This window comes from Corticium candelabrum, chromosome 21 (genome assembly GCF_963422355.1).
Source record: "Corticium candelabrum chromosome 21, ooCorCand1.1, whole genome shotgun sequence".
In the NCBI taxonomy this organism is placed as follows: domain Eukaryota; kingdom Metazoa; phylum Porifera; class Homoscleromorpha; order Homosclerophorida; family Plakinidae; genus Corticium; species Corticium candelabrum.
The window spans coordinates 1,042,559-1,178,761 of record NC_085105.1 but is presented as its reverse complement, the minus strand read 5'-3'; the positions used below and the strand labels follow the sequence as shown (position 1 = coordinate 1,178,761).

The window sequence follows — 136,203 nt, the reverse complement described above, 5'->3', positions numbered from 1 at the left end:
AAAGCTCCTCTCTATGCACGGTGTCCACCATCCTGATGCAGACGTCGACTGACTGTACGCTCCTTGCAGTGATGGGGGTAGGGGGTTACAACAGATTGAGTCGACATATCAATCTTGTATTGTGAGGCTGAACTGTTACCTTGCTGACAGTTCTGATCCTTTCATGCAGATAATACGGGAGTGTGACTCTGGAAAATCTTCACACTCGATCAAGCACATGGCTTGTCGCTTTACTGCACAGCTGCGGAGGAGTCTTGCTTCGGACGACAAGTCACAGAACTTACACAGGAATGCATCCATCTCGGTTGAAGGTGGCTTCGAGCAAGCGCCTGAAACAGATGCGAGACATTACCGTACGTGTTGCAGTTCTCTTCGTGTGCGGTCCTGGAGTGGGAAGCCTATGCACGGGCAGTATCGTCGTCTCACTGAGCAACCGCCTGTGGACATGAAAGAGACCTACGGATGGCTAAAGGCAGCGAATCTTCCTGCCGCAACTCAGGGACTGGTTGTTGCTGCTCAAGACCAAGCTCTTCGGACTCGGTACTATGAGCGCAAGATTCTACATCGTGATGTCAGTCCTACTTGCCGCATGTGCAGTGTAGGCCTGGAAACAGTCGACCACATTGTGGTAGGCTGTAGTGCTTTGGCACCGACGGACTACACTGATCGACACAATCAGGTGGCCTCCATCATTCACTGGGATGTTTGTCGCCATTTTGGGGTTCCAGTGGAGAGCAGATGGTACCGGCATCATCCTGATAGGCTTGTGGAGACGGATGACATTACTATGATGTGGGATACCACCATCCCCACTGTCAGGAAGAGCAAAGCCAATCGTCCAGACATCTGTCTCAGAAATAGGAAGACAAACACTTGTCTTCTTATTGATATCAGCTGTCCTGCTGATGGCAACATTGGCAAGAAACATGCTGAGAAGTTGGCGAAGTACAGCGACTTGCGAGTGGAGATAAGCCGCATGTGGCATTGTCGAACACTGGTGGTTCCGGTGGTCTTGGGAGCTTTGGGCACAGTGCACGCAGGTATTGCATGGTGGCTGGACATTATTCCAGGTCATCACAACCTGCAGCACTTACAGAAAACAGTGCTTCTGGGATCTACTCGGATCCTTCGTAAAGTCATGTCTTCTTTCTAGACAGCCGTGATGGTCTAAGTACTTCTGAAGCAGGGTTTGCTTCCGGTACTTGTAATAGACTTTACAAACCAGACTGATCTGGTTGAGCACGACACATAATAATATCATAATATCAATAACAATAATAATTATTTAAAATAATAATAGCAAATAATTATTACAAGAGACCTTACGACCAGACTGATCTGGTTGAACATGACACATTGTTAGTAAGAATATACAAAATTAAAATTAAAATAAATATAATTACAACTATAATCTTAAAACACAATAACTTTATTGATATCAATAACTTTAACTACAACAATACAGGCAACACACTGCTACAACAACCGTGATTAAAAGAAACTGTGTCAAGTAGCAAGAACAACCATGTCTGTCAAAAGAAAAAGACTTAGTGCGTGAGCTCGAGACCAGCCTCACTCTGCACAATGTCCATCATGTCTAACTTGAGCAGACAACGTAGTATTGATCTTGTCCCTCGAACACAAATTCAGCAAACAAAATAATTGTCTTAATCTATACTGTACACTATCCGCGTCCACCATGCATCCATCTGCTCATTATTAACTACATCCGTTCATCTGTTATTTTATGCATAAAATCACAAGAAAAAACAGAAAGTATCTTGCAATTGCAGGTCACTAACATAGTCATCACACATATTCACATCCGCTCGTCGTTTTAAAAGCTCCTTCACTGCTGACTCGAACCCTTCCCTACATGCTATCATTAGCACTGTCTCTCCCTGTGTATTAATTTGTTGTCAAACAAACGCACTCAATTACTCAATCATATGACGGTCATACAGAGACGTGACGAGCATTCTGAGATGCTCCTGCCTCCAACAGACGACATATCTCTTTTAAATTGTTCTGCTCGGTAGCTTCCACAAGTTGCTTGTTCAGTAGTTCCTGCTCACTGACTTCATCGCCACCTGAACAACACAACAGCTTTACTTCTCACCTAAAACATCTGACTCTATCACAACGCCAACCCTGTTCTCTTTCAGCCATAAATAATCTAGTGCTAAGTCAGTCTCTTAGAGATCAGCTCTGAAGGTCGTCTAGCTCCAACAATTACGTCATTGCAAGTGGGAATATCGAGGAAGTAGACATCACGTGATTGAATGTTACACTAAAGCGCGTTAGAACACATATGTGTAAACACTAATAATTATTGCTGTTAACCGTTTTGCATAAATTTGACCTTTAGCAGGTGTGTCCACACAATTTCAAACTAGCAAGCGCGGAAACACAATCTTGTACTGAGACACTTCTCTAATCACATCATAGAGTCTGCCAAATGCAGCACACAACTGGTGCTAAAGCACCTGCTAACCATTTCCTAAGGTAATCATAACTAACTGTACACTTACAAAAAGTTCATTTCTAGCTCATCGCGCATTAGTCATTAATACCAACAAACCATTGTACGTGCTGTCTATCTCTTGCTACCAAATAGTTTGTTCTTTTTCCCACGCTGCCTTTTGCTCTTTGACTTGCCATCACCATCTTGAAGATCTTCTGAAGATACAGGATCAGGAAGTCTGATGGATGACGATGATGTTAACTTAGTTTCTCCACCGTTGTCAAGTGAACTTCGCATTGATCGACCTTAAAATAAAGAAATAACATTTTATTAGTTCAGACATGTAGATGCATGCAAATGCACATCAATAAACCAAGCAGTGGTAAACACACCATGCATACGCCTAGATTCCAGCACACATCTGCTGACACATCTGCACACGCACACACCTGCACACGCACACACCTGCACACGCACACACACACACACACACACACACACACACACACACACACACACACACACACACACACACACACACACACACCTACAACACATCAAGATGATGATGCTAAACACAAGCAATTGCCCTGCAGCTGTGTTTGTCAATAAGAGTTGTGCCTTAGGGTAAGTAGTATGGCACTGTAATATGCAAGTAGTATGGTACTGTAATATGCACAAGAACATTACAACAAAAATATAACCAATGCAATTAAAATATCATTAGGGCAAACAATATATACAGAAACATGAGCATGACAAAATAAATGAATGAATGTAACCATAAAAAAGACTTGTTGAATCATCGCACCTTTATGTTTCACAACAGAGGCCTTCTTTGTCCTTGCAGCATTCATAATTTCTTTCCGTTTCTCTTCTGGTATATCTACATCTAACACCACAAACTCTCATGTTGTACCGTTCTCTCTCTTATATACTACTCAACTTACATAACGACTTCTGCTTACTGACTCGTTCTCGTTCATCTTCAAATGAACGAAGCCACTTCTCCTTATCTTCAGAATTCTTAGTATAAAGCACATACCACTTGTTCTTTTTCACATTATCCATTTTCCAAGCATTTAGCACAGGTGACCCACTGTGAGTTACTAACACATGTATATAATAAACAATCTATACTTATTTCCTGATGATTTAGAAACTGCATGTTGCTAATTAACTATCAAGAAAACAAGAGAAAGAGTTAGCTCACCTTCACCATCTTGTAGATCTACAACTTTACAGTTGTTCATATTTAATCTACCACGATATTGTAGACCATCACCAAGCAATTCCTAAAAGACAGTTAAAGAATAGTCAGACTCCATTAAAATCAAATAAAACTTAACACATTTACGATTGCTCACAATAACAATCTGCCCATCCAATCTAATTGCTAATGTCAGTGAGCTTGTCTGCCTGCCTCAACTAAAAATCTTTATGACATCATACAGCTTGATAAGTTCTACACACCTTTTTGCAATACACAAGTTGAAAGTCAAACAAGAAAAACACACGTTCTTGCGAATGGCCTTTAGAGATTTTATATATATCTCCACTGTGAATGAGCTCACTACTCCCCAGAAGCATATCTTCTCCTTGCCAGTCTTCAATCTTCACCTGCCACTGAGCAATCTTGTGAAGAGTTTCATTGCAGCGCTTGCGCTCGTTGATAACTTCAGCGACATTAGCCATGACTGTCTGTGCTTGAGTCACCATTTCGTAATCAGGGTGGTCTGATGGTGTGTTCTTACCCAACTCCTAGAAAAATACACTAATCAGTCATAATAATGACAAATAATCAGTAACATCATTAATTAAGACAGGGCTGATGTCTGAGTATCATTAATTAACTAGCAAAATTTCAACAGGACACATGAAGATAGAAGCAAACAAACACGAATATCCAACAGTATTATACACATCACACCACCCAAGCTACCCTATTAGGCTATAGGTTATATCATATCACATCACTGTAAACTTACAGCCAATTGCAAAGGGTATTTACAAATCTTCTGTACTGGTGTGAGCAGATAGCCATCCAAAGATATCTCATCCATTTTCTGCAGTAATCGACAGCCCTGTATACAAACTCATTGTCAAACACAACACTGAAAAAAGGAAAATACATATCATATCACGTACCTCGAAAAAGAATCTATACTGCATATCCCCCTGCAGAACAGCCATTTGAGCAGCAGCGTCCGGATGATTATTACAATACTCTGAGTAACTTCGAAACCGATCGGCCTGCATACGACAGCAATTATTTGTCACTAACAATGCTGCCTAGGTGCATGCATACATCAAACAATCCACAACGCTGCATGCACCCTCTTCCATCATGACAAACAACTCATGTTGTCAATTGACTCACTACATATGTATAGTCTGTGACTTGCTACATGTCCTATGTCAACAAAGGGTAGCAGTCTACACCACTGCCTCTATTTAACTTAATTGAAGAAATGTTGCCATTGTATTGAAACAGACAACACCTAAAAACCATTAAATTTAGCTACGTAAACAATATCATAAGGGTATAAAACAATCCCCTAACTTGTATAAAGAAATACAGTGGATGACATTCTTGTACCTTCCTTGTTGTCAGATCTATAGATTCTCTAAACACCATTAACTCTAGTTACCTTAACATTATTATAAGGGTATAAAACAATCTGAGATAGTTAGATCATCACCCTTAGACTAAACATGTCACAGTTGATATGCTACTAACCATAACCTAAACATCACACAAGTCTACAGTAACTACATAAAAAGGGAACCACTGGTACAATTCTTGGATATTAAAAAAGTTGCTGCTGAAAAACTGGGTAGTGTAAATCTTGTGTTAGTGTACGTCTGCAATGATATTTTTTGCCCCTTGGAGGGAACTGCACTGTGATCTTAGGTGCAACAGAAATATATACACTCAAAACTCCTCTTATCCTGTCTCCCCTTATCCAAGCACGTCCCTCCACCACCAAACACCTCAGGACACATCCCTCTATGGGGACACCTCATCGCATCACGTGTTTCTAGAGTGGGCCACGTGGCCTATAGAGGGAGTCCTTCCAGCTAACGTTGATCACTTCTTTTTGTCTCAAAATTTAGTTACCGTGACTGTTTCTGTAGAGTAAACATGTAATGTATGTAAGACGGTCCGCAGTGCATGTTTTGAAATATGGATCGACATAAAGTGGTAAAGGTACAATAAATACATAACAATTGCTTTGTGACCTGTGGAGTGTTCCAAGAACCGGACAATTCTGAGTGACGAACACTGCCCAATCCCAAGCTGCACGAATAAGGGGAGTTTGAGTGGAATAATCCACAATTAAAGGCTACAAGTACCTGTTCAAAATCACAATTTAGCCTACTTCAATTTAGAAAATCTTTCTCTCCAAGAGCAATCAAACCTCATGCTATTAATCAACTATATACACCCACTTAGTGTTTACTGCCATTAGAGTGTCCAGCAACTTTTAGATCACGTATGATTAATATGAACACTCACATTCTTTACAAAGCATTCACCGATGCGGCTGTCCTGTAATTTCTCCTGCACTGTCGATTCCTTTAGACATGTTAGAAAATCACAGTGGAACTGATATATCTCGTCAATATTGGAGAAGATAGACTGAAGTATATCTGGAGTAAAGAGACTAGAGTTCTCTTGACAGCGCTTCAAATAGCCCTAGGGATGAAATCAGGAAATCATATAAGCAGTAACATCATAGCGACGGGTCAAAACTGAAGCAATACATGCAACAAAACTGAATCTGCAAATAACAGGAATCTCCATGGCTCTTCTGTTACTAATTTAAAACTAATGCAATGCACAAACTAATTGAGAAGGATGCAGTAATTATAGGTGTTTAGTAGTACATATAATAAAGACCTGACAGACACTACACATAAGTAATAAACATCAAGTACCTAGCAAGCTGCCTATCTAGCACTCGCTGGACATCTGTGAATGTTGAACAATAACAAGTGTGTAAAACAGCTTGACATATTGTGCGTAAAACACATTGGCTGTCATTCTCCAAGCTTCATGCATTGACAATCCAAACACTAAAGACTGACTCAATCACGTTTGTCTGTTTGCACATTCACAAGCAGCCTTATGTTTACAGTAAAGTGTATACCTCTGTGATGTCACCCAGATGCCGTACATACACCTCTTCTGTACTCAGAATTTCTTCTACGACTTTAGCTCGAACTTGTTCTTGACTCAACTTTGGCTTTCGACGTAAGGAAAACCGAGATCTATGTCCACTCTTCATTGACTCATCTGCCTCATCTATTCTCCGCTAATATAACATAATACAACCAGATGTCACCACCAAGACAGATGAAACACTACAACGAAAAGCCATAGTAATACATACATTATCCAAATGATTACGTCCATTGTCACCCCAAAGTCACTAATCCCTTACCGCAACCTTCCTATTATTACTGTTGCTTTAGGCAAAGTGCAGCCAACGAAACTGAAGTCAACACATGCAACAGCCTATGGGCCCGAGTCTTCCACACTACTTACTCATTCACCATCAATCACAAAGTAACAGGGCTATTAAAAGATCTATCTCCAGTGCCACATTCATGAGCTAAATGCAACGTAGGTGCAATTAGAAACACGCCTAATATGCAGTAAAAATTAATTGCTACTGCTGCATACTGTACAGACATCACTACTAAATATCTCCTATCTCATATGACGTTGTGTATTTCGTGTATTTCCTATAAGCCCAATCAAAGTTAACTCAATACTGAAGTCTTACATTTGCTCAAAATAGAACGTTGCTAGTATAACTCGCCCGCAGGTATAAGCTTAAAAGGTAGAAGACTTACTCTAACAAAGGTAGCTGGAAAGTAGCCTCTGGGACTGTCATCGGTAAAGCCAATCCACCATTCTGCATGAGTGGTGTCAGTAATAGCGATGACATCTCCTTGCCGAAATGTCAGCTCATCTGACTCCATGGAGACATGATCCCAAATAGCATCTGCCAAACCGATAACTTCTGTATCCTGAAATACATACACATAAAATGTATCTGCAAGTTTGGTGAGAACGATAATAACATGTTACCGACAATCAACGACTAACTACACATTAACGTCTAATGACTATTAAATAACTTCATATGTCTGTGTTAATTACTATATTTACTGCTTGTGCAGTTATCCGGTACAGTGAATGAAAGTATTCTAAACTGCGATTAATAAACTCAACAGTTTCCTTACCCAAGCAGTCATCGACCCCACATGACCATTCCTTGCACCAGAATCTAAAGACGAGGAATCCAATGGCACCACATTTGTTTCAGGAACTGTTTGTGACCTTTCACGAGCAAACTGGCTCTTCCGACCAATAGCATTAGGATCATCCGATGGTTCACTGCTATACCTTACTAACCTCCCTGGGTGAATGCTATGTTTGGTCGCAGGATCAGGAGTCATGCTCTTGCCTTTGCTGTCTAAACTGCTAGCATCATCACATATCACGTCTTCATACACATCACTGCTGCTCTGATCTGATGTTCCACCTGGTGACATCTGGCGCTCAATCGGAGATGATGATTTCACAATAACAGCAGGAACTTGAGCATTGACTTCCACATCATCATATAGCTCTCCTTCCTGTTGAACATGAACTTGATTTGGGATGACACCAACAGGTGTCATATACTGATCATAATCACAGGTTGTCTCAACAGGTTTGCTAGTGACAACTGGGTCTACATCGGCATAAAGTTGATCATCAAGCTCGTCTGAGTCCATCTGTGTATGTGCTTTGTCCACTTCATCTTCCTCTTTCAGCTCTAATTCATCCCGCTCCAATTCGTCCTCCTCTTTTAGCTCTAAAGCATCGTCTTCCTCATCACTAAATGAAGGCTGAATAACTTCATTCTTCTTCGACTTGCGCTTTACATGTGGACTGCCGTCTTTCTTGCTTGCTTTCTGGCCTTTTCTCCTTCTAAAGCGACTAAACAAGCCACCTTTCTCATTCTGTTTGCTGTCTCTGTCTGGGACACAGGGCAATGGTCTGTACCGCATGATATTCTGTTTCTGTTCAGGTTCATTGTTCTTCTTGTCGTCAACGATATCATCATATAATTCTCCATCTGGACTGTCTGTCGGTGGTGGAGATGACACATCTATGACCACCTTAGGCTCAGAGATGTCAGCTTTTGTTTGTTGCACAGTTTCCGACACATCTTCATAAAACTCTTCATCCTCTTCCTCTACATCTTCCTTCTTGTCATTAGTTGGCTTCGATACCTGTGAGCCTGCTGATAGGGGCCCGGGTTTTGGTGGCATTCGAAGATCTGGTAGAGCACCCGGTTTGGGTACCACTCGAGAAATTGGTGGCAGAGCTCCTGGCTTGGGTGGTAGTTTCGGTTTGGCAACCTGTTCACCATCATCGACGTTTGCCACATCTTCATCAGCTGCACAGGTGTCTTTCACCGGAACTTGTGTGCTGCTGTCTTCACACTCTTCAACTGTTTCAAACGCTGTCTCCTTCTCACTCGATCTTCGTCTGTCCAAAAGACTTTTTCCAACTGTGAACGACTTTGCCACCGGACTGCTCACCGACGGAGACACAATAGGAGTAGCGTTATAGTCATCAATAGACGCTCGACGCAAGTGAACCTTCTCAAGTAGTTCATCTTGTCTCACCTTCTTCTCTTGCTGCTCAAAACGACTGATAAGACTGTTGATAGATGATTTCAATTTCTTCCTGCCAGCGGGAACACCGACGCTGCCGCCGGTCGTGGCCACATCATTTGCCAGAGCCCTTCTTTCCTCCACAGACATGGTGCTCGCGATGGATGAAGGCGGACGCTCCTAAAGAACACAAGCAACGACCTAACACAACAGATCGACTTCTCAACACACAAACCGACCTTCTTCGGAGAGACGAGTCCTAGTGTCGAACTTGAGCGTTTATTCGTCGTCTGGAGTGTCGCCTTTACCGTCGAGATGTACGCAACTCCCGCGCCCTTTCTCTGAACAGAAAAGAAGCGAACAACTGAGCCTTCCATTCAAGCCAGAGAGGCACGACTACTTAAAACACTAACAAGTGGTTTCTCAAGCCACTTCCTAATCAAACAGCGCACGCACGGTAAGGCAATAGACAAATATTATAAACGTTTTCATGCTAAACCTCGTAACCACCGCCCTTTCTTCACGGGCTTCTCAACGCGTAAACACAAACGAAAGATGCCTAGAGTAAGCGCGTCACAAGCGACATGCACTACAACAAGATTTCCTTGCTAGTACCACTGCATCAGGTGATTGAGCCTTCTCACCTCGTTTGTTCCCTCGGATTCCGCAATTGTCGTCGTTCGACGAACGGGACGTTTCGGACGAGAGTCCTTGTTTTTCTCCTCGATCATTTTGATCTGATCTCGAACACGACTCGACCCAGACCTCCCGACCCCTAGCGGAGCTGGAGAACTAACAAGAGGATCCCTAGCCTCTTGATCGGAAACCAATTTGGCTTCCTCGTTTGACCCTCCTGTTGCTACTGATACGACGACCGGACTTGGAGATCTACGAGAAGACGCATGATCATCGTTGCCTTCACTCTTTGAGCCTTTGCTGCCCATTCCTTCGTCACTTATCGCTTCCCTGGAGGCAGAGGCATCGCTCTTTGCTGGCCACTTCGTTGGGTGTAGACTGTTCGCCTTTTGGGCGGTCTTGCTCTCGCTGCCTGATGCGGGGCCACGTGTCGCCTTCTTGAGAGCCTCGATTGTTACTTTCGAAGCCATCAAGTTGTTGTTCGACAGCTAGAGGAATGAAATATTAGCCCTGGTCTGCAAGACTAACTATATTACCCGTATGTTCCGGGTTCCGGAAGATCTAGATATCAAAATCTCACCTTCAAGATGATGGAACAGAGTTGGCGAGAAGGATTTAGTTTTGGTAGTGTGGATGACGTCTGAGGCGAGCAAATCGATCGAGTCGAGCAGCTGGCAGTTGACTGGATTCGTTCGTGCATTCCAATTAGCTTACGGACACAACAAGCCCAACATTTCAACAGAAGATAAACTACTACATGTAGGGAAGGAAGTAATCACCTCTGGTAGCTGGACCGTTGGCTCTCTAGTCATTACTCCAGGACCAACGCGAGTTCTCGCTGCTCAAAAACGGTGTCTTCGTATATCAACTGTCTCTTCGTTGCCTTACTATAGCAACTGCTCGCTGAGAAGCAGAGCTAGACGAATGGAATGAGTTTCGCAGCAAATGACAGAGCTCCTAACAGCATGCAGCTCCAGAAGCCGGCAAAATTCTGAAATGCAGAGTGCTCTGCCTGTTGCTACGACAAAGAGGGCAGTACACCGTCGACAGACGGTAAATTACGCGTCAGACTGTAACTTGTGTAAGAAAGATGTCACGGTGATGGTGATGTAGGCCTATCAATTTTTGTGAGGCAAGATGTCGCTGCTCACCTCGCTTCAATACTGTCGACACACCCAATGAAGGTGATTGAAATGTTGAGACACTAGAAATGGTTGTGACAATGTGTGATACTGTCCTGAAGAAACTGGCGGGTGGCTCCAAGGAATGTCGACAATGCAATTGTCATGACATTTTGGTATGAAACAGATAGGGATGCGACAGTGTATCTTATAGGCTAGCTACGTATACATTATACTAGACTCTCTTAGCAATTGCCTCAGGCCAGCATCAGACACTTACGTGTACCGGTGTAGCAGCGGATTTGTTCTGGGGGCTCTTATTGCTATATGGGGCTACAGCCTTCAGAAAAACACCTAACGCGCGCATGAATGTTACTACTCTAGTCGGGACCCCCTTTCAGAGATCTTTCCATTGTTAACAATGGCAGCGATGAATAGGATTGACACTAAAACAGTGAACAATGCGATGTAAAAATGACGAGCTAAAGGTAGAGTGTTGTCCGGGACCTGTTTACAAAATACGTGCTACATACTGCGTTATTTGGTAAGCCAAGCTGATACACAAGTCAAGCCGAAAGTGTGGAGCCAGGTATTCATCATTGCATATATGTAAATTGATTTATGGATCGATTGCTGTTGATAGAGTTAATATCTATCTATCTCTATGGTTCTCCGCGTTTTTGTATTATTCACGCAACAGCTCACTGCAGACTAATCAACAGCACACTACTCTCTCAACGCAACGCAATACACACACGCACTATCAGACTCCCACTCGTCACTGTACATGTATTCTAATTTATTAGACAAGACCAGATGCCATTACATATCTGATAGCTAGTATAGAGTTTGTGGATGCCTTCCAGTCTTGCCACTTTGAAGGTTATCTCGTCCAAGCCCACAGCAAAGAGCAGACTAACTTTTAGTAGGGCAGTCAGTAACTTACTGCAACAGATTTCAGTTCGCTTATTTCAGTCTACTGCAAGTATAATTTGCACTAATTAGTTTACGATTTGACACTGAGTTTGACTTTTGGGATTTGCCAATTTTGGCAGGGGACTGGTAATTGTTCTCTGAAATAAGAATATATATATATATATATATATATATATATATATATATATATATATATATATATATATTTCAGAGATGTGGAATTGTTTATTGGCTAAATAGCTGTAAGCAAGCTTGGTTAGAAGCAAGCTCTGCCAGACAAAAGAGCAATGGATGTACTATATCTGTATCTTTTGCAGTGCATCAGCTGTATTTCTCACTGGGTTGTGTAACTTTGTAAAACCAATCATAGCTTTTTGAATTTTATTAGTGGCAATTAAACTTCTATGCAGCAATTGACTGCTTTGTCTACTGTATAGTGATTGCAAAGTTGAATATATGACTGAATGTTTTTCGGTGATGTATAACATGAAATACTATGAGACACTAATATTAAGAATGCTGTTGTTGCTGGTGTTCAGTGGTATGGATGTTAAATATTTTGTATATTAGCATTGTTAAGTTGTTAACTAAAATAATAGCAATCTACATCACAAATTTTTGATGTTTTGCAGTATGAGACTGAGTAGAGGCATAATTATTACACAGGTTATTTCCTGGACAGTTTGGTAGGATTTAAGTTGTCTTCATGTTAAAATGTCCATGTCTTTGTTTGCTTTTGTGGGACATAATTGATAAATATTTCTTAGTAGACAAATGTTCTACGAAAAATCTTTCTGGTGAAACAATTTCATAGGAAATTATGTTCAAGAGAAGTGATGACCATTTCTACTTGTATTTTGTACACCTCTCTTTTGACTTATTATGGATTCTAGAATGCCAGATGATAGTTACTCTATCTACAGTACAAAATATATCCTATTAAATATTTTGCATGCAGTTATCCCGATCTGTCAATCAATTATGCAAATGAAGCCAGTTATTAGATTGGGGCAACATAGATAGAGCACTGGTTATAAACTTTGTTTTTCCCTTGGGTTTATCTTACACAATATGATGCAGATCAAACTGTCTATCATGGGAAGAGATCTAGACTACTCTTGACCTGATTAGGATTTTTAATTAACATATACTATACTATACGCAGCTGTGATTGTAGATTTATGTGTATGTGTAAGTTGTTGTTGTTCAGAGGTTACTCACATACAGTGGGATTTGATAAATGAATTGCAGGAGACACTAGAATTTTGTAATAAGTGAACGCATCCGGATTGTTGTTGCACATTCAGGACATCAAAACTAAATTCATCATATCAAGGATTAATTACATTGAGGTTTGCTATAGCAAACTCCACTGTATCCCTGTGCTGTTTATAGAAATATTATCTACCTATATGTTGGCAGTGGCTGTTGGTGCTTCCCATTTGGGTGTACAATATACACAATAGATGTATGTATATGCATATACATTTAACACATTATACAAGTGCGAAAGATACCTTTCTTTGAAGTAGACCTATGTGGCTCAAGAATAGAGTTTATGAAGTATTCTGAAGACACTGTTGACTGTAAATGCTACAGGTTGTGATAACATAAAATTAAGTCCAGATATTGATCAATTTCTAAGCATGCCGTTCCCAAAGCACTGAAGGTTAACAGAATGACCTATACTGGCAACAGCATGTCAACTTGGTTATTGATAGGGACTTTAGAACTTCACGATGTCAAGTTTGCTGTAAACAATATGCAACAGGAGTTGTATTCAACCTGAAACGGTGCTTATGAGTCGTGGGCTGACTTCATGATTACATTCAATGAACAGACAACATTACATTAATATAGCTAGTGTAACCCATAAAAGATCTGTCTACCATGCTTATAGAATTGTTCCTTCATGTCACGTATCCACACAGATCATCTAGTTGAGAGCTGCTAAGGTAAATGTATTGTTTCCCATATTTATAAATAGGAGTTTGGTATTGTTGCCCGCACCTGCACCAATACCCGAGCAAAGCTGCTGCAGGTACAAGGTACATGTCAGGCATTATATGTTTTGCGGCAAAGTTGTTGAAGTCAATGTGCAGGTTGTTTGTAACAAGCACAAAATCACCCACAGTTTTTAAATGAGGCTTGTTGACGAAGCATCTGTAATCCATCCACAGAGCAACACGTAAGTCAATACTAAGCCAGCACTCTTCTTCTTCTATTGGATGTTCTCTGAGCTGCAATGAAATAACAGTAGACATTTAATCATTGATTTGACTATATATATAATAGTGCTCAGCAGCAAAGTGACAAAAAAGTCAGTTGTCATTCTTATCTTGTTGCTCACACTCACTTGAGCAAAAGTGTACATAAAAATGACAAGTTCTTTTTGAAAGTGTGAAGACCACTTTCAGAAATTGTAGCAACAAGGTACAAATGACGAAATTGTTTGGTCTACCATATTTGTAATGTGTGAATATGTGTGTTGTTAGTGTGTTGTTGGACTGACACACATTTCAAATGATGTCTACAAAATTATAATATAACTTACTATGGTATCATCATCATCTTCTGCCTTCCATTCTTCAAAGGTTGCCCCTGTTTGATATAACCGCAATAGAGAAGTGTTAAACAGGTCACATTCCAAAGTTTCTTCATCGATTTCCTTGATTCTTGTGTCCCCACCTTTGAAGTCCGTAGCTTTTACTTGTTGATGTAACTGTATGCTGTCACTATCAAGAGCATGAGTACTGATGTGTTTATCCGACAGCGGAACAACCTGTTTGAATCACAGTAAGTGAAAACATGATCATATGACATCAATTAACAGCACTGATAATACTTGTAAATTTCTTCTTGTTGGTGTTACACTATAAGTACCATACATAATTGCAACACATCCATTGCAGCAACTTCATATAACTATATACTGTCTAACCAGGTATGATTGTCACTGACATCGTCATGTACAAGTAAAATATCTGCACACAGATTGATGTTGTATGTTGCAAAAGACAATACATATTGCTAAATTAACCAACCATTCTTCTGCAACAGACTTCGTTGCGAATCTCTTTCTGTTGATCTGTCATCTATAATTTCTACATCACCTATCAAGACATCCAGGGAATCTATTTTATTATCTAAAAATTGTAGTGACACACTTTACTTACTGTTGTTGTCTGCTTGTGTTTTACTTGCAGTTGAAGTCAGTTTCCAAGAGCTGTACATTCAAGATTCAAAGCTCAAGGTTTAGTGTTCATGCAGGTGTGTGTGTGTGTGTGTGTGTGTGTGTGTGTGTGTGTGTGTGTGTGTGTGTGTGTGTGTGTGTGTGTGTGTGTGTGTGTGTGTGTGTGTGTGTGTGTGTGTGTGTGTGTGTGGTTATATAATTATGTAGGTTCTTAATTACTCCATTTGCACTAGCAACTTTCAAACTGGGCCAGTGTACTGATGGGCAGGGTTTCCTGTGTGAGTTTGTCAGTTAGTGTAAAAAGAAGAAGACCAGTTTGCCGCTGACATACGGAACCATCTAAGAATAACTGATAAAGCGTCCTGGCTTGGTTTGAAAGTTGCTAGTGTCAGTGGGGTATGTGTCCACAACAATTATTTTGTACCAGTGTGAATCTTTCTTGAGACAAATTATGTTGCAAATCCATGATCTTGCTAATGACATGTGGCACTAATACGGAAAATGTAGTGAAGAAATTAGGCTGTTTGTAGTGTGCGAAACACATGAACAACATACTTCTTTGAAGTTGTATGAGAGCCTCATCATTTGATAGAGTGCATGCTGTTGTAGAAAGTTAAGCATACAGACAACAGGTGTATCTTCATGGCATTGGAGCTACTTACCATACGTATGAAAACACCACAATCTGTTTTATTGGTTTGAATTGGGAAATCCTATGCATAACAGAAAATGTAAGTCTTCCTAAAGCAACAAATTTATATATGCTGACTCTTAGAGAGAATCCGGCTATGCAAGGCCACTTGCCCAATACACTGAACTTCCATTTTGCTGCTTCACATCGTAAGAACTCTGTCAAACAAGGGTTTTGTGTCAATAATTAGCACAGGTTATCTAAGTTCATTGCAACGCTATACCAAATGCGTGCTACAACTGTATAATTGGTTTGGTTTGGTTGAAATGAATCAAGGTACTTGATTTCAGCTCTCTTGATGTCCAGAACCTACAAGGTAGCAAGTGTATGAATTTCCTGTCATGTGTACAAATAATGAAGTTTACCACAATTGTCCAGTGACCAGGAAGATGAACTGGTATAGTAACAACGTCATACTGAAAAATGTTGACGTCCTGTCACAAAAGTGTTATGTAAAAGTCAATGTATACAAAAATTAAAGGGAATGGCAACAGAGATAAGAAAGCCTACTTTAGGCCATTGCCACCAAAGTGGTCTGTTGCCATCACGACACAAACTCAGGGACATGTAGAGAAAAGTATTATATGAGAATACTCGAAATCCCTGCGATACCAGCTATTTCAATATTTTTCAATTACTGCAGTGACTAATCATTTTACCTGATGGCATAATGATATTGTAATTTTTGAAGAAAAGCATTGATAACCTGGCAACACCACCCATTTCTGTTGTGTTGCTCACCATAGACACAAAGTCATGCATAAATTACTTAATTAATTTCTTACTTTATCATTCACCCAGTTGTTTGGGCACAGACTACACAATTCTGCAGCTCTCAACTCTCTCTCTCTCTCTCAACATTTTTTATCTACTACCACTCTAGATCTAATGTATTAGAATTTATAATGAGTCACTCTGCTAGTCATAATGTCACTGTTCTATTCTAGTAGACTTTCGATAGATCGTTTGAGAATTGCAACGTTTCGTGACACACACAATAGAAAAAATTAGTGTACAAGACGCGTCTCCACTAGGGCTTAACTAGCGATAGTGGTTTAGGTTAACGGTCACGTGATAGTAACGTGCGTTTCACGATTAGTTCTTTCGCGCTGTTCTTCTATTTCTTTGAAGACTATTGGAAGAAGACAGAATTAGGCAATGTCAGAGACGGCATAGACTGATGCAGAGTGTTCGAAGAGACCGGTTTCGGCGAAGACAGAGACTTGTGTCTCTGATTGTTCTCGAGACGATCTTCGACTGTGGTGCACAAGGAACGAATTTGCGCGGTACAACGATGTCCTGGATAATTCTTTCAATAGCCCGGAATAAATGGACAAGTGGAGACGCTGCCTAGCTAGACATGTCTAACTTAACGTTAGCAACATGTCTAATTAATTAAAGAGCAACAAGTGGAGACACAGCCTAAGCTGTTGCAACTTTTGTTCCGTTTTGGTTTGATTTCAATCAAGATTTAGTATATTTGATGTGAAACTATTGGAAAATAACGTGATCGCGCTGAAATCTGAACTGATGCTGTTACACAGTGTTCTTTGTGTTTTGCATGGTGACAATCTAAAATTGTATTTAGAATTAGTTAATTTTAAAAAAATTGCTTCACGTGACGGGAACTATTTGGTTTTGTTATCTGCATTTGAGTGCGCTTACTACTCAACCACGAGTACTTTTTCTCATATATGATCAAACTAAAATTTTAGCTTATCCGCAGTGCACAAACGATGTAGAAAACGTAAGTTGCTATTATCAATGTGTCTCATTTTGTTGAAATTGAACCAGTACTAGTGATGCTATTGTTTGTTGAGTTTTTTTTAATCCAAAGCGTCAATTAACACTCTAAATCACTCTTTGAGAATTAATTAATTAATTAATCTACCGCAAGTGCCCAGTTTTTATTTCAAACAAAATCGATCAAGGAAACTGTAAGTAACGAGTTTCCAATGTGTCCCTTGCTTTCTTTTGCTTTCATCTCTTTAGTCAGAGTCTGATCCCGAAGAGCCACCGCCATGACGACTTCGGTATTTGTACTTGTGTCCACCGCTGTCACTGCCGCTGGATCCCCCACTGCCGTAGCGACGTCCGCCATCTGACGAACTGCCGCCATCGCTGTCACTCGATCCTCCATACCTGCTGCGAGATCGGCTACGAGACTTGCTACGAGACTTGCTGCGAGATCGGCTACGAGACTTGCTGCGAGATCGGCTGCGAGATCGGCTGCGAGAGCGTGAGCGATCGGATCCGGAGTCGGAGTCGGAGTCGGAGTCGCTGTCGCTGCCACTGTCGCTGGAGCCTGAACCACGACGACTAGAATCGGAGTCATCACTGCCAGAATCATCGTCACTGCTATCATCAGAATCGTCGTCGGAATCAGAGTCGTTGCCTCGATCGTTCTGCGATCTGCGACCTGGCGATGACAAACAACACTCTAAATTCGATCTGTTACATGTGTGTGAGGGTGTACGTGCGTATACATACAAGAGGGTGCAGGTGATGGTATCCACCGTCCGTTGACACATCGTCTCTCTCTGTTTCCCTCCAACCAGAATCCGAGATCGCATACGTACCTCGCCCAGCCGTTGCTGACCGTCACCCTACCGTTTCGCGGATCTTGCAGCAACGAGCAGCTCAGCGCCGCTAGCAAAACGACAGACACCGAGTCGATCATCGACTAGTAGCTATGGCTTCGATCTAGACAGTTCTTACCTTTGCGGCACACCGGCCGCGTTTCACCCCATCGACCAGACAAACAATAGATAGTACCGGGACCGTCCAATCGGTATCCATTGTGACACTGGAAGGTCGCCCGATTGCCAGAAACGTGGACGTGTCCGTTGTGCGGTGCATATACTCGTGGACACCGAATAGGAGCTATGGCACAAAGTAAACAATATGGTAAGATATATACAAGTGTATACGAATAATATCGCGAGCTATAGCCATACCTCTTACGCAGGTAGGAGCCGATCCGCTCCATCTTCCAAGACGGCAATACAGAACACTGGCACCTTGCAGCCTGTAACCAGAGTGACAAGTGAAGACTGCTTTGTAGCCATAGTTGTAGCAATGACCGTGAGCAGGATGGGCGCGATTATAGCATTTGTATTTGTAGAAAGTTCCAGCAGCTACGGACAGAAGGCATCCGAGAAAGGCGAATAACAAGAGTCTCGACATCTCGGTCGAGGACTTGCACCGTGAATAAGAACTTCTGGTCTCGACAGCGAATTTATGTAGTAGGTAGCTGCTACAATGTAACAATGACGACAGTTGGTATTATCTGGTATTGGAACTAGATGAGCTAGAAAACAGTTGCTTCTCCTAAGCTGCAGCCTTCCTCAACCAAACTTCGTGAATGTTTGCAGACAGTAATCACTCTCAGTCGACATCTGTCTAACTAATTAATTAAAAATTAATATAATAAAGTAACCGAGCAAAGCATTCAACTTTAGTAACGTGCGCAGACGTTATGAAACCTAGAATGATACATTGCAGTTGGTTGTACAAAATTTGTAACACAAAGTGTTCCAACATATTCCAGTTGTCTATTGTCAGCTTTTTCATGTTGGTTGTAATTTACACACACTCGCAGAAATGGCGACTTCTGGCAAGACTACAACAACCTGCTGAGTCGGTCTTGTTCAATGCAATGTCTAGATACTGGAAGACTGCTGATAATTACTGTTGTATGTTGATAAAGCTGCGCAGCTACAGCTTGTTGCTCGGAATCGCTATCGATCGATTATATTGGTAGGTATATGGTTTCATGGCTGCTAATGCGTGGCAATGGAGACCGTAGAGCGTGTTCACAATTATATGACTGGTTGTCATGATCGTGCATGCAAACTATGAGTACACGCGAAGACGGATCGTGCCTAGAGTTTCCAACTGCATCTGAGACAGACGAGACCTCAAAGAAAGGATTTGTATAACTGTACTAACTAATTAGACTTTGACGTAATTATTATATGTTTAGTGATAATCGATATGTCTGCAGCTTGATCAGTCGTTTTCGTAGGTAAATTTTCTTACTATTTCGCTACCGTCAACAATGTATACACCTTCCGTTTGCATGTGGATGTTTACTCAAGTGCTGAGTTATTCGAGACAAACGATTCATGTAAAGTCTCGGTACAAATAACTGCAATTAACTTTCATTAGCAGTAAGTACGTATGACAATTGCTTAGTCACTTACCTAACTAGGGCGATTAAGTAGCTACTACTGTTGTGAACTGTAGACAGTAAATCTTGTTGCCTGACAGCTTATCCAGAGGTGCAGATATTGGCAAGTGTGTTCCACGAACTGTTTAGACTTGCAAGCGGTTGCAGCAGGGCAAATTACGAAAGAGGTCCAACCTTGCTGGGACATATTCCAGTATGTACAACAACATCATTAACTGATAAGAACAGTTTGGATTAGTGATAATCTGTAGTGTCATAGCTAGATACTGTGCGTGTGTGTGTGTGTGTGTGTGTGTGTGTGTGTGTGTGCGTGCGTGCGTGCGTGCGTGTGTGTGTGTGTGTGTGTGTGTGTGTGTGTGTGTGTGTGTGTGTGTGTGTGTGTGTGTGTGTGTGTGTGTTGTATATGTCTAGACATGTTGCGCTTTACACCATTATTGTAGTGTGATAAAACATATATTACAATTTATATTTTCAATCACTAGAACAAGGGACAATTACATAAAGACTAGAGTCTACCGTAAATGTAACACGTCACCTACCAATACTCGGTGTAAAAGATTTTTCTTCTAAACAGTATTTGTTATTTACCGGTAGAAGTAGTATAAAATCAGCATTTGGCTATTGTATACTATTGATGTAGGACATGATGTGACTGTAAATATACCAACTATTGTAACCATATTATTGCATTTCATAAATGAACGATTGCATTTATTTGAAGACTTCAGTGATACAATCTAACAGCAAGGCAATCACGTGTATTGAAGATCATCACCTTGTGTGGTGGAAGTACCATCATCATCACTGCAGAGCATGCGTATAGAATGCGTAGTCAACGTGGTTAGTTTGCACATTCATGCCTTTTTATTTCGTTGCGTATCTCGCTGCTGGATATTATGTTTTTTTCGGAAAGGTTTTGCTCCGCACCGCGAGCGTAATACTGCATGTTTAAGTTAACTAACGATCTCTACATGCACATGCACACCGTTACATAAGACGTTTGCAAGTTTCTTTCCAATAATCATTACTATAGAGACGATGATTCAGCCACACGTATGATTAACATCAGCATGACACCTAATCAATCCTCCACACACACACACACACACACACACACACACACACACACACACACACACACACACACACACACACACACACACACACACACACACCTCTTCTAGATCGCGCTTGAAGTTTTTAAAGAAAAACTCTAGCAACATAGATGAGTGCAAAAGACGTGTCCGTAAGATTAGCCATAATGCTTTTCCTGACGACCGTCATCAGAATCAGATCCGTTGTCAGAATCCGTGTCACTCTGGTCATGCTTTCCATGCTTTCCATGCTTGTTGTCTGAGTTATCAGAGTCGCTGCCGTCCGAATCGCTGTTGTCTCCATAGCGCCGCTTGTGACCATCAGAGTCGCTATCGCTGTCATCTCCATGCTGACGCCCTTTTCCATCAGAATTATCAGAATCATCGTCAGAATCATCGTCAGAATAGCTATCATCTCCGTAGTGGCGACGGTCATCATCAGAGTCTTCGCTGCCGTCAGAATCACCATCACTGTCTTGTCCGTAGCGGCTACGATGATGGTCGTCATCAGAACCGTCACTGTCGGAATTGTCGCTATCATCACCGTATGGTCGACGATGCTGTCGATCGGAATCACTGCCGTTAGAGTCGGAGTCATGATCACTAGTGTTGTCGGAGCGGTGGTCGGTATCTGTATCCGTATCTCTATCTGTATCTGTATGTCTATCTGTATCTGTATCGCTATCGTAGTGCTTTTCAGAATCGCTGTCGTCGTCTGACTCGTCTTCGCTGTCGTCATCGGACTCGTCGTCGCTTTCATCTCGGTCGGTCTTTCTGCGACCTATATATTGCATTGCCAAGGTTGACGGTCACTCGATTGTTTAGATATGTATGCACGTTGGTCACTTACAACGAGGAGCATAGCTTGGTACCCAGTGGCCGTTAACGCATTTCCTTTTCGAGTTACCGTCGAGCCAATATCCAGTATTACAGACGTAGACGGCCCAGCTGTCACGAACGGTCACATACCCATATGCAGGGTTCTGTAACCGAGGACATCGTTCATCTACATCCGATACGACAGCAATTCCTAAAAAATGCTCGTTCTCGTCTTGCTAACCGGCTCACCTTTGCGACACTCGGGTGTAGTACCGTGCCACTGACCGTTGACACAATAGATCTGAGACTGACCGTGAAGCTTATATCCTGTGTTGCAACTAAACCGAGCTTTCACTCCATCGATATTGACGTGACCATAATGAGGAGCTCTTAATGCCGGACACACTAGACAACGCAAGCGTTCGATACCTTGAACGTCCGTCCACAAACTCTCATTTCAATACCTGGAACGCACACGGGTGCTCTCCCGTCCCACTTTCCGTATCTGCAGTAGCGAACGCTCGCGCCGTGAAGTTTGTATCCAGAATGGCATCTGTACGTTGCCCTGTCGCCGTACACCACGCAAGATCCACCCCTAGGCGAAGGAAGTCGCTGGCAGTGCAGACTCGATCCAAAACTCAACGCAACAAGCGCGCAGAAAACCACAAAAAATCCTACAAACACGCGAGCCATAACCGCACACGGAAGAATCTAGGAATAAGCCAAGACTGACTCGAAACACAGGCTTATATAGAAACGATCCGGTCAAAGTAGACAAGACAAGCGTTGACTACCGCATACACGTCTGGCCGTCTCTATCATACACAAGTGTTTTTCATCACTAGGCAGCCTACTCGCCAATCAATATGGTCTCTATCTCAACAGAGCTACATTTAGCAAAGAATTGTTGCCGTTCGACTGACGACTTGACACACTACCTAGAAGTACATTGTTCCGCTAGCTAGCAATCTCTTATCACTTCGGAGAGTTAGCGAGGGCGGCACAGACAAATGTTAGCAAGAAAGACTAAGAATAACAATACAAAGACTGCGCACTTGCTACACACAGAGATCAAAGCGTTTGTGCTTACAATGACTCATTCTCATCTCTATACACTACGTACTATTTTTACTATCGAGTGATTGGCACGCTAGTACCAATCAGTTGCATATATATACAAAATCGAGTTAAACAATCTCTTAAACAAGCGTCTGGAGCTAGCCAAAGTATCACTGGGTAGCGAGCCATCGCTACTTTGCGATAATTGCGTGACACGTGGTTTGTGCATTGTGTGTACATGCGACGTTTTTAGTGTCGTGGTACCGTAACATCGGTGCAATACTAGAAGAATGTCAACTGTGCTTGATCTTCGATGCCAATCGTGGTGCCGTGTCGTCGCGTCCGGCTGTGCTCCATGTCATCGACTATATACGTACGTCCTATTGTACGGTTGTAACGCTTCGTATCTGTTTCATGGTTTGCCAATTGCTATAGGCATAAAACCACGGGCACACAATCGGGGAACCCGAAGGGCACAGGCTCATCTAAAATTAAAGATTTGGGGCGTGGCCAGTCATACAGGTACCTATGTATACATATTGCTTTCTTTACAAGTTGTATCGGTGCGGTTCTTAGCCAGCAGATTCAGCTTATTTGTCGGTCAAATGCAACCTATACCAAGCGTCATACAGGCGCTGAAGAGCAAGGGTTTGAATCTTTGATGTGAAGTATCAACTGGATTGATATTAATTTTCTGGCAAAGTAGGTTGCTCCCAAAAAATTGCGTCACGGTACGCTCCTGTTAGATACACGAGCATGTATATCTATCTATATGTAGCGAAATACGTACAAGTGGAGATCGAGAGAATAAACCATTGTGCCGTTCACTTTGTACTGTATCATCAATCCGTGAAACGCTTTCGCGGTGTTTCCATTTATGACGAACGTCTATAGTTGCCATGCCAGATACACAAAGAAGCAAAAGCCAGAAACGACGTGGCCGCCATTATATAAACATTTACGACTTTGTCCAAGACAAAGAATCGCGACAGCGATGAGAGCTACCCTTCCTTAATGTGTTCACCTACTCGTGAGCAGGTCTATAAGTGACACATATTTCTATTGCTCTTGTCATACTGCTATAGCTAATGACTTCCTGAGCTTCCTAATTTTCTTATAAAAAACCTTGATTTTAAAATCTAAAATTATGTTTTTGGGTATGTACACTATTAGAACTATCATATAAAAATTTTAAATAATTTTTGAGTTTTGAGTGTTAGTGGCCCTTTAAATAATTTATCAAAAATTATCTGTCTACGCGTCTGTTTCTGCATGAGTATGATGGCATAAAGTTAGCCAAATGGGAATGCGTATACTTATTACCTTTTCTGAAGGTTTTTAGACATGGCGTACTCACTATCATCAAAGAGTCTAATTAAAGTTGAACGAGTCGAGCATAAGCGTACATACGGGATTGCGAGGATTGACGTGCCGTGCGGTACCGCATGCGCAGCCATTGCTATATCACGTTTTCACAAATTTATTTATTAACAGTGACGACCAGCAAACGTTATTAATCAACACTAAAAATATGGAACTAGGTCCACATCTCACAGACACGCAAAATCGCGGAAGAGCACAGCACAAAAGATTCCAACAACAAAATCAGTTCATCAAGTAATAGATAGCAACCACGCCAACGCGATCCACACCGCCACACTTCGAGTCGTCTATTAGTAGACGTCAGTGTCTGCAACAACAATTAGCGAAACCAAGATTCCGTTAGTGACCGCATCACTACAGTAGCCGACGTATTGTGCTTACGTTTGTGAGGAGAACATGTGGGACGCTTGCAGTTCCAGCGACCGTAGCTGCAATAGCAATAACTACTGCCGCTCAAGTAGTAACCATCATTACAGTAGTAGGTCGCCTTGTTGCCTACGATCTTGACTTTACCATAAGGAGGATGTGGCAAGTAAGGGCAAACCAGATCTAAACCAGGAAAACTACCAATCAAGAAAAACCGTTTTGTCCTTTTGTCTCACGTTTGATGCAGCGTGGTGCTGCTGGTTTCCAAATCCCGGAGTAGCAGTATCGAGTTGCACTGCCCACGAGGTTGTATCCGCGGTTGCAACCATAGCTGGCTTTGTTTCCAACCACGCGAACCCATCCATAAGCGGGTTTGATCGGAGCAGGACAATCTGCAATCAAACGAAACGGTCAAACAGTGCGGGCATGCATGCAATGATCTCGAAACATAAATCACATTTGATGCACTTGGGAGCGGCACCGCCCCACACACCGTTCTTGCAGTAACGGTATTTGAGTCCGATCAGTTTGTATCCATAGCGGCAGCTGTAGGATGCTTTGGAACCGAACACGGAGACCGATCCGTAGGGCGGGTTGTACAAACGGGGACACCCTGTAACACACCATGCTACAAGGTCTCACAGATAAAGCAAAAACGACCGACTTCGAACGCATTTGGGGGCTACACCGGCCCACTTTCCATAATGACAGTATCGATATGTGGATCCCACCAAGTTGTAACCATATCTGCATCCATACTGCGCTTTGTTACCGACTATCTTCACCCATCCGTAGGTCGGGTTGGAAAGCTTGGGACAGTCTGCATCAAAACAGTTAGATTTCTAAGCACTAGAAGATCGACAGATCGGGTTCTTGACCTGGAACACATTTAGGAGCCAATCCGTACCATCTTCCGTATCTGCAGTATCTGATCTTGCTACCGATCAGTTTGTATCCTTTGTTGCATCCATAGGTAGCCTTGTCGTCGTCGATGTTCACCCATCCGTAGGCCGGCTTAGGGAGGTTGGGGCATTCTTTTCACAAACCATGGTTTGCCAACAAGTACCTTACTTAAGTAATAATCGTGTAGCTCTCTCACCGCGAACGCATTTTGGAGCTTGTCCACCCCACCTTCCGCGATAGCAATTACGACTGCTCGATCCGACCAGTTTGTATTGCTTATTGCACCCGTATTTTGCTGTTGTACCGATAACTTTCACCCATCCGTATTGAGGATGTGGAAGCCATGGGCACACTAAAAGTACGTAATCATTAAACACAAATGCACAAATGTGCAAGTGACCAAGCCACCGACCTCGTACGCACTTGGGCTCAGCTGGTTTCCAAGTTCTATATGAACACGTGCGGACATAGCTGCCGGTCAACTTGTAATACTGATTGCATTTGTAAGTAGCCTTGCACCCGTAATTGCTGATCGATACCGAACCGTATGGCGGTGATCGGAGCTTCGGACAGTTACAAGCTACCCGACATACGTATTGCTAAACGCTTGCGTTGTGTGTGTGTGTGTGTGTGTGTGTGTGTGTGTGTGTGTGTGTGTGTGTGTGTGTGTGTGTGTGTGTGTGTGTGTTTGTGTGTGTGTGTGTGTGTGTGTGTGTGTGTGTGTGTGTGTGTGTGTGTGTGTGTGTGTGTGTGTGTGTGTGTGTGTGTGTGTGTGTGTGTGTGTGTGTGTGTGTGTGTGTGTGTGTGTGTGTGTGTGTGTGTGTGTGTGTGTGTGTGTGTGTGTGTGTGTGTGTGTGTGTGTGTGTGTGTGGACGTCACAGTTGCGTCGATACCTGGCACGCATTTTGGGGCTACGATGGGATACCACGATCCAGAACGACAGGTACGGTAGGAAGCACCTTGCAGCTTGTATCCACTGTTGCAATAATAATTGCACCTGTCTTTGATAATCTTGACGTACCCGTATGAAGGAGAAGGAACGGTAGGACACTTAGGTGGATAAACAGGCGGAGGTTTGTAGCCACCGTCGCTCAAAGACGACCCAACAAAGCAAAGAACGACAACAGCTACAATACTACTTGTCATCCTGATGTCAGTACCAACACTAGACCAACTGAATCAAAGACTATTCGCCACCCTATTTATCCACACGCACCAAAGATCAGACCAGGAAGTGATCGATGTCTAGTCTCGGCCGTCAATCATACATCAATACCGATTTAGACAACATATTATATAAAACCACATTTTATCACTTCTTACAGCCTACTCTATTAAGTTGAAAGTTCGACAGTCACTTTCAAGGAAAGAGCTACCAGGCAACGTAGCGCAAACTATGGCAGACCGCCGATACTAAACGGTCACATTATTATTAGCTACAGTATCTAGAACTAGTAATATACAGTACCCACTATCGCATACTACCTAATATACATCATACCTGATCAAAGTTTTTGTAGTCTATGTATCCGTTATGTGTCTACCTCACACCTGTAACACACAATGTTAAACAATCGTTCTCTAACTAGTGAGTGTGTTGTGATCGACTGACGCGAGCAAACGGGGGGCGCACTGCTCCACGTTCCGTTGCTTCTGCAGTAACCTTTTCGTTGTCCACGTAAGTGAAAACCGTAGTAACACTCGTAAATAGCCACAGATCCGACGTGCTGTCCGGATAGGGTGACGTGACCGTTCACGACGGGGAGAGGACGAGGGCACACCGGCGCGGATTGATCTATCAAAATAGAATTAGGATGTTGCAGAAATAGATGCGTCAATTATCCGTAGAATTCTCTCATACTTTTAATGCAGGTCGGTAAACTGGGTGACCAGTGGCACGTGCCCTTGCTACACTTGCACACTCTGTCCGACGAGTCACTCAGAGCGAATCCGGAATGGCAAGAGAATCTAACGAGCTGACGTGCTGCATACATCATTCGACTAGTTCCCATTACGCGACCGTGATCCAATTTCGGTGCTTCACAAGCTGTAAATAAGATAGACAGGAAAGATATGATATCACCAAGCTGTTCACCGCGTCAAGTGGCGTCGCTGACTCACCTACGAGAACACAGCGTGGCGGCTGTGGAACCCAACTGCAAGTCTGCGGATGACCGTGACACGAGCATACGCTCGTTTCCGCTCCCTCCAGTCGATATCCACTGTTACACACGTATTGTACGGTTCTTCCCACTTCTCGTTGACTTCCTATCACTCGTCCATAAGGCAATAGCTCCGATGCTGCACACATTGCTTGAACTATGTCAAGCAGCTCATTAGTTAGACGGTAAACCTTTAATTTTATTACTCGATATCTTACCGGCTACACACGTCTGATCGAGTCGAGGCTGCCAATTGCAATTCTTGCCAACACAGCGACACACACTCTCGTGCGAACCCTGAAGATCATAACCAAACCGACAGCCGAACGAGACGCGATCTCCAAGGCCAAAGTTTCTGCCTCTTCTATACCCGTTTTTCGGCTTGCGTGGACGTGGACACTCTGAAAGACAGATCATTGGGTGTCTAACATCTTTACAGTCAGACATGGGTACACTGTGCCTCACGTAGTTCAATACAATGTGGAGGGATTGGATCCCAATGACACTGACCGCCAGTGCAGACACACGATGCTGACCGGCTCCCTTCTAGCCAATAGCCGTTAAGGCATTGAAACTGGACAGTACCGCCTGGACCGCAGTCGGTTCCACTCGTAATACAGTGAGGAATCGGATGAGGCTTCCCACAGCCTACAATCACACCACCAGGTAATCATGCATGACCATCAACAGTACAGTGTAAGTACAGTTTCATTGTCTGATTACCTTTCGTACACACCGGTCTGGACGGTAACCACTGGCATGTATTGGGAAGACAGTAGCACGTACTCTCAGACTGTCCGAGTAGATAATAGTCGGAGTCACAGCTATAACTCACAAGTGCTCCGGCTGTAAAGTTCGTCGGCCCCACACGATTTCCATGCTCTGGCACGCCGGGATCACCACAAGCTAAAACCATGCAAACCACAGCGGTCACGCAAATAGACGATATACGCATCGATATATTTTTCTTTACCCAACTCGATACATTTAGGAGGTGGAGATGACCAAGAGCACGTATCATTCGAGCAGCTGCATATACTGTGAGAAGACCCGTTCAGTTGGTATCCAGGAAGACACTGAAAAGCTATCCAGTGATGATCGAGAAATTTCGTCCCGAGAACCAGCCCGTTTGTTATATTATCAGGAGCAGGACACTCTGACATTATTACAAAAGTGCAGTCAAACTATATTGTCGATACAAAAATTTATAGTCAGCTTTACCGAGTGGTACGCAACTAGCTGGAGGCGGGACCCATCGACAGGAAGAACCAAAACAGCGACACACACTGTAGTCTGATCCAGAGACTCGGTATCCTTCCGCGCAGCGGTATCGTAATGAGCGACCCGCTTGGAATTCCGTTCCAAGCACGTGGCCATTACCAATTTTTCCAGGGTTTCTACAAGCTGCAGATGACGCAAACAGACAACGTGTCACCCAAAGGCAAACATTGGAGAAGCAGAAGCCTTCAAACTCGCACGCCGTTATTCGATTACGGCGCGCCGCGCCATTAATTGCCCTCACCTCGAATACACTTGGGCTGCGGGGGATTCCAATTACAAGCTCCTCTTGTGCAGTTGCATCTGCTCGTGCTCGATCCGACCAGCGTGTAGCCGGACCTGCACACGTACCGCACCTCAGCGTTCTCTGTGAAACTGTTGCCTATGCGGTACCCAAACTGCTGCCTTCCGGGATTGGAGCACTCTGTAATAAACGGTCACAATCGATTGACAATAACAACAACGACAACAAAGACTAAATAACAAGGGAAAAGAGACTAAAAGTAAAACATTTCATAACAAAAAGCAGACATGTACATCTAGAGATACTACAGTAAGTATAGTTAAAAGTCTAGAAAGAGGCATGCCTCATGACGTACGCTGCTTCTTACCTGCTGCTGATGAAAAATCAACGAGGCAGATCAGTGCAAACAGAATGGCTAACGTGTACATCTCTCTAGTGCTGTAGAAAGCCAATTGCTGCTTGTGCCAGTGACGAGCGTCTAATAGTACCTGTAGCACAGCACACGGGCGCCAGTTACTCAATTTTGACTTCCTAAGTGTATAAAAGCCATCTTTATCAGGAAGCGGCACCGCAAGTAGGTATGCCTGGTCGCCGTGACATATGGGACCACACGCTAACATTGCAACTACCAACCCAACACCAACACAAATGACGCGTCTATCAGTCAGACGGGGTAAGGCAACAGGTGACAGAGGTCTGTCTGTTCCAAAAGGTCACACTCAATTTGATTTCTTAAATCTTGTTTTCTGTGTCAGTTGAAGTCCCTGACAACTTGGTTGTCACTTCTTCATCTTCTCTACTAAATTTGCTGTTACAACACAAAGCCAGTAGGTCTGACTTTTGGAATACAAGAGCAGCAACTAAGCAAGCAACAACAACAGTAAATGAAACTACCAAAACAGCAATTTCCCACAACACTAAATTGTTCGAAAATGTAAATCGAACGAATCGAGGCACGTAAGTCTTCACCTCACCAGCTTGGAAGAGACCAGAAAGGTTCATCGTGTTTGTCATGTATGTAATTATAATCTCCTTCTCTCCAACTGCCATTTCTGGATGAGACTTTGCAGCGTAGTTTAAGTACATCTTTGTATTCCTCCACGGTTCTGGTATCTCATACACAAGTGTAGATGACCAAGGGCCCGTCACATTAGCAGAAGTCCACACATCAATCTTGTAGTCAAACATCCTGACAACAGGTATGTACCAACTACGTAGCTCAACATTGTAAACTAGTGAAGCTTCAGAAACACCAGGAACAAAAAGAGGAACCAGTTGCCAGCTGCTCTGATTCACTCCTAGAACTTCTTCCCATGACAACCAGCGCTTAATTGCATTATTTGTCACTGACTCAACATAGACTTGAAACGAGTCAAAATTGAATGACATCAGTTCACTCAACTTTGCTCTACCCAGGACAACCGAAGAATCAAACCCATGACCGTTGGACCCAAGTATATAAACAACATCATTCATTCCTAACAAAGGGTCCTCGTACAAATGTGGATAGTCGTGTTGATAATCAACAGCATAACTGATTGATGTGTACCAATTAACAGAACCATTAGTAGCCAAAAATTGAGAAACAGTATGATTCCAATAGAGAGGATTACCACTAACATTGTACACAACAATTGCCACTGTGCCCTTAATTTCGAAATTCAATATTCCGGGCTTGTTTGTTGGCTTCATGATGGAGCCTAACAGAAACAGCTGATCGCCGTGTCTCATACCACTGAGAATCCAGTAAAATGTATTGTTATTATCTCGAGGGTAGAAGACAGCCGCCGGCTTTCCGTCTTCCTCTCTCCAATAGAAACTAATATCTGATGGGCGTGGCTTCTCACGACCACGCCCCTTAAGTACACCGACTATATTGTGCGGCATTCCCTGCGGGTTGGTGCGACGTTCGCCGCTGGTTTCTCCAATTATGGAGTCAACGAATATCCACAGTGTGTTTCCATTGCCAATTAGAACGGAAGTAGCGACGTCACCGCCCGTCCAACCGCTTGCACGCGCTTCAAATAGCGGCTGGAGATCATCTGCTGTCTCAGCGTTCCATCTTAGACCCACTGAGAACAATAATTGAAAAGACAGAAGAGAGGTAAACCGTAAAAACAAATAACACATTCTGTCCTATGCACTAGGACATGTCCCGGATTATACCCACGTGACAACTCTGACTGCTGCGTTTCTTATTTCCGGACATGCAAAAAGTGCTGGATCAACTTAAATCAAAGACGTCTCTTCGCATTTGTAAGTATCCTATTTCGCTATATTGCATAGTGCCCGACTCATCTGTATGAGAGAGTTTTTATTAGTTAATTAACTATGTCTGTGAGTAAACACAAATGAAATTAATGATCACAATAAACAATATAATGAAATAAATTTTAGCTTTAGAAAAAATATTTTGATGTATCCAATGCAGCTAATTTTTAGTTGGACATACCACGGAAGATAACGAAACCACCATGGAGAAACATGGTTCCTAATCACTCCCTGTGTATCTGCCTTCATTTCCAGACAGTGTGTACGTTTCAATCAGATGTGCTTGCCAGGGGAGCTAGCTTATTTGAGACCTGTAGTCTACACACTGTCTGGAGTAATTGAGCTATGACAGCTAACCAGTAGGTATCTTTGTATCACAACACACTGACACCCATCTGTACCTCCATGTTCTTTCTCTTGGACTGCCTTGTCTTTGTGTTGAATTTAGTGATAGCTATGAAAGTGATGGAAAAAGGTAATTATTAAGACAGCAAAGTTTTTGCATGCATTTTATTTATGACTACAAACAGCAGGATGCATCATGGACACAGCACTGCATAGACTCTTACCCTGCCTTGTCATTTTAAGGTGTGTCTTCTTGACTGAGCTAATAGTATTAGTGTGATTCCAGAAAGACTGACTTAAGTCCAACACTGCAGATTGCTCACACTTGTGAGGGGCGATGGATGAGATCGGGGTTAACTTGAAGTGAGGGTGCCAACTTGGGGACAGATTTTTAAGACTGAATTTTATTAGGACCATGAAGTCATGCAGGTGCATGTAACCACTGTGGTCATACGTAGCCAAAATACATGTTTATGTTCAAACAGAAGCTTATTTTGATTAGGACCACACCTATTTGTGGCCAGCATTTGTTGGATACCAATTAACTAAACAATTTAATTAATGTCTTTTGTAAACACATAAACACACTACTGTAAACCAACTCTAGTACAGTTCCATACACTTACAGATATTAGATTAGCCTGTTGTGTACAAAAGAATTGGTATACAAAAGAGTTGGTATACAAAAGAGTTGGTGTGTGATTGATTGTCTAGCATTCACCTGGTTACTTCTGTCAGAAAAAGTTGAGGATCTATGAAATGTAGTTCTGTTTCAAACTTTCAAAGTTTTATTATGTGTCGTTAAGCCCCTCCATGATGGACAAGTGGGGTCTTTACCCCATCTGGGTGCCCACCAACCCGGCAGGTGATCTCAGCAGGGTGTACATGTTTCTGTGTACTCCACACAGAGAATCAATGATTAGCCAATTTGATATAGATTGCAGGCATTACCGTGACCACGAACTCGTGGACAGCACACCTAGCAGATATCAACGACTACCAGGAAAGCGCTGAACATCATTGTCAACGGACCTGAACATCATTGTCAACGGACTGTTCGCCAGACCACAGAAACTCCCCAACGACTGAAACGAGTTATAGTCTCATGGATAAAGCCAGAGAAACATGAGAAAGAAAGACAGACAAGATTCATAATTTGCTATCGTCACTGGGGTTTGAACCCCCAAACCATGGAAATAATGTTTACATTGTGGGACAAACATTTATTTCAATATCTCGATAATCATTGTCATTCACTGGCAGTCCAACTATGATAGTAATTAGAACACACTATGGCACTGACTTTAATTGTTTTGCTCTCAGAATATTTTGTGTCCATGTCTCATAGTACATGTAACTGATGTCCACTTTGCACTTGAAAATGTGAGACGTCTTAAAGAAAGACTTCAGACAGAGAAGTAAGCAAACAGACATCTTGTGATTCTGTCTGTGTGTTTACTGAGTTTCTCATTTTCATAGAATTGATCTGATTTTGCTGTCTGGTGATAATGCAGACATGACTATGGATCCCAAAGCACCACCAGACATTGTGGAGAAACATGAAAATGACATGAGACAAGTTGTAGAGGGTTTAGAGTCTATCCACCCAACCGTCATCTACATTCCAGGAAATGTATTCACAGAACCCAATACTGCCAATTCAGAACAAATCCTATTTTGATAATAATTAATAAGCCTAAATGTCATTTCTTGGTTTCAGTTTTAACTCGATTTGTTCATTTACAGCACGATGCAGTGACTACATTTCGTGATGATCCTCCCCAAATGACACCACAGTCTATTAGTCTGCACAAACGATCTGTACAGCTAACGCCTAGCCTTCGTCTCATTGGCTTTGGAGGCAGTGTTCCTGGCGTTCAAAATGGAGAAAAGGTTTTTGAAGGTTATAGATCTTGGTTATTCATGATACTGGCTGTTAGAATGCTAGCTGCATTAGGTTTCCCTTACCAAACTGAGGAAGAATTTGCTGAGGAGTTTTTGCCTGCCATTGAGCAGTTCCAGCTAAGTGATTTTTTGGGATCAACTATCTTGATGACCCACATTGGACCTGCTAGTTTGGGTAAGATATATAGTTTACAGATAAAACACAAAATGAAGTCCATCTGAGGATTTATCCTTCGAATCTGCAGTCTCTTCTTATCAACTTCATAAAGAGGATGTCCATGGAATGAGCACATGTGTATTAACTATTCTAAGTGACTGACCAAGTTAACAGACACAGTTTGCACACCAACAAGCTTTGTATATCCACTATTTCAAGATTCGAGTCTAGAACATGTTTCACTCAAACTGATTTTCGTTTCTCTATGTGTTAGGCACTGCTGTTGATCGCTCTGATATTCTAAATCCTGTAGAAATGGGAAGCACAACACTTCGAAAAACAATGGAGTCGGCTGCACTAGTATTGTGCATTATATTATTCTGAAGTCATTATTGTCTACTGCTTTGTGTCTGAATTTGCAGCAAAAAACTGTCTTTCTTCATATTCATGGTCATAGCCATGGTGCACCCGGTAGCATCAAAGTTGGAAGAACCACCATTGTGAATCCAGGTCCACTTAGGTACTACAATGTATTGTCGTGTGTTTGTTTGTTTGTTTGTGTGTGTGTGTGTGTGTGTGTGTGTGTGTGTGTGTGTGTGTGTGTGTGTGTGTGTGTGTGTGTGTGTGTGTGTGTGTGTGTGTGTGTGTGTGTGTGTGTGTGTAAGTGTTTCTAATGTCTTCCATTTGTAGGTATGGCTGTTTTGCTCTCTATACAGTCGCACAACAATTGCCTGACAGTGTATGGAAGCTGAGCGAATTGACAATAGGTCGCGTTGAATAACTGGCTATCTTGACAAAATTTCATATTATTGAATGTTTGAATCAATAAATTAGCATTTTTCACTAGTACATGCATGTCTTCTGCATAATATACAATCCTTGTATGAACTAATAATTAGATTACTAATCTGTGTAATACCAGCTGGAGACTGGTTTGTTGAGTTATTGTCAGACTTCCTCATTCTGTTTGACCTTCGTAACTAGATCCTTTAATTTTGCCTCACATAGGAGAAAGCTGCTAGACAACAGCAAACACATGTGAAAGAGTTTAATGCTATTAGGTATCTACCCCACACTTGTTGTCTACTTTGGTTATCATCTTAATTAAAGACCTTAATGAATCTGTTCTAGAGCAAATGTTTTGTCTTAGTGCAACAAGCAAGCACTGCTGTTTTGGTTTCTAATAGGCATGCATGTGTACAATTGGTAAGTCTGGTTGTATTGAGGACTCATGGTGCTTGTGCATGTACAGAAGGCAAGGACTGAGATTTTCATGTGACTTCAATCCTGTACATAGTAGTGTATCTTGATAAAAGAATACTGTAATCAAACACACACACACACACACACACACACACACACACACACACACACACACACACACACACACACACACACACACACACACACACACACACACACACACACACACACACACACACACACACACACACACACACACCACTTTCATGGTTGACTTGACTCTAAACATTTACTGTGCAGTAGCTTTACACAACATAGTTACTGTATATGTGGTACGTACCAGCCAAACAGAGCTCCTCCAATGTGAGCAGCATAGTCTATAGCCTGCCACCTCAATAGTAATCCTGCAATGTTGTAGCCAAGAAGTAACAGCAGACACTATGAAACAAATCACTACCAATAATTAAGCTAGAGCATTATGGTGCCATGCAGCTTACTGTTCTTGCTGAAAGAGACAATTGAGGAACAGAGTCAAAGCCTATTCTGTAATTAGGCTTGTTAATCCCAACAATGGCCAGAAGAGCAAACACTGACGCAGACTATCAGTACAAGGTTGTCAAGCCAGAAAAATTAGAACTATGTGCTGATTTGTCACATACAGCTCCAAGTGAATTAGCAGTTACTCCCTTACAGACTTTGAACAGATTGCTACACATGATTCCAAATACGCCTAAAATCACAGATAAAGACATGTACATGCAGACAAACAGACAGACAAACAGACAGACAGACAGACAGACAGACAGATAGACAGACAGACAGACAGACAGACAGACAAATGGATGGACAGACAGCAAATAAACCTGAAGTACAATAAGTTGCCAAAAACTGCTCAACAGTCAGACTTTCTTCAACACCCCGCACAATCTTCCACAGTAAAAGCATATTCATGAAGATATGCAAGAACTCCGCGTGACTGAAGCAGCAAAATAACATCGGGAACACAAGGCCTAAACAGACATGCTACAAGAAACAACCACCTTTGTGCATGCACCAGTAAACGCTTTGTGCAATGATCTATGCATAAATCTGCTATTAGTTTGTGTGTCTGTCTGTCTGTCTTTGTCTGGAGTTAATTAACTGCCTGCCTGCATGCCTAATTTCAAACAGGTGACTGTGTGAAGTTCATAAATACACGTTACCTGATGAAGGGCAAGACAAAAACCATTTAACCAAAAACTTTCGATGCAATGGATTTGTCCACATGAGATGAATAAACAAATTCACACCAATGATACCTGCAAGTCATGCATAACATCATCACACATAGTACGTAATACAATTATCTTTGGCAATTACATCCAACCTACAGTAACTTTCTGTACGTCAGAGAAATTGCTCCAAACTAGTTTTACCTAAAGCAACACACAAATTCTTCTACAATGCAGAGCTATGTAGTCCATTGATCGTTATAGTCGACCAATGCTTACCAACTGTATAAGTGGATCCTTCTGGAAACGGCTGGAACGTAAATCATGTTCTCCTTCAGTAATGTTACTAGTTAGAGTAGACTTGTGATGTCTGTTGTTGACAATGTGAGCCAAAGAGAAACTCGTACAGCCAACCTACAACAGTTGTACAACAAATAAATGTACACAGCATCGACAATTATTTATGACAATGATACTACAATATTACAAACACTGACAAGTGGACTACTGCTGTTGAGACTTTAATTAATATATTACTTAGTTAATTAATCTATTGCAACGCACCTATCTGAGCAGTCATGTCATTGGCAGCTGCTCATCGAGCAGTACAGTGTAGACCATGCACCTCATGCACCAACCAGTCTATCACTGACCCGCATGTTTGTTTTTGTAAGCAAATAGATTTATTATTACATATAATTAATTAATTTGCCAGATTCGTTTGTTCTATTTACAGCCACTGTGAATCCAACTGCTTTCCATGCATATCTCCTGCTGCTCTTAGCCCCAGAGAGTAGCCACCGCGACCGGCTGCGTGTGAGACGACTGCCTGCGTTAGCATTCACCCTACCGAGCCAATCACTAGTCAAATTACGATATGAAATACCAGCAAAACTCATAATCTAACCTACACGGCAACAGAAACGTCTTCAAAGCAGCAAACATTCACGACTTGGGCGCGACGCCGAACGACGTTTGGGACTGCAAGGACAAATTATATATTTAGCTTAATTAATTTACTAGCTAATTAATAATTATTGTAGAAGCAAGCCTGCACGTATGACAAACGATAAAGGTCTTAATTAAAGACGAATGCAGAATAACTGTAGTGCAATATTAACTACTAGATACACACGAACTATCTTATCTCATCCAATAGCAGATATACAATAAGTACGTAGTGTGTACTGTACAAACAAAATTTACTAATATAATCCAACTATATGTATTTCTTAACTTCAGTTGTAAAATTGCAAAAAATTGCTCATTCTTTGCAAATTTTCTGTTTCGTGTACAAGTTCAACACTTAGTGCGCTGAAACACAGAAATAAAATCTAGTGGTATGTTGTCCTTCCATTTAGTTACTTCTGCTGTGTAACAGCTTTCCAAGCTTCTACGATTCTTGTCCGATATGATTTCCATAACGCTTTCTCGCCATAAAGCAGATACCAGCTAGAACAAATCCATCCTTTCCTGCACACAACTGAACACTTGGTTGTACAGCTTACCAGCCAAACAGTACTCCTCCTAGATGGCCAGCATGGTCGAAGAACTGCCATCGTAAAAGAAGTCCAGCCAAATCAATACCCATAAGAGCAAGTAGACCCTAAGCCAAACAAATCATGTACTAATGTATATGCTATTTTTTGGTTTGCACAATGACTTCGTAGACATTATACTAATTACAAATACTAAGCGAATGCTCAATTAGTGCAAACCTTTCCAGCAGAAATTGTAAAAAACGGAAGAAAGACAACTTGCAGCTTCAGATCAGGCATTGCAAAGCACACCATTCCCACAATAGCTAGCAATGCACCAGACTAATGTGTACAGAATGGATAGCAGTTAAACTGAGAGATAGCATGAAAACTTCGAGTAGCTTACGGCTCCCAATGATGGAGATAGACTTGATCTCAAGACTTTTGCCAAATGACTAGCAAGTCCAGAAGCTGCTCCTGTGACAAGGACAAATGAATTAATACAATAACTGGGCAGACTAAACAAACAAATGTGTTACCGTGTTTCACAAATACAGTGACACACACACACACACACACACACACACACACACACACACACACACACACACACATGCACGCACACATGCACACACACACACACACACACACACACACACACACACACACACACACCAACAAAAAACAAATCACACCTGCAGTCACATAGAAAGCAAGAAATGACTCGGCACTCATGAATCTCTCTAGTGGGTACAGAAAGCTCCAAAAGACATACATATTAAGAAATAAATGCCAAAAATTCATATGACTGAATGCTGAAGTCAGCAACGTGACAGAGGAACCTATAATACAAACACAAAAACATACAAATAACTACAACCACCCAGGCCAATTCAGATGCAACAGAATAGCAGATCTTGAGAATTAATCATCCAGTAAACGATGACAACAATACAAACCAATGTGTGTTTTGCAAAAGTCATTTTCAGTACAGTCCATTTGCACTATATAAATGTGATACAGTATGTACTTGTTAGTAGTTGCTGAAACACACACACACACACACACACACACACACACACACACACACACACACACACACACACACACACACACACACACACACACACACGCACACACACGCATGCAAGCACGCACGCACTCACATCAAGACAACAACTAAATAAAAAGCTGTCACATTGCAACTATAGTAAGCATGTACACAAGCAACAGCAATACCTCATAACAAACAAAGGTTCGGCCATAATGTAACAATACTAATTTAACAAACCTGCCAAGGGCGATGCCATAAACCATCTGACCATAAAGGGTGAGAAACTTGGAACTTGCCAAAGCAAGTAAATGCACGTATTCACAGCAATGATTCCTTTCAAAATATTAAGCGTTCATGTGATATTACTGTTAACCATCTGCAATGAATTACAGACCCACAGCCACTTTCTGTAATTCAGACAAATGCTTCCAGACATCAACCTGCAAAGATAAAAAGATACTTGACAATGCAGTGCAACACAAAATCACATCCAAACTTATCGACAAATCACAAAACCAGTTATCACACGCTGACGCTTACATGTAAACCAGAAAACACTTGCAACAGATAAACTTAGCAAATTCTGTGGCAAAGCCGTTGAAAAATGTGTAAGAGAGGGCTGTTGATATCATTCATACCTGACTCAGTCTTGGATCTGCCTCAATGATTTCCATGTTAACACAAAAGCGGTCTATCTGCGCACTTCAATGCAGTGTTACACATTGTAGCTTGCTCCCAAACTTCCATAAAGTCTTAAAGTTTGCACACTTTGACTTGACGAAATTAAATTACTGACAAAAGTTTCTGACAAAAGATCATAAAGGATGCACATCTTGTGTCTACACACTTGCATTTTCATTCAAAATAAACATTATGTCATGATATAATATGTGGGCAAGACTAGCAAATATTAAACAAAAGAATTAAAGCACACTAACCAGTCGTTGGTAGATACCAGTTCTATGTGTGTGAGCAAACGTGTGTTCATCTAGTCTCAATTTCTTTCTCCAATTATCTGGTGGTAATTTGTGCCTTTCATAGTGGACGACAGCTGCCACAGAAAAACTGCAGCAACCAATCTGCAGTAAGAAATAGAAACATTTACTGTGTGCGTGTGTGTGTGTGTGTGTGTGTGTGTGTGTGTGTGTGTGTGTGTGTGTGTGTGTGTGTCTGTGTGTGTGTGTGTGTGTGCATGTAAATATGTAGGCTTACCAATACATTACCACACAAAAGCTTTACTTACCTTACTGTTAGGCCTGGTTCACAATATGACGCCAGAGGCTCACTTGAGCGTCAAACTTCAAAGAAACCGCCTCGACGACGGCGACATCCTTTGATGTTGACGCCGACGTCGACGCTGGAATAGGATTCATTTCTATTGTCCACGTCCACGTCTGACGTCAATATTGTGAACCAGGCTTTACTGCAAAAAATTAAAATTTTGAATTATGAAAATCAAAAACTATAATGAGAAAATACTCAAATTAATTGTATCAAAACTTTCTTGCTTACATTAGATTAAATTTGCTTCCGATATGGTTTAGCTATCTATTTAATTACATCAATTGTCTTCCCTAGATAGCATAAGCGTAGCAATGAATGTGTCAGACTAACAGTTAGAGTCAATCCAACTGGTTTCCACACGTTTGGTTGCGAAAGCTTCCTTTCTGGTGCCCCAAAGTGTCTCCACTTCACTCCACTAACGACGTCATCACGGAAACGCGGTCTGCACCAGCTAAACACAAACTTTTGGAAATCGCAGAACAAAAGAAACATGTACACTGACCGTAAGAAAGGACGGCGGCTGCAAAATTGACGACTACAAACCCACATTTTGAATGATACGGGACATCAAAAGGAAGCAAACACTGAACGCATATTTGAGCTACACTGTGAAACCTCTACGCGTAGAATCCACAAATTTATTTTGCGTGGCTTCAACATGCACTTGAAATAATACAGTTTATTACTTAGTTATTAATTACCTTATTTAAGTAATTGACCTTGATGTGGTAGAGATGTGATGACTTCCACGCATTTGTGACAGAAGCGAAAACTCAAAAATAAATAAATAAACAACAAATAACTAACTAACTAAATAAATAAATATTTTTTGGGCAACTGATAGAACATAATAACGTTATAGCTAGTAGCTTAAAGCTCTCTTTAAAATGGTTGTTAGCTGAACAGTTTTTTTCTAGTTGTCGAGAGTTTTGTTTGATTTCAAATTTTACATAACAACAACAACAACAACAACAACAAACGTTGCTGGCACGATTGTATTCATTTATATTTGTACACTCTTTCCACTGCATATAGTGTCACTTTGGACGATGAAAATAACTCATTAAATTTGACTGTTTATTTGATGCTGATTTGACTTTGGTTGTCTTTTGTTGAGGAGAATGTTTTGTTTGAGTTGACTCTGTAGACAACGCTTTCTTTTGTGTCCCCATTGTTTCTGTCTTAACAACTTCAACATCACTTGCATCTGTTGAACAGCTTTCATATACCTTTTCAGTAACTGGAAAAAATCAAGAAATATTATAAGGTAACAATGATGGCATCACAACACACACAAACACACACACACACACACACACACACACACACACACACACAACACACACACACACACACACACACACACACACACACACACACACACACACACACACACACAAGATGTACTAAAGGTCAAGGTTGACAGATACCGAGCGACAGTCAGATCATGTGTATTACTCACTAAACTCATCCTGTTCATTGACGTATGTCTTTGACACAAGTTTCTTTATCCGTTTTCTGCGTGGCTTCTCCAGATGCTTCAATAATGGACTAGCAGGCTTCAAAACAGCACTCTCTTCTTCAACTGGATCACGTGACTCTGGGTTTGAGTTGTCTTCAACAGTTGAGTCTTGTTTTAATTCACACGTTTCTGTAAGAAATTACCTGGCAGCTAAGTACAATGCCAATACTGCACAACACACTTCAACAGACAAAGATATACCTTCACCAGAATCGCTGTCCATAGCCAAAACTCGAGTACGCCGTCGTTTAGTTGATTTCTTGCTTTGCTTCTGTCTCTTTCGACCTTGCAGTAACATGCAGTCACTATTATAAACCAGCAATTGTTCTACAAACTTGTCACTGTACAAACCTTGCTCTCGGATATCAGCTTTAGGAGTTTCTGGTATTACAGAGAGAGATGTTTGCTGGTTAGATGGCTTGGTTGATGACTCCATCTTGTCACATTCCTTTGCATCTGGAGTTAAAGAATCAAGTGGTTGTAATGACTTTGATCCAACTGTAATAAGACAACATTACTGGTTAGAAGACTATAGATTACTACAAGAACACATGAAAAGGCTAATGAATACGTCCATGAGTGACCATTTTACTATAGTGTAACATTATCTGTCTGTATTCAATACAAACAAATAATGAGCTCTACCAATGTTTTTGGTTCTCTTTGTTTGCTGTTTCCCAGAGAAAGATGCTTTAAAATTTGTAGCCTTTTCAGTCTTCTCAAGCTCTTTCTCAGGAGCAGCTTTTGTGTCGTGTTGAGAAGGCAAGTCAGCTGCTTGAGATGTCTTTGATGTACCTGCACGTGACACAAAACTACAACAACACACATTGTGCATTGATTTATTAAATATTCTACCAGTGGCTGACCTGTTTGTATTTGAGTGTGTCCATGCAATGTGTGTGTGTGTGTGTGTGTGTGTGTGTGTGTGTGTGTGTGTGTGTGTGTGTGTGTGTGTGTGTGTGTGTGTGTGTGTGTGTGTGAATTTCTTTACTACAATCAGGTTGGTACAGTTCACTTGAGTATCTTCAAATTAGTTAATTGAATTGACTGAAAACTACTACCAGTATCTAATTTAGCATCTTTATTTTGTTTCCTTGCAGGCTGTCTCCCAAAGAACGATGCCACTGTTTTGCGATTTACACTACCCTCTTCAGTCAGATCCTTGTGCTAGACCATAAACACTAATGTTATATTGACAGCTTACATGTACACCTAATTAACTGACCTGTTCACATTGCACATCTGCCTTCTTAGAGCTTGCTCTAGCTGCCATTTTTTCAAATGGATTTAAGACAGTTTTATTAGATTTGCTAGTCTGTAATAAGGCAATCCATATCATATCAGCCACACAAGAGTATGAATGCCAGCAAATTACAGCATTCCAATTCAGTTAATAAAATGATTCTTCCTAAGTCAAATTTAGACATAAAAGTTTGACAGTGCAAAGTGTTGCACAGTGTATGTATGAGTACTAGCTGTGTATGGGAATTGTATGTGTCAAAATTCAAAGTCACAGTGCTGTCACGTCGTCAGCAGACAAACGACAGTTCGATCGGCTCTCTCTCTGCCACACTGTTTGAGCACCTGCTTTGAACACACATACACACACAGTGACACAGTGACACAGTGACACACACACACACACACACACACACACACACACACACACACACACACACACACACACACAACACACACAAACATGCACACACACACACAGTGACACACACACACACACACACACACACACACACACACACACACACACAACACACACACACACACACACACACACACACACACACACACACACACACACACACACACACACACACAGAGACTTTATAATGTGTATAAGATAAGCCAGATGTTAGCACTTTATAGTGTTAGTGAATGTCACGTTCGTTAATCCATTAATTAAATGTGAACCACAACTTACTGTTGTAAAACTCGCTTCGTTTGTCTTCATACCTTTAAAAATGCAATTTGATGCATTAAGAGTATTCGAGCACAAGTTAGTTGTCACACACTTTGTGCCTTTCGTCGTTCTCCATTGTTCACTATCCCATTCACTGCTTCCAATCCATTTGCAAGCACACCAGTTCTCCTCCGATCAACTTTCCCATCTGGTAACAGTTCAGCCTCCTTACATGTAATACAGCTCCACCTATAACAAACAGTTGAATCACACTAACTGATAACATATTGTGACACAATGCCAGACTTATTGCTCTCATGAAGATTCTCTCTTTGCAACTCATAATCAGCCGTGTACAAAACATTCAAGTCCTACAAACACAATATACTGACATAACAGCCTCAAAACACCAAAAATCAAAGTGGCGTACACAGGGTTACTCATAGGGGTATTGCTGAAGGAGGTTGTGCGTCATGATGTCATCAATCATTTTATAACATAAACTAATAATTTTATTCAATTAACTTGTAATGACACTTAAAACAGTGCAACAATGCAGATTAAAACATCAACACTTAAACATTGCAGTACTTGATAGACTACATAGTTAATTAGCCATTAGCTGTGAAAAGCCTCTATATTATAAGCAACGGCCTTTGTCTCACTAACTAGCCTTGGTTCCATCTCGGCTAATTAAAATGTGAGAAAGTCCCTAGTAAAGCTGTCAAGACCAATAGTTTCTTTTGCCATGTAAAGCTAGGATCTGTTATTTTTACCATGAATTTCTTGCCGCAGGCACACCCTTTTAAAGTCTACACACAGTGACATCGCGTGGAAGACTTGCAAGTAGTAGCACTTGTACGCATGAATGTGACAAATGGATGAGACACAAGATCAGACAAAGACCTAAAATAGTGAGAATATGGAATGCAATGTGCTAGCAAAGAACCAATGAAACGGCAGTCTAATAATTAAGACGCGAAAACACCTAGAGAGAAGCTAAAGAAGCATAGAACTGTGCCAGCTGTCAAGTAGGAATTGATCTTTTTCTATCTTTACAAGTTTGATGTCCCAAATCCAAAATTTCCTGGAGGCATCATGGTCATGTCTCGAGACAAAGGGTCCTAGCCTAGAGGTATTGCTAGCAATAGAGAAAAACCCACATATGTCACTGAATCAACTCTAAAACAGAATGCTTAATAAATCAACCTGCCGTGCCTGTGTAATAGTAAACCGTATGTAAGTGATGATTCCCGAAGTCCATTTACAAACAGCCTGCCTGACCAATTGAATAGTGCAAATAATAACTGGAAATTGGTTTGCAAAGTAGTCACTGTATTTACTCATTGCGTGCACAATGGCTTTCTAGGCATGACTGATAAAGACTTACCTTTGGCTTAAACTTCTGCACACTATATACATGTACGCTAGTGACCGGTTGAAGACCTTGCTTCACTTCTGTACAAACAAAAATGATGCTCTTGTAATGCATGTCACAATCGTAACAACTTACTGTCCAGTTGATCTTCAGAGACTAATGTTACCAACTGTGTCTGCACAAAATGAAATATAAATACCAGAAGACACCAGCTTGCTTGTATGTTACATACGATTTCTGCAGTTGGTGAGTCTCGCTTTAGTCCACTCACCATGTAAATAACATTGAGAATATTGTCAGACTTTTTTGCTCTCTGTTCGGTTACAAACTCAAACAACATTCTAAAAACGAATGTCATGACATGGAAATATGCATAAAAAGTAAACAAGACTACATGACCTTATATTTTCAAAACGTAAAAACTAAAAAAGAGCAAATAATTCTTATACGTTTAACACCTAAAATCTTACTTGTTCATTAATAACTGAATTCCACAATAAAGTTTAGCTACAGACCATGTTCAAAGTGACGCCTTTGTCTGTCACAAAATTTTAATGTTTTTAAAGTCTTTGGATAAAATACCTATTTGTGTAAATATAATATAATAATATAAAAATTTAATATACATACATACATACATACATACATACATATATATATATTTTTTCTTACACACCATAACCTGGTGCAGTTCCCTCAGAGGCAGACAAAGAATACTCACAATTAATTAATATACATCCTTGAGTTCCCGGATAATACACATTTCTCAATAACTACGACCGTAAGAGTAATATGCGACCTCTGTACGATCGGTACAATCTCTAGTCCAACCTTTTCGCCTGATTGACGTTGACTGACAACGTTCTGCTGAGCCATTTGTACGTTACCTTCGAGTACAATGCTGTCTACATAAAATTATCATCTATAGAACTCTTGTACTCACTACTCTGTTTTCGTCAATGACGTATTCTTCTAGATTCTCTAGATAAAGACGATCTTCTACGCTCATTGTATGTGACACCCGCCGAAAACGAATTAGCTAGCGTGCGCATGCCTTGGAAATCCAAACGTTTGTATGCGCATTGCTGTCGCGACCTTGCACAGTGTGATCGCAGTTCCCGTGACCAACCATTTTATATTATACAGTACTGGACAAAAGTTTTGAGCCACCCTGCAAATTAGTCTATTATTGCAGCTCATGGTGGCCATACTAATTATTAGGCGTAATCTGTTCTATTAAACACACTGAAATGATACAGTTTTGTGTTTTTGACTCTATTGATAGTGGTATTGTCTACTTTACTCATAAGTAAATGATTTTAAGGCCAAAGAAAAGGATTGTTGAAGGGTGGCTCAAAACTTTTGTCCAGTACTGTATTAACGTAAATGTGTAGGGGTGGTCTACCAAACAGCGATAATACAAATTCATTGGACATTACTCTGTCTGTTTGTCGGTAACGCAACGTCACAATGGCCTACTATTTGGAGGAGATGATACCAGGGGATGATACCGGGGGATGTTATTCTATAGTACTGTACGTAGGCCTGGTCTATATACTTACTATCCTGACAAGGCACAGCATACACATCCGGGCCTAGGATATTGGTATGGCTTGGTGTTTCTTTAGCAGTTGGGCAGCTTATCTGTTCAGTGGTGACCTAATTGTTCGAGCTGCTGGTGTGTCTGGTGCATTGGCTGTAGCTCTTGGTGCCTTAGGAGAGCATGTTTTGAAACACCACGAAAAGAAAGACTTCTATCAGGTAACACAATAGCGCTGGCATGTGCACTAGCGCGATTTAACGCAAAGTACAGTGACTATTGCACTACAAAAGCCTTGAGATAGCACTACTGTGTTTGCCGTTTATATACAAATGTGTCTCTTGCTGTCATACACTAATATAAAATTTTGGTACTACACTGTAATGACGGAAAGCAGCCTGGAAATTGGATCTACGCCGTTTTCCCTTCTATATTAATACATCAATTTGTAGGGATTTCTCTTAGCACTGATATTCATGATAAAAGAATTCAATTTTGGGTATCCATGACTTGTCTAGATATCCTGATTGGTGCAAGTTTAATTAACCAGTATAATTCAATTAATTAATCAATTATTGTATGAGTGCTGTGTAATGTTTCTATGTTTACAGGCCTTTCAAACTGCCAACCGCTATCATTACTATCACACTCTAGCTCTGATGTGCGCCTCACTTGTTGCTCGACCTCACTTGGTACTTTTGTTTCTAATCTAATTATTTAACTATCTACTGCTACTGGCAGAGTGAGGGTTTGAAAATTTGACCACATTTATGGCCAACTTGTAAGAATCATGTTTCTGACGTACTCAGAGTGTCTCTGGTGTCTGACACAGAGCAAGCTGGTTGTGTTGCCATGGTAATGGTAGTCTTTTTTCTTAGATAATTGCAATGTGTGATTCACTTCACATACACTCATAGCTGTATACTTATGCAGGGAGGACAGTGTGATTGACAAAACAAGCAGCAAAATCCTGTCAACAAAATTATTGTCAATTAATTCCTTCTTTATTAACCCTATTGTTAATTAACAGCAACATTAGCAACTATTGTTGCTTGAACTCTAAACAAAATTTTTGATAATCATCCTGCTGGTAACGGTGTCGTTATTTAATGTACTACGTGGATTACTATTGTCTAACAGTTTGCTGGGTTGATGATTTCTGGCATGCTTTTATTCAGTGGCAGGTATGTTAGTCATTTATGGACCCACTCATGGTCTCTAGTGGTAATCTTGCTTATTTTGCTGTGTAGCTGCTATCTTTATGCACTAACGCAGAACAAAGCTGTTGTGAAGATAACACCATGGGGTGGAATTCTACTAATTTTGGGTTGGCTATCAGTAGCTTTACCATGATCAAATTGACATGTTTGGAATTTGACAGACTGAATGTACATCAGAAATGTGCAAATTTGGAATCATTCATATATGCCTGGTGTGTTGAGTTGATAGCCATCAGACGTTAGACTTGAACTAGTCCAAGCCCTCTGACTGTGGTCTCAATATTCTCTATTCAGTATGCAGAGACCATCCATAAACAGGGTAGACTGGTTCAAGTTTTAAAGGACTTGAAGTTGCACATCCGGGTATTAGTGTCGGGTCTACATTCACAACATGGGCTTTGCTTAATTAATACAACATATCCGGGTTCTGTAATTCCAATGTCATTGGAATAGAAGGTCCCAGTCACGTATTTATTAAGCAAAGAGTGTGTTGGGAAGCATTGAAGCGACTTAGTAAATTTACAAACTGGGAATGTGTGCATGAACGGTTCAAGCGCACAGGGTTATGAATGCACAATGTGATGGTCTACTGTACACCTGCTTTCCTACAGGGTATTCAGAAATCTATATCCCTGCAATAAAATTCAAATCAGGACAAGGGCTGATCTCCATAGGAACACATGCCATAACATCTATAACAACTCCCCTGGACATCTTACTGCATCCATTAATTCAAGTGAGTTTTTCTTCACATTGAATCACACCTCTCACAATGCTTGACTGCATTGTGCCACTTCAATGGCAGACACGTTAACATAATCACCATCTGGAAAAACTCTGTAGTAGCAAAAGGTACTCCAAATTATATCAACCCACAGTACTATGACGTTCCTCCTCCTTGTCCACCAGACAGTTGCCTTTGGTATTGTGCAAGCGGATTTTGCTGTGACTGTCGTTGATACTGAAGAAAAGTCTGTTGTGGCGTCTCAGTCTGTTGTTGTTGCTGAAGGTGTGGTTGAATCTGAACTTGAGACAAGCGAGATGCAGACACCTGAAGAGGGGGACCAGACAGCATGGCTTGTAAGCCGCCTTCCTGGGTAGTTCTCTGGACAACCATGGTTTGAGGTTGAACAGACTGAATCTGTGAGAATGCTTGAGGATGTTGCTGTGTACGCAAAACCTGGGATGTAGGAAGCAGTTGGTGTCTTAACATTGATTGGCTAGCAACAGGATTATTGGATTGTTGAGTCAGGCTCGGCGTGAAATTTGCCTGGCCAATGGACGATACAAGATTTGAGGCTCCTGGACTGTATTGAGGTGGCATGAGTTGCAGCGTGCCAATGTTGGAATGAATGTTTGTCTGCTGATGGCGCTGTTGGATACTTCGCAAATGGGTTTGAAGAATCTGTTGCTGATGACCCTGCTGTGGCTGGATGGAAAGCTGCTGTTGCTGCTGGTGTGGCTGCTGCTGCTGCGATTGCTGCTGCTGCTGTGGTTGAGATGCCATAATTGCAATGGTCCGAATAGGAGTTCCACCCTGGAGAGTTGTCATCAAGGATGAGTTCGGCGTCAGAAACGTCTGAGCACTAGATGACCCAATCTGAATAGGAGGGCGCTTGTTTATAGCAGGGTTTTGCTGTTGTTGCACAAGCAGTTGCTGCTCCTTCTGCACCGGTCTTTGTGCAATAGGGTGAACTACAGCCTGTTGTCTAGAAGCAGACAACTGCATAGTAAACCCACCGACAGGGGCAAGAGACCGAGTTGGTGTTCCACTCGCCGTAGCAGCTGCAGAACGGTTAACGGCCGCTCGCACAATCATATCAGCAATCGGTGTTCCCGTATTAGAACGACTTTGATGCAACGTCAGAGGATCTAATGGCATCTGTGTCTGTTGGCATACGACGGGTGTAGTCGGTTGTGATCTCGTTTGCAGCTGCAGTGACCGAGAAGGAAGGCCAAACGCATCCTCAAAGTTCAGTTGATCGTTGATAGGAAGGAACTTAGGACGAGGCATTCCACTGGTTGACACCGATACCACACCGTGATGAGTCTTTCCCTGCAAATCCTGTTGTAACGGTTCACTCAACTGTCGGCTGATTGACACTCGACTTTGTCCCTCTCCGCCTATCACAGTCAGACCATGTCCGATCAACTTGCTCGGTGTCTCACGCCCTTTAGAAAGACAATGTCCTATCAACTGAGGCGTACGCCTACCGGTGACAGGCGAGTGTTTCTCACTGCTGACCGACACAGGGCTAGATGTCATCGCTAGAATATCAGAGCAATTGGTTACTGCAATCTGCACCTCAGATACGGTCTCGTCCAAAAGTTCCTGCTTGACTGCAACCTGTTGTTTACCTTCTTCGTCTTCAGACGACGAGTCAGCCACAACCACGCGTCTCACCTTGCAAGACACAAACGGGCGTGGAATTTTGTTGTAGCGCACGGCCTGAAACTGCTGCTCGTACTTCGTGAGCGCTTTTCGTTCCATTCGTACTGCGCCAAAGAGAGAAAGCGACAGAGGACCGGAATTCTTTGCACCTTCCAAGACATCCCAAGGATCAATAAATTGATGACCGGTTATGCGGTACCCCTGTCATAAACACATAGCACAGTGATGTCACACAATTTTTGCTGTAATTTAAGTTAGTTCACACGTCTGTCAGACAGCATGCCGGTCTGTTCCCTTCCCTTTTCCATTTGTCCACACTCCTAGACATGCTGCCACTCTGTCTGCCCATCTGTCCATCCTGACCATACGTTTACCCATCCATCTATCGATCTGTCTACCTGGCTGCTTCTGTTCTGTGGGGTGGGGTGAGGGTGGGGTGGGGTGAGAGTGGGGTGGGGTGAGAGTGGGGTGGGGTGAGAGTGGGGTGGGGTGAGAGTGGGGTGGGGTGAGAGTGGGGTGGGGTGAGAGTGGGGTGGGGTGAGAGTGGGGTGGGGTGAGAGTGGGGTGGGGTGAGAGTGGGGTGGGGTGAGGCTATCTTTTCCATCAGTCTGTTTTCCAACAATCAATTTGTCTTCTAATTCACACAATGTGGTGTACACGCTTAACACTTCATCTTCACTCTCACCTGTGGGCAAAGTCCCGTCTTCTTACCAGGTTCTTCGCATGGTTCAACCTTTGGCACTTTAATTTTACGTTGGGGCAATGGTAGAAGTATCTTGCACTCCTCAGCCACCTGCTTTGCCAAACACAAATGTACTTCCTTCTGTACAATCAAGCAACACAAATTGGATGAAACGAGCCACATTCTATTGCATCAAAGAATTTTTAAAAGACCCCAACGTACCTTCAGTCGCTTCATAATGGGAATGGAGGTTTTTCTTCCCGGTTCATCGGATGTAGGAAGGGCTGCCTGTTCGTTCAGAAAACGTCCATCCTCCAACAGCGTGGACAACATGTCAAACACAGTGGTGTACAAATGACTAATACACGATAGCAAATATACACAATTCTAGCAATAACGAACATGAATATGGCCCTCACCCGTAATTGCTCGTTCTAGTTACAGTCCCAGACGTCATGAGATGCATAAGTAGAACACACCATTCTCCACATTGTGTTTTGTTTCGTAACAGCGTATCGAACATGGCGCCAACCTAGAAAACATATATTTAGGCAATTTCCACATACAGTCATTAAAACACACCACTCGTTTCTAGACATTGTGTTGCTTGCTCAGTACGGTCAAGACCAGGATGACCAGCCGGTCTCATCATCCGGGCCTTGACAACAAACTGTGCCAGTAACTATGTGTTACGACTGCCATTGGGTCACCCAATGTATAATGTTCTACAATTGAAATGATAGTCACAACACATCACGTACCATACTCAATCTCAGCCGAAGAGCTTCCTGTGCAAACACAGCGGCATTACGTTCCATAGGATGTCTTTCCTACAGTCCACACACCACACATAATCAGGCAATCAGTCAACAATGTTAACCTCAACCCTTGTTCTCGAACATGCAGACTGCCACAAGCAACAAAGCACACAACTTCAACCGTTTCAAGCATCGCAAAAGCGTTCATACATACCCGCTCGGAAGCAGACAGAAACTGGGTTAACTGTCTATGGAGTGACGTCAAAAAATCAGTCTTGGCTTGATCTTGACTATTCAAACTCGCCATAACTAAAGCTAGAAACGGTTTCTGCCATGGAACGGCCAGTGGGCTAAAGCAGACACAGCAATGTCCATGAAACAGAAATGTGCGACTGAATGGAATTTACTAACTTGCTGATGTCTATTTTTCGCTCGACGTTAGGCTTCCACCATTGGTCACGCTCTAGGATTCTTCCTGCTGCTCTGAGCAACATGCCCTGCACAGAGGGAGCCAGTTTGTATACAAGCGGTGCAACCAGCCACACCGAGACGCCAATAAGCTGCCACACAACGTCACGATTGCTGTCCTGCGAAAACGCTCTAGAATTGGCATCAGACCAAAAGATATCCATAGAACATTGTGCAATGCAGTCCAATACACGTTTGCATTGCTACACAAATGCAAGTCAGTATGACAACAATATTTGTGGCAGAAGCTAGTAGTAGCTAAACTAGTCCAATGAAAGTAGACAGCCCAAGTTGAAGTACACAATCACATTAGCCTGTTATCCCACATTTCTACCTGTCCTGCTGAGCTCATGCTACTTGCCCATATGTCTCTTCTCTAAATCTGTCCATCCGTCCGTCTGTCTGTCTAGCTGTCTGTCTGTCTGTCTGTCTGTCTGTCTGTCTGTCTGTCTGTCTGTCTGTCTGTCTGTCCGTCCGTCCGTCCGTCCGTCCGTCTGTACATGCAACTAACAACACTCATTCTATCATCACCTGTTCATCATCCCGGTGTTCGCGTATGAGAAGTTGCAGTTCCAGCCAAGAAACATTGAATGTCCACAATTTCAAGTTCTACAGAGAGTGTCACAATAAAAAGGAACAGTCCTAATCAAATCTGCAAAACAAAGTCACCTCAATAATTCTAGCCACGCTCTCATGGGACTCCTCATCCCTCTGACCACCCAAATGCTCCCCGTCCGGGTAACATACCAACTGAAGCAAATAACGTGCCTAGAAGAAGAATATGATATAGAAATTCTCTTGATCAACCAACTAACTCCAGACCTCAGATGCAACAAGTGACATGTCCATCAACATGTCTTTGCTGCAAAGAGCATCGGGATCTCTCAAAAATAGTGTCTTCATCCACGGCTGTCTACAAAGCTCAGTCAGAGTTCGAGCTGTAAGAGTCTTATTAGATGACATTGATGCAACACGACTGCCACCAGATGCAGCACTCAATCTCCATAGCATCTACACACCACATAAATCTTACACAATGAACAAAATCCAGTCACCAGGTATTGACATAACAATACAATAAACTGGCAAGGTAGTGTATGCACCAATGTACAAGTCAACCATCCACATGTCCGAATGAAACCACGTGTACCTTTAGTATTGTAAAAATGGTTGGAAGATCTAGCAGTTCTCTTGAAGCCAACAAACAACGTTTATCAGAGGGCAACATGACAAAACTTGTGGTTGACGTTCCAAACTGTGGAGGCTGAAAGATGCCACCCGAGGGTGCAGAAACTGAACTTGTACTTGGTTGATTTGTTAGTAGGCATTGCAGCAGCATGCAAGTAAGTCTTACACCTTGCTCTGCTTTCCCTCCTGAAGAACAGAACAATTACCAACAGTTTATGAGAAACAAAGAACGGACAAGTCAGAGAGGCAAACAGACTAATTCATACATAGAAAAACTGTCACGAATCGACTAGGATTCTAGAATAGGAAACAAACCTATGAATAACAGACTAATGTATGAACGAATAGTCTGACAAACAAACAAGTTCCTTTACAAAAGAATGAGATGCCATACCACATGGTGAGACAGACAGACCAATCGACAAACAGAGGCGGACAGACAACAAACAGATGAACAGATACTAACAGAAAGGATCTTACCATCTAGTCCACTAGAGCAACTACAGCATATATTCTTACCATGCACTCTAGCTGACTTGAGTGAAGGCTGCACAACGTGAGACAGCACGTCTGTTAACGAGAAGCATTGCCTTGCAACAAGCACCGACGTGAAGACAGCAATCTGCTGAGGGACAGTCAGCAAACGATACTATAAAATCACAAATGTACTTGCATTAGATCAATTAGTGCACTAAACACACTACTATTCAACACTTAAACAATTAATGGCGTGTCCATACGTGCACAAGTGAGTGCATAGATGTGCTGGCCTGTCAACTGATGTGATACTAAATGACACAATTTGTCACTCACATTCATCGCCTCCAACAGATCTGTGTATCCGTATTTCTTCTCTGCAGGACAAGCCATAGCTCTCAAGGCACAGAGTAGTTGAGACTTGAGACCTTTACATTGCGATACAGCATTCACACACAGATCTACAAGACTTGCCATACTAGAGTTCAAAGGGAATGGGATGAATATAACGATAAAAAACGACTAGTGCAATGTACTTGTTTCGAGCGTCTTCACGAATTACTGCCAACATAAGACGGTACACAAACGAGTGTAGATTATCGTCACTCTTCCTCAGTAACGGATACCGAATGCGATCTTTCGCAGTTCTGGACAATTGCCATGTTGTTTGTCCATTTAATTAGCAAGTACACACATGACAGTATCCGTACCTGGTGTCTCTAAATATGTCGGTAAATTGAGCTGCAGTAGATTTCAGCTCAGTTGGTGCAGTCTTCACCTTGCTGTAAATATTAGATTCAACGTCGGCAGCAATCTTCTCAAACACACCTTTAAATGTTGTCTAGCACAGCAATTACAGCACAATGATAAACAGCAGAGAGACAACCAGTAGAGCAATTGACACTCATATTACTTTTATGACTGGATTTTCAGTTTAAGAATATAGTAGAAAAACAATGCACACAACACAGGTAAACACAAGGAGACACACAAGAACAAACTTACAAATAGATAATTAAGAAAGACATACATAGACAACACAATGAGCAAAAAAAAAAGAAAACTTACACAAACATAAAGACAATAACAGAGACACAAAGCCCAAGATACCAACACAAAAACAGGAAAAGAGAAAGACAAATAGACCAAACATGCAACATGACCAAGTGCAACCCGTACTGCCACACTCACTTTACCTGCAGATGCTCACACGACCTATAGAGATGACTGAGATAGACCAACACACAGCGTTCAGAATTACTGCATGCTGCGGGATCAGACACCTGTCTAATGTATCTAAACAATCTGAACAACCACCAAAGTCCATCAAACATAACGCAACAAACCACACAAATGAACCTCCATATTACCCTTCAAACACAATCTGAGTAGTGCGACGAGACAACAACACACAACGGTTGTACTTCCACAGCACACCCAGAACTGATGGCACCAACTTCGATCCAATCACATACATGTCTGCTACTTGGTTTTTCTGACTTGAAGCTTCACCCACCGCGCTACCAGCCAAACGCTCTGGTTCTTCCGCCTCATCACTGCTACTCTCATACAACTCTTGACCAATCAGCAGCTCCTGTACAAGATCTAACAGCAATACAACATCTCCAGCCAGCTCCATCAACTCAAAGAGAAACTCCACACTCTCAACAGATACGCGTTCGTATTGTTCCCGTTGTGAAACAGGTGAGTCTCCATGTCGAGGAAGTAGTTTCTCATGACAAGCATGCAACACTCGACAACGACTAAACTGCGATGCAGACACGAAAGTCTTGACTGCATCTTCGTGAGATGTTTGATAGACAACACTAGCACTAGATGTGTTGTCTTCAGTGTGGGTTAGATGCTGGCACACCTCTTCTGTAGCTTGATCCAGTTCCTTGGCAGCCTCCGCACGGTCTTGTCCAACTCCAAACAATACAACAAGCCGCTGTTTCAAGAAATATTCCGAGCACATTTCCTCAGGGATTGGAAACTTGAGAGCGTAGTGAAAGTGACGTTTAATGCTACTGTGTGGTGAACCTCGGCCAGACTCTGCGGATTTCACACTGTCAGGAGCTGAATCAGACAACTCACCGAACAGTGTCTCCATTTGTGTCTGCGTGTCGCTGTCACTGCGACAATGGTACTTTGATGGGCTGCTCATTTCACCTCTATCATCCAGCGAGTGTAGACGTTTAACACCCTTTCTGGTGTTCTTTTTGTCTAGTGTTTCAATAGATTCTTGGCTCGTACTGAAATCCATTTGACTCTCTAAATCTTCTGTTGACTCGTTCAGATTCTTTGCTGCATCGCTTAGTTCAGCATCGCGTGACCCATGCACAAGACCAAAGTTAGCTACAATACTCAAATCCTCCTTCTGTTCATCCATAGCTGTCTGCAATGTTTCTTGCTGTACAGGTGAGGCTTGGAGGTCACCACGAGATATCAATGTGCTTAAGTAGTGAGAGTAAGAAAAAACACCAGTTCGAATCAATTCACCAAAAAGTATGACGAGATGATGAAAACTTGAATCTCCATCATCTACCAAAAGTATATTAATTCCACTGTGACATCATGTTGCTATACATTTACCTACCAGGACCGGGTAGAGGAGCTTGAGTGTCAAGATAGTGAATAAGACAGTCACGAAGAGGAAACCTAACACAGTCTAACGAGGCAACAGAAACAGCATCGTCATCGTCATCCTCTTGTTGATCTCCCAATAGACTTGATGCTCTGGCATCATCTACACCTTCATTTTCAGACATATCACGTGCTCCAGACAATATCTACAACACAGTCCCATAACAAAGCAAGATATAATTCTGAAGTCATAAACAGTGAAAGACATATGTACCAACAAAACACAGAAACAATCAGCCACAAGACAGAGAAAAACATACAGACAAATGGGCACACAAACAAATGCACAAACAAACAAACAAATACACAAACAGACAGACATGCTGACACTATGGCAGTACACAGCCAACACATCATGTACTAATACAAAACGTCATACCTTTTGAAGAGCTGCCTGTGCCATGTGAAAGAGACGAGCCACTACATACACCCGATAAACATGACCAGAGTTAGAGTTCACTGCCCAATCACACAACAACGGAACAATCAGTTCAATCCCAGCCAGTCCAACCTCCTACACAACAATACAAGTACAGACTACTGCAGCCACCAGTAACTATGCTGTGCACATTTGAGCCATGTTGACGAACAAATATCTTAGCGTACAGTCCTTCGACTGAACAACAATGTAAAGCTTTGTTGTAATCATATTTATCCAGCTCTTCCATTAGCTTCAGTACAAAAGTCATCATCAATGCTACAAAATAGCAAATTAATTTGGACAGTCAATCCCGAATGACAAACCTCTCTACATTCGCTTGGCTTGTTGTATTCTCTTGATGTCCAGAGTCTCTCAGCAGCAGCACTGCGTAGGCAGATCTCATCTTCTGTAGACTGGAGATGGCAAATAATCTGCAGCAGAAAATTAATATGAGTTTGACTTTGTGTTTTGCTCGTTTCAACAACTGCTCATCTATCATTCCTAATACCAGTCCTCTGTAATTTTATACATTATTCATATTTGTCTCCTGCTAACCTGCTCTGTAAGTTCCGGATTCAGACGACTCGACAAAGGCAGTTCTGATGGTGCATACGGTAACTGATCAAGTGGCGACCATCCGTTCAAGTTCTCCTCATCCCCTTTCCCTGAATTTGACCCAACAGAAGAAGGCCCCGACTGTGACACACTAGACTCTGAAGCAGCTGATGGCATCCACAGAAGAGCAGTAGGGCAGTGCAGTGTTATTGATTGTACAATTGAAGTGAGAGACATCACCATGTTCTGATGATAACTGCAATTGGGATATTCTGCAGGAGGCTGAGAAGACAAACCTATAAAGAAGGGAGGAGTACAATAACACAAATGGTAACATAGCTCCCAAAACAAACGATCAGCAACATAGACACTGACAAATTCAGGAAAGTCACACGCAACAATAAACATGAGACGTTTCACTACCATCACCTTTCACTGCTGACATTCCACCAGCCTTCAACCTCACTCCAATTCCTCCAGTGTCATCATTCTCATTCTCTCCTGCAGACAAATTGTCTGCTTCTTCACCATTCTCTTCATCCGGTTTCAACAGGTAAGACAACTTCCAGCAACAAACATTAGCAAGATTTCTCGACAGCAACTGTGACCTCAGAATATCATGCAAGTACTACAAAAAACAAAATATTGTATTTTGAAACTGGCAGTATTGTGTTTCTGAAGTTTATATATCTAGTGTATATGCACACGCTGTCTTACTATGAAACATTCTTATTAACACCTACATCTTGTTTGTAGTCTTGATTTGTACGACAGTCAGTGTGTTAGTCTAATAATGTGTTTATGTGATTAACTTGTGTTGACACTGTCGAACTGTTTGTCTATCTAACCTACATAAACTGAAAGTAGCAACCCAGTTCACTACAAATGCTGATGCTGTCAACCCCCTAGATAACTAACTTGGCTGTCTGCCTGCGTAGCATTCTGTAAACCACCACAAAATTATTGGTCCCATATTCAGTTGTGGCTACCTATTCTCCATCTTGACCAAACCATGACGGCTGAGTGGATCCATGTCCAATATATATTCGGGCATGAGTCAAATAGACTAGCTGCAGCGACTGGTCTCATTTTCTTTCGAGAAAACAACCTACTGAGATGTGAGATCTCTAGCTAAAGCGCATATCTCAGGCTACTTGTGATGGCTGGGGTAGAGGGTCAAATTCAAATGACTGATTCTCGTGTCAGTAACTGTTCTCATTGAAATTTGTCGTTCGATATTTTCTACAGTGAGTACACGTAGTACCACAGATACAAGTAACAAAATTGCTACAGAGCTTCTGAAGACGTTTCTGCTTGCAAATCGAGTTTCTCATGTTCTATAGCCATCTAGCGCCTGTACTGCACCCTCACCCTGTCGCAGCAGCAAACAGAGAAAGCAGTAAAAGAGAACGTCGTGTGTAGATAGACTTGCTAGAGCCACCTATGGCGTATTAACTCTAGCTTGGCACACAGTAGGACGTTTCCATGGTTGTAAGACACATATACAAAACTTGACAGATGGCGACCATAGCTAGAGTCTTAAACTCCTCGTCACCCATCGCCACACTGAGGATTATTAAGTATCCGGGAACGCTGAAAGCATGGTGAGCTTGTCACGTGTACACCTTTCGGAACACCAGTTTGTGAGTTGGAGTGCTGATAGAAAGAATGAAGCAACTAGTAATAGCTACAACAATAATGTACGGTGCTACTAAGCTCTACTGCTAACTTAGCATAGATCTAGAGGTGCAACTGTAGTATAGATGCATAATAATAAACAAAAGATAATTGTAGCAGAAAGCGAAGACAGCAGCAGGGCAGTCTAAATTCGAGATGCCCAAATTTATATTGGTCGTGAAATCGCGTGGATCCGTCGATCTGTGGATCTGCATTTTCCACTCAGCCGCCGCTGCAGTCTGTTTGACATATAATGTATGTGGATCCGTGGATCCGCGTTTTCCACTCAGCCAACCATGACACACCAGTCTACACAAATTACTAACCACAAAAACTGCACCTGAAATGTTTGCGGCAATATCAACTTGAGAAGACCATCGTCTGTTGGTTTTAGTGCTTTCCACTGATCAATAAGCCAAGTCAAAAACACGTGCACATGTAAGAGACCATCCTAGCAAAGACAAAACATGGTTAATTAAAGAGTGAAGTTGTAACAACATCAAATTTGTTTGATTAATCTGAGCTACTACCCAGAAAAGTGTATAACTGTGCATTTACCTCATACATCCAGCAAGCAAGTCGTGCCAAATATGTCCACTGTTTCTGAGCATTTTCAATATGTGGTCTCTGGTGCTGAGGAAAAAGTGATGAAGTATTAGCACTCCCCAAATTGCTGCTTGACATGACGTTGCAGTAGTATTCAGTCAGACTTTTAATCACATCTTTCAAATATCGAGTTATAATCAATGTCCATTCTAGAAATAAAAAAACTGTACCATAACACAAACACCACATTGTTCTTTCTTAAATTTAACAAACATGCAAAGATGTGCATGTCACTAGAAATGCTCTGTCCAATGGAACAGACAGTTTGATGTGCCTATATTCAATACCTTGTGCAGCATTCCCTGTCTGCCGTTTCTTGCTAATTTTTGCTTCAGAAACTGATGAATAGTAAGTAGCTGTCATCTGTAGCAAAGAGCAGTGCAATTTGTACATGAGTAAACTGGTGATTTGTAAACCTTAAGAAACCACGCAGCTCTCAGAAGAGGTACAGAGTGTTCGCAAAGATGGTCCAAAATTTCCTCCTTCTTGTGAAAAATGGGAATCTGAAGATAATAAGCAGCACAATTTGAAATGGAAGTAAACAAATAGAACAGATAAACAAAGAGGCAAACAAACAAACAAGCAGATGGAAACACAAACCGGCAACAGACAGACATGCAGACAGACATAGAAACAGACAGACAGACAGACAGACAGACAGACAGACATGAAAAGGCTAACCTATTATGTAGTAATTATTATGTAGTGGACTTTAGGTTTGCTTTTAGAGTTTGATGGGAATTTCATTGTAATGGAAATATATGACAGACAGACGGACAGACAGACAGACAGACAAACAGACAGACACTGACAGACAGGTGACAGATAAATACAGATACAAATACTGAACAAGACTACATACCTTCTTTGTAAGACTAGGAGGAAACTTGCTATTAGTAGCAAGATTAACGAACCACTGAGATGTTGCTTCTTTTATCTTAGGCGTCACCTATACCAAACTACAAATATTAATCCGGGAACAACTCTGCATGTACAGTACACCCTCGATTATCCGGACTTCTCCGGAGACAGCTTAGAAGTCTGGATAATCAAGTGTCCGGATAATCAAAAGTTGATAAATATCAACTAATTTTCCTCCACTGTACAAGATCACACTCTGTTTCCACACTTACTATACATTCCTGTCACTAGAAGAGTCATCAACAACTGCCTGTTTATTAGGTTATTACGTTCACAGTCATGTATTCGCTCATTTGTGAGAGACTGTATACATCGTATTAGTATGAAGTGAAATATATTACAGTTCCTTTATCTGGGAACACAAAAAGTCGAAGGGGGAAGAGAATTTGTCCAGACAATCAAAAGTCTGGATAATCAAGGTCTGGATAATTGAAGGTGCACATTCTGTATGACAGTAACCTAAACTGGTACAGTAAATCTATAGTTCATTAGTCATACTCTTAACACATACCAAGTCACTTGTGCAAAAAGCAATAACAAAAAATAATTGACTGTGTGTGCGTGTGTGTGTGTGTGTGTGCGTGTGTGTGTGTGTGTGTGTGTGTGTGTGCGCGCGCGCGCGCGCGTGTGCGTTGACACCACCATCCTGCATAGTTATCCATCAACTATGCATTGTCATTTTTACACTCACCGGCCAGAAATGTTCTTTTTGAGGTTTTCTTCTCCCACCATCCTGCAAAGTGTTCAGCTTTTGTTTCACTGTCAATATTTCCTCAAAGTTTCTTTTCAACTGGCCAACTAGAGAAGACAAATGCAGATCGCCTAGTGCCGATGCAGACTCGTTAGGAAACGGGCAAGGGTTTGAAAACCCCTTCTGTACACTTGACTGGTTCAAAACATCCTGCAAAGAGGCCTCCAATAACCTAAAGAAGCCTCAATTCTTGTCTAACGACAAACCTCCATTTGAGATGATTCCTGGCGGTAGACATCAGGAGGGCCGAGTTTGGTTTTCTTCAGTGGACGAGGCTCTCTGGTTGCCATTTCTTGGAATGGAAACCTTTCTCACGTGATTTGGCCTCGACCTTCCAGACCAAAATCGCGCAGATTGCTCGCAAGCGGCCGTTTGCCCAACAATTTCAATAAATTAAATCATCCGCCAATCGATTTCCATGATAGATGGTTCGCATCGGCGACCTTTTTCTAGACTAATTGCTCAACTAAGTGCTCCAAATGAGAAGTTCGTGTATGTGGACATAAATCCATTATTTAATTAATCTATTACATTCCAACTGCACAGACAGCAGCATGCAACCTTTCAAAGTGTTAAAAAATGTACTTCACATTTCAACTATTGTCTAATCTTCTATATACTCAAATGGCTCTGGAGGATCCGGTTCAGGACCCTCATCGTCAACTGCGGTGTATATCGGATCTGCAAATGAAAACAAATCATGATTATCCTTGTGCCAACAACAACATTGTAAGTAAATGGAGCAATGTATAACAAGCATTAGGACACCAATTCTAAAGAACCACCTGGCAAAGATTCAACTAGTTCTTGAGGTTGTTCTTCATCTTTGTCACTTAGCATGATCACACCTCCGACATTGACCTGTCATACAACACATGGCATCTCGTAACGAGTCATTGCTTACATGAAAGTACACTTACAAGTTTGAGAGGTTCGTATCGACTACCACTAGGCATCGAGAGAACCCTTAACTAACAGAAAAACCACCAATTACAATGCAAACACAAGCCCATAACATAACCCATGCAAACAGCCAAAGTAAGACGAAAGACCAAAACAGACTAACATATACCTGAACTGGAATAACACGAGCTGGATTTGCCAGCATCTCAAACAAAGGCTCTGGTTCTTTCTCCTTCTCTTCTCCAATTTCCTTGTCTTTCTCTTTCTCTTCGACTTTGTCAACGGCTTCTTCAACTGCATCGCTATTACCAGCATCTTGATCCTATAACATCATATTTACCTGCTTTCTACCAAGATCAAACAGTGAACAAACAGTATCCATTGCTTCATTAGATTTTCCTTCCTCTGCCTTCTTTGCTTTAGCCCTTGCTTTAGCAGTAATAGACAAAACAGCTGTAGCTACCTATGGCCAAACCATGACAAACACATAAATGTAATCAATGATGTCTAACAGCATCTTTCGAAAATCAAATACAAACTACATAAACATCTAAACACACCTTCTCTCGTTCCTTCTCTTTTGGAGCCTGCAATGGTGCTGGATATGCATACAATGACGGCCTAGCACTAGAACAGAAGTCCAGCTTGGGCATCTACCAATAAAAATTTGTTTAGAAGTTCTTCACTAATCAACACATTTCACAACATGTTTACCTTGAGTTCAGAGTTGAGACCAATGATTGCAGTCGGCGTGAACGCCAACGACAAAAAGTGAGCCATGGGAAACCAATACCAGAACTGAGTAAACACAAGAGTCCCAACTACAGACATCATGTGAGTGTGACCAGTTCGAGACTGAAGAGAAATTGTCACATTCCGACCACCTAAAACCATTGATATCAGTAAAGTAAACTGATAGAATGCCCAGTTTGAGCTCAGTGACCTGCATCAATGATTCCTTGTGCAAGAATGGCCCCAAATCTTGCCATAATATCTTCAAGTTTGTCACTAATCGCCTTTGAGTACAAATCACGAAATGTCTTTACCTGTAAATAAACCTCACGTCCATTACTGTTCACATTACCTGTTTTTGCTCGGTCTACCAGTCTGTCAGTCACAGCCAGCCCACCCACTTGTCTGCCTGTCTGTCCTTCTGTCTGCCCATCTATGTATGCACTCAAGTACATATTGTATACAATCCACTGTCTACAATCCACTGTCTTGTCGTTTTCATTTGTCTTCACATGTTGATAGTTTCTGCATACGTTATACTTTACAAAGCCTTATGACCTGATCCAGCCTTCAATTGGTGGCAAAAAAGTGACTATTATAATGTCATTCTTACACACACACTGACATCCATTCATCTGCTGACACACTTTCAATGCTATTGTTGTGTTGTTTGAAATGCACAGTTTACCTTTGATGTCATTGCTTCTGTGTGCTGCATTAAAACCATTGCAGAAGCTATGAACACAGCCTAAACCAGAATACAACCGATGAAGTAGAGTAAACAAAATACATAGAATACGCTAACAAAGATCTCACCTGTCGTACAAAGTTTACAGGATCATTTGTCATTGGCTCAAGTATTGACACTGCGTCTCGCAAACCCGTACCAGCGCATGCTATTCCAAGTGCTAGAGCAGCTCCACACCTCACGTGTGGATTGTAGCTCTCAGCCAATAGTGAAACAACACCTGGACACTGCTCGGGAGTGCGGAACAGAATAAAGCCAACTGATGTGACGGCTGCCCGTCTGACATCATTGTCCACGTCACTAACCTTCAGTACAAGACACATACCACATATAACTGATATACAAATAATACATAAGTAAAATTCATTAGATCAGGCATAAAACTCTGTTGATAACAACTTGTATGAAAGGTGTGTGTGTGTGTGTGTGTGTGTGTGTGTGTGTGTGTGTGTGTGTGTGTGTGTGTGTGTGTGTGTGTGTGTGTGTGTGTGTGTGAATCTTACCGCTACATGTAAGAGTTGTTTCAGTGCTTTATTATTTCCACTGCCACAATATGCCATTCCTATTGTATACATTCCAGACCGTCGAAGCAAAGGATCCTACAACAATCATATTTCAGCAAACTAACAACAGCTAATGACTTCCACTGTATGCAGTAAGTTAAACTCTTTGTCACAGTCACTGTTAGTTCTCTAATAATGCATAAACTAAGAGATATCCAGACCACATATTAGAGTTATCCAAGATGACACAGGGTGTCCACTGACAACAGACTGAAATACAAATAAAAATATGACCAAGCACCATACACTCATTACATTCCTTGCATTTTTAAGATACAAGTGCTTCCTCTATAATCCCTAGGATTCAGGTTCAGGCACACAATTAGAAGTGCCAATAATTTAGTGTAATGACTGTAAATAGGATTAGTAACATTGACACTACCATATAGTAATTAATTAGCAAAAAGAAACTAAACAACCAAACAAACATGTGAGAATCAATACATAATGATATAACCTTATCTGATGATAAAACCTCAATCAGAGTATCTGCTTCTTCTAGACGTCCATACATTGTCTGTTGTAATAACAAATGCTGATGTAAAGCCAGACACTAATAATTTGGAGAATCTCTTGTTGTCTTACCAGTGCAATACCTACTGCTAAACCTCGCAAAATCTTCTCGTGTTGAGTCTCTTTTGAATACTAGAAATATAGAGCATATACCAGTTATCATATCAAATAGAGAATTACTACATCTGAATGGGCAAAAACAGAAACATAATATACAATAAACTGACAAACATACAAACAAACAAGCAAACAAACAAACAAGCAAACTAAGTAAATGACAACAAACAGAAGTTGGTACAAAAGTATGTCAGCAATGACAAACGTCAAAGAAAAGACACCACAACAGGCAGGTAGAAGCACACCTTGACCATATCATCAATAGCTTCAGGAGAACTTGATCCAACCATCACCAAACCCATAGCCAATCCAGCAGCCTCACCTACAACGCAACACACTACAACACAACAACACAAGACATCCAAACAAGCCACACCAGTAACAGCATCATCTTGGTAGAGATTCAATTTCAGCTGTTCATATACGTCTAGAAACCAACAGCAACGTTAAATGCCATACACAAATACAAAGTACACTGCAAGTTCAGTACAAATACAAAGTACACAGACAGCAAATCAAATCTACAATAAAGCAGCACATTCACACGCCTGCCCCTATACATGTTAGACAGTCACAAACCAACAATAAGCTCTAACCATTTCTTGCTGTTCCTAAAGCTGCTAAGCCAAGTCCGAGACATCCACCATGACGAACAACCTGACAAACAATGTGCTGTACACTCACCACGTGACACAAACCTAGAACAACTCTCACATCTGATGTAGTCTCCTTGAGCTGATTGATAAGGTACTCCGTTATGGCACTACCATGATTAACGTGAATAAGACCTAAGCAGCACAGCGTTGACTTGATTGAGAAAGACGAGGCATAAGCAAAACCATGCATTCAAACTATCTACATATGAAAATTGAGTAACAGCTCTAGACAAAGAAAGATCGAAAACAGACAGACAACAAACAAAGAAACACAACTGCCATGCCTTAAAAAAGCACCACAACAGCATCACTTGACCATCTAATGCAACATGAATGGCTGGCTACGTTACCTAAGGCAAAGAGTCCACCACCCTCAGTATACACACCACCAACACCACTATCTTTAGGCAAGTAAGTTGACATCAAGTTGAGTGACTCCTTTTCATGACCCTATCAACAAAAAGTTAATTTTGACAGTCAATGTATGTAATTCATTACTACTTAATTCATTTGTACATTCATTTTTCATTAATATGTTCCACCTGTCTGTCTGTCTGTCAGTTTGTCATCCGTTTCCAATCCATTTATTTCCCTGTTCATTCATGTTTCTTCCAAGTGCTTACCCTGTGTATGACTCCAAGACTAGCCGTAGCAGTGAACCTTGCCCAATTGCTTGCCTTAGCAAACCAATCAAGATTTGATCTAAACACAGACTTGTTATGTCCTCACCCAGACACACAAAACCAACTAAAGCAATGCCTTAGAAACGTATCAACCGTTGTCCCACAGTGCATGTAAGCATTGCTGATTACAGTTGCTGTGTGAGAAATAGAGTTTCTTACATGCTCCTACCACAAACAACAATTAGTGCATTACAACACACTCAAACACATGCATACATGAAGGTATGCATGCACACACGCATGCGCGCATGCTCACACACATGCACACACACACACACACACACACACACACACACACACACACACATCCTAGAAACGGACAAAAGTATCGAAGCACCTTTGTGTTTTTCAGTATGGCAAGGTCTGCATTGTTCTTTCTAATAAGGAAGTCTTGATGAAGACTAATGGTTGTCTCTCCACCCAAGATTGTCAACAGACTCTCCACACGATGTTTTAGTGGATCATTGGATGAAGTTTGAGCAGTACCAGCATCTGATTTCTGATAAAGACATTTGTTTCATAAGACTACAAACAGCAGATACAAAGGGTACATAAAGTGTTTCTTGTCTCTGTGTGTCACTGTGTGTGTGTGTGTGTGTGTGTGTGTGTGTGTGTGTGTGTGTGTGTGTGTGTGTGTGTGTGTGCATGCGTGTGTGTGCACAAGTGTTGATTGCTCTTTCTGTTTATAATTCCATCTATCTGTCATTGCATGTCTGCATGTCTGAAATGTCAACTTGCAAAGTCATGTCCATGCTTTACTGTGCCTGTCTCTCACACGTTGTCAGTTTGCCTCTTGTCCCTATCTGTTTGTCATTTTCTATTCACGTCTAGTAAATCAACAATAGCTTGCCTGCTCTTCAGGCTGCTTTGCATCTGTTTCCATTCCTTCAGATCTAAAATAACACGTCAGAGACCCTATCATCCCAATTTCTTGTAACCTCCTGCAACACAACACTCACTGTTCATCTTTCTTAGTCAACTGTCCATCGTTATCTGCAGCTTCCAAACTAGAAGTTGCATCCGGTTGAAGAAGAAGAACAGATGATTGCAAAACAGCAGTAACTTCAGACAGGAAATGCTGTGTAGCACTTTCATACATATCAAATGCTATTTGATATGCAACTAGATGATCAGTCTACCAGTGCAAAACATATTATATACATAATAAATCACACAAACAACATACAGTTTTATACGAAAGTTACCTTGCTGCCGCTGATGAGTTTGAGCAAAAGTTCAGCCACCGCTGAAGTGTTGTCAAGGAATATGTAACACTGCAATATCAAATAGTACATTAGTGTATCTCTTTGATAGAACAGCGTTGTCTGTTTGAATGTAACACATTAATCTTAATTCGATTTGCTACAGTGTTTCTTCACCAAAAACAAAAAGGTAAGTGCAGCCAATGAAACTTACCACCAAAACTACAAAATTTACTGGTTTTTACAAGAGTATGTGTACACGACTAAATGCTCCAAACATCAAGTATACACAAAGTAAAAGAGAGCTTATTACCTGACATATGCTGACATAATTGGGATCTCTGAAGCTGAGATAAATATTGACCAGACATTCTAGAACTTGATTTCTAAACTCTCGACTCTGAATCATTAAAAGGCACACCTTGAAACTGTAATCCAGCATCGCGGCCACATCCTCCTACAATCCACACCACAGTTTACCAATAGTCACATAGAAGAACAAGGAAGCCAATTGACAAGTAGAATAACATTGTATAACACTAGTGCACCACAAATGTAACCAGTACATAAAATCTAATGCCTCAAACTGGTCACATGCATATCACATTACAATACGTCACAGACTCAACACACACATGAAAAATGTATACACAAACGTATAGCTATGCCCTGATAACTAAAAGTTTGTTTGTTCCTTCTACTACACTTTAGACAGGAACCATTATGACAGCAACTAACAGGACAAAAGACCAACAGACTGAGAATAACTATGGAAAGACAAAAATTTTGCTGCTGCTCCTTTCATGTGATTCTCTAGCCTCGAATTTCCAGACCAGAGAGCGCGCGAAGCGCGCGAACTCTAGTCTGGACCAAAACGATACTAAAATGATTTCGGAAGTACTTACCAAAAGTGATGCTAAATGGTAGTCTAACAGCATAGGATTGTTTTACCTAGATCAATATATCATTTGTAAATGTCATGAGATCTCACAAACAAAGAAGAGACGTCTGCAGTGTTTGCGGTGATATCTCGGTGGACAGCATGAAACCACGACTCTTTGATTCTTCGGCAGACCGCTAGCTAGTCTAACCACTCGACTGGCAAGACTACCACTCGACCAGTTGTCAAAGGTGATGGTCTAGCGACGTTGCTGTGCATGTCTTGTCACCGCAAGCTTGAAAATATCGAAGAACTGAAGCTGAAACTAAAAGTAAGATGTGTGTGTGTGCACCAGAGTCTTCATCACGGCTCTGGCGTGCACTTAGCCGCCCACGAGGATTTCACACGCGCGACCAGCGTTAGTGCACTCAGCATAACCAATAACTGCTACACCAATCAGAATTTACAACCAAACATTCCGGTTGTAAGGAGCTGATTGGCTTAGAAGGCTATTTCCGAAATCATTTTAGTATCGACTTGGTCAAGACTAGAGTTCGCGCGCTTCGCGCACTCTCTGGTCTGGAAGTTCAAGGCTAGTGATTCTCGTGCAAAAATGTCAGACAAAAATTTGCTACAGGAAAGTACTCCAGACCTCAATACAAGATTATTGAAGTACTCACAGATTCTCTGATGGCCCTTTCAAAGACGTCTAAATGTCGTGTTTCCAGAGCTATCCCTACAGCTTGTTTGTATTGTTGATCTTTGAAACACCTCTCAAACATTCGATGAACAATTGCCTCCAAACGATAGTCAATATGAAAGTCGTCTGCTGGATGCTCTGACTGATAGATGTGAAGCTTTGTATACTCATCAATACACTGAGCTACAAACAAGAAGACACTCAGTTACAGATTCCTAATGCTATATCTAGTTACTCAGTGGTACAAAACTAGTGCAATACTGATCATCAATGAAACATCAATCCTAGTGAAGGATATCCTAACATTGCTGTCATGACGACTAACATTAATGTCTTTTGGTCTCCATAACAATTCGTGCGAACCATAATCTGCCTACATCCGTCTGTCGGTTGGTCTGCTTGTCACTCCATCTGTTTGTTGGTCTGTCTATCTTTCTGCCTCTCCACTAATCTGTCTGCCACATGTTTGTCTTTGCCTGGTCTCATCCACTCACTACTACTTTACACCAGTCTGTATACATGCAAGAAAGCAATCTATCTATTTCTTCATGTCCTTCCTGTTAGTCATGCGCCATTTCTCTTTTCTACAATAGCTATCGCTCTAATGTCTCCACCATCACTAGTAGTCAATATTGGAATACTTCTTACCAACGATTGTCTCCACATATTCTGAGTTGCTTGAGATATCAAATAGACTGCCAGCTCCAAGAGCATAATCCCTTGACATATCAAAACCACCGAGATGGTAGTACACCTTGAATCCAACCAGAACACAATGATTGAGAGCAGACAAAATAATCGGTCAACACAATATAACCTTGGACACTACCAATGCAGACAGTTCACGATGTTGAAATTCTTCATCTTCAGAGAGCTCCTCTCTGAAAAAAAACACGAGCAACATTACTGTATGGGGTCTAATACAATCTGACCATGTCGTCAAAATCCATCAATGTGCTACATTTGCTTGCCTTTCTGTCATGACCTGTTGACATGCCATGCATCAAACCTGGCTGTATGTCATTCTGTCTGTCTATCTGCCTTCCTACAATGTCTCTCTGTCTGTTTGTCTGTCTGTCCGTCCGTCAATACATATACTTTCCATTTAAATCAAGTATTTACACCAGCAACTAAGTCTGTCTGTCTGTCTATCCGTTTGTCCGTCTGCCTGCCTACTGCCTCACAGCCAATAAATCTCAGTTATTCTTCAATACAAATGTGCCTGTCTGTCAGTCAGCAAACAAACTTGCGACAATTTTAGTGACGACAACTAGGTACACTTACAGCTTAGACACTGACTCTGCTATTTCAGCCCAGAAGTCATGCACAACAGCATTCAGATTTTGAAGTGCAAATCCCTTGTAAACACATCATCTTGTACACACACATCACAATAACGCCTCTTTCGCGCTACACACCTTCAGCTCTGGCTCCGGATCATCCAATAAAGCAAGAATTCCAGCTGCAGATGAAACGGACGGCCAAAAACCAATGAAATCAGAAAGTACAGCTAGAAACGGGTTAAAGGGCCCGCTCCCTTCAAGCAGCACGATACTAACCAGCCGAAGTCAGTGTCATCGTATTTCCTAAAACCGCGTCTTTCACTGGTCACAAAATTAAAAGATTGTCGATCAGAATGAGTCACGTTGTCGGCACTGACCTCTTAGCGCGCGCACCCTTAACGACAAATATGGCGCTTCGGACTTGTCGTCGATTATGTGGTCTTTTCTCGCGTCGAGAGCTTATAAAAGTAACTGAGACGTTTAGTGTTTATTTTTCTTGTATTTGATATCGACTCACGTTGAGGATCCCCATTAGGTAGTGCGGTCGAATGTTCGCTGTTTGTCTCTACACGAATATCTAAGCATGCAGTTGCTTGAAGAAGCTGGTGTGACGGTACCGAGAGGAGAAGCTGCAAGCTCACCGGAAGAAGCGTACCAGGTGGCAAAGAAGTTGGGTACACGCTAGAGTCGCATTAATTAAAGTTTAGTAATTTTGTTAAATAAGTTTTTGGTTTAGGAACTAATGATTTAGTTGTGAAGGCCCAGGTGTTGGCTGGCGGTCGAGGTAAAGGAAACTTCGACAGTGGCCTCAAAGGTGGAGTAAAGATTACCTACAGGTAGGGAGGTTGGTTGCAACTCTTGTGACATCACAAACATGTCTCTAAATTGTTGTTTATTAGGCAGTGCGGACTGCCTACAACTAGTGTGTGTGTGTGTGTGTGTGTGTGTGTGTGTGTGTGTGTGTGTGTGTGTGTGTGTGTGTGTGTGTGTGTGTGTGTGTGCGCGCGTGTGTGTGTGACCGAATATCTGATGTCATCAGACTAATTAATAAACTTTTGCAATGCAATAGTTGTACGTTTTTGTTTCTTTTGTGTTAACGCCCAGTCACTTCACGTATCAGTCGCTTATGGAAGATTTGAAGGACTTAAGAATTCAGATCTTCAAGAGCCTTTGTAACAAGTCTAGCTAGATATATTGGATAGTTAGCAAGTCCCGTTTGCAGGTCGTTTGTCACGCAATAACTACAACCTTTAACGTTATTCTTGCTTAACGGAAATTTGAAAACTAAAGCAGTAGATTAACGTCAGCCAATAAACAGTGCAAAGTCACTCATTTGTATACCAAGATTTTGAATTAGACATTCTTACTAAACTCTCGTTGCACTACTTGTGCATTTTGTTTTATGTCAGGAATGAGTCATGAGATTATATATAATAATTATTGATATTTGCATTGTTTGTTTTTGCGGTGTTCGTCACATTTTCCTCACAATTTGCGTTGGCCGTCGATGTAGTCCCTTCTATGGACTGTTAGCATTAACGTGTGGTAGTTCGTTGAAACGATGAATATTATATTGGGAAATTTTGGTTTAGTCCTGACGACGTGCGCAAGTTGTCCAGTCAAATGATCGGCCATACTTTGTTCACTAAACAGACCGGTTCTCAGGGCCGTGTCTGTCACAAGGCTAGTAGATTTTGACAATCTCTCTATTGGCTTTATATCAAGCCAAGTGTTTTCTAGGTGTTCGTATGCGAACGGCTGTTTTCTAGGCGAGAGTATTACTTTGCCATTGTACTCGACAGGGCAATGAAGGTAGGACTAATTTTTATGTTTGTGTACACATCTTATGTTATCTTCTGTTTGCTGTGTAAGGGCCCTGCTATTATTGCGAGCGCGGAGGGAGGCGTGGACATCGAGAAGGTCGCCGCTGAGAGACCCGAAGCTATCATTAAGGAGCCAGTTGATATTACAACAGGTTTTTTCGACAAGAATTTTATTGACCGGTTGTGTCTTGTACGTTCGTGTTGACGATTCACTTCTGTATGACAGGACTGACTTGGCAGCAGGCGGACAGTGTGGCCGAGAAACTTGGAATGACAGACGGTATACGAAAGGAGGTAGGTTTTAGTATAAATTTAATATTAATTACTTATGTTCACTATTGGACGTAGTGGTTTCGTGTTGTCTGCTCTATTGTCGTTTTAATTAAAGAGAGCTGGGTATACACAAGGGTTGTTGTCGTTTGCCTCGGTGGATTGTTCTTTTAATGCTCTATAGAAACCCGCGATTGCATAGAGCCACCTGCATTTCAACTTAGGGTAAATTAGGAGTGATGTGTCATGCAACAAGGAAACGGGAAGTTTGAATGTGAAAACCGAAACCATGGACAACTGTGACGTAGAGAATGAAGAAATCAATGAAAAGAATTCGAAGAGTTTAGAAACGAATTTAACTATCAAACGTTGAAAGTGAATTATAACTGTCAGCAGTTTTAAATCAATTAAAAATGTGTAATGTAATGTTGTCATTGACAGCGTTTAAGTGACTACCTTCTCTCGTCTTGTCTCGTCGAGTATGGATATATACTGGTCCGTGTCGTGTCTCTAGATGAGAATCTTGCATTTTCAGACTTGCTTCACGTGATTGTTGCTAATTGCTGATTGCTGTTAGTCTTATTAATTGTACATACTGTCGTCAATTAATTGTACACACTGTCGAATGTTGCCTATTTGTCTCTACTTATGTACAACACTAACAGACAAATGTTGTAGCTGTTCGAATGGCAATGATATAACAGCCCTTTCTCACATTAGATGCTCAAACGTAATCGGTTTTTAGAGATAGTCTAGAGATATAAAATACAATGGGTATATACAAGCATGATTTTTCGTATGATTTTTCTATTACAGGCCACGGAGCAGATGATCAAACTTTATGACTTACTGATCAAGCGTGATGCATGGCTCTTAGAAATAAATCCCATGGCCGAAGACACGAATGGAAGAAGTATTTATCGTGTTTATAATAAACAAGACAAATACGTATGTACTAGCTGTTTCATGTTTTCTTCAGTCGTCTGTATGGATTGTAAAATAAACTTTGACGACAACGCCGATTTCAGGCAGAAGAAAGTGTTTGAATGGAGAGACTGGTCGCAAGAAGACCAACGAGAAGTGAGAGCCACGAAAGCGGGACTAAACTACATAGGATTGGATGGTTCGATTGGATGCTTGGGCAAGTACAATTTCGCTTGTGTAACGTCACTATACATAATTTGTTTGTAACATCCATCCGAATGTAGTGAATGGTGCCGGTTTGGCGATGGCTACTATGGATATCATCAAGTTGCATGGAGGAGAGCCTGCGAATTTCTTAGACCTGGGTGGCGGTGCTCAGCAAAACCAAGTCACCGAGGCATTCAACATATTGAGCGAAGATAGCAAAGTGATGGCCATTCTCGTCAATATCTTTGGTGGAATCATGCGATGTGATGTCATTGCTCGAGGCATTATAGCCGCTGCCAGTCAACTAGATCTAAGAATTCCATTGGTCGTTAGACTTCAAGGTTAGTTCGTACCTTCTTTGTTTAAATAAAAGGCTCAACTTTTTTTCCGATTACGTACACTATACATGCAAAAACTTGCGAACTAGAGTGCAATTGAATTCAACGACCTGGTAACAATTGTGACGACTTATATACACGGTTGAGCTCTTTGCTTTATAGGTACTCGCGTGGATGATGCCAAAGCGTTGATAGAAACCAGTGGACTGAGGATTCTTGCGTGTGACGATCTCGACGAAGCAGCAAAGATGGTGGGTTCCTTGGCGTAAAACTAGAGTATATGTATTTAGTGATGATACAGTGTACGTTTAGGTCGTGCAGCTTTCCAACATCGTTCAGATGGCAAGAGAAGCAGCCGTTGACGTGAAATTTCAACTACCTATTTGATTGCCACTTGTTGGCATACATGTCGTATAGATACTGTACACCTACATATTTTGCGTATAGTAAAAGCCTATAGCCATAATCAATTATTGTTAAAGCAATTACAAGTGAAATTTTACACACTTCCTATATGGAGGCTTCAGTTCCGATCACGTAGTAAGTTGTGGCATCAAATGCATTCTAGTAGTCATATACCATTGCTATAGCCCCATTCAATTTCCATAAGTACAGTTGTACTCGTTGTGGTTGGCAAATACACCGGACATGTTCATTTGTCGAAAACTCAAATGTTCCAACAGAAATAGCAATAATATAAGTACACATTCAACCTCTACTAAAAACTCAAAATAGCCTTTCCAATTTTCGTATGAGTATAGACAAGATATCTGTGATTTTGCGTAAAGCTCTTGCATCAATCAATTATCAAAATGTTATATTGGGACAAGCATCGAACTTGTCAATGTTGCCACCATACAATGTCATAACGATAGTGGTCATTCCAGCACTTGTACGTCAACGCCGAGTGCTTGTCTTAGTTGATTTGAATACTCAACTAACTTAATTTCTTCGCTAGTCGCACCGGAGAAATCGGGAACTACTCCAGAATGGGAGACGAGAAGATGAGACACTTGACTGGAAAACAACGCACACGAGATAGAAATTGGTTCGATAGCGGGAAAGCGAGTAGCAAAGGAAGCTTCATTCATGTCCAAAAAATGAAGCACATCCGGCAGTAAAAAGTAGCTGCGGTACCTGCGACCAGAAACAAATCAATTAGCAATCACTCTACTTGCCATGTGCAAATGCCGCACTAAGCCATTATGGCATATTTAGTTTAATGGTGCCGTATATCCTTTTAGAAAAAGAACATGAAACCGAATCCTAAACAAGCACGTTAAATTAAGAAATCCAACAACAGTTACAACATGCAACGTGCTATCAAGACCACTATTTGTCTAGCATGTGCGCACGAGTATGCGTAGTAAATCAGACGTGTTAATTTCTACAACATAATTCCCCGTGGAAAAGTAGCATATTTCAGACTCATGAAAAATACAGATACAGCATGCATACAACCAGCTACGTTAAACGACGAGACGTTCAAACAATATTACTATGCTAATGTATGCTAATATTAATATCTCGATATTGTCTATTCGGTGAGGTGAGTTCCAAAAGTCAATCCTAACATGATGCTAGTTGGCAGATCTCGTGACTATTCATTCGAGATGGCTAGCAGCAATTTCAGTTAACAAATTCATCTAATAGTATTCTAAATACCTAAGTGGTAAGACTTCTGAATATTAATTTCCTTACAAATGAAGTATACCGCGAATTTGATGTCAATAACTAGCACGTTCATATCTATTGTCAATTTGACCTGCAAGGCTGTATATGCACACAAAACTGTGTTTACGGTACAACTGCTAGACTATCACGGAATTTCTCATTGTGCTTGGTAACCGTTCACCTAACTCTCCGTGTAAGGTGCTAGGCAAATTGGACTGCCACAAGAGTTGAAAAAAAAATTATTAAAAGAAACGACAATTCTCACATCACTAGATGTAAACTTCTGTACAACCTTAGTTGCAGCATAAACGGGTCGACCATACACACGTATTTCAGACAACGAAGTTGCAATTCTATCATTTGTCATTTCCAAGAAGGCATGCTACAAACAACTAAACATGACACAGACAATTCCCAGTTAGAACAGTACGTTCAACGGTTGCTCAGCAAGCTACATGCAGTTTTACTTGCAGCCTGAACTACAAGTTACAGATATATATATATATATATATATATATATATATATATATATATATATATATATATATATATATATATATATATATATATCTGTAACTTGTCAAGCTACTCGTCCGTACTATTGATGACGCATAATCACTATCTAGCTAGGAATGGCTGGGGTGTCAATACATAACCTCGTTTACGCCCCTTTCTATCTTGGCTCAGAAGCACAACTACAAAAAACGAATAGCATTACTGAAGTCTCCTTGTTTTCTTCTCTATTTGTGCCAAGTTTCAACCGCTAGAGCCGTTTGGTCTATTTTCGAATGTATTTGCAATATACCGCAGTTTCGTCTGACTGACTAGTATTCTTCTTCAGACGAGTTTTCTTATTCCGCACGCTTTCTCAGACTCAACTGGTTAAGTTTCTTTGTTGCAAACTATCCTGGGCAGAAGTCTTTTTCTTCGTTTTGCATGCGATTGGTTCGAAAATACAACTATCACGAGTTTGTGTGAGCGGTGTGGTGCGTCCTCCACCATTTTGGAAACGGCGCTGCGTGTACTCTGGTACTTTTGAAACTAGTAGGCGCATCTGCTCACTCTCGCAGCCTCTTCTGTTGTTCTCAGAGATCCCCAAAAAGTTTATGATAAGATATGCGAGGAGTTGACAAACTTGTCTACGGATGCTGCAACAAGACAACGAAGAAAGCGCGACTAATCTTTCTGCTGCGCGCGGTAGGCCTATCTAGGGATGCATTTCTTTTACCTACTCCAGCTAATCCAGATTAGATGGATTAGCTAATCCGTCTAATCCGCATATCGGCTGGATTAGCTGGATGAGATGGATTAGACTACTTTCATCCAGCTAATGATGAAAATGCCCCTTCTTTGTAGTCTGGGTTCATTCTGAGGCACCCTTTATCAGTAAGCTGCATGCACCTAGTACAGTTCATGCAAAAAGTGAATGAACAAGATAAAAAACATTGTAAATGTATTTTAGTACATAAATCAGCAAAAAGCGATCAAACAAGTGTGGACGGTTCAATACTGTACCAAATTGAGGGTACCACGACTTACTCACCAATGCAGAAATTGTAACACGTGTACAAAGTGAGTTAGTCATGGCACCCTCAATTTGGTACAGTATTAAACCATCTACACTTGTTTGTTCGCTTTTTGCTGATTTGTGTAGCCATTCCTACTAAAATACATTTATAATGTTTTTGTATCTTGTATAGATAACGCAATACAAATGACCGTTCGTTTATGGTTGGTGCATGACCACGTTACATCACTGCAGAATGTCGAAACGCGAGTCTGGCCCACACAGACTACAAATGAATTTCTAGTGCCTCTTTACGACGAGTTACCAACAACCTGCTGTCGAAAGGACCTCTACTCGTGCTAGTAAGACAAGAGTATATACATGTACAGTCTAGACGTATACTGCAGCTGTAGCTCCAAATACTATAAGCCCTCCAATTTCCAAGCAATCTTTTCTACCGTCTGCAATCAGTAAATATAATGCAAAAATGACCATTACCAACACCAAGTACGCAAACAATTATGAAAGTTTGTCAAAAGTTGGATGCACTTCCATCAGCAAACGGTTGTGCCATCAATCAAAATCAAAGACTCCTGTTTAAGACTCCACATCTACTGCAATGCTAATGCTATCGCAAAATCCGTTGTATATCTTGTTAGAGGCCCTAAGAACTACTTGGGTAACAACGTATTCCACAGAGACATTTAAAAACATTCTGTTACTTCAGGGATGTATAGGATAGGATGTATAGGATAGGATGTACAACCGTTTCGATTTCTATTCTGCATGCTTTCACTTTCTTATCCAGGTGACATGTGTCCCAGTTACCAAACGATCAGCGTGATTTCTATGCTAACATTCGTATCCACCGTAATGTACCTTCCAACACTCTTAGAGGCAAAAGCTACAATTCACATGCATATCTGCACGTTCAGCGTGTGTGCAGATACGTTTATTTCGTCCACACAGAATCTATACAACCCTGTGGCACAACGCATTGATTCACTGACTGTCCTACTGCCTAGACTGGAAAGTCATTTTTATGAACTTCTTGGTCAGACATTTTCTCCGTATTCAAATAATCAGACCATAACAGCATTGCGTTCGTAGTTATTTCCTATGCATAACAACTGACATTCACATATACCTGTTAGACTCTTCTTCACACAGAGATAGCGAAAACAAGACAGGTGGCGGTCGATCCCACATCTCAAATACTGGCCCGTACGAGTATTGCCCACACAGTAACGCTGTTGTGTAAAACCAGTATATACTTATACTTCTCTCAACACGGGCAGGCAGACAAAACAAACAATCACCTGGAACAGTCTTACTATCTTCATCTCCACAAATCTATCACGTCAAACCAACAACTCTATACAATCGCTGTACATATAGCAAATTTCACTAAGCATTACCTTCCGTGCACCTGGCACAACAAACGATGAAAATTCTGTTGTTTATAAATATACAATCCCATTTACAGACAACAACAACAACGCTCAACTGTCATCCTTGAGACATACCTTGTAGAGTACGCTGAACTTGCACACTGCTAGTCAAGCCATACGCCGTCTCTCCACTGTAATTTTCAGCGGTCGCCACAGCACCGCAAGCCAACAGCATGCGCACTGTTCTCACATCATTACTTGCAGCAGCATCATGCAATGGCCTACACAATTACGAAAGTATACGTCAGCCTTCACATACATTTGATTACATATAAGCACGAAATTAAATAATGCACCTTGTTCCGTCACTAGATCCCGCATTCACGTCTGCACCATTACGAATAAGAACCTCGGCCACATTGATGTGCCCCTCCCTAACAGCCTCGTGAAGAGGCGTCCAACCTGCATGGTCTTTGGTATTGACTGACGTGCTGCGACACAACAAGTACTGCACAGCCACCTTACATCACAAACACACACAATTGATACGTTTATAGAATAGGTCAGCGTTGACACACGATGTCATGGCTACCATATCACCACAGCGTGCTGCCACGTGCAGCATGCATTCACCGGCTCCGCGTCGAGGCACCATGCCTTGAAGTCGTTTCTGCATGTCTGCTCCCTCACCGCAGGCCTCGCGTGCCGAACTTGTGACAACCTTATGATAACACAATCCTCAATCACGAATCAATAAGAAATCAATAAAATGCGAGACAACAATGACTCCTACAAATGGAGGCTGCTGTCCTTGTACATCATCACATCCATTCCAATGTTGTTGGGATTCCTGGCACCAAGGCAGTTTTATCTCAGCGTGAGCACCAAAAAATTACCAAATTTGTCAGGCCTACTTCATTCCTTTCCAAGACAATTGCCACTTCTGGTGCACAAGCCTGTTTTTCCCAAAATAAATATCGATTTTCGGTATCCGTAACAGCTCGTCTCTTCTATACAACAGAGAAAAGTATTGATTTCCAATGCCCAACTCAACAACTATCAAACTATATCAAATTACTTTATTCCGTAAATGTCCATTCACGCACGTCTTCGTTTCTTTATTAAATCTATCATCGTAGCTGCAGTTCTCTGTTCCTATGGTATCTTCACAAAACGGAAAACTTTCTCTAATAGACCTTGCTTTCTCTTTACTCTCAGTGACACTGACATTGAGACACGCATTGTCCTCTTGCGTGTCTTGATTGCCAGTCTGCACAAGACAGCTTCCACTCAATTTCGTCATATTGTCCACATTTGTATCAATATCCATGCAAACATCATCTCTGCCTGCCAAGCCATTGGGAAATGCGTTATTATCCAATACAAAAGCAGATCCCAATGCCTTATCCTTTACGTTTTCACAATCGTCAGTAACTAAAGTAGCAGCTGACGAAGAACAGGGTTGAACTAAACCATTAACAGGAACAGAACTGTAGTTGAAGCCATTTGTCAACGGAGAGGCCACATGATTGCTTTGTGTGTAACCACTGACTTGCGTCAAACCTTCCAGAGTACATTCTCTAGGTTGAGTACCCTTTGCAAAGCCGCTTGACGTATTCTGTGAGAACTCCTGCTGACAACCCACTCTGTTCACCTCCAAATCAAGTCGCTCTTTCATCTGGACCGATGGCCTGCTAGACTTCACTTTCCTCTGCCGTTTGTTGACAGATAAGTCAAACGAATTTACACAAGTCTGATCAGATGCCCGCAAGCTGCTCGAAAAACCACTAAGTACATTGCTAAGGTCCAATGGGACTGCATGAACGACTGTCTTCTTGTCCAATGCAGCGGTTCTTGCAAACATCTGTAATGGTTTCCGGGGCTCGTTGAGCAACAGGACGTCAGCTGTCGCGACAGGAGTCCCCACGCTTGTTTTCTTACTCAAACTTACGTCATTGGCTAAGGTCTCCACAACATACGTGGTACTTCTTACAAACTTCCTTCGCTGTTTCTCTAAACGTGCTATCGTCTTATTGTAGTATACTAAATACTGTTGAAGATACCTACACAAACGACAGTTTCAAGATCACAAACAGTGAATAAAAAATCATCCACCCACGTATTAAATGTAGCTTGGTAGCTGCCATGCGCATCAGACGCTTGAAAGTTCGCTGAAAGTTCACAGTCGACAGCATTCCATTTATTGCCAATAATGCACTGCAAACAAATTATAAATATACCTATACATGTACAAGTCATGTAGGCATGCAGAGTAGTGTACCTGAAAATTGCCACCATAACTCTGTACAAGACACAGCAGCAAGTACAAGTCATCAAAGTTGTGTCTAACTAGGCGATTATAATTCTGCTCCCATTCATAATCAACGCCACGCCTTGAGGCCCAAAACGCTTTCAAAGACTCCTCGAAGTATGACCTGCTAGGAAATGCGAGTACAGTACCGGGTTCGCGCAAAATTCGCTGTTTAGCAGAAACCAATCAACATCACTTCTAATTCGCCATTGAAACAAACGAAAGCTGTATACCTTCAAAAGCATGCCCTGAGTACTTCGACATTTTCCTAATAGATTTAGTGGAGTTACTCCCTTGAAAGAGCAACAAAACCAGTGAAGAAGCGAAGAGTAAGTATACGTATACTCTCCATTTCATTAGTAATTACATATCTATTTCTGGCCGTCACTTCTGCACCGTAAATGATGAGTCTGTGAGCAACTGCTGCTTCCTTACTGCGACAAGCAATGTGTAGCGGTGTGTTCTGGTCGTTATCTCTAGACGACAACAACAAAAGTAAATGGTGCCATTTTCAACACCATCACCTCAAGCCATTGTTTTTTACACACACGGTCCGACCTTTCACTAGCACATGCGCCAATCTCGAGCAGCATCTCTGCCGCTTCAGCGCGTCCATGTTCGGCAGCGTAGTGCAAAAGCGACCATCCTTTCTCATCCTGCCCAAAGAAAGCAAACGCCAACGTGCGCAATTAGCATCATGATATTTGCTCATTCAGTGGCTGACTTTGTCGTGCACGAGTCTGTTCGATGATGTCTTCAAGATGTACTCAACAGCACTGTCGTTGCCGTCCAAAAGCAATGTGACCAATCTGCATAATAAGCACTCGGTATGAGTAGTCCAATCAAGTCAACGAGGCACCTGCTCAACGCCCACAGCCGCAGCCACCACGCTCACAGCAAACTACCGAAAACGAAATAGTTCACTTGCTCAACATCATCCGGTACCTTGCTAAACCGAAACGGCAAATCCCAAAGACTCGGTATGGATGCCGTCGGGGCGCCGACAAGGCGCATGACAAGACCTCCGCACCCCTTGCAGGGACTCCAAATTTCGGTAACACTATAAACACCTCTAGAGGCTCGCCTACATCTCTGAAGAACGAGTAATACTCCAAGGTGTTCTAGACCGCGATTTCCTAACCGTCTTTGTCACGAGGTAAGAAAAATAGGCCTATGGCGCGGTTTACCTGTTCAGTTCTGTACATTGCTCTTTGTTCGCGTCTACAGTGCTGTCTAAAGTGTGCTGAGCGAGGACAGAGAAGATGTTGCGCTGCACCGATGACATATCCTCCAGCGATTGTGGAATGCAGACATTGTGTCGTCATCATCATGTGATCACTCACGTGATTAGCATCTGAATGTAAGATGTCCGCACGTCGAGCTGCCGAGTCTACGATTCTAGCAGGCAATTTAGAATTTTAGCGTTGGTGGCATTTTCTGTATACTTAAGTAATCTTTTTTTGTTACAGTTTTCATTTTGCTATCTTGGGGGCCCTTTACGGTAACTTGTCGTCATTTTCGTTTGTCTGACTGTAGTGCGTGCGTCTCGTCTGGGATTTGCTTTGTGTTTTTTATGTTTATATGTTAGTGAGTGACATGCCCTCGGTACAACAAAGCTGTTTTTGCGATTGTTCTAATGTGTTTGGCATCAAACATCTTCCCACAGGTCTAACTGATCACAGGGTCTGACTGACATCTCAGAAGACGGCACAGTCAATGTCTACACTTTTTCAGATGACGATGTCTACACTTGCCTTTGCTGTGTAGTACTGTAGTGCATGGTGCGTTTGTAACCTGACCGTTTTAGATGAGACAGATTCGTTGGCAAAAGCGTGTTCTGTACTGAGTTACCTTGTCAGTGCCCAGTTACATGCTTTTTTGTTGTGTCTTGTCTTGTTGTTAGGTGATATTTGACGGCGTCTTGTGTTTGTTCTAGGAGATGAGTAATGCCCAGATAGATGATTCTTTTGTGAGTATTTCCTCCTTGAATTTAGCAGCAGAGCGCGGGCTGCAGTTTCCTGGAATGTTTATCATTATTGTTTTCTTGGTCGTGGTGCTGACACTATCACTGCTAGCTACGTCAGTGACAATGTGGAATATGGACCCTGGAAAGGATAGCATAGTGTACCGAATGACAGAAATGCCAAGGATGAAGTTGGAATAAGCATAGCTGAGTGGTTGACAGTTTACATGTATCATGATGTAATAGGGTATGTTAGTATACAACGTTGGATTATTTTGATGATTAAGTGTGAGTACACAGGAAATAAGGTCTCTTTTCACTTGTAGGACCTGTTTAAATCATTGAACAGCAAAGATCTGCTCAAACTTACCAATTTTCAGTTCCACTAATAATCTTAATATAGTTGTACGTACCGAAAGTGAGTTGCATTTAGTTGATACACAAAAATGACGGTTGTTGAACGCAAGCAAATTGTAGTACTTGGCGGATAGCTCTTCAGTCTACTGTAACACTTCAAGCTGTGCTAAATATATATGGCACGGTCACAGAACAGTTAATCACGAAATTTGTGTCGTTATCAACTTTCTTGTTGCTGGAGGATTTGATTTTCGTCTTTCTGTGTGCTGCAATAGATGATTTGTGAAAGTCCTTCGCAATGAAGAGCAATATCGATGGATACGATAACTGTTTCTTATTTGGTTGTGCTCAGATGTTTGTTAGTGCATAAAATGATCAGAACTGCATCAGGCTGAAAGGTTGAACGCTTCTGAGATGATGCTGTAGCAGATGAGGGATCCGTATAATTATGGAATTAGTTGTTGAGACACTCAGCAGAGGAGATTGAACAGATAACACCTGATGAGCTTTGTCATGCAGAGAAAGATCGAATGGGGTCAAATTGTTGGGAGTTGTGCAAACATTTGAGAGTTAGAGTAAACCATTCTCCGGCTTCAATGAGAGGCTATATAGATTGGTTGTTGTGTACCTGGGAAGAAAGGTGGAGTATTCTAAGACAACCTTTCTATACATGCAATCGTTCAAACTAAACTGGCAAGGGCCCAGGGAGTCACTCCATGATTGAAAAGCATTTCTCATGCATGGAAGTCTAAACGGCTGTTAAGACAAAGACTGGGCATGCTTGCATGAAATGCGAAGAGAAAAGGCTGGAGAGGGCCAACAGTGAGGAGAATACCAAATACCCTATATCTAGATCGAGACGTTGGACACTATATACATTTGTCTGTCGCTGATACACCTTCGATGGTGCGATTCGATGACTATCTATACCAGTTAAGGGCTCGGATGAAGCGCCTCTTCGAAAAAAATAGCGGTCTCTACATTGTAGAAAAAATTTTTGCCAGTTGAAGAGCAAGTCGCCAAGCAAGATTTGAAACACCAGCAACTGTTGTCCGCAAAAGGTGTACAGTTCTGTACAGTGTACACCTTTTTTCTTTAGGGCGAGAAAGTGCATGTTGTATGCGGTTTCGCAGACTAACAGATAGTAAGTGTCGAGTAAGACAACGATCTTTTAAAATACGTGTTCTCCGCGATACTATGTGTCATGGTTTTCATGTGGTATTCAAATCTGTAAACGCCACGCTCCCAGACAAAGCTGAAGTAACAGTCTCCCTAGGGCACTGTTACAATCTATACGGGCGCATTTCTTGATTTTCCACAACCTCATCCGGTTGAGGTTGTGGACCTCTATACCGAGTTTCTTTATCTCCACAACCTAATCCGGTTATTAAGCTCATCCAAACTCCACAAAATAGCTAATCCACCTTCCCACAGAATTAGTTTGTGGAGTTTGGGTAAGCTCAACCGGTTTAGGTGGAGAATAAAGAAAATGCGTCCTAGGTCTTCGTTTCTTAGGTTCTAATTTGAAAACTTAAGCTTTATGTTTGTAAATATACAAATGCTTTCACATTGGCATGCATATAGAAACAATTCATTATCTCGAGCTCACGTGAAAAATCACGCAGTGAAAGTAGGAGTCGCCAAAAGAAGATGGCATTGAATGCATGCAAGACTTGCTGCGCTGAGGAGCTGCATTGTAGGAATATTCTCCTTAAGCATCCCAACTCTACGCCTTTCGTCATATCTGCGGTAAAGTTAGAGTTCTAGACATGCGTGCATGTGTTGCTAATCTGTTCGAATTCGATCCTTTTTAGTGGCCTGTGAAGCACGTTGTGTTCGTGACCTATCGTGTGGTAGTTGCTCTGTTCTGCATTGCATACATCATCCGAACAGGCTTCTACCATACTAAGAACAGTAACGAAGACAGCACGAAATGGTTCATCTATCTGACCGACTGGGGATTTGCACTACTCACGCTACATTTTCTATGGTCTGCAGGAACAGCTGTGCACCATGCAATAACTGCTAAGTCTTCCACCGTTCCCCAACGACAACATTACAGCGCGAACGTGCCAATGCGTTGGTTTCATGGAGTCGGGTGGTTTCTGTTCAATGGAGCCGTCAACTTATCCCTACTAGTTACTATTCTGTTCTGGGTTCTTCTCTATCCGAGCTCTGGAGGAAACACAAACAGCGTTAACTCGACCAGCAACAACAGTTCAGGGTCTGCAGGCTTCAGTCAGGACGCTGGACAAGACGTGGAAGTGAATATAGTTATGCACACAATAAATTCTGTTCTCAGTCTCGCAGATGTCTTCTTCTCAGCTACGCCGATCAGAATTCTACACGGGGTATACACCATGGTTATTGCATCTGTTTATGCAGTATTCACCATTATCTACTGGGCTGCGGGAGGAACAAACACATACAACGGTCAACGTTACATATACCCAGTTCTTGACTATAGTAACAAGCCGAACAAGGCAACGTTGAACATTGTTTTGAGCGTCTTTGTTGCTTTGCCTCTCGTACAGTTATTTACCTACGGCTGCTTTCGATTGAGAGACTACCTAACAAAGAGATGCAACTCACAAAAGTACTGTCTCCCAACATCAAGCAGTGACGGTATAGATCAACTTGAGGACTTGATATCATCAAAGATTTAGCAAACACTAAAAGTCCTGACATAACATCGTCATGACATTACGCATATGATTTGTAGACGGTTTGTTGTAGTTAGGAATTAGATACCATAAATTGCTCGTGTTGCTGCACATCGAATTATAAAACTACAAGACCTGATCAATCATCAAAAAGCTGCACCTACACTTTAATGAGGGGACCACGATTCGATCACCCAGGCCCTTATTGCATGATGCCCACTGTATATCAATGAGAATGTTGCAAACTGATGTAAATCAAACAGTGACTATGCATACCAAAAAGATTGATGGACAAACAGACCTGCAAAAATTGCCATATAAAAGTGGACATCTAACAGCAGTCTAGCAACAACCTACTGTCACTATATAAGCAATACAAACATTGAAGTTGAAGCCAAATAATGTATGCTATAATTCTTAAACTAAATACCAACACAATTCATATCATAATTGTCAGCGTTTCAGTGCTTAAAAACATATATACCTCCTTAGCTACAAACATCATTTTCAATGTGATGCAAATCACATGGTCTCCATGATGCATGTCTCCTCTTGAGACTGGCAGTCTTTTTTGCCCTTGACTTCTTTAATACAGTACAACCTTCCAACTTTTTCTCTCAATCTGTAACAACCATACACCAACAGATGAGCGAGTGGTACAGCTACAAACACACTCATTGTAACAGTCAAGGATGCTACAATAGGCTTCCCACCATAGTCAATAACAGGGTAGATGTATGGTTCACCATTATAAGAATTGGTCCCATCAGCTGCCCAGTAGATGACTGTAAAAACGGCATAAATCAATCCACTGATCATTGGATATATGGCATGGAGAATCCTAACAGGAATGCCAGAGAGGAAAACGTCAGCAAGACTGATAATAGAGTTGACAGTGTGCATGACAACATCAATTTCTGTAGAAACGTCAGTTCTCGTCTCATTCTTAGATGAATCAACGTCATCTTTTCCAGGAAACAGCAGACACCAATAAAGAATTGACACCAAAAAGGAGATGGTGACACCCAAATTGAACAATAGCCATTCAACGCGATGAAACCATAGAAGTGGAGCATCTTTCTTCGCCTTTTCCTCTTCATCTTCTACCAGATCGCCATTCACCGCGTGGTAAATAAGTACGCAAGCCGCCCACAACAAGTAAGCAGTCAAGAATGCAAACCCCCAATCCGTGAGATAGATGAACCACCTTGGATCGCCCACATCGCCATCGTCGTTTGCGTAGAAACCAGACCGAATTACGTAAGCAAAGCAGAACAGAGCCACTGCGATCCGGTAAAAAAGAAAGGCGCATCTACGGACTGTCGACGGGCACTAAAACAGACGAGAAACAAAGTCAGACGAACATTTTACTTTGTCCACAAACAACAGCACCGATGATCGCACGAACACTCTGTGATCTGGATGCGAAAGTAGAAAATTTGCGCAAGCAAACTCTTCCCTAAAAGTTGGTACAGCATTCCTGCCAGACACTTCAACCATATCAGCCAGCTGGGTGTTTACTAGATACGGCCAACGCCTACAGTAACTCTGTAAATTAAGTAGCCTAACGCGTGTGGTTTAATTCGCCCTGCGTACTGTTTAGGGCGTTAATCACTCTGGGCGTTAACCGTCTCTGCGGATGCGCATGCCCATTGCCGCCTCAACTTCATTTTTGTGCTTCGTTGCTGTTGGACGCAATAGAACAACCTGTACGCCTGTCTAAGCCTTAGACATGCCTTTCTTTAAGGCTTCGCCAAAGAGTCCTCAGGAGCTCGTCAGAACTGTAAGGGAGGCGTTTGGCATATTAGAACGAGAGGCGACGGGAAAGAAGGCAGACAAGGCATTAGAAGACGTTTCCAAGAGTCTTTCGGCTATGAAAACCATGTTGTATGGAACGGCAGGTAAGCTGAGCTAAGGCAGGGGAGATGGGCGTTCGTCTGTCTGTCTGTTTTGATTTATTTCAATACATTTTAACTAATCACAGTTGCGAACACCAAATATACATTAATCCTTGTCTCTGTCTCAAACTTGACACTCTGTCTGTCTGTCTGTTTGTCTGTCATTTATTTCTTACATCAAACTATCATACAATTCTGCAAAGAACTACAGTAATACAACCAGACTAATGTTCATTGAAAGCTAACAGTACTGCAAACTAAAACACTTATATATAACTAAGACTAATGAGAAGAAAATTAGGTGCTGTGAGAGTCAGACCTCTCAGACCCACCGCACAACATGCTAAGTTTTTAGCTATGACTTTAACATTACACTTCTGTAATTGTACGGCGAATCTTTTTTTCCAAAAATCTAAAAATTCTGCAGCATTAGGTATTTCTGCTTCATCTGATGAAAAGGCTGCCAGTTTCTGCAAAAAAATTTCTTGCCTCTTCTCCCCATGATCCAAAATGTTCCATAACCAGTGGAACGACTTTGACTACTGAGCCTTCAGGCAGTTTGTGTTGTTTGTACTTGGCTATCTTTCTGGTTTCTCTTTGATTAGCTGCAAGCCCTGTTGCCTCAGCAGAGCTTGGGGAAACATCTGAGCTCCAAGGGTGTGCCAATGAGATGTCAAGATCAATATTAGCACCCGACTCAGCATCAAACATGATAATGTCAGGTCTACATTCAGAGGTAGTATACCTGTTTCTTGGCTCACAACAATGGTGAATTCGCAGACTTCTAAGGCATTCCAACCACACTCCAGCAATAGACTCATGGGACCAAATAGGCCCTTCCCCTGTCTTGCAGGTAAGTAAGTGGTATCCACTGTCGTCTAGTGATGCATTGCAATTACAAGACTCTACCCATTTTGAAATGGTGATAGGCAGACCCAATCTCAAACGGCACGCCAAGCGAAATTCGCAAGGATTGAGTGTGAATCCGTATGAAGTTGGTAGTGCATGCAACCATGCGCCTGCGCTCTTTCCTTGAAGGGAACGAAACCTTGCTTCATCTCTTGCAGTTGGAGCTGCATCAACCAAGTGCTGGAAATTTCTTTTGAAATTAGAAATGGACAATTGATTTTGTAGCTTTTTAATTCCTTTGTAATCTGAGATCTTCTTGTTGGTTGGAAGGTATGATCGAAAAGCATGTCCAACAGGGCTAGATGCATCATAAGTGAATTTGTCCATGATGACTTTCAGATGTGGGAAACAAGATGGTAGCTCAGATATGGTATGGGACCACGAAGCAACAAAAGCAGGACCAGCGATGGAAGATAGTGGGGTTAGACCAAATCCGCCCATAGGAATAGGGAGACATGCCTGTTTCCAAACCTGATCATCCACAAATGGTTCACCAAGAAGATGAACAAATGTTTTACGAGATTGAAAATCTTTGATGGACATAGCTTCAGATAGCAAGGTAGGCTCTACAGATCTAGCCAAATGATCAAGTCTAGGAATATGACAATGTCTTAGAAGTAGCATTGAACTTTGCTGATCTTCTAATTTCTTGAGTTGGTCGCAAAGTTGGTCCCCTGAATGTGCAGCCTTAACACACGTTGTAGACACGAAGCTAGATGTACCAACTGGTATACCCAGAAAAATCGAACCATCATGACTCACAGGAATTCCGTCAAAGCCAGTGAGATGAGTAACATTGGGACTGAAAACTTCACACTTGGTTTCAGAGACAGACAAATTGATGGTTGAAAAAGATTTTTTGAGCATATTGAAAGCTGCAAGCACTTTGTCAGGACTACGTACCCAGCAAGAAAACATCATCCAAGTATGCAAGCAAGGTGACTTCAAGGATGTTTTGTATTTCAGATAGACTAGGATGAATTGTTGTCGCAAAAGAACTGGTCCTAGTGGATCGCCTTGGTGGACTCCTTGAGATGGAATGACAATTGACGATGATCCATGTAAATATATAAGAGAGCTAGAGTGACCATACATTTGTTGAATGTGACTGAACAAGTCAGGAAAGGCCTTAGACACTTCGTTTAACATATCACATCTACTGACTGAATTGAAAGCATTGCGAACATCTGACTTGAGAACGATCCAATCTTGATTAACTTCTAGCATCAGACCAATGTGGTGAGTAACAAGCTCAGTACCGTTCTGTGTTGAGACTCCATGCTGAATAGGTGTAAAATAATCAGCAAACGCTTCCTTCTGTCTGTCTGTCTGTCTGTCTGTTGATACTCAAAATCTACATTTTTATCACTAAAGTCTGTAGTTCAAGTATTGACAGACAGACAGACAGGGAGCAACTTTACCTTTCCCCCAACCAGTCTCGTGACTGCAAATAGTTCACGTGAGTACTATAAACACTAGTTGCCGACTGTTCCTTCTGCCGACGGTAGACAGGATAGAAGCTTGCGCTACCACCCCTACAAATTTGTCTTAAGGCCTGTTCACACTAGACCAGAATGGATCGCGATCCGATCGGGATAGCGAGCGTCCACACTGCACTTTGAAAACGATACCTCCGCCTCATTTCGCTATCACGTGACTGATGACCGATGTGTATGTGTGGTTTCTTTGCTTGTAGAAAGCGTTGATACAGCGACGTAAGGTGAGCGAGAACAAAGACGAGTGAGGAGTGCTAGATGTTCCGACTACACGCGTAGCGTACGTGAAGGTAACGCCCACTATTTCTAATTGGATTCAACCGATTGCGATCGGATCGTGATCGAATCCACCTCGCAATGTGGATCGGACGGATCGCGATCGAGTTGCAAGTGTGGACAGCGTTGCGGTTGGATTGCGATCCAGTTGCCAGTGTGGACATTCCTTTAACTTCTTCTGTTGGCAACGCCGGCAAGGGTCGTTCACTGTACACTACCGGCTGGGTACTCTTGCCCCACCAGTCACTTCGCTCCCCTGCCTTAGAGCCTCCATTTTAGAATCAACACAGTGTATGTAGAAGTCACGAGATGTAAAACCAGGTTGGGGAAAGGTAAAGTTTATCCCAAGAGACGTAACTTTAATCTAATGAATGCTAGAACATTCTGTCTGTCTGTTTGTCTGCCTGCTTATTTGTATGGATTTGTCTTTTCTGTCTATTAGCACTACCACACATACAATGCCCAGTTTTCAGTGTGTGTGTGTGTGTGTGTGTGTGTGTGTGTGTGTGTGTGTGTGTGTGTGTGTGCCACATTTTATTTTCATTTTCTTCTGCTTCTACCATGGTTGTATGCACGTTGCTTTGTATCACTTTGTTGCATGTCTCAAGCATCACTGTTGTATGTAAGGTAGTAAGCATCATTTACTATTTTCATAACAAGGTTTATTGTATCATTAGATCAGGAGCCTCAGACTGAGTTGATAGCACAGCTAGCTCAAGAGATTTATAACTCCAATCTGCTGCTCTTGCTCATCAACAGTCTTGAGCGATTAGACTTTGAAGTACGTGTCATGTTGCATATGACACTAGACAAGACGTACAAGGAAATTATTTGTGAGTTTGGGTTGGTTCTTAGGCAAGGAAGGATGCTGCTCAGGTATTCAACAATGTGTTGAGACGTCAGATTGGCACTCGCTCTCCTACTGTTGAATATCTATGTACAAGAGAGGACGTTGTCCATACTCTAGTTAGAGGGTAAAAGTTTTGTGCATGCGTACACACATATATGTACATACGTATGCACATGTGGCATACAACACACAATTTGGTTGATGTTCGTTTTAGGTATGAAAATCCTGTTATTGCCCTAAATTGTGGCATGATGCTACGTGAATGTATTAAACATGAAGCGCTTGCGAAGATGATCTTGCAAACAGAAGATTTTTTTCGATTCTTTGAATATGTCGAGGTTTCAACGTTTGATGTCGCATCGGATACATTTACTGTATTTAAGGAATTATTGACGAAACACAAGATTCTCTGTGCTGAGTTTCTGGAGCAGAACTATGATCGTGTATTTGGTCTATATGATCGTCTGTTGCATTCTGAGAATTATGTTACACGGAGGCAGTCTCTGAAGGTAGGTTTTTGTTCAAGGGTTAAGGAGTTGGAGGGGCATCACTGGTGCTTCCCATACTCTGCTTTGTCTGTTATCTGTTTGTTTGTCTCTCTTTGTCTTTTGTGCTGTTTGTCTGTCTGTCTGTGTCAATACATATATTTCTTATACAAAACATTATCATAAGCTAACAGCGTTACTAATGGACCATCTGAGTCACCACTATAAGTCACCACTATACTGGACTCTGCTTATCTTCTGCAGTAACACTCTGTCTGTCTGTCTGTCAAATTTTCATATATTTTTATACATCAAAGCTAATACAGCTAAAACTAAAGTAACAGCTAATGAACAACAAGTGTCACAACTACAATTACAATTACACAAATAACAAGTAGCATTAAAAAGCTCCCCTACGGAGCCTACAAACCAAAATTTAGTTGAACAACATCTAGACTCTGGCCAACTGTCTGTCCATATGTTACTCTGATCATCTTTCTAGCCAACTCCGAGGCATTGCAACGCTGAAGTTGTACTGACAAGCGTCTTCTCCGATGTGTCTTAAAATCTGAGGGATTGTTTCTTCCTTTTTCATCTCTATATAGTTTGGAAAGTTTATTGAGGAACGTTGATGCTTCTTCTCCCCACCCACCAAAGTGCTCAAAAACTAGTGGAATAAGGGTAGAAGTGTACCCTCCAGGCAACTGCTCTTTAGAATATTTGCTATGTTTGGTGTCTTCTCTCCTTGCTGCAGCTCCGTCCATAGTTGCTGCACTTCGCAGAGTGTCCTGGCTCCAGGGGTGAGCAAGGGCCACATCAAGCACAACATTTCCCCACATGTTGAGTCAAACACAACAATGTCTGCTCTATTGTTGGATGTGGTATATCTATCTTTTGATTCGATTTGATGTTGGCATTGTAGACTGCTCAAGCATTCAGACCAGCACAAAACAAAAGAATTGTGAGACCAAACTGGGCCTCCACCCATTTTGCATGTTAGTAAATGGTACCCTTCAACATCTAGTGACTTCCCACATTCACATTTAGTGGCCCAAAGGGGTAAAGACAAAGGTAGACCCAATGTTATTTTGTACATTGATTACATTGATCTGAGTACATATGAGCCAAACTACATTTGGCTTTTGTAGTTCTACAAGACTCGAGAAAGTAAGTGTATCAGTTTTTTGCTAATTACACTGGCATTGCGCCTTTAAAGCATCATGGCCACTGTACATTTCCAGTACATTTTGAACTCATTGGAGTTTGGAATTCACTTTTCCGTCTTTGCCCCCAAGAGATAAATGCTCAAGCATTAATGGTATCAGTTTGGGTTTCTAATAAAGCCACCAGAGTGTGTTTTGGAGATGTATCTTTCCTTTTCCCTCCTCTGGGCTACCATGCCTGTTGTATGGACCCTTTTAATTTGGCAATTAGTAGATTTTGCAATCACAAGACTTTGTGCTCTACTTCTTGTTATGCTATTTTATGTATGACCGTAATATTCGACAGGTCGGTATGTGTGAAATTGGTTGTGTTTGTATCCAGTTGTTGGGAGAGCTTCTGTTGGATCGGCACAATTTTACAGTGATGACTCGTTACATTAGCAATCCTGAAAACTTGAAAGTAATGATGATGATGTTGAAAGACAAGAGCAGAAATATACAATTTGAAGCCTTTCATGTTTTCAAGGTATGGCCATTGATTAGTGATATTGTCATTCTTTACTGTTTCATGTGTTCTCTTTGCAATGACCAAATCTTCAACATTGCTGACAATTAGTGTTTCTTTTTCGCTTCTGTATAATTTTGTTTATATTTATCAGGTGTTTGTGGCAAATCCAAACAAAACGAAACCAATACTTGACATTCTATTGAGGAATAAAGACAAGCTGATTGACTTTCTCTCACGATTTCACACAGACCGTTCAGGTTTGTCTTATACTTTATATTGAAAGATATGTATTTACTGAGAGAGTTATCAATACAATAGTTGCATCTTTGTATAGTGGCTGAGGGCATCTAATGTACTGATAGATGCATCTCTGTAATATAATAGTGAAAGACATTTCTCTGATACAGTAGTTCAACGTATGGTCTAGAGTTGTTGTGATGTACTCTGGCTAGTGTATTGAAATTAATGTATATGTGTCATGTAAAACCATTACAAGTGATCTATGTTTGCTTGTTGTGTTGTGTAGAGGATGATCAGTTCAACGATGAGAAGGCTTATGTAATCAAACAAATAAAGGACCTCAATCCTCCTACTGCTGCAGCGACATCTTCATAACTGAATCTAGAGCTTGTTTTACTTTTACTAGCCATGTTGTTCATTTATACTAGTTTATGTCAGTTAAAAGTGATTTGACAGATTGATTTCTGATGTAGCCTACAGCAACTTTGCCGTAGTGGAAGCACATGTATGGTGTACCATTGACACAATATTCACCTCTAGAGCAAATGATTTGCTTTACTGCCACTAAATCTTTGAACGTCTGTCATTCAAAGAGAGGAAATCGGCTCTTTGAAGAGTCAAACTTCCCCATCATAGATAGAGACTCTAATATTAATGTCTACACCATGAGTGATCCAACTATCATCATAGCCTTGATAAAACGTCATCGTTTCAATGGCCCAACGCTGTGAATATCTAATTAGCTACGAGCGTAAAAGAAGGACACCACATTAAGTGGTGGGCTGCTTCGCGAGAAGCTTACTCTCTAAACGGGCTGAATTGACTTCCGGTCTGTCTGTCCGTATGTATGTATGTTGATAGGTTTGTAAGCGTGTGTCTCGCTCGGAAAGTTTGTTGAGCCAATGAGCAGTACTTTTGGGAGTGACGTAACACTAGCTTGTCAACGTGAATCACTCTCGGGAATTTGCTGAGCCAATCAGCAGTCCTTTGGGACACCAACAATGTAGCGTAACAATCCAGCTCAATATGACAGAAAAGCCGAGATGTCATATCCATAGTAAAAACGTTGGACCGTCGTCAAACTGAGAAGCGCAGAGTAAAGTTCAGGCTAGAGTTGTACGCGTCTGTTACTTTTTACAGAAGAATCGCAAAACAAACGAATTTATCATTCTTCAGGAAGCCACACACACACACACACACACACACACACACACACACACACACACACACACACACACACACACACACACACACACACACACACACACACACACACACACACACACACACACACACACACAACTACACGCACATGTACTCAAACAAGTCCAAAAACATTTTGAGAAAATGATGGGTATGTAGGGATGGGTATGTACTTATGTCATTTATGCCCATCTCCTACATCACATTCACAACTGCTGCAAGCGATATAGGTAAAAAGAGTGTGATGTAGGAGATGGGCATAAATGACACAAGTACAGACTTGGACAAAATTATAGGGACACCTGGCAGTTTTGTGTCTAGTCTAACTTTGGCACTGAATTTTTCTTTACCAAAACCAAATGTTTTTCAAATTTCTTATTTCATGGATTGCGCCATTGTTAGTATGTAACATAGCTTGTGTTCAAGACTGTAGCTGTACTTACTACCTACTGCGCATCTAGTTTGCTTTGAAGAAGGAAGACGGCCATTCCTACTTTTCTTGTCTTTGTACACGTTCATCGCTCTTGGATGCTCATTGTTGGCATACAATCTAAGAATGCTCTGTAGTAGAGAGTGAAAGCAATTTTGTGGGTTCTCTTATCAACATTATGAAAAAAGGCGAATCATCTGTTTTTGCGCATTGATTTCGCGCATGTCATCACAATTTGAATTGTTTTGCCATTTTAATCAATAAACAAACTTCAACCTATTCAAAATTCAAACTATTCAACCTTGATTGCGTCAAAGTGTTCCGCGACGTTTGGACGCAATCAGGAGGGCGAGAGGCGGGAACACTCGGTACTGAGGAACTGGTGAAGGGCTTCAATTTCCTTCGCGTTATTAAAAGCGGCTTTTTTAAAAGCCACTAAACAAAATCAGAGAGAGTCTAACTTACGACGCTTACGCAGTCATGACGTCATACACTTTTAGGTCTCGTTTTCCTCAATGCGAAACGTAAAGAAAACAATTTAGGGTCTACAGTATTCTCAAGAAACCTAACAATCAATTGCAACGCGGTAACTAGTAAGTTCTTAACAATATTGATAGTTGGTAAATTGTGACCTAATTATTGTGTTACTACATACCCACAGCGGGGTGTCCCTATAATTTTGTCCAAGTCTGTACATACCCATCCCTACATACTCATCCCTACATACCCATCATTTTCTCAAAATGTTTTTGGACTTGTTTCATATATTTTTGGACTTGTTTCATATACAGGGTGTTTCAAAAGTAACATACCGAAAGTATTTATAATTAAAAATATTTATAATTAGAAATATTTGCTACATTAACTAATCATAACAGTTGCTGGAAATGTGAGCCATCCACTTGGAGACAGAGTTCGACTCTCCGACGCAGGCTGCTCAAGACTCGGTGCAGTTCCTCACATCTGATATCGGCAATGATTTGTCTGATATTATGTTTAAGATCATTGATTGAACGAGGATTGTCAGCATAAACAAGATCTTTCAATTTTCCCCAAAGGTAAAAATCCGGTGGCGTCAGGTCTGGTGAGCGTGGTGGCCATAAATCTCGTGAAATGACGCGTTCACCGAATACCTTGCGGACGGCTCTCATCGTAGCTCGTGCAGTATGAGCAGTGGCGCCATCTTGTTGGAACCATGTTCTTTGCTTTTCTGATGCTGTAAGTTGTTCAGAAAACGGAACAAAAATGTTCTTAATATACCGATCAGAGTTAACGGTGCTGTCGAAGAAGATTGGCCCAATGATACGGCTCCTGGATGTATTTCAATAATATACTGGTATGTTACTTTTGAAACACCCTGTATTTTTAGATGGAAATGACAGTATTAGTAAACGGAGTGTTTAGCATTTTGAACATGTGAGAATACTTTCATGTCGAAAACCCCAGGACAGACCACATGGAGGTTGCACTCTCTGTCCCGCACCCCCTCCCACCCTAGGCCAGGAATTCCAGGCTGTAATTAGATGCTGCACATCCCAGTTTAGCTACGGTATTTCTTTTCAAGTGACCTTTCTAGACAGTATAACAATCGGGTATGCAGCTTCGCACAACTTCGAAGTGAACCATATCACGATAATTAATGTACATTGACATTTCAGTGGTGTCTTCAGTAATAGACCGATAAATAGTAGTATGTGTATGTAGTTTGAAACTAAAGAGGGATAATGCATCGAGTATGTGTATGTAGTCTGAAATGGAAATGACAGTCCTAGCGCTATAAACAAGTGGCAGCTAGCCTTCCAAACGGTAGTCACATGTACACACGTGACCAAAACAGCTAGCCTTCCAAACGGTACCTGTTGTCTGTCTTTCTGTCATGTACGTGTGTCCATCTGTCTGTCCGTCTGTGTGTCCGTCTGTATGTCTGTCTGTGTATCTGTCTGTGTGCGTCTGTTTACTTGCCGACTGCATCTCTAGACAACTCCCACGTTACGCTCAGCATACACGGAAGTACGTAGCAGCTGACGGATGTACGTCGCAGCTGACGGATGTACGTAATACCACTGATTGCATCTATAAACAACTCCCATTACCTAGGGTTCCACGAAAGAGATACGCTTACATGCACAGAGAGTCAGCCAGGACGCCGCGCCGTTGAACATAGTCGTACATGTTCAACTACACGCAACTGTAAGCAGCATGTAGCAGCAGGTGGAAGTGGCAGCTTGGCTTCCAAACGGTAGTCACATGTGCACACGTGACCGGAACAACATGGCGTTGTGCGAAGCAGGTACAAGGTGACATTGCACATTTCTAGCTGGTGGGTCAGTGCAATTCTTCGGACAAGAGCGAATCGTTTGGTGTGACTCTCGTCGTTGTAGTTGCTTCCAGTGAAATGTGAAATGTGAAAAGAATAAATCGGGTTTTTTTACTTGCCGATAGCTGGCTTCTGAGGCGTATAGTGTCAGCGGTGATAGTCTGGCTACCATTAGGAACGTTTGAAGTTGAGCGCTACGTGGGTCCGAGATCTCTGTAATGAGTTCTGAGAGATCCGGTTCGGATGCGTTTGGATATTTTTGTATGGGGCGCCATTTTAGATTCTTCGCATCCCTACATAGGGAGTGCTACGGCACTCCCTGATACGGGAACCGGGCACGACGGCGCGAGAGGGTCTGGTATGAGGCTACGCTCGTCGCTCTGAAGCGACGGTAAACACAGCTTTATTTACTATTATAGATATATGTATATATTAGCTGATTAACCCGTTCGTTTGTACGGGCAATTAACTAAGTGTTTAGCGGTTGTTGTGCGGATATAACACAAAATCCCGGACCTAAAAAATTCGCCTGCGATTGTTCGTTCACTTTGTTGATCTTCAAAGTCTCTAGGAATATGCACAGAACTAGACTACAGATCCTTTCTTCTGGCACCCAATTTTTTTAACAGCCACGCCCATTTTGAGGCAGACAAGCGCCTCGCACTCAGGCCCTCTTGCACTCTAAGAGGGCGCGCAAGAGGGCCTGGGTAACGAGGCTACAGAAATAGTTGTATCGGTTGCAATTGCCTCTAGTGCCTAGTTACGCCACTGCTGAAAAGAGAAAAAAGAAAATTTAAAAAACATATCTAGACGCAGCGACAAAGTGATGTTAAAACTTGAAGTAAAAATTCTATCTACGCAACAGTTACAGAAATCCTACAGGTACAGTACACGTGTACAAATACTTGTACACGTACTGTCAGTGTGATTGCGTACTAAACTACAAGATAGGACAATCATTTTGGCGCGAAATGAAATAAAGCTCCCGGATGCTCTTGGCGCAACTTATCAATCATGCAAGCCAGTTCTCGAGAGGATGGTAGAACAAATCCAAGCTGCTATTTTTGACATTATGGTCGTACAATACTTGTTCTTTAGAACCCAGAAGGTCTCGACGAAGCAAAATAAATTCAGCCAAAGTCGCTGCTCTGGACAAGATTAGGCGAGCGAAAACATTTTCAATTGTGCCTTTGGTTTTTACAGAAATTTGGTTATCGTTTCCAGGCAAGCGAAATCTGGTATTCGGCCAGAGTACAAGGTAAAGAGTCACGTGACTATGAGGGACTGAAATGACGTCTCCTATTTTGTTTAGCCGAAGGAAGTAGAAGACGTGTACGAGCTAGTTGACGATGATGAGTATGGTGACATTGTCACTCGTCGCAGAGAAGAGGACTTTGTGATAGACGACGGTATGTCGTTGACATCATTTCTACCATCTGTACATGTGTTCTAGGGTGCATTTCTTTTACCTAATCCAGCTAATCCGTCTAGTCCGCGTATCGGATAGATTAGCTGGATTACTTGGATTAGCTAATCCATCTAATCTGAATTAGCTGGAGTAGGTAAAAGAAATGAACCCCTAGTAGTTAAAATTTAAACTTTGATTTGTGTGAAGATGGAACTGGGTATGCTGATGATGGACGTGAGATATTTGATGACGATTTAGAGCAGCCCATGCAAGCAGCCAAGCGAGCAAAACTGGATGAGAAGAAGAAGAAGAAATCGGTTTGTGTGCTTTAATTAATGTGACCTCAATCAGTTGTTATCTGCATTATTGGACGTTTGTATTTATTTATGTAGAATGTTCAGCGAATGACAACCCAGCCAAAGAACATCAAGAGCATGCTTCTAACTGTTGGTCCAAAGAAACAAGCAAAAGAGGTTGTAAAGTTAAAACATGTAAACACAATGAAATGAGTTGTGCGCGTGCGCGCGCACACACACACACACACTATTCTATTGCACTAAAAATTAACAGTTTGTCTTAATTTTGTTTTGCTGTCATTAGGAGTCATTGTCTCTCGGTGATGATGGAATTTTAGACGACATCTTGAATGACTTGAATGTCAGTTTCATTATCTGAAAATATGGGATGTCACTTTCAACTTATCTAAATTATTTACTATGCTTTGATTTTGTTAGCACACTCCGGTGCCTTTGCCTGGGAAAAGGAAGAATAAAGGATTGAAGTATTACATGGAGGTTTTTGTATGGAAAGTGATCTGACCTGTATATTATGTGAAGGAGTCATGGCCTCAAGAAGTCTACACCACTGCATACACCAGTAATTTGAAATTGATACGTACATGTACTATACGAGTAATAGACTTGCAATACCAATGTATATTTTTCTAAATCACTTATGCTGTTATCCCAGCATGTTTTTGTTTGTATAAAGAAAACTTTTTAAGTCGCACAAAACTGTACTGCACAGAAGACAGTGTGAAGGAAGGAAGCAGATTTTTTGTAGAACCTGCATGCTTGAAGTTGGAGATTTAATAGATGCTCTTGCCACCAGGTTCTAATAATTTATATGTTGATACAGCAAACAAGTGACACTGTGAGACAATAGTTGGCTTGCTGTTTTTACTCAGGCAAAATTGCTGAAATTACTAACCAATATTGAAATGTCATTATCTATGTCTGTATGTTTTGTCTGCATATCATTAGTTAATGCCTATGTTGCTGTAGCTTGTATCACAACAAAGAGCGTATTCTCCTCTTTATCAACAGAAGCCTGAAGATCTGCCAGAAGACACGACATGTTCAACACCAAAGCAAAGTGCAAATTTTAGAGAAAGCAGCAGCAAGAGGATTGAATTTTTTCAATCGAAATCTGAAAGTCGTGGTGCAGTCAAACATGGAAGTGATGATATGCAGAGACGTGATGATATTGACAGACTTGAAAAGGAGAGTGAAGGGCATATGGACAATGAAGTCACAGATATGGACATTAGTGACATGCAGTATGTGTCTGGTGTTTCTGTTTGCTTTATTGTCTGTTTATTTTTCTCTTGTTGCTTACTTATGAATATCACGACAGGGCTGACATCGAAGGCAGTGGATGGGATGACCTAAATGATGACAATTTTGTGAATCCTAATATACATCAGGTTGGTTGGTTATATTGTAGCTTTGAAATATATATGTGTTGGCACAATACATATACAGAGAGACATATGTAATTTATACTTTACATTATAGGAGGCTGCCATCAGTCACTCAACTGCCACATCTGGACAGAAAGTCCGGGAACCAGTTGTTGTGTAAGATTTGTGACTGTATACCTGTTTCACTCTTTCTGGTAATCGTCTATAGTGTATCTGGTTTTGTCTTTGTGCATATTAACTGTGGCTGCTTGCAGTTTGTCTGCGTGGACACTTATCATTCATGCATGTCTATGTGAGTATCAGACTGTGGCCGTGTTTCCACTAGCTGCACCTTAATTAAACTAGTTTAGCTTAAACACATTTTAAAACTCAACCCGTTCAAGAAAGCGACTGTTTTCACTAGGGACTTGCACATTTGGGATGTGCAAAACAAACTGTCTACGAATGCCTTAGTTTGAAGTATTGGGCTGCTGTGTCACCAAGTCAGAGCAACTGTTGGTTTTCACTGATTCAGCATCTGCTAGTAGGAATTTGCATGACAATGACCAAGGACATTGGCTTCTCTCTCTCTCTCCCTCCGTAGCTGCTGATTTCTTTCCCCTAGTTAATTAACGACCCTTATCCTATCTCAGCAAAATAGTCAATATCATCAAAACGCGGTTGTCAGAAGCCATCTAAACAAGCGCGCTACTGTCACGTGACAGTTCAACCTAAACTACTTTGAAGTAGGTTTAAGAAAGCGGTTTAGGTTTAAAATATAACTGGTTTAGTGCAGGTGGAAACAAGTCAATTCTTAATTAAACCAGCTTAGTCTAAATGACTTGTTAAACCGGTTTAGGCTCTAGTGGAAATGCCCCTGTGTGTTCATCTTCCTCTTCTTGTTTTGTCACTCTGCTATGTCTCATTTTTTCTTGTGCATTTTTGTGTGATGTGATGTGTTGGTGATTTGATAGGCTAGACCTGCTAGACTCAGTCGGATGGGAAACTGTGCGTGACCAGCTTTCTTCATCAAAACAAGAGGTGCTAGATGGTTTTTGTAATTTTGTTGTCACAAATGATCTTTTAGGTTGTGTCTTGTGTTGCTTACTACCCGTGGTGTCAATTTCTCATGCCATTGTCTGGTAACAAATTTTTGTCTTGCAGCTAGTTACAGCTCCCGATATTGACACTTCATCTTTGCCTTTACAAGACATTGACGGTGAGATTTAAATGAATTGTTGATGACTTACTGTTAGTTTATGTTTATGTTTTGTCATAATTTTGTCACTTTTTAGGTAGTGAAGTTCTTCAGTTCTATTGGCTTGATGCACATGAAGAGGCAAAACAGCCAGGTTGATATTACTTGATGGGAAAGACATAAGAATTGACTTGTTTTGTGAGCAATAAATATTCGCTTGCTGCTTCTTTTTGTAGGAACTGTTTACTTGTTTGGAAAAGTTTGGATTGAGTCAGCAAAGACTCATGTCAGGTAATCGGTAGAGAGGATTTACTTGTCTTACCTTTAAAGTTTAACTAAGTGTCTGCCGTCATGCCAGCTGTTGCGTTGTTGTACAAAACATTCCTCGGCAGATGTACTTCCTTCCAAGAGAAAAGGCAAGTGCATGTTATTTGTGCGTAGATGCTGACATTCAGTTTGGTATTTTGCAGGTTCTTAACTCTTTGGGAAAGGCAACAGATGAAGATGTATCAATAATGGATGTTTACAAAGTGAGTTAGTAGAGTGAATACTTAGGCAACTATTACGTACACCAATAGAAAAAATTATCTTGTTGATAATCTTGTGAGGTTTCAATTTAACTAGTGCCATAAATGCCATAAGTACCTGCCACTTGTGTAACAACTGATATCTAGAGGGCAGCACTTCCAGGGAATTATTACTCTTTATTTTTAACATCTTACTTAAGTCAACAAAAGTGCATGCTTAAAAGTTTAATACAAACGTACAGTATAATGGTTTTCACTATAATCCATGTAACAATCTGTTACTTACTGTATAGAAATAACTCTAAAGGAATGAGTTGGTGATTTTTTGTAGGAATTTGATGAGAAAGTTGCCAGCCGGTTCAAGATCATGAAATTTACCTCAAAGGTTAGTTGCTAATGCATTAATTGATTTATTCTGACTTAAGTAGTTGCTTTGTATTTTAGCGTGTTTCAAAAAACTACTGCTTTGATGTACCGGGAGTGCCCAAGTTTTCTGAGTATCTTGAAGTCAAATATTCTGTGAGTAAAACAATTTGGACTAGCAACACATTCGTTAGGATGACAACACTGAGAAACTGACCAATATCTATAATTATGTATATTTATGTGAGTGGATAGAGAGACGGGATTGTTCAAAGGCAAACACATAAGCAGACATGTTTCTTTTTGTTTCTGGTTGGATGTGTAAGTGCATATGACAGGCGTAAACACCAGTTCATGTCTTGTCACATGGACTTTTTTATTATAAAAAGGACAGACAGGCAAGGAGACACACAGATAAAATGATGATTGTAAATATTTGCTTGGTAGGCTGACTACCCTCCGCTTCCTTCGGATATGAGTGGCAACACCTTCTGTCATGTGTTTGGAACCAATACATCAAGGTGAGGGGTTTTTGGCAAATTATTTATTTATGTTGTGTCAGATAGTAGTGGTTTATCTTGTTTTTAGTCTTGAATTGTTGATAATCCAACAGAGACTGAAAGGCCCTAGCTGGCTGCACATCAAGAATCCTAGTGAGTGATAAAATGATGCTGACATGAGACATAGGGAACTTGATAATGTGGCTAGTTCAACAGACAGTTGAGTGGGTTGAGGTTGGTTGGAAATAGACCACATAGAGATTGATATTGCTGTGACATCTTACCTAGACAGTGGATGATTGATGTAGACAGCTCATCAAATGTCAACTAAAGTTTAATTAACTGATGCCGCCATCATGGTGTTGCATGGTATCAAACGTGTAACTTCAGAGAAATAACAACTTGGGGCATTGTAGATGGCAAGAGAGATGAATAGCATAGTGAAAGACCAACAGGCCGCAGTAAGACATTTGGACTGTACACAGGTACAGATTTAGTGAGAGTGAAGCATAATTAAACAACATGTTGGCTGAGACACATTATGTAGAAAGAGTTACAGTAGATGAAGTATTTGGGACAGGAACATATAGACAGCCAGACGGGCAACGAGGAAGACATATGACAGAAAGACAGCGAACCTAAAGACTGAAATTAAGAACACTTGAACTTTGTTTTCCAGGACCACTTTCCCAGTCAATCAGTTGGTGCAAAGTGGAAGTTGAGTTGGATAAACCAGACTTAATCGAAGTAGCTCCAAAGCAAGAACCACCACCACCACTGGTGTGTGATGATACTGAATTGTTGATGTGTCTTCATTAACTGCTGTGGTGGTAGGTTGTGATGAGCATTGCCATGAAAACCATATTGAATTCAAAGACACATACACACGAGGTATATTTTTCACTTGAAGTCAAGCAAGTTATTTTTATCCTGCAATTCATGCATAATAAGTAATGAGAATTTAATTCAAAAGTCTTAAAGGTTGAGTTCATCAAAATCTAAGGCATATTTTTGGTTTGTTTTTAAAGAAAGCGTCAGATTGTCTTGTACAAATTTGAAAACACCTTACTGTGAGCATTATTTTTGCCGTAGTTAATTAAGAAAAAACGTTTAGAGCAGGAAATATGATTTATGATGTTCTGATGTGTAGGATGGGACGTGATCTATTGTTTGAGTTTGCTAATGAAGTGTTGGTGCTGTTGTTTGTAGATCGTTGCAATTGGTTCGTTGATAAACTCTGCTGTTCATATTGACAAAGCAGCTCCTAAACATCATTTTCAGAGCCATGTGGCTTGTAAGTTTTCTCATAATGCGAGTTGTAGATGCAACAGAAATAGAAATGGCATAGAGATTATTACAGTATTTACATGACATACTTAGACGGAACATGAAGCCATCAGTGACTAGGTGGCGGTAGCGTTGTCCTCAAGTTTGGTGTCTAATAAATTAGGCTGCAAACCACGCTCATTTTTACTTGCAAACCACGCCCAATTGTTTACTTTTTACTTCCTTGCTTACAGTTTGTATGCATGTAAGTAAAGAGTATCGATTTCAGGTTACAAATATACTGCGGGACTGAGTGCCGTCAGTGTGCGTAAAGGGTGGAACCGAAACACTTTTACAGTTCGTGCCAAGAAAGGTTTTCAAGGCTCCGATTGTTAAATTAGATGGCATCTCGATAACAATAGTATCTAGAATACTAATTCAGTGCAAACCGGCATTGACCAATTTTAGCTTTTCGCGTAATGTAGCAAGCCATAGGCCTAGCTAGTTAGCTAGAATAGCCTGAGCACAAAGTGGAGAAAGTACGGAGTGCATGCAAATTGTTAGGTAGCGGAGCAGCTGGAGATTCCATTCTCTGGTCAGCCGGGTTGTCGACCTTGAAAACTAGTTGATGGATAGGCTTCTGCCTATTTGATGCGGTCTTTGTTACTCTGCCATTGCCGGATAGCATAGCAAATGTCGTAAAAGTGATGGGTATGCTCATTTCACGTGTTCATGACTTCTTGACACTGGTTTTATTGTACTGAAATGATGATGTGTATTATCAAAGAGGTAGTCAACGTCGTCGTCAACATTACATACTACTCTAAGATTAAGTGGACTGGTTAGTAACTCATAGTTCTGCTTGAACCGGAGTGACACGACCAAAATGTTTGGGGGCTATAGCCTTCTCCATCCCCCTCCCCCAACGCTATGCAGGTGGTAGGAAATGTGCACACACATACAAACAAAAATGCACACGCACCACATGCTCACACAGAGACTAACAGGAAATTGAGTCTATTTGACTGTGTATAGATGTTTGAACCTTTCTCAACTTGTTGCAGCAGCTTAGTTTTTAGATTTGCTGTGTTTCAGGTGTGCGAAAGCTGAATGATCAACTGTTTCCACACGACTTCACTTCTCAAGTCAAGAATTATGTAACTGCTAGAAATTTTGATTGCTCCTTATTTATGATTTTCTGTTTATTGACTAGCACACCAAGATAGAAGTGACATCTTCAGAGCGAGCAATGCTAGCATTTTTTGTTGCTAAAATTCATAAAATTGATCCTGACCTTATCATTGGTCACGACATGGTTGGTTTTGAGTTGGATGTTCTATTACATCGACTTGCACATGAAAAAGTTCCTCACTGGTCTCGTGTTGGTCGTTTGAGACGATCAATCATGCCTCGTTTGTCAGGACCAGGTGGATTTGGTGTGAGTACTGGTGAAAGAATTGCAATGGCAGGACGCATGATGTGTGATGTGAAACTGTCATCAAAGGAGCTGATAAGATGTTCTAGTTATGATCTGACAGGTGATGTGCAATTCAGTTCAATGTTTGTTGAGTTTCAGTGGCTGTTAATTGAGAAACTGTAATCAGAATAGAAACACTGTTCATGGATACAACCAAATGGACATTTTAAGTAATGCTTTTAATTAAATATAGAATTTATTTCTTGCTGACCAAGGTGCAGAATGTTCCAACAACATGTAGATGATCACCCATTGTTTGCATCACAGCGATAGCATTCTAGGATTTTGATAATATTATATTTTAAAGTATTTGTAGAATGGTTGTATCAAGCATACTCAATTGTATTGGAGTGGTCGGCCACACTAAACATGCTGTACAAGGTTGTTCTTGAGTTTAGCTGCTATTCAACCTTAATGACAAAATCAACTTGAAATACTCTACACATTATTATTGTAAAGTGTCTTTGTTTCTCTATTATTCTTAGCATTGACTCAAGTTGTGTTGAAACGCAAGCGTGTAGCTATTGACAATGAAGATTTACAAAAAATGTTTGGGTAAGTTGTCAATTTGTGTGTGGCATTATTGTGTGTAACTGTACTGCTATTGTTTATCAGACAATCACCAGATCTGTTAAAGTTACTTGATCACACGCTGGTAATGGCTTGTAGTATGTTCTTTCGCTGTTTTGCTTGACTATGCTCATGCATGCTCACTAACACATTCATTTTGATGGTTTGGCTCTTAGGCTGTGACTGATTTTGTATTCTTAGAATGATGCCTCACTGTGTTATGGCATCATGTTTGAGTTGAACGTAAGTTCATAACTGCAAGTACATGATTTTTTGTTACTCTGATGATGACACCTTAGGTCTTGCCACTTGCTGTACAAATAACCAACATCTGTGGCAACATTTTGGTGCGTTTGGTAATATCTATACAATTATTTGTTTTAACAAGATGTTGTGCAGACAAGAACTCTTTTGGGTGGGAGGTCTGAGAGAAATGAGTTTCTTCTTCTTCATGCGTTTCATGAAAAGTAAAACATATGCAGGATTTCATGGTTTATGTCTTTTTGTTTGGTTGCCCATTTAATCTTTTATCTGCAAATTATACTGCTGTTTGTTAGTTCATATGTCTATATGGTATGTTAAGCTGTTTGTGTCTTTGTCCACTCATCTATTAGTCTTCCAATCAGAATGCACGGGAGAGATACAGAGACAAAGCGATCTCAGGAGCATTTATAAAGACAAAAAAATGCTATTCAGATAATTCAGCACCAGAAGCTAACAAATCAGCAACTGAAAGCACTGACATTGCTGGATCTTTCAAATGCACGTATTGTTGTCCAAGGCCATATCATCTACTTTGCTCTAAAAATAGTGTCAGTGTTCAAAAGAGTGGTGGTCAAGTTGTCATTTGATGACCAATTATTTCAATTATCACTATTTGGTATTAATGTATATGTAACAGTCCTAAACTCCTTAGAGACTGAAATTTTGTGAGGTTGCCAAGGTGACGACTACATCTGCCATAAAAATTTGGAACACTAGTTATACCATTTGAATTAGACAGGTGTAGTTGCTGTTAGTGCAAGTGCTTTCTGCGTAGGAGTTGACTTTTGTAACTTGATGGTGTGTGTTACTGTAGTAATACACCATGATTTTTCTGGTACACATTAGTGGTATCATACTATGATATGTCAAACGGAAATGTTTATGACATTGATGCAGTCTTCAATGTTCAGTGTCTGTCAGTAATACTTAATAATAATAAATAAGTAAATGTTGTTTCAATAAGCATTGAATAATGGGAACGATATTTAGAGACAGCTTATCAATATGCGGTGTAGTCATTAAGCCAGAACTCAGACATAAGTACTGTTCAATATTTTATCTTTCAGGGGCAGCTATGTAGTCATTTACATTTTGTGTAAATAGGTCATTGCTTTTAATGTCTGAAAGTTTCTATTTCATAATGCATTGCTATACCACAAATAATTTCTTTGCAGGAATTACATTTGTCCAGACAAATCATGGAGTGCCAACAAGACATCTGCACCTGTCAGACAATAATGCAAAAGTACAATGTCAAGTTTACTAAAGTTGTTGCTTCTGATCAGGCGGATCCTGTTGACCCTAACGATGACACAATAAAGACAGGGTCAAAGAAAGGCAAACGAAAATCAAAGTACACTGGAGGACTGGTTTTAGAACCAAAAAAGGGTACAGCACTACATGTTTAAGATAGTGTGTGTGTGTGTGTGTGTGTGTGTGTGTGTGTGTGTGTGTGTGTGTGCATGGTTGCATGTGTGTGCATGTGTGCTTGCGCATGCATGAGTGTTGACTATGCCTCTTTCTGTTTCTTTGAAGTTTATTACTTGCTTTGTTGCTACATTTGATTGATTTGCTTGTGTTACAGGATTATATGATCGTTTCATTCTGCTCCTTGACTTCAACAGTCTTTACCCATCCATCATTCAGGAATACAACATTTGCTTTACAACAATTGACAGAAGCAAACACAGTTACAGTACCAATGTAAGGTCTTGAGATCTCAACTACTGGTAATAGGCTATTAATGTTATCGCATATTTACTGGCTGATTAGGATCTAGGGGAAGATGAAGAAATGCTAGTTGATCTTCCAGATTCCAGTGTTGATCAGGGAGTCTTGCCAACTCAGATCAGGGCTTTAGTTGAAAGAAGAAGAGAGGTATGTATGGTTTGAAGTCATTCTCTTTATTTGAACTTATACAAATACAAATGTTTGGCTATGAAAAATTGTCAGGTTTGAAATTTTGATATTGCATTGGAAGCTACTGAGAAGCATCCCTATAACATACAAAGTCTATTTCAGACACACATACCAATAATACAGTTGGAATGCATCTGCACTTGTTTTCTTTCAACAGCTGGACTTGTGGTCTAGTATTGCACACATTAATTAAATTGCAGATTGTAGGGGATAGAAATCAAGTAAAGGCTTTCATTTGCTATGTTAAGAACTTCTTTATTGCATAGGAATGGAAGCCTAACTAAATTGACGACGCACTGCTTTTCTTTACAGCATCCTATGACGTGAATGCACTTGAGTCATGCATAGACCGCCAAATGGTCAGTTGAGACTTTGTTGTATTTCTATCAGAGTTAGGGACCATTAGCTCTATGAGCTTGTTTTAAGTTTCTGCTATATTCATCATTCTTAGTCGGACAAGACAGTACTTCAGAAACTTGCTTACTTCCAATTGAAAGTAGACTTCACAACTTTTCATAACACAGTGACTCTCTAGGACTCAAATGCATGATGCATTCTGTTTAATATATAATGTTTATTAAGTTGTGAAGCCATGATGTGCGACCTTATACTAGTGTTGACAAATTTAGGTGAAGAAACTAATGAAATCAGTGGACAGAGATGATGAGCAATACCTGCAAGTCTGTTGCTACAGTCTTCTCCTATTTGTGTTTACCCTCATTGTTTTAATCTTATTTTATAGTTTAATATCCGTCAGCAAGCTCTCAAACTGACTGCCAACAGCATGTATGGATGTCTTGGATTTTCCCATTCTCGTTTTTATGCTAAACCACTGGCTGCTTTGGTGACAGGGAAAGGTCGGGAGGTAGGTGTTCTAAGCAATGGAGTGGCTTGTCTGTGAAATCATGATGTTGTGTGGCATTACTTATAATTAATTTGTGCTTCATTGTGTTTTTGTTTGGGTTTGGTTGGCATTTGTTACTTTGGTGGAAACTGTATTTATTGTAGGAGATTGGTGTACTCTTGTGATTTTTCTTTCAGATTCTGCTGAAAACAAAAGACCTTGCGCAGACAGTAAGTAGCAAGTTGTCATGTTGTGTCTTTGCTTTGAAGTCCTATTATGATATGTTTCACCACATGTTTTGTTTACATGTTTATCATTGTCATATGTCATCTCTGTTTGTCTGTTCGTTTATTTATTTATTTGTATTTCTGTAGTTTGTTACTCTCGAATTTAGAATGTTTTTTTTTGTTTACTGTGGTCTATGTGTGTGTATCTTGTGTGTACTGCAAGACTTTACGTTTTTGCAGTACTCAGGTCTCCACAGGTGTGGAAAATGCTAAATGGATTCATTTGTTTTCTAGTCTGTATGCTGTTTTTACTGTTGAGTATTGGCATTGAGAGTCTTTGTCAGTGTTTATTGGTGTGTTTCTTAGTTGAATTTGGAAGTCATCTATGGAGATACCGACTCAATCATGATTAATACAAACTGCACAGACCTACAGCAAGTCTATCAAATAGGACAGAGGGTAGGACAACTAAAATTAGTCACTGTGATATTGCCATTACATTATATATATATATATATATATATATATATATATATATATATATATATATATATGATTATTGAATTGTTTTTATCAGATCCAAGCAGAAGTGAACAAATTGTACAGGCAGGTAGAAATTGGTATTGATGGAATTTTCAGGTCAATGTTACTGCTGAAGAAAAAAAAGTAATTGTTGTTGTGTTCATTCTGTAGATTTTCAGTTGTGCAGGGAGTAGCATAGAAAGCTAGACTAGCAGTAATTAGTGGTTAAACAAATACCAGTATGTGCACACACATTAATTATGGTTGCATAAATCTTATCCTCACTTTGTATTAATTCATGATTAAACGTGTAGGTATGCAGCTGTTGTATTACAAGTGAACAGTGATGGTAGCAACTCTTGTTTTGCAGGGCTGTTGATAGGTACTTGCTAACCGTTTGCTTGTTATTAGGATCGACTAGTCATGTGAAGGAAATGAAGGGCTTGGACATTGTTCGGAGAGATTGGTGTGGACTAGCCAAAGACGCTGGAGAGTGAGTACACTAACCATTTTAGTGCTAGTGATCTTGTCAGCATATGCAACGATTAGTATGTGCCATTTGATTGCCTAATCTTGACTGGTGTGTTTGAAGTGTGCCATTTTCTCTTGATTTGTTGAGTATTGCTTCTTTTTAGGTATGTAATTGGAGAGATTTTGTCTGTTCAATCTCGAGACATCATTGTTGAAAATATTCACACAAGACTTCGAGATATCAAGCAGAACGTGGAAAATGATCAGGTTCCACTGGAGAAGTTTGTGATAACAAAATCATTGACAAAAAATCCAGACGACTACCCTGACAAGAACAGCTTGCCACATGTGCAGGTTGCCGTAAGGTTGAAATCGAAAGGAAGGCACTTTAGAAGTGGAGACACAGTCCCATACATTATTTGTTTGGTAGGTTTGAATGCTTTATAAACTGATTATTAGTGCACACAAGCATCTACTTACATATCATATGCCACATACACTGAAATTTCAGTCTAATAAACTTGTATTTTTGGACAAACATTATACAGACAACACACCAGCTGCATTTTAACATTTTTAGAGTGACCAGTGCAAACGCTGAATACTTGTATTTTGTATTTTGGAGGATTGACATGAATTGATTTATAACAGGACGGCTCTAATCAATCAGCCACACTTCGAGGCTATCACCCAGATGAACTAAGGCGTTCTGACACATTGAAAATTGGTAAGCTACTGCAAGGACATACTTTAGATCTTACATTAAATTTATCGATAAGGGCATACAGAGTGCACAACAGCGTTTTATTTTTGCTGCTACACAGGTTAGTTTAATTATGGTTTAGGCATAAATTTAAAAAACATAATAAGTTTAACTACTCTATGAGCTTCCATGTTATATGTGGGCAAGGTTCGATTGTATGCAAATTTAAGTCCTGTTTATATACAAATTTGCAATTATTCTTTTCATATTTCGTCAATTGAAAGCCGCCTTTGAATAAAGATGCCACCATTGAATAGGAATAGAACTTGCCAGTATTCTGCATCTTAGATGAATGAGTACTGGTAGATGCTGTTGCAGTTGACGTATCCATCATGTAAATAGATGACGGAATGTATGCTAAATTGGTGTAGGTTTCTAACAGTATTGCTTGTGTCTTTCATGCTTACCACATCATTTGCTGTTTCTGAAATGGCTTTGTGATTAACAGTAGTGCAGTAGACAACCTTCTGCTGCCAACAGCTGTGTGCGACTGCCAAGGCAAATGTTATCTAGTGAATTAGCTGGATTATAAAATAATCAAATTTATACTGAAATATTGCATATATTGAAGGTCCCCACAAACTGATTTTTGTATTCTATGTGTTGTTCTAGACTATAACTATTATCTGCAGCAGCAGGTACATCCTGTTGTATCACGTCTTTGTGATCCAATTTCTGGAACTGATGGAGCACTGATAGCAGATTGTCTTGGTCTGAAAGGTGTATTGCCATCCATTGTCAGTAATATGCCATGTCGTTTGTATTGAAGGTTTGGACTCGTCGTCATATCAACATTCATATAATAATGACGATGAAGGAACAGATGCTCTGCTGGGAAGCACAACTCAAATGACTATGGAGGAAAAATTCAAGGTATATTTATTAATTTCTTACCAAGTGTGGACACTACTGCTTTCTTAGGGTGTCTACCTTGTTGGGTCTGTATATGTGTGTCTGTTCATTTGAATGGCTCTCTGCGTGTGATTTCTTGGTTTACCTTTTTATTTATCATACTCAGTAACTGTATAGGATGCAGCAAGACTTGTTTTGACATGCACAGCTGACAATTGTGGAGCTACAGCTGAGTATGAAGGAGTAGTGAAGGCAAGTGTAAGATGCAACTCACTAAATATATCGACATCATGTAACATGGCTTCCATTTAGGGCTCAAGCTTTGTGTGTGGTCTTGTATGTCCAGTGTGTACAGCACAGTACAGTACACCAGCAATTCGGAATAGACTCACATTGCTGATGAGAGAGCATATCACCAGATACTATCAGGCAATGAAACACACAGTGATGATTAGAATGTGGGTACAATAGTGCAATTGTTTAGGGCTGGATGGTAAGTGAAGACCATTTACTGGAAACCAGGACAAGGCGAGTGGAGCTTCATAAACCTCGAGGTTCAATGAAGCAAGAGGTAGTTTAGTGGTATATGGTTGTCTGTAACTGTTTCCTGCTTGCCTATCTGCAGAGTCATCTGTAATTACTTACATGATGTTTCTGTCCTTAGTATTCAGAATCTGCACTTTACACTCAACTTAGATACTATCAGTATCTGTTTGATTACAATGAGGCTCTGTCCGAAGATGCTAACAAGCATGGCAAAATGAGAGGTAGAGTCACATCTTTACACTTGACAGTCTAGTTCTTTCGTTTCAACCAACCATCCCACAGACATGACCACTGGCGTATCTCTCTGTGGGCAGAGTAGCTGGAGGTCTTCTGACTTCCTACTGTATTAGTTGGTTGAGGTGAAAGAATGGTACTATGGCTATATCCTCAAGGTGATATGCTTTTTTACAATTTGCAGCTATTCGAGGTTTTAAAGATGACTTTAATGCCATACATGCCACCATTACAGAGCAACTGAAACAGAGTGGTTTTGCAATGGTAAATTTGAAAAAGCTTTTTGAAGGACTGAAGACCTCACGATAACAAAAAACACTAGAGATACATGTACCCCAAGTAGTTTTATGTCAAACTAGTCATTAGTGACTTTTCGGAAGTAGACACAATGCTGTTTTATATGCTAAATGTAGTGTTATATATGTATCGTGGGAAATGGAACAAACCTGAATCCAGTGTCTATTGGGTAGAATCTTTGAATATCATGCACTTCAGTGGTGGCAGACACGTGACACTTATTTTAGAAAGGCGATGTTTCTGTTTGGGTAAGGTCACTCTCCAATATGTAGTCAATTATGGTTCAAACATAGCAGCGTTGATAGTTCCTTGCAGTTTAATTAGCCTTTTAACTTAATTAATGATTTGTGTTGTCCAGCTGATCTTCCTTGAGATTAGGGTATCTAAGCTTGAGATTCCTGTACAGTAGTCCCTTGTGTGTTATCTGTATGCTCTGCAGTATGACTGCATGTACCCAACACTATGCATAATGTCAACTGATCTGCATGAGTTCAGTTGACCAGGTCATGGTTGTAACCTGTCAAGAGGTGCCAGACTTGGTGATTGCTGTATAAGCACATTCTTTCTAGGTACTTGTCATACCACAATAGAAAGATTGAGCATTCCTTATATCTTGAGAATGGGTTGACTAATCTCCACACTCAGTGTAGAGATACTCCTACTGTAGCTATCTTCATTAGAAGTCTTTCAACAAACATTCAAATCATCCAACACTGGCTACCAAGTGACTATACAAATCTGATAAGCCATCTCTAATTGCTGAGTGATGTAATTGCTAGAATTATCTTGTAGCAATCAAAACAGACGTCATGTCTTCTATCTAACCAAACAGACTGTCAACCATGATTGAATAACTAATGTCATATCATGCTAATACCACAAATTATTAAAGAAAACACAGGAATGGACTGGATGAGAAGTAGGATCACTGAGATTTTTTCATCTTAGCAAATTCTACAGCATACAAATGAAGAAGTAATCCTCAATGCATACAATACAATATAGTACAATGTCCAGTAACCAATGTATGTACGTCTTGTGCAGCCATGTAACTCAACAAGTACCAAAGGACATGTGGTTTGTTTCCAGCAAACGTCCTGTCGACTTTGTCATCGAGACTTCGTTGTCAGAAGCTATTCTTGTGTCTTCACTTGATGCACGCCTATTGTCGCTGCATGTTCCTTTGCTTTCACTCTCAATGTATCGATGCTAGTCTGTGTTCCTAGCTCAGATCGTGGAATTGTTTGATGGATTGGCGAGCAGGTGACAGCCACAGGAACTGGCTGTGTCATCTGAGGAGCCTGCATTTGAATCACAGGATGATATACCAACCCTGCCAACAGACACATTATCAGACATACCCTGCGGTAGCTTGTTTTGTAGCTCTCACATACACAAGAGCATACATTAGACATAACCTCTTGGCTATTATTATGGGACCTACTCATTTCATAAGCCAAATTGACCACCCTAGTATACTGACTTCTAACACTTTCTATTGATGCATTAGAACATGAATCATGCTGAGCTTCAAAGGTAGGAAAGAACATTACTATACTAATTGATTGATTGATTCATTAATGCTACAGTAATACATACTTATAGTACCATCCAAACACAGACTAGTCTGGTCATAGAAACCACTGGCAAATCATACTATTTAAATGTATGACTATCTAATACCAGCATAATAACACATCACTAAAACTCACCTGGAGGAGGGGATACCATTTGTGTTGGGCCTCCTGGGTAGCCTGACATCACATATGGGCTATGCATCACTGGATACGCAATGTGTCCTTGTGCAGCCATTTGAGTCGGACTCATAGTTGATGGAACCATTCCAGGTGTAACAACCATATTCGGAGGTGGCACTGTCATTACTGGCATCTGCTGAGGATGCCATGTACAGGGTGCCACAGGATGAACTGAGTGTAGCTCTGGTCTCATTATATGCTGAATAGTATTAACAGGAATGCCTCTTGGCATAGATGACTGAAGTGTTGCTGTAGACTGTGTGGGGTCAGGAATCATACCATTTAATTGAGTAGGCTGCACAACCACTCGTTCTCGTTTTCTCCACTTGGCTCTTCGATTCTGAAACCAAACCTGGAAAACAAATCAAACAATCAACAACAAAAAGTGGGTGGTCTGCTATTGTGTTATTTAGTTTATAGCAAACATACTGAAGAACCACTGGCCTTTGTACGCTGAAACTGTATTGCTCACATGTGAGACTATTAATTAAACTTCCACTGCATGCTGTACTAATTAATTAAACTGGAGACCTCTCACAGAGAAAACAAACATTGATTCATTCATTTCATTAGGAAGACCCACCTCACAGTCATACCTGTCCTATGGAAAACATCCCAACAAGGAAACAACACCAAGCACATGCATTTATATAATAGGAGCAACACAGAACTGCAAACTACCAATTCAACTACTTGGGTAGTAACTTCAATAATAGAGATAACTTATCTCCATTGGGGGTACTTGCTTAGTGGAAACATTAGGTAGCACTAAGTATCTTACTACAGCAAGGCTCTCTAGAACATACCACTCTGCCAAACACAGGTGACACCTGTTTGTTAAAGAAACCAGAAAACTAAATAATAAAGTTTCTTGCATGAAACTGACACTACCCTAACACTACTGTATTTCACAAAAAAATTGAAAATCTGCCTATGACATATGTCAAATGACACCCAGAAATCACCCAGAAAATTCTTGCACTTTCTCTTTAAAGGATTTCAATGTGTCTAGAATGCTAGCTGTTTGTTGATTGCCTTCCTAGTACATGCTGCCTCATGACCAGGACGCTACTGCTCATACATTGTTACATGATTGCTCATGCATACAGTACAATCATCCATCACAGCACTCTAGAGACCAATAATCAATCACCTGAACTCTTGCCTCCGTCAGACCAATCTTTCCAGCCAGCTCCTCCCTGGTAAACACATCAGGATAGTGAGCCTTCTGAAATGAGTCCTCCAACGCTTGCAGCTGTGCAGCAGTAAATGTTGTCCTATATCGACGCTGCTTTCTGGGCATACCTTCCTCATTAGAAACAGCCACAGACATCTCTACTACTGAAGGCGCGTCAATTTCAGAGGATTCACCGACTACAGAAGCTGCCATCTCAAGACCATTACTGCGCCAAGACGCCTCTTCCTCAACTGCAATAGACGGAATTACGACATGAGTATGAATGGTTAATTAACAAGCTTCCTCCGGTTTCAATTAGCAAGTAATCAGGAAATCACAATTGAATTGCAAGCCTCTGGCGTAGCCGAATGTATCAACTACGGGATGGTCTTGGGAGGGCCAAAACCAGCACGACAAATTGGATTAATCACTAAAGCAATTAAGATGGTCATTACCTAACCTAACCCAATTAAAGGTCGTACCCACTAATATATTTTTCTCTCGACCATTCTCATCCATTCAAACGAAAAAGAGCGCTGCATTTCCACGGGAAGCTGCGACACTGCGGTCACGACTATTTGCAGCTAAATTAACGAATACATTTGCTAACCACTAACGCGTCCAGATCCTCAAACGGACAGATAGAGTGTGGCAACTTTCGCAGCTCGACGTGGCGTCTTGGTCGACGTCTGTCGCCGTCTTGCGTAATGCGACCGCGTTTGCGGGCTTTCCCACTGAAACTGAGTACTGCTAATCTTGTTTGCTCGTTCACGTGCAAGAAACGGAGAGGGCAACATTGCAGACCGCGTATACAGTACACAATCGTGTAGACTTGTTGCTACAAAACGTGACACTCACCGAGAACTTGTCCTCCCTCTGTGTCCCTCTCCTGCTCTACTTGTCGACCGGGAGACGACTCCGAGTACGTTTCAGGCCCTCCGCCCTGTAGAACAACACCTTCGTGCACTCGAACTGCATTGCCACGGAGGGAACCAGCCTGCTGTTGTCTGACCTCCGTATCTGCAGGCTCGGCTCGCTCCATCGACAGCGTGGCAGCAAACTCTGACGCGCAACTGTAGGCTGATTCTGTAAGTTCGGGTCGATGAGATCAATTTAGGTTGCTATTCTAATCGTTGTTCGACCAATAGACGCCTTGCTGTCTAATTGCTTGGGCCCCATAATGTCAATTATCTAATTGAATTAGCGGTGTGTGTGAGTCTGCCAAGTGGCATTGGCGAACCGTAAACAGAACAGCGGAAATTGAGTGGTCTTGACTAAACTATGCCATATCTTGACATGTACACGACTGCAATGAATGACATCACTCTAAATACTGACAGAACGTGTGTCCTTTGTGATTGAATGTAAGGTCTAATAGTTTTGCTAAATGATGAAAGTCTTAGCTAATTGGTGGAGTAAAATGAGTTCTTTACATATCTGGTTAAGCGAAACACGATCCACTTTGCTTTCACATTTAGATGTAGTGTTAATTTATGTTTTTCTAATGACACCTATTGTTATTTGTTTCTTCGTGCAGATTTTAGATGTGTTTGTAGATGTGTCGTATCCACCACGTGACTCGTGCAATCTTTCAGTCACGTGTTGACTTAACACAACGCACGTGACAGCATGTTTTAACGTAGGTGTCACGTGCACTATCTCGTGTCTGATGCAAACAAACGAGAAGTACTCAACTCCACAGCAAACTTTTCAATAGATGACTATAACTTTTGACTTTCTTTTGCTTCTAAAATTTTGTAAACTTGAATGATACGTAGCATTAGCCTACACATACTACCACATCCGGGAATTCCTCAGCGCTTTCTACAATAGTCTGTAATTGGATAACAAAGGAGAAGATGTTGACTCTTTATGTCTCTCTTCTTCTTGGCTGCACATGCTGCTTAGCCAGCGAGCTAGCGATTGACGTGCTTTATACACCAGAGCTGTGCGAGCATAAGTCTCAAGAGGGAGACTTCCTTGAATATCACTATGTAGGGCGCTTCGTGGATGGCTCAGAGTTTGACTGCAGGTATGATGAACACTCGAAATGATAGGTAACAGTAGCAATGATTATGCACAGTCTTTTGTTGTTGTTGTTACCGTTGATCCCATAAATACTACACCTATAAATCTATTTTAAATTATGCACAAGTCATAGGGGTGCTAACTGCTTGATGACTTGCATCGTTCATGCGTTCCATTTGTTTACTAAACCGTTAACCACTTTACTTATAATAATTATAATGAATGTTGTCTACTGAATGTTTCTTTAAAAGTAAATGATAATTGTTCAGCAGTTATTGTTGTAGCTTGTACAGGCACTATTGATGTGTGTGTGTGTGTGTGTGTGTGTGTGTGTGTGTGTGTGTGTGTGTGTGTGTGTGTGTGTGTGTGTGTGTGTGTGTGTGTGACAACAATGTTGCTCGTTACTTATCTTACTGGCATTTTGGCTATTAGCTTTAACTACAATCAACCCTACAAGTTCACATTAGGAAGGAGAGAGGTAATTGAAGGCATGGACAAGGGCCTGGTAGGTATTTGTATTGGTGAAAGGCGGAAGATCACTATTCCTCCAGAGATGGCATATGGAGAAGGCGGAGTTGGAGACACGATTCCTCCTAATGCTACATTGGTTTTCTATGTTGATCTATTGAGCATCAAACGAGTGAGTTTGCAGATAGGTCATGACTATTGTAATGTCTAGTGCTTGTTAGGAAAGCATGAGTTCAGGTTAGACTTTAGAAACCTAAATATAGACCGTGTTTCCACTAGCTTAAATGTGTTTACGTTCAAGAAAGTGACTGCATGTTTTCACAAGGAACTTGAACATCCGGGATATGAAAAACAAATTACCTAGGAACGCCATATTTTGAAGTATTATTGGGCTGCTCTGTCGCAGAGTCAGAGCAACTGTTGGTTGTCACTGATTTTATTCATATCCAGCATCTGCTATAGTAGGAATTTGCATGATGATGACCAAGGACACGGTCTTCTCTCTCTCCATAGCTGCTGATTTCTTTCCTTTAGTTAATTAACGACCCTTACATCTTTATGGCAATCTTATCCCAGCAAAATAGTCAATATCATCAAAATGGCATTGTCAGAAGCCTTTACAAAAACAAGCGCACTGCAGCTGCTTGTCATGTGACAGTTAAACCTAAACCACTTCAATAAACCTACTACAAAATGGGTTTAGGAAATCGGTTTAGGTTTAGAATATAACTGGTTAGCATAGGTGGAAACAGGTCAATCCTTAAGTTTAGCTTAAACCACTTGTTAAACCGGTTTAGACGCTAGTGGAAACGCGCCCATGGTGTGGCATGTGGTAAGTTAGTATTATGTTACCTACATGTATGTGTAATTACTGAGCCCGCAGACAACATGGTGTCAGAATAGTGGGATTATGGCAACGGTTTAGCTAGATAGCGCCGCCAGAGCAGTTTGATTTCTCTCAACCGGATAGTTGGCACGTCTGGATCAAGCGTTTTGAACAATTTCGATTGGCTTCTGGTCTTTCAGAAAAGGATAAATCTACGCAGATAGCCGCATTAGTATATTCGATGGCCTCGATAGCAGAGGATATCTTAGCTCCTTTCACGTTGATGGAAGACGAATACAAGGCGTACCACTCTGTCAAGCACAAGTTTGATTCTCACTTCATGAAGAGAAGGAATGTAATTTTTGAACGTACAAAGTTCAACTACCGCCGTCAAGGGGACGACGAGTCAGTAGAGAGTTTTGTAACTGCCTTGTCAGAGCACTGTGAATTCGGGGCATTACGTGAGGAGCTAATCAGAGACCGAATGGTTGTGGGACTACACGATGCAAAGCTATCAGAGACGCTCCAAAAGGACGTAGACCTCACCCTCGATAAAGCCATCACAAGAGCTCGACAAAGCGAGTCGTTGAAGATGCAACAAACTGTTGGAAGACATCTCTCCATGGAACTGCCCATAACACTTGATACAACTGGCGTGGAGACAATACTCACGCGATGGAATGCCTCTTCTAAACATTCCAAACGGAACTTATTTCAGAAGTTCCTGAAGGCTACTACACACGAAGGCGGGAAAGGCAAATTTTTCATCTCTGCTACCAAACAGACAGGAGACAACTGTTCCAGATGCGGACAGAAACCGTCGCATGGTAGAGCTGTGTGCGCATGGTAGAGCTGTGTGCCCATGGGCAACAATGGCGAAATGTCATAAGTGTTAACGAGTAGGACTTTATGCACGCGTATGTGTAAAACCAAACAAAAGATAGAGATTGTTTCTTATAGTAGTGTTGATTATTGAGGTTATCTATGCTTGGGAGTTCAATCAATTGGAACTGTAACAGGTGCTTGGATGACCTAGCCTCGTCCCCAAACTTACGTGAGCCTGGCAGTGTCCGGTTCCCGTATGACACTTTCAGCCTCCCGTGAGGCTGAAATGTCATATGGGAACCAGACACTGCCATGAGGCTGATTGTGTCATATGGGAACCGGACACTGCCATGAGGCTGAAATTGTCATACGGGAACCAGACACTGCCAGGCTCACGTGAGTCTGGGGACTAGGCTAGGCTGACCAATGTGAAAGTGAATGGGAGAGAGTTAAAGTTCAAGATTGACACTGGTGCAGACGTTACGGTGATACCAGAGAGAGTGTACAAAACAACCTTCAGTAACGCTAAACTGCAAACTGCTACCAGACATTCACTACGTAGTCCAGGAGGACATGCATTAGATGTGCTTGGGAAGTTTGTTGTCAACCTCCAAGTCAAAGTGTTGACCACACAGCAAGAAATATTTGTGGTGAGAGGAATGACAAGATGTTTACTTGGCAGACCAGCCATAGAAGCTCTACAAGTAATCAAACAGTGTGAGCCAGTACACAAAGCTGAAAATAATCTGAGTGAGGTGGCTGATGTGCAAGCTGAATTTCTCAATTTGTTTAAAGGCCTTGGAAAGATGAGTGAAGAGTACACTATCTGTCTGAAATCAGATGCACAGCCATTTGCTTTGTCAACCCCCAGACGAATACCTATCTTCTTGATGAAGAAAGTGGAGGATGAACTGCTTAAAATGCAAGTCGAGGGAGTGATTTCGAAAGTGGACCAATCCATTGACTAGTGTTCAGGAATGGTTATAGTTCCTAAGTCAAAGGGTCGTGTGAGAATTTGTGTTGATCTGTCTAAACTTAACGAGAGTGTGAAACGAGAAAGATTACTATTACCTTCAGTGGAACACACTCTAGCTTAGTTGCAAGGAGCTAGTGTTTTCAGCAAGCTTGATGCGAATAGTGGTTTGTGGCAGGTACCGCTGTCAAAGGAATCGGCTTTACTCACGACGTTTATAACGCCATTCGGTAGATTTTGCTACAATAGATTGCCATTTGGTATTACTTCGGCACCAGAGTTATTCCAGAAAAGAATGTCAGAGACACTCAGTAGTTTACAAGGAACTCTGTGCTTGATGGATGATATTCTTGTCTTTGGAAAAGCACAAGCAGAACATGATCAACGTCTTCAGAAAGTCATAGAGAGGATACAACAAGCTCGTCTTACACTTAACAAAGAGAAGTGCATATTTTCAACTAACACAGTGAAATTCCGAGGTCATGTTGTTGATCCTTCAGGGATTAGAAGTGATCCTGACAAATTAATGCAATTAGGGAGATGCCAGAGCCGTCGACTCCAACAGAAGTCAGGAGATTTCTAGGCATGGTAAACCAATTGGGAAAGTTTCTTCCAAGATTAGCTGAGAAAACAGAGCCATTGAGAGCCTTGATTACCTCTAAGTTGGAGTGGCTGTGGGGAAACAGTCAACAACGTGCTTTTGAAACAATTAGAGAAGATCTGTTTCAACCACAGGTTTTAGCTTTATATTCTCCAACCAGACTAACAGCTGTGTCATCAGATGCATCAGCATATGGTCTAGGAGTCGTTATTCGACAGAAGCAAAACAATGGAGAATGGAAACCAATTGCATACGCATCAAGGTCACTTACCAGTGCAGAAGCTAGGTATGCACAGATAGAGAAGGAGGCACTCTCTATCACATGGGCATGTGATCGATTTTGTAACTATTTACTGGGAATGTTATTTCACGTGGAAATGGATCATAAGCCGTTAGTATCATTGTTGAGTACAAGCAGGTGTTTGGAAGAACTACCTTTACGAGTTCAACGACTCAGATTATGACTGATGCAGGATCAATTTACTATCTCTCATGTACCGAGTCATAACCTTCATGCTCCAGATACCTTATCAAGGAGTCCAATCTGTGAAAATTGAGCACATTTGCAAAGCCAGGATTTAGCAACAGCATCTAACAAGTATGTCGATCAAATACTTGATTCTCTACCAGTGCAAACAAATACTTTGACCAAACTAAGAGAACAACAAGATGCAGACGAAACGTGCTACCAGCTGAAGCAACTCTGTAGGAACGGATGGCTGCCTAAACACAAGCTCAAAGGAGATATCAAGAAATTTTGGGCAGTTTCATCAGAATTGTCTGTAGAAGATGGCCTATTACTACGTGGTAGCTGACTGGTTATCCCTATCTCAATACAAGCAGAGATTTTGCATAAGCTTCATTTGGGACACCTTGGCATTACCAAATGTAGAGAGAGAGCACGATCAGCAGTTTGGTGGCCAGGAATTACGTCACAATTACAGGATAAGATTGAACGATGTTCAATAATAAAATATGCAGCAAACAACGTCCAATACCAGGCAAACCTTTGTTGCCAACTGTTTTCCTAGTCGACCGTGGCAAACATTGGGCACTGATCTGTTCGAGTGGAAGGGGAAGTCTTTTCTACTAGTAGTCGTAGATTACTACTAAAGATATCCTCAAGTTGTTTCCTTGTCAAGCACATCATCCAAAGAGGTGATAGACAAGATGAAAGTCATGTTTGCTCGACACAGCATACCAGAGGAGGTCAGATCAGATAATGGTCTTCAGTACGCCTCAGAGATATTTGAACAGTTTGCAAAGACTATGAATTTTTGTTTACAATGAGCAGTCCATGATACCCTCAATCGAATGGAGAAGCCAAGCGAATGGTACAGACTGTGAAGAAACTTCTAACAAAGAGTAAAGATCCTTACCAGGGATTGTTGTCTTATCATTCAGCCCCACTATCAAATGGATACTCTCTGGCGGAACTCCTAATGGGTAGACAACTGAGAAGTCTAATTCCAACTACACCAGCTACTCTTTTACCTAAACGTGTCTTGTACAGAGAAGTACAAGTAAAAGAACAAGTTCAAAGGGAAAAGACAAAGGAGAGATTTGACAAACACCATTGAGCCAAAGAATTACCATCATTATCTCAAACAGAAAAAGTTTGGCTTCCTGATAGAGCAGAGAGAGGGTCAATTCTACAACAGTTTACAAAACCGAGATTGTATACAGTAGCAACACCATCAGGAGAATTCTGTAGAAAAAGATGACACATAGTAAAAGATCATCATCAACAAAGAGAACCAGTACCAGAAGAACAGAATACCAATAAGAAGAACACAGAAGAACCAACACCAACAGAAAGTCCATTGCAACATCCACCATCAATCCAACCAGGACTAACAACAAGAAGTGGTCGAGTTGTGAAACCACTACAGAAACTAGACTTATAGTTTACAGTTGACTATAGAGTGTTGAGTGTTAGAGTTACACAAGTTTGAGTTAGATTTGTTTTCAAGAGCTTGGAAAGAGGATGTGGCATGTGGTAAGTTAGTATTATGTTACCTATGTGTAATTAGTATTGTCAACAGTGTAGTGCAATAATACATTAGTCAAAACCCTACTGATCCCGCAGACAACATATAGTTGATTCTTCTTGTATTATACAATATCACTGGATTTTAATATATGAAAATTAGGTATTGTTTTGTTTACCAAGTTACATGATGACTGAGAATATATATGGTTACTTGTTTTATTAATAAGTTTATCAGTTGCAGAGCTTTACATAATGACTGGATTAAATTTACTAGTTGAACAAATCGCATGAAAATCCTAAGACTTCCAGCTGAGGGTCAATCTTCTGCTATAAACTGTGATCCATTTGCCAAGTTGTTGATGATATAGTACATAGTTATTAATTGAATAACAAGCCATTACAGGTTATTTATGTGCTTTATGACACCACAGAAAGTTGCTACCACGTATGTTTGACTGTGACTGTCTGTTTGTGGAACTGCTGTGGGTTATATACTGAATTTGTGTCTTGAGCACTGGTTTGTTTAGTATAGACTACCAAACAGTTGCAATCATGGAACTGGAACCATTGTACTGATGGGTCAATCAGTTTTAGAGCTTAATTAATAATGATTAACGTTTTTGAATTGAATGAAGAATGCATCTTTGTTGGAAGACACAAATGTAATATGACATCGTAGAGTCATCATTCCTGGAGTCTTCCATAGTTTCCAAGTCTTTGTTAAGTGTATATTGGCATGAGATCATCACAAAGTCAGCTATAATTAAGTTTATCTAACTGCTTACTGATCACATGCTTACAGATCACACTCTACTACCCATAAGTTAGTTAATTAATTAACTCATTTGTATTTCTTGCACTATACACATCATTTCCTGTTCTTACAACATGTGTTGCATGTGGTTTGCAGCTGTTTTCTGTATGAGATAAAGTGGGGAGGGTGTGGAAGGAAATCGTTTGCTAAAATTTACAACTCGTTGCTTATCATTCGTTTTAGCAAAACCAGTTCCTGTCTTTTGTTTGTACATGCTCATGCGAGGTCAGATTGCAGGAAATGGTAAATTTTTCCAGTTAGCATATTACATTATTGATGTCATGCATAGGTATATGTTACATCTTAGTGATGTTTTCACACAGTGTCGTGAGATGCAGAACACTAAACTAAATTATGCCAAACATTGTTTGCATTGTGATGTAATATTGCACATGTATTGTGTCTGTGTGAAATTGGGAATTCGATATACTGTATTGTATTGGAAAGCATTTACTTCAAGTTTGTCACTGTATATTCTACACTAGTACAAACAATATCTACAAGATTGCTATTGAAATGTTTTTGGCGTTTAAGAATAATGTTACACTGTCTCCAACGGTGACGTCAGATCAGCTGCTGTACATGGGCACAGAAGCCTATACAGATGAAAGATGGCAAGACTGTATTGAATATCTTGAATCCGCTATTTCTGCATATAATGATGAACAAGATAAACTGCTGTCATGTCTAAGTGATTGCGAAGAATCATTGGAAGCAGACATCATGACTGAGGAATCTGTCGATTCTAGTGAAATGTTGTTGCTGAATCGATTTCATTATTTTTTCAAGAAACACGAGTGTGTGTCACAGTGTAAAGCCATGCTGTATGGCAAGAAGAAAACTTACCAAGGAGCCACTGCTGCTGTGTTTGAAGACAAAACTGTTTACAATTATCTTCAAATGTGCTACTACCATTTGGGCGAAGTAGATGATGCTCGACATGCAGCTGAGACATTCTACGATTTCAATGTTGGCAATGAGTTAGGAATAAATAACATGCATTATTATGCAAGCTTGAGACGTGAGAACCCTCCACAGTATAGTCCCAGAGAACATCACATGGAGCATCAGAAACTATACAGGCAGGGCCGGATTGCATATGGCAAGGAAGATTACTCAACTGTTATTGAGGCGATGGAGGGAGCATTGGCAAAGTACTACCTTGCTCTTCAGAAATGCCAACTGAAATGTATTGGTAATTTTACGGTCAATTTTGATGATGATCTGGATAATGAATTGGGAGATGATGCATTGACCGTAGTGGCTCGTTATGTTAGTGCACAGGTTTTGTGTTGTACACGATGTGAGGAAACATTGACATTCTTTGAAGTGAAGCCAGGTCTTGTTGAGCATAGGTATCTTAGCTCTCATTACCACTACCTTCAGTTTGCATACTACAAGAGTAAGTTGAATCTTGATGGTTTTGTGTTTGTACTTTTGTGTGCATGCATAGATAATATTTTATGGAAACAATTGATGAGTATGAATCTTTGGTGTGTTTTGTTTGCATGTCAAATGGATGGATATTTAGTCTATAGCATACACACACGCACGCACACGTGCACACACACACACACACACACACACACACACACACACACACACACATCTGTGCCTAGATTTCTCTAGATTTGTCTTTTGTGTAATTGATTATCTATTAATTACACAGTTTTAGTGCTAATATTTAGTATTGCCAATATCTAGAGTATTATAGTGATATGTTGTGTTTTTGAATTAAAGTGGGAGATTTTAAGAATGCATCTCAGTGTGCTGGTACCCATCGTCTATTTCATCCTGATGATGATGTGATGGCTGGCAATATTCGTTATTACCAGGAAACAGCAAATGCCAGCAACATAGATTTGATGCCTCGTCAGGTACTCATAAAAATGGTGCTTAGATTTTTTTGTGTTATTTTTATCAATCTACAGGAGGCATTTCACTACCAAGTTCAGCAAACAAAATTGGCAATGCTGTTGAATGTTGCGAGTATTCCAAACAGTGCAAGAAAGTCAACTATTCCAGGGCAAAAGGGTGACACAGGAGAAGTGAGAGCATCAACGAAGGAACAAAAAAAGAATCTTGACAAACAGAAAACGTAAGTATATAATAGTTGCAGAAAGATATATCACAACATTTGGCCATGCATATAAAGTAATTTTATCAAGAACAACAGCAGCAATTAATGTATAAGTAATCAGTTTTGAAGTAACATAAAAATGAGTGAACTTTCAGTAATGCTGCTGTACTATAGTGTTAGCACAGTTGGAAGCAGAATACTGTTGCAAGACTTTACAATAGGAATGTCATGTGTACACATACAAAATGACGTTGTATTGTCTGTAATAGTGATGCAGAAGACGAGAGAAATGGTGATCAAGCTGTTTCCAAGCATTTTGAGAATGGAAGCCCCATTATTCGCGGTGTTTTGGAAGAGTGACCTAGCTGCATGTGCATCTTCAAGTGTGAAACAGGTCCATGAAATTCCTTGGACTTCGAACGTGTACTGCATGATATATCTTGTCTCTGTTACTTTGCCTTGAGAAATTTCCATTTATGGGTCACGTACTGTGCATGTCAAGAACATGCATATTCAGCATATATTGCAGACTCTGTCTACATGCAGTGAAGCTTTTCTATTGAAGACGAGTTGTAGACCATCTAGATTCGGTGTCACGTTTAGTTTACGTGTTACTTAGTGTATCATGCTGAACATTTGTGGCGGCGCTTGTACGTGTTCCTAGGCCTACCACGGCTATCTGCATTAGGCCATACACCAGTTATTGAATATCAACAATTCTTAGGCTTGGATACAACTTACGACTAAACCTAGACTTCCATTTAGAAACGGTCTGGCTACGCGAGACAGTACGTTTTTTGGTCCCGGATACATATCCCGGATATTCACGTGCTTGATTTAATAAGCACGTGCATGTGTTTGCAGCGAATACGGCGCCACTCATAGTTCTTTTGTTTTCGGCCCGTGTCGTTTAATTGTTGAATATGAGTTCGCGCATTGAGGAAGAACAATAATCTGAAGGGACCCAGTTTGGGAATTATTTGCAGCAGCTGCTAGAATCCACACACACACACACACACACACACACACACACACACACACACACACACACACACACATGTGGACTTCTTTGCGACAAAGTAAAACGTAACGGTTTCAATTCGTTTGAGTTTCTGTCGTGTTACATAATTTGAAATTCTTTTAATTAATAGTATTGTTCAAACAGTAAAGCCCGTTTCACAGTATTGACGCTGACGCTCAGCTGAGCGTCAACATCAAAGATACCGCCTTGACGCAGGCGGCATCCTTTGATGTTGACGCTGACGCTCTATTCCAGCGTCAGGGTAGTACACTGTGAACCGTGCTTCAATTGGCAATATTGATATTACATAAGATTACAGTTACTAGCATGCACTGACACAAAAAGCCCACTGAGCATGCATACTATAGTACTTTGATTTATGTGCTGTTGTAAACGTTTCATCCTAATAATTTTGGAAATTGTTGTACTATTTACAGGTCAAAATTGTCACTTGTCACATTAAATTTGTATTCTGTTAATTAAACCAAATTAGTTCAAATTTACAAGACGTAAAATCAAATTCACAATGTGTCAAAACAAATTTTTAACTTGTCAAACTAGCTTAGTTGTCTGCCAAATTAATTAAATCTGGAGGGTGTCAATTCAAATTTAAAAGTTACCTCCTGTTACTTAGTAACTAGTAATCAAATTTGCAAGATGTTCACCTAAGATGTTAACCCATATGGTTAATGGATATGAAATTCAGTCCTTTGACTTGGATTTCGTGCAAACTTAGTATGGTCAACATCTTATTTAAGCTTATTTTGCAATATCTGTAAGACAGCAGTCTGGCAATGGCACCTTGCCACGCCTACTGAAGCCAGATTGCAGCCAGAACAGCAGTGGTAGCCGGACAGAATAGGGTTTATTCTATTTTGCTTGACAGCTGTCGGGTCTAGGTCTGGCAGGTCTCCAGCAGATATTGTTAACCAGGCTTTAGGTATTAGATTGGACACTTTTGCATTTGATCTGACTTTAAACTAATTTGATTTGGCACAATAGGAATGTAATGTGACAAGTGACAATTTTGAACTGTAAATGGTGTGGGTGTAATCAGAGGTGTAATTGGTACTCTATATAAATTCTGATATTGGGAAAATTAATAAGAATTAGAACATGGTTGGTGAGGCAATACTTCAAATATTGATCAGAGACGCGAGGGCTTTCTAGAATAATTAGTCAAGGCTAATTGTCAAAGATAGCTCAAGTGGGTGAGGGTCAATATTTGTCCATCAGACCATGTTCTGAGTACTTTGTTGCATGTTGCCCCCTTTTGTGTCATATTTCATGTACAAATATATTTTGAGCTGTAAGGCACTGAATGTGGATGGTTTTTTCACTTTGGGGAGGAAGAAGGGGGGATGTTACACACAATTGTACTTGAGGTATGATTGACGTGCGATTGATTTGTCAAATCCCCAAAGAAAGCCAGCCGAGCAGATTATTTACCGATTGCTGTACTATGCAATCCAAGCTACATCATTTTCACTTTGTTTAATTTCTTATTAATTAGTTGATGATGGAGAACAGTTTCATGATGCGTTTTCTCTTGGGGAAATGTAGGATTTTTAATTCCGTATACTTGTATAATAGAAACATAGGCCATGCTTCCACTAAGTGCACCTTAACTTAGCTTAAACGCGTTTATAAACTAAACCAGTTCAAGAAAACGACTGTTTCCTCTTAGGAACTTGCACATCCGGGATGTACAAGACAAACTGTCTAGGAACACCGTTGTAGGCTTGGTTTGAAGTATTGGGCTGCTCTGTCGCCGAGTCAGAGCAACTGTTGGTTGTCACATGATTCAGCATCTACTATTAGGAATTTTCATGACGATGACCAAGGACAACATCTTCTTTAGTTAACAACCCTTACATCTTTCAAGGTAATCCTATACCAGCAAAATAGTCAATATCATCAAACAGCGTTGTCGAGAAGCCATCTAAGCAAGCGCGCTACTGTCACGACATAATTCAACCTAAATCACTTTGCTAAACCTACTACAAACTAGGTTTAAGAAAGCGGTTTAGGTTTAGAATATAACTGGTTTGGTGCAGGTAGAAACATGTTAATCTTTAAACCAATTTAGAATAAACTGCTCGTTAAACTGGTTTAATTAAGTGCTAGTGGAAACATGCCCATAGTTTTCTGTCACAAATGTGTACTAATGTGATGTCACCCATTGTTATTGCCAAAAGTTTTGATTGGTTGGATATTCTAAAGCAAGAGAGGCATGTGGCTCAACAAACAAACACAGGATATGCAAATATCTGTTTCTTGGTCAATCTAAGACTAAAGAGTATTAGATATCCTGTTGCATACATTTGTCATATGTCAAATGTTGCTACTGCTCTAATGTAGTGAGAAGGGATACTATCATAGTACTGGAGCAGTGCTAGGTTGTTGCAATCTACCAACTATAAACTATGAGGTTTCAGCAGCTGGTGTTATCTTCTTCTGTCCACTTGCTGTGGAAACTCTCGGTCTATGGTCACCTTACAGTTTCAAGATTCTACGTTATATAGCTTCAAGAATGATGCAGTGAGCAACAGGATGCTTTTCATAGTCTTTCAAATGTTTATTACAACAATTGTCTATCAGATTGTGGTCTTACATTGCTAGATTGGTGTTACGACATTTAAATTTAGAGATAGTGGATGTATGGATGAGTTAGGACAAGCATACCTGAGTTGTTGGGATGTTGAGGTGGGACTGTTTATGTATGTAATAAAGACAAATATGCGCGTGTGTCAAAAATATAAAAATTAATATATCTATTTGTATAAAGTCAACTAAAGTTCAAATTTAAGTCATGTAAACATCATTGATTTAGAAGAATCTTTGCGTTACAACGCCATAAACATACTGACAATTGTTCATTCCAATGTAGTACTGCTTGACTGGTGGTCAGATTGTTGTATATACAGTATATTGTGCTCCAAGCACGGATTTTGGACAACCCATGAACTAACTACCCAGCACAATCCATGGTGTGCCCAAACCCTAATCCTAATTTTAACCCTAACTTTAACCACTAACCCTGACCCTAACCATATCATCCTGACCCTAGCCCTTAAATTACCCGGCAAAACTAGACATCCATTACACATCCACGGTTTATCCATATCCGTGCTGTGCGCATAACGTATACATACACTATAAATTATAAATTTTATAATAAACTAAAACAACTTTTTGCTGTTTGTGTTGATCCATTAGCAGGCATTTTAACTTGAGTGTTTATTTAGTGCATGAGCAGATTGATAGATAGTTAGTACATCTGTAGAATAGTAGACAAAGCAGACAATAGTTGGACTTATGAAAGCAAATTTACTTCAACATTGTGAAAATGGTACAACTAAAATGACTGTTGCTGTTGTCTCATTTGAACTATGCAAAGAATTAAGCAAAACTGAAAGCCAAAACAGGACCTGTTACTGCAAAATGATTGACGTGTAGCTACTAATAAAGTTATTGTATTATAGCGCATTGTTAGTGTTTTCCTTTAAACTGATTGCCAGATTGTGTCCTTTCTTTGATCGTTGAATTCGTTTCGGCATTACGTATCTACTTGCAGCAGCAGCAGAAGCCACCTTTTTACAAAATAGCGTGGTGCACTCCACCTTTGCTGGAACAGAGGCTGATGTCTTGATGGGCTGTCTTCTACTGACAGCTGTGGGTTGTACACATATCTTTTGCTTATGTTTGGTTAGCCCTATATGGCTACCAAACATGTGTAATCTTCCAGTAGGTTGAGCAAAACTTTTCTACTGCAGCCAAGAAACCATCTTCACTTGAGATACTATTACCTAGTCCATTTTCAATGTCGTCCATTACATGACATAGTTGCTTCCTCACTGTTTCAACTCTGTTGATTTCATACGTGCCATTACCTGTGATTATGTGATCTTGATCAATATCATGTCTGACACAGTCTTGAAGTGGGTCATCAAAGGGTGAGAGTGGACCTTCCAATAATTTCTTTACATCTTCATTAGACCATTGCACATCAACAGAGAGAGACCATAGGTGCTCTTCATCTGCTTTTTGGTGCACACTACTGTAGAAACTAATGTTTTGGCAGCTGCTCCCTAGAGCAAGAACTGCAAAGAATTGTCGTCCTTGTGGAGATTCAGTTGGAATGCTATTGACACTATTTTTCATGTATTTTGCTGAGGCTGCAAGCTGATGTTTGCATGGCTTACCACTGAACCCTATAGGAAAGGAGCATTCTCCGAGTTGTAGGTCGACTACCCATTGGATGTCATCATTTGATTGACTTTGCACAACATAAACATGTGGGGCATCCGTAGGCATAACATCATCAAAAGAAATAGCTCCCGTCTTGATTACAGCAAGTGAATCTCAGTGATACAAAGTGGTCAAGTCTGTTGCTTGCATAGGATAAAAGTCATCGTTGATGGTATAAGTCTAGTGTTTTCGGTATCGGTTGAAACAATAGGATTGAATTCCATCCTTTCCTTCTTTGGAACAGGATGTCCTTTGTAATTCGAATACTTGCTTCTGAATAGTTGTTGGTGAAGTTTCCTCGAGTAGGGAATTTTGTACAAAACACAGTGCCCACTCTTTTCTTCTCGTCCAATAGCTATCTATCCTTGTTTTGAAGTTTCCAAACTGGGTGTTGTCAATTTCGTTTTTAACGTTGTCTAGGGCTTCCTCTGACGGCGAATAAAGGCGTTCGGTTAGTAGCATACAAGTGACTCTATCATTTGCTGACATGCCAGACCTAGCACTCCATAGCCAACGCCACATGCTTTGGAGAAAATGAAAGACACACAGATGTAAAACTGTTTCTGGCCAGGTTATCTTGAGTGCTTTTCTTTCACTGGCAGAATCATCTGTTAAAATCATTAAGGGTCCAACTGTTCTGCCTCTCCCGAAGAAGGCATAGTCAGGTAGAACATCAACAAGTGCTGTGAATGCTGATGATAGGGTCTCAGCATCTTCACTAGATGTCATTACAGCACGCAATGGTATTGCACTAGCTGAAGTACTGCAGCTCACAATGAAGACTGCAGTATTCAAATTGTCCGAACTGGCTGTTGAGTCACAGTAAACTAATTCACTGGTTTGACATAACAGTTTGTGGGCTCTTGCCATCAAAGGTGTGACTACTGCTAGGATAAAGGGAACAAACGTGGTCAGATATTTTTGTGACTTTAGCTGCCGGTGGTTCAAAGGAGTCATCAGGAAGCCCAGTTTTGTACTCCACCTCTAACTTATATTGTTGAAGAAATGCTTTACCACCATTACTAGCATGAATTTCATTGAATTGTTTTACTTCTAATGACAGACGGTCAAACATTACTTTGCCGTTATCAGGACCGATACATCTTTCTTGCCACTTTTGGAACAAACGTTGAACATCTTGACAGTTTGGATCTATCGGCAAGAATTTTTTCAATGTCAAGAATGTCATACTTCATTTGCAGTTGATTTGCAAATTTCATGCCTAGCTGTAGCTGCTGAGTTTCCTGCCTCGAATAAACGTGTAAACTGCTTCTTGACAGCATTGTCTATTGGTTGAAAACTAAGGATATGAGCAGAGTTGACTGGGTGGTCATAGCAGTACTTAAGGTTAATCATGCAAAGATAGTTTGGATGAGTGGCAACTGTTGAGCTGAACTTTGGATATAGTTTGACTATGAGGTACTAGGGCAAGAAGTCTTTTTGTTTCTTATACTTTTCTGAATGAGAGCCCGCTTTAGATCTGAAGGTGGGCATTGTTTTGACAACTGTGTTTTTGTCAGCTTCTTTTGCTGATGTTGGCAGTGGCGAACAGTTTTAAAAACAATTCTTTGTCCAGAAATTTGAGTGCCTTGTGTTACCCACTCATCAATCCACAAGTCGTCAATCCACTGGACTGCTTTGGTTTTGGTCTTCTGCATTTATCCATGCTTGCAAACTAAAGCTTTGGGTTTCTGCTCCAAGGAATGACTTGGGTGTATGTTTAGTGTACTGATCAACTATGTAGTTGTAGGAATCAGAGAACAAGTAGGCTATTTCGTGAGGTATCTGTAAAGCTAATTTCCTCTTAGTCTCTTCAGGCATCTCAATCACCATTGACTCACTGTTTCTAGTATCAGATATGGTAAAACAATTCAGACTTGAATGACTGTTCTCTATTTTGTCAGTAATGGCTCTGTCACTCTTTGTTTGGTGTTCCGTACTAATTTTAACACTGCAGCCATTACTGTGGTGTACTCTAGATGTCTTGACTGCTGATTGGTTAGTAAGAATTAAAGCAGGCTTTTGGTTCTCAGTTTATCTCTCTCAGCAAATGGCACTCTCCTGCTATAGCACTTCTGTTGGCTATAGACTTGTTATTCTCATACAAAATATTGCCTCTGACTTGAGCACCAGTTTTGTAAGAGTCTAGTAAATCAATAGCCATTTGTTTCTCTTCAAAGTGAGGCTATATAGGGTGGTGATCTGTCCTGACAGACTTGCATTTTTTACTTCCTGGTAAAGGCATTAGAAGACGTTTGTTGACGTCAAATATTGATATGTCAACTACGTTTTGAATATTTATCTTTTTAGTTAATAGCCAGGTTGCCAAGACGATCCCAGATATTGGTCATATGTGCTTGGATGGTGATAAATACGAAGCAGAGATTTCACAGGATGACATTGAATCTATGGAAGCTGTACATACTGCCAAATTTCTTTTGGACAAAATGATGCAACAGCAACAAAAGCAACGACAATAACTCTACAAGAGGATGAACATGTTTGCACTGGGAAATTGCAGCATTCACGTGAGCAAACGTGCTTTCCTTCTGCATCAAACACTGTCTTGTGTAGGGCTAATATTGGATATGCAGTTGTAATGTGTTCACTAAGAAGTTTGTTCAATTCAGTGAATACTTGCTGGGTCTCGACAACTAGGTTAGTTGGAACCGAGTAGCCAAGGGAATCACCATAGAAGGAGACTTTGGCATCAAAGTCAGTAGCAACAACAGTCCAGTGGTTTCCTGTTAATAGTCGATTGGATGCTACAGCAGTGCCTGACATAGGGTCAATTTGCACATTTATAATCCAAAAAGCTAGTCGAATGCTGGTTCTTCCATGGAGTGCTGTTGTAATAGTCTTGAAGTCTTGCTTTGTTGTACTCTGATAGTACAAGGCACAAACAGTCATCTGATGACTGGTTCATGAGGTTAGCAAGACACTCTAGCAGTTCATCTGACAACCATCTATTACATGCTACCTTTGACAATTGGCTGTTACTAAGACCAGCACATACTGTTGCAGATGCAGATTGATTTAGCAATAGCTCCTTGAATGTTTGTAAAGCGTGATTGTCAGGGTGTTCTAGATTCAAATTCTTTGGAAGGTTATAGGTCTGACCGAACCATTTTTCTTCCCGAAGGACCTATTAAAAGTTGAATGGTTATCATTACTGATAGAACATTAGTTCTGGTGCAATAGTGACAGCTAGTATGCATTCACATTGCAAGTGTGTGTGTGTGTGTGTGTGTGTGTGTGTGTGTGTGTGTGTGTGTGTGTGTGTGTGTGTGTGTGTGTGTGTGTTGTATTTAGATTTGTTAGAAAGTTGCTATACTATCTGTGCACAATTTAATTAATTAATTAAGTTACTGACCTCTGATGCTATTCTCTTGGCTTTGTGAATTGCAAGGAATTCATGCATTGCATCCAGATCAAAGACACCAAATAGAAATGATGCATGATGCACCATAATGCCTGTTCAAAGCCTTTTCGCTGGATTCATTCTCCTTCCCACTCAATGCTGCGTGTTGTACAGGTAGAATGGCTGACATGAGGGAAGATCAACGTTAACCGATACACTACGTAAGGTTTCTTAGCGGAAGTGCCTTCGCTAATTACTACTAGCTAACCTCTTCTCCAACGTGAATGAAACAGAAGCAGGGAAGTTTGCAAACATGCTTTCAGCCGAAAAGAGCGCGAAATTGAACTGACGGGCACTGTGATCCGGGAGGCTGAAAGTTATACGGGAACCGGACACTACAAGCTCACGTGAGTCTGACAAGTGTGAAGACACCTGCAAACTCATGTGCAGGATAGCCACGGCACGTGTACGTACTAGTCAGGCACGTGTACGTACTAGTCAGGCACGTGTACGTACTAGTCAGGCACGTGTACGTACTAGTCAGGCACGTGTACGTACTAGTCAGGCACGTGTACGTACTAGTCAGGCACGTGTACGTACTAGTCAGGCACGTGTACGTACTAGTCAGGCACGTGTACGTACTAGTCAGGCACGTGTACGTACTAGTC

At 41.0% G+C, this 136,203-nt stretch overlaps 21 protein-coding genes and 1 long non-coding RNA gene across 31 annotated transcripts in view; 9 read left to right on the top strand and 13 right to left on the bottom strand.

Moving 5' to 3' along the window:
- Positions 1-2,277, bottom strand: part of LOC134196608 (rho guanine nucleotide exchange factor 4-like) — an 8,903-nt gene extending 6,626 nt beyond the window's left edge. Inside the window, exons 1-3 of the mRNA XM_062665799.1 lie at positions 2,151-2,277; positions 1,963-2,090; positions 1,803-1,901 (exon numbers count right to left, since the gene is read on the bottom strand). Coding sequence (XP_062521783.1) covers positions 1,803-1,901; positions 1,963-2,090; positions 2,151-2,169 — 246 coding nt within the window. The 5' untranslated portion in view covers positions 2,170-2,277. The remainder of the gene's footprint in view (positions 1-1,802; positions 1,902-1,962; positions 2,091-2,150) is intronic.
- A 68-nt stretch (positions 2,278-2,345) lies between these two features.
- LOC134196244 (uncharacterized) lies at positions 2,346-10,577 on the bottom strand. The gene is made up of 14 exons (XM_062665329.1): positions 10,362-10,577; positions 9,790-10,269; positions 9,385-9,486; positions 7,721-9,325; positions 7,328-7,504; positions 6,619-6,783; positions 5,985-6,164; positions 4,613-4,717; positions 4,453-4,548; positions 3,938-4,225; positions 3,678-3,759; positions 3,415-3,573; positions 3,276-3,356; positions 2,346-2,769 (listed from the first exon to the last, which is right to left on the bottom strand). The coding sequence occupies exons 1-14, from the start codon at positions 10,479-10,481 to the stop codon at positions 2,597-2,599; spliced, it is 3,813 nt and encodes a 1,270-aa protein (XP_062521313.1). The 5' UTR covers positions 10,482-10,577; the 3' UTR covers positions 2,346-2,596.
- Positions 10,578-17,248: 6,671 nt separating this feature from the next.
- Positions 17,249-18,396, bottom strand: LOC134196559 (uncharacterized). Its single transcript, XM_062665721.1, has 2 exons — positions 18,213-18,396; positions 17,249-18,141 (listed from the first exon to the last, which is right to left on the bottom strand). Exon 2 carries the CDS (start codon positions 18,085-18,087, stop codon positions 17,635-17,637), a length of 453 nt encoding a protein of 150 aa, XP_062521705.1. The 5' UTR covers positions 18,088-18,141; positions 18,213-18,396; the 3' UTR covers positions 17,249-17,634.
- LOC134196560 (uncharacterized) lies at positions 18,396-19,062 on the top strand. Its single transcript, XR_009972542.1, has 2 exons — positions 18,396-18,629; positions 18,691-19,062. It is a non-coding gene; the product is annotated as an uncharacterized LOC134196560 (long non-coding RNA).
- A 5,295-nt stretch (positions 19,063-24,357) lies between these two features.
- On the bottom strand, positions 24,358-26,684 carry LOC134196797 (sushi, von Willebrand factor type A, EGF and pentraxin domain-containing protein 1-like). The gene is made up of 9 exons (XM_062666017.1): positions 26,536-26,684; positions 25,951-26,129; positions 25,735-25,890; positions 25,514-25,669; positions 25,300-25,455; positions 25,093-25,248; positions 24,872-25,027; positions 24,651-24,818; positions 24,358-24,576 (listed from the first exon to the last, which is right to left on the bottom strand). The coding sequence occupies exons 1-9, from the start codon at positions 26,682-26,684 to the stop codon at positions 24,560-24,562; spliced, it is 1,293 nt and encodes a 430-aa protein (XP_062522001.1). The 3' UTR covers positions 24,358-24,559.
- A 112-nt stretch (positions 26,685-26,796) lies between these two features.
- On the bottom strand, positions 26,797-35,702 carry LOC134196282 (CUB and sushi domain-containing protein 1-like). 2 transcript variants are annotated; one of them, XM_062665378.1, is made up of 14 exons: positions 35,601-35,702; positions 35,444-35,541; positions 31,895-31,947; positions 29,590-29,710; positions 29,223-29,402; positions 28,922-29,104; positions 28,674-28,856; positions 28,424-28,606; positions 28,166-28,348; positions 27,919-28,101; positions 27,660-27,857; positions 27,400-27,585; positions 27,151-27,333; positions 26,797-27,089 (listed from the first exon to the last, which is right to left on the bottom strand). In XM_062665378.1, exons 2-14 carry the CDS (start codon positions 35,475-35,477, stop codon positions 27,079-27,081), a joined length of 1,881 nt encoding a protein of 626 aa, XP_062521362.1. In that variant the 5' UTR covers positions 35,478-35,541; positions 35,601-35,702; the 3' UTR covers positions 26,797-27,078. The 2 variants fall into 2 exon arrangements, with proteins under 2 accessions (XP_062521362.1, XP_062521361.1); XM_062665377.1 differs by lacking the exons at positions 31,895-31,947; positions 35,444-35,541; positions 35,601-35,702 and having other exon boundaries at positions 29,590-29,874.
- Positions 29,955-31,352, bottom strand: LOC134196283 (uncharacterized). The gene has a single exon (XM_062665379.1). The coding sequence runs from the start codon at positions 31,350-31,352 to the stop codon at positions 29,955-29,957; it is 1,398 nt and encodes a 465-aa protein (XP_062521363.1).
- On the top strand, positions 31,384-34,833 carry LOC134196284 (uncharacterized). 2 transcript variants are annotated; one of them, XM_062665380.1, is made up of 8 exons: positions 31,384-31,478; positions 33,187-33,256; positions 33,318-33,471; positions 33,585-33,741; positions 33,796-33,918; positions 34,175-34,260; positions 34,323-34,420; positions 34,591-34,833. In XM_062665380.1, the coding sequence occupies exons 1-8, from the start codon at positions 31,430-31,432 to the stop codon at positions 34,679-34,681; spliced, it is 828 nt and encodes a 275-aa protein (XP_062521364.1). In that variant the 5' UTR covers positions 31,384-31,429; the 3' UTR covers positions 34,682-34,833. The 2 variants fall into 2 exon arrangements, with proteins under 2 accessions (XP_062521364.1, XP_062521365.1); XM_062665381.1 differs by having other exon boundaries at positions 31,388-31,478; positions 32,776-33,256.
- A 1,813-nt stretch (positions 35,703-37,515) lies between the features above and the next one.
- LOC134196421 (presenilin-associated rhomboid-like protein, mitochondrial) lies at positions 37,516-40,693 on the bottom strand. Its single transcript, XM_062665534.1, has 10 exons — positions 40,633-40,693; positions 40,461-40,581; positions 39,785-39,925; positions 39,241-39,286; positions 39,084-39,179; positions 38,488-38,634; positions 38,199-38,269; positions 38,033-38,134; positions 37,823-37,920; positions 37,516-37,766 (listed from the first exon to the last, which is right to left on the bottom strand). Exons 1-10 carry the CDS (start codon positions 40,677-40,679, stop codon positions 37,676-37,678), a joined length of 960 nt encoding a protein of 319 aa, XP_062521518.1. The 5' UTR covers positions 40,680-40,693; the 3' UTR covers positions 37,516-37,675.
- A 364-nt stretch (positions 40,694-41,057) lies between these two features.
- Positions 41,058-45,995, bottom strand: LOC134196474 (DNA polymerase delta subunit 3-like). Of its 3 annotated transcripts, none has more exons than XM_062665613.1 (15): positions 45,892-45,995; positions 45,780-45,835; positions 45,181-45,289; positions 45,084-45,123; positions 44,961-45,028; positions 43,877-43,941; positions 43,683-43,819; positions 43,592-43,623; positions 42,878-42,967; positions 42,711-42,819; positions 42,298-42,447; positions 42,004-42,150; positions 41,854-41,937; positions 41,593-41,781; positions 41,058-41,370 (listed from the first exon to the last, which is right to left on the bottom strand). In XM_062665613.1, exons 1-15 carry the CDS (start codon positions 45,955-45,957, stop codon positions 41,168-41,170), a joined length of 1,545 nt encoding a protein of 514 aa, XP_062521597.1. In that variant the 5' UTR covers positions 45,958-45,995; the 3' UTR covers positions 41,058-41,167. The 3 variants fall into 3 exon arrangements, with proteins under 3 accessions (XP_062521597.1, XP_062521598.1, XP_062521599.1); XM_062665614.1 differs by having other exon boundaries at positions 42,714-42,819; XM_062665615.1 differs by having other exon boundaries at positions 44,961-45,025.
- A 524-nt stretch (positions 45,996-46,519) lies between these two features.
- On the top strand, positions 46,520-47,914 carry LOC134196688 (transmembrane protein 256-like). Its single transcript, XM_062665903.1, has 4 exons — positions 46,520-46,709; positions 47,100-47,180; positions 47,629-47,672; positions 47,739-47,914. The coding sequence occupies exons 1-4, from the start codon at positions 46,557-46,559 to the stop codon at positions 47,839-47,841; spliced, it is 381 nt and encodes a 126-aa protein (XP_062521887.1). The 5' UTR covers positions 46,520-46,556; the 3' UTR covers positions 47,842-47,914.
- Positions 47,915-48,295: 381 nt separating this feature from the next.
- On the bottom strand, positions 48,296-61,552 carry LOC134196305 (mediator of RNA polymerase II transcription subunit 12-like protein). Its single transcript, XM_062665403.1, has 30 exons — positions 61,454-61,552; positions 61,188-61,397; positions 60,438-60,524; positions 59,992-60,078; positions 59,863-59,938; positions 59,528-59,724; positions 59,310-59,420; positions 57,722-57,920; positions 57,293-57,588; positions 57,069-57,168; positions 56,886-57,013; positions 56,696-56,830; positions 56,270-56,462; positions 55,044-56,214; positions 54,870-54,978; positions 54,384-54,514; positions 54,210-54,320; positions 54,010-54,151; positions 53,716-53,845; positions 53,159-53,382; positions 52,831-53,019; positions 52,678-52,776; positions 52,540-52,617; positions 51,952-52,211; positions 51,755-51,890; positions 51,544-51,612; positions 51,202-51,314; positions 51,005-51,140; positions 50,786-50,923; positions 48,296-50,301 (listed from the first exon to the last, which is right to left on the bottom strand). Exons 1-30 carry the CDS (start codon positions 61,535-61,537, stop codon positions 48,589-48,591), a joined length of 6,852 nt encoding a protein of 2,283 aa, XP_062521387.1. The 5' UTR covers positions 61,538-61,552; the 3' UTR covers positions 48,296-48,588.
- A 153-nt stretch (positions 61,553-61,705) lies between these two features.
- Positions 61,706-70,596, bottom strand: LOC134196297 (26S proteasome non-ATPase regulatory subunit 1-like). Its single transcript, XM_062665395.1, has 31 exons — positions 70,504-70,596; positions 70,363-70,406; positions 70,229-70,302; positions 69,762-69,825; positions 69,593-69,698; positions 68,925-69,127; positions 67,678-67,821; positions 67,368-67,436; positions 67,122-67,297; positions 67,013-67,055; positions 66,500-66,661; positions 66,239-66,327; positions 66,103-66,181; positions 65,830-65,929; positions 65,538-65,611; positions 65,420-65,480; positions 65,200-65,250; positions 65,069-65,145; positions 64,779-64,838; positions 64,651-64,710; positions 64,134-64,229; positions 63,699-63,935; positions 63,571-63,630; positions 63,094-63,196; positions 62,865-63,034; positions 62,711-62,803; positions 62,524-62,613; positions 62,320-62,472; positions 62,168-62,218; positions 62,033-62,108; positions 61,706-61,928 (listed from the first exon to the last, which is right to left on the bottom strand). The coding sequence occupies exons 1-31, from the start codon at positions 70,520-70,522 to the stop codon at positions 61,852-61,854; spliced, it is 2,961 nt and encodes a 986-aa protein (XP_062521379.1). The 5' UTR covers positions 70,523-70,596; the 3' UTR covers positions 61,706-61,851.
- Positions 70,597-70,616: 20 nt separating this feature from the next.
- On the top strand, positions 70,617-74,316 carry LOC134196295 (succinate--CoA ligase [ADP-forming] subunit beta, mitochondrial-like). The gene is made up of 12 exons (XM_062665393.1): positions 70,617-70,694; positions 70,763-70,901; positions 70,964-71,063; positions 71,820-71,910; positions 71,968-72,039; positions 72,100-72,202; positions 72,277-72,344; positions 73,137-73,233; positions 73,300-73,461; positions 73,529-73,792; positions 73,952-74,040; positions 74,102-74,316. The coding sequence occupies exons 1-12, from the start codon at positions 70,635-70,637 to the stop codon at positions 74,174-74,176; spliced, it is 1,320 nt and encodes a 439-aa protein (XP_062521377.1). The 5' UTR covers positions 70,617-70,634; the 3' UTR covers positions 74,177-74,316.
- A 124-nt stretch (positions 74,317-74,440) lies between these two features.
- LOC134196294 (uncharacterized) lies at positions 74,441-81,983 on the bottom strand. The gene is made up of 17 exons (XM_062665392.1): positions 81,860-81,983; positions 81,397-81,481; positions 81,231-81,328; positions 81,040-81,148; positions 80,906-80,965; positions 80,643-80,840; positions 80,481-80,578; positions 79,440-80,424; positions 79,276-79,371; positions 79,155-79,211; positions 78,954-79,082; positions 78,718-78,881; positions 78,497-78,642; positions 78,389-78,423; positions 78,290-78,323; positions 78,118-78,220; positions 74,441-74,926 (listed from the first exon to the last, which is right to left on the bottom strand). The coding sequence occupies exons 1-17, from the start codon at positions 81,955-81,957 to the stop codon at positions 74,668-74,670; spliced, it is 2,754 nt and encodes a 917-aa protein (XP_062521376.1). The 5' UTR covers positions 81,958-81,983; the 3' UTR covers positions 74,441-74,667.
- LOC134196296 (renin receptor-like) lies at positions 81,968-82,939 on the top strand. The gene is made up of 3 exons (XM_062665394.1): positions 81,968-82,077; positions 82,142-82,173; positions 82,609-82,939. The coding sequence occupies exons 1-3, from the start codon at positions 82,038-82,040 to the stop codon at positions 82,834-82,836; spliced, it is 300 nt and encodes a 99-aa protein (XP_062521378.1). The 5' UTR covers positions 81,968-82,037; the 3' UTR covers positions 82,837-82,939.
- A 1,450-nt stretch (positions 82,940-84,389) lies between these two features.
- Positions 84,390-85,804, top strand: LOC134196442 (protein rolling stone-like). Its single transcript, XM_062665565.1, has 2 exons — positions 84,390-84,741; positions 84,807-85,804. The coding sequence occupies exons 1-2, from the start codon at positions 84,643-84,645 to the stop codon at positions 85,656-85,658; spliced, it is 951 nt and encodes a 316-aa protein (XP_062521549.1). The 5' UTR covers positions 84,390-84,642; the 3' UTR covers positions 85,659-85,804.
- A 102-nt stretch (positions 85,805-85,906) lies between these two features.
- On the bottom strand, positions 85,907-87,183 carry LOC134196432 (protein rolling stone-like). 3 transcript variants are annotated; one of them, XM_062665551.1, is made up of 3 exons: positions 87,048-87,183; positions 86,402-86,987; positions 86,164-86,277 (listed from the first exon to the last, which is right to left on the bottom strand). In XM_062665551.1, the coding sequence occupies exons 1-3, from the start codon at positions 87,153-87,155 to the stop codon at positions 86,273-86,275; spliced, it is 699 nt and encodes a 232-aa protein (XP_062521535.1). In that variant the 5' UTR covers positions 87,156-87,183; the 3' UTR covers positions 86,164-86,272. The 3 variants fall into 3 exon arrangements, with proteins under 3 accessions (XP_062521532.1, XP_062521535.1, XP_062521534.1); XM_062665550.1 differs by having other exon boundaries at positions 86,187-86,277; positions 86,369-86,987; XM_062665548.1 differs by having other exon boundaries at positions 85,907-86,987.
- A 111-nt stretch (positions 87,184-87,294) lies between these two features.
- Positions 87,295-93,941, top strand: LOC134196252 (calcium-binding protein 39-like). The gene is made up of 7 exons (XM_062665341.1): positions 87,295-87,556; positions 90,912-91,015; positions 91,090-91,208; positions 91,299-91,593; positions 93,115-93,258; positions 93,392-93,497; positions 93,767-93,941. The coding sequence occupies exons 1-7, from the start codon at positions 87,388-87,390 to the stop codon at positions 93,853-93,855; spliced, it is 1,026 nt and encodes a 341-aa protein (XP_062521325.1). The 5' UTR covers positions 87,295-87,387; the 3' UTR covers positions 93,856-93,941.
- Positions 93,942-97,930: 3,989 nt separating this feature from the next.
- Positions 97,931-113,538, top strand: LOC134196665 (DNA polymerase alpha catalytic subunit-like). Of its 3 annotated transcripts, XM_062665875.1 has the most exons (52): positions 97,932-98,469; positions 98,529-98,592; positions 98,655-98,688; positions 98,743-98,839; positions 99,046-99,155; positions 99,231-99,311; positions 99,439-99,495; positions 99,573-99,619; positions 99,675-99,714; positions 100,122-100,396; positions 100,474-100,543; positions 100,635-100,696; positions 101,494-101,560; positions 101,684-101,738; positions 101,815-101,871; positions 101,954-102,008; positions 102,076-102,133; positions 102,188-102,247; positions 102,576-102,629; positions 102,689-102,763; positions 103,055-103,128; positions 103,196-103,260; positions 103,787-103,887; positions 103,942-103,998; positions 104,317-104,401; positions 105,469-105,530; positions 105,587-105,911; positions 106,336-106,405; positions 106,466-106,505; positions 106,622-106,663; positions 106,720-106,767; positions 106,820-106,887; positions 107,860-107,911; positions 107,971-108,073; positions 108,270-108,388; positions 108,458-108,562; positions 109,234-109,284; positions 109,347-109,469; positions 109,646-109,678; positions 110,042-110,134; positions 110,253-110,341; positions 110,512-110,546; positions 110,609-110,690; positions 110,833-111,094; positions 111,320-111,395; positions 112,044-112,142; positions 112,201-112,304; positions 112,461-112,541; positions 112,596-112,712; positions 112,768-112,854; positions 112,948-113,050; positions 113,248-113,538. In XM_062665875.1, exons 1-52 carry the CDS (start codon positions 98,445-98,447, stop codon positions 113,370-113,372), a joined length of 4,419 nt encoding a protein of 1,472 aa, XP_062521859.1. In that variant the 5' UTR covers positions 97,932-98,444; the 3' UTR covers positions 113,373-113,538. The 3 variants fall into 3 exon arrangements, with proteins under 3 accessions (XP_062521858.1, XP_062521859.1, XP_062521857.1); XM_062665874.1 differs by having other exon boundaries at positions 97,931-98,469; positions 102,076-102,247; positions 112,461-112,535; XM_062665873.1 differs by having other exon boundaries at positions 102,076-102,247.
- Positions 113,539-114,273: 735 nt separating this feature from the next.
- LOC134196667 (paired box protein Pax-6-like) lies at positions 114,274-117,369 on the bottom strand. Of its 2 annotated transcripts, XM_062665878.1 has the most exons (5): positions 117,307-117,349; positions 117,153-117,237; positions 116,271-116,545; positions 115,073-115,469; positions 114,274-114,693 (listed from the first exon to the last, which is right to left on the bottom strand). In XM_062665878.1, exons 1-5 carry the CDS (start codon positions 117,334-117,336, stop codon positions 114,494-114,496), a joined length of 987 nt encoding a protein of 328 aa, XP_062521862.1. In that variant the 5' UTR covers positions 117,337-117,349; the 3' UTR covers positions 114,274-114,493. The 2 variants fall into 2 exon arrangements, with proteins under 2 accessions (XP_062521862.1, XP_062521861.1); XM_062665877.1 differs by having other exon boundaries at positions 117,153-117,369.
- A 744-nt stretch (positions 117,370-118,113) lies between these two features.
- Positions 118,114-127,487, top strand: LOC134196666 (cartilage-associated protein-like). Its single transcript, XM_062665876.1, has 6 exons — positions 118,114-118,326; positions 118,755-118,962; positions 125,357-126,224; positions 126,563-126,699; positions 126,754-126,920; positions 127,172-127,487. Exons 1-6 carry the CDS (start codon positions 118,154-118,156, stop codon positions 127,260-127,262), a joined length of 1,644 nt encoding a protein of 547 aa, XP_062521860.1. The 5' UTR covers positions 118,114-118,153; the 3' UTR covers positions 127,263-127,487.
- Positions 127,488-136,203: the final 8,716 nt, after the last annotated feature.

Excerpts from the sequence above, each read along its gene's own strand:
- LOC134196244 (XM_062665329.1), bottom strand. The coding sequence starts at position 10,481 with ATGCACGAACGAATCCAGTCAACTGCCAGCTGCTCGACTCGATCGATT. Across the intron at positions 3,357-3,414 it reads CAGTAAGCAGAAGTCGTTAT|ATGTAGATATACCAGAAGAG; the intron begins GTAAGTTGAGTA and ends TTGTGGTGTTAG. Across the intron at positions 2,770-3,275 it reads CTCTGTTGTGAAACATAAAG|GTCGATCAATGCGAAGTTCA; the intron begins GTGCGATGATTC and ends CTTTATTTTAAG.
- LOC134196559 (XM_062665721.1), bottom strand. The coding sequence starts at position 18,087 with ATGATAGCAGTGACGATGATTCTGGCAGTGATGACTCCGATTCTAGTC.
- LOC134196797 (XM_062666017.1), bottom strand. The coding sequence starts at position 26,684 with ATGACAAGTAGTATTGTAGCTGTTGTCGTTCTTTGCTTTGTTGGGTCG. Across the intron at positions 25,891-25,950 it reads TGAGCCCAAGTGCGTACGAG|TGTGCCCATGGCTTCCACAT; the intron begins GTCGGTGGCTTG and ends ACGTACTTTTAG. Across the intron at positions 25,028-25,092 it reads CGCTCCCAAGTGCATCAAAT|ATTGTCCTGCTCCGATCAAA; the intron begins GTGATTTATGTT and ends GTTTGATTGCAG.
- LOC134196282 (XM_062665377.1), bottom strand. The coding sequence starts at position 29,842 with ATGTTAGCGTGTGGTCCCATATGTCACGGCGACCAGGCATACCTACTT. Across the intron at positions 27,858-27,918 it reads CGATCAGACGTGTGTAGCCG|TTCAAGCAATGTGTGCAGCA; the intron begins GTAAGATATCGA and ends TGCTTGACATAG. Across the intron at positions 27,334-27,399 it reads TTTACCGACCTGCATTAAAA|ATCAATCCGCGCCGGTGTGC; the intron begins GTATGAGAGAAT and ends CTATTTTGATAG.
- LOC134196283 (XM_062665379.1), bottom strand. The coding sequence starts at position 31,352 with ATGTGTTATTTGTTTTTACGGTTTACCTCTCTTCTGTCTTTTCAATTA.
- LOC134196284 (XM_062665380.1), top strand. The coding sequence starts at position 31,430 with ATGCAAAAAGTGCTGGATCAACTTAAATCAAAGACGTCTCTTCGCATT. Across the intron at positions 31,479-33,186 it reads AAAGACGTCTCTTCGCATTT|TACATGTAACTGATGTCCAC; the intron begins GTAAGTATCCTA and ends CATGTCTCATAG. Across the intron at positions 33,919-34,174 it reads CATTGGACCTGCTAGTTTGG|GCACTGCTGTTGATCGCTCT; the intron begins GTAAGATATATA and ends TCTATGTGTTAG.
- LOC134196421 (XM_062665534.1), bottom strand. The coding sequence starts at position 40,679 with ATGTGGGTTTGTAGTCGTCAATTTTGCAGCCGCCGTCCTTTCTTACG. Across the intron at positions 39,180-39,240 it reads ATTACAGAAAGTGGCTGTGG|GAATCATTGCTGTGAATACG; the intron begins GTCTGTAATTCA and ends ATATTTTGAAAG. Across the intron at positions 37,767-37,822 it reads GGAGGAGTACTGTTTGGCTG|CTGGTATCTGCTTTATGGCG; the intron begins GTAAGCTGTACA and ends GATTTGTTCTAG.
- LOC134196474 (XM_062665613.1), bottom strand. The coding sequence starts at position 45,957 with ATGAGCGTAGAAGATCGTCTTTATCTAGAGAATCTAGAAGAATACGTC. Across the intron at positions 45,836-45,891 it reads TCATTGACGAAAACAGAGTA|GTAACGTACAAATGGCTCAG; the intron begins GTGAGTACAAGA and ends TTGTACTCGAAG. Across the intron at positions 42,448-42,710 it reads TGCTAAATTAGATACTGGTA|GTACATCAAAGACATCTCAA; the intron begins GTAGTTTTCAGT and ends TGTCACGTGCAG.
- LOC134196688 (XM_062665903.1), top strand. The coding sequence starts at position 46,557 with ATGGCTTGGTGTTTCTTTAGCAGTTGGGCAGCTTATCTGTTCAGTGGT. Across the intron at positions 46,710-47,099 it reads AAAAGAAAGACTTCTATCAG|GCCTTTCAAACTGCCAACCG; the intron begins GTAACACAATAG and ends CTATGTTTACAG. Across the intron at positions 47,181-47,628 it reads TTGTTGCTCGACCTCACTTG|TTTGCTGGGTTGATGATTTC; the intron begins GTACTTTTGTTT and ends ATTGTCTAACAG.
- LOC134196305 (XM_062665403.1), bottom strand. The coding sequence starts at position 61,537 with ATGGCAACCAGAGAGCCTCGTCCACTGAAGAAAACCAAACTCGGCCCT. Across the intron at positions 56,463-56,695 it reads CACAGGCAGCTCTTCAAAAG|ATATTGTCTGGAGCACGTGA; the intron begins GTATGACGTTTT and ends ACTGTGTTGTAG. Across the intron at positions 53,020-53,158 it reads CCATTTTTACAATACTAAAG|ATGCTATGGAGATTGAGTGC; the intron begins GTACACGTGGTT and ends TGTGGTGTGTAG.
- LOC134196297 (XM_062665395.1), bottom strand. Across the intron at positions 65,146-65,199 it reads CCAAGATGATGCTGTTACTG|GTGAGGCTGCTGGATTGGCT; the intron begins GTGTGGCTTGTT and ends GTTGCGTTGTAG. Across the intron at positions 61,929-62,032 it reads ACTAGTTGAATCTTTGCCAG|ATCCGATATACACCGCAGTT; the intron begins GTGGTTCTTTAG and ends TTTCATTTGCAG.
- LOC134196295 (XM_062665393.1), top strand. The coding sequence starts at position 70,635 with ATGGCGCTTCGGACTTGTCGTCGATTATGTGGTCTTTTCTCGCGTCGA. Across the intron at positions 73,462-73,528 it reads TGGTTCGATTGGATGCTTGG|TGAATGGTGCCGGTTTGGCG; the intron begins GCAAGTACAATT and ends ATCCGAATGTAG. Across the intron at positions 74,041-74,101 it reads TCGACGAAGCAGCAAAGATG|GTCGTGCAGCTTTCCAACAT; the intron begins GTGGGTTCCTTG and ends GTGTACGTTTAG.
- LOC134196294 (XM_062665392.1), bottom strand. The coding sequence starts at position 81,957 with ATGTCATCGGTGCAGCGCAACATCTTCTCTGTCCTCGCTCAGCACACT. Across the intron at positions 80,841-80,905 it reads CTCAGGGCATGCTTTTGAAG|CGAATTTTGCGCGAACCCGG; the intron begins GTATACAGCTTT and ends TCTGCTAAACAG. Across the intron at positions 74,927-78,117 it reads TGTGAAGAAGAGTCTAACAG|GTACCGCAGCTACTTTTTAC; the intron begins GTATATGTGAAT and ends TTCTGGTCGCAG.
- LOC134196296 (XM_062665394.1), top strand. The coding sequence starts at position 82,038 with ATGTCCGCACGTCGAGCTGCCGAGTCTACGATTCTAGCAG. Across the intron at positions 82,078-82,141 it reads CGAGTCTACGATTCTAGCAG|TTTTCATTTTGCTATCTTGG; the intron begins GCAATTTAGAAT and ends TTTTTGTTACAG. Across the intron at positions 82,174-82,608 it reads TATCTTGGGGGCCCTTTACG|GAGATGAGTAATGCCCAGAT; the intron begins GTAACTTGTCGT and ends TGTTTGTTCTAG.
- LOC134196442 (XM_062665565.1), top strand. The coding sequence starts at position 84,643 with ATGGCATTGAATGCATGCAAGACTTGCTGCGCTGAGGAGCTGCATTGT. Across the intron at positions 84,742-84,806 it reads CGCCTTTCGTCATATCTGCG|TGGCCTGTGAAGCACGTTGT; the intron begins GTAAAGTTAGAG and ends GATCCTTTTTAG.
- LOC134196432 (XM_062665548.1), bottom strand. The coding sequence starts at position 87,155 with ATGGTTGAAGTGTCTGGCAGGAATGCTGTACCAACTTTTAGGGAAGAG. Across the intron at positions 86,988-87,047 it reads GAGTGTTCGTGCGATCATCG|TGCCCGTCGACAGTCCGTAG; the intron begins GTGCTGTTGTTT and ends CGTCTGTTTTAG.
- LOC134196252 (XM_062665341.1), top strand. The coding sequence starts at position 87,388 with ATGCCTTTCTTTAAGGCTTCGCCAAAGAGTCCTCAGGAGCTCGTCAGA. Across the intron at positions 87,557-90,911 it reads CATGTTGTATGGAACGGCAG|ATCAGGAGCCTCAGACTGAG; the intron begins GTAAGCTGAGCT and ends TTGTATCATTAG. Across the intron at positions 91,016-91,089 it reads TTGAGCGATTAGACTTTGAA|GCAAGGAAGGATGCTGCTCA; the intron begins GTACGTGTCATG and ends GTTGGTTCTTAG.
- LOC134196665 (XM_062665873.1), top strand. The coding sequence starts at position 98,445 with ATGCAAGCCAGTTCTCGAGAGGATG. Across the intron at positions 99,156-99,230 it reads AGAAGAAGAAGAAGAAATCG|AATGTTCAGCGAATGACAAC; the intron begins GTTTGTGTGCTT and ends TTATTTATGTAG. Across the intron at positions 102,630-102,688 it reads TCATGAAATTTACCTCAAAG|CGTGTTTCAAAAAACTACTG; the intron begins GTTAGTTGCTAA and ends TTTGTATTTTAG.
- LOC134196667 (XM_062665877.1), bottom strand. The coding sequence starts at position 117,336 with ATGGAGCGAGCCGAGCCTGCAGATACGGAGGTCAGACAACAGCAGGCT. Across the intron at positions 116,546-117,152 it reads AGAGGGAGGACAAGTTCTCG|TTGAGGAAGAGGCGTCTTGG; the intron begins GTGAGTGTCACG and ends CGTCTATTGCAG. Across the intron at positions 114,694-115,072 it reads AATGGTATCCCCTCCTCCAG|GGTTGGTATATCATCCTGTG; the intron begins GTGAGTTTTAGT and ends GTCTGTTGGCAG.
- LOC134196666 (XM_062665876.1), top strand. The coding sequence starts at position 118,154 with ATGTTGACTCTTTATGTCTCTCTTCTTCTTGGCTGCACATGCTGCTTA. Across the intron at positions 118,963-125,356 it reads ATCTATTGAGCATCAAACGA|AATAATGTTACACTGTCTCC; the intron begins GTGAGTTTGCAG and ends TTGGCGTTTAAG. Across the intron at positions 126,225-126,562 it reads TCAGTTTGCATACTACAAGA|TGGGAGATTTTAAGAATGCA; the intron begins GTAAGTTGAATC and ends TTTGAATTAAAG.